The sequence below is a fragment of the Lissotriton vulgaris genome, chromosome 3_1, assembly GCF_964263255.1.
Source record: "Lissotriton vulgaris chromosome 3_1, aLisVul1.2, whole genome shotgun sequence".
Taxonomy (NCBI): Eukaryota; Metazoa; Chordata; class Amphibia; order Caudata; family Salamandridae; genus Lissotriton; species Lissotriton vulgaris.
Window position 1 is genome coordinate 984,859,044 of NC_141689.1, and position 144,179 is coordinate 985,003,222.

The following is a 144,179-nucleotide window of genomic DNA, read 5'->3' on the forward strand; positions in this document are numbered from 1 at the left end:
AAACATGGGAGGAAGTGAGAGATTTGCAAAATGAAGCAGGAAATAAAGGAAAAGGAAGAGTGGGAGAAAATAGATGTCGGAGAAGGGTTGAGGATGGTGTTATTATTTACCTTGAAGGGAGACCTGTGTTACCAGATTTTATGTTTGCTCCTGTGGCTAAAATATACCATGGAAATTCACACATAGATAGGGATGCGCTGGTTAAGCTATTTAGACAGTTGGTTCAATGCGAGATTCAGGAATGTAGCAGAGAGTCTTTGCCAGAGGTGCATAGCCTGCCAACGAAAGAATCCTGGTAAGAGAACTGTAGTCTTACCAGGAAAGATTGGAAAGGCAGAAGGTCCCTTCATACAACTTCAGATTGATTTAATCCAATAACCCCTGCCAAGGATTGTCTGCCTGTTTTCAAAATGGGTGGAAGACTACCCTATCCGCAGGAATGATAGCCTCACTGTAGCCAAGCTTCTACTTAGGGAACTCATACCTAGGTTCGGTTTTCCAGTAACAATTGAATCAGACCGAGGGTCTCATTTTAATAATGAAATAATTAATCTGATCTGTGAAGCACTCCAAATTGAGCAAAGACTGCACTGTGCACACCGCCCAGAGGCTTCTCGAGTGGTAGAACAAGTGAATGACACAATCAAGTCACGATAACATAACATGTGTATTTGTAAAGCGCACGTTCACCCAGAGGTCTGTTGGCGCTGAATAACAGATGTTCATTGGGAAAGATGTATGAATCTACCCGATTGGAGTGGCCTGATGCTTTACCTCTTGTTCTGATGGGACTCAGGAGCATCCCAGACAGAAACACAGGCTTGAGTCCCCATGAGATACTCATGGGAAGAGCAATGAGGCAAGCATGGATACCAGGACACGAGCACTAAATCATCAATTATATTTATCAGCTTAAGTACTGCAAAGAACTGGCTGACCAAGTGTGTTCTATCTCTCACCAGGTTGGGGGAAGACGCTGTCACCAGACAATCATCTCCAGCACATGACCTGAATACAGGTGACTGGGTAGTGATAAAATAACATACTTGCAAATCTTGCCTAGCACCAAGTTGGGGAAAGCCACTTCAAGTGATATTGGTTACCACCACACCTGTGAAGTACAGGGGAATTCCGAATTGGATCCATGTCAGTCACACCAAGAGGGTAACAGAACCTGATGAAGTAGGAGCTGAAGGTTGTGCAGCTGAGGGGTCTCAAGAAGTTGATCCAGAAGTAGTTGATGAGGAACAACCGAGCACCAGTCAGGAAGAATGGATTCCAGTAGTCGGCATACCTGCAGAATTTGTTAGAACCAGAAGTCAAACCTATCTAGATAGACAGAGTGATAGTGAGGATGAGTCGGGAATAGAAGAACGTACTCAGATTACAGAAATCCAAGCCAATGGTAATTCTGACTAGGACCAGATAAGGAGAGATCAATGTACTCAGACATTTGAAACTCCAGCCAGAACTCCTGAGTCTGAGGAGGGACAGATAGGTATTAGGGAGAAAGCTCAGGCAGAAGACAATCAAGAAATCTAAAGACTTGAGCAGTACCAGATAGGTGTAGAAAAACGTGTTCAGGAAGAAGGCGGCAAACAAAGTCAAAGTCAAACTCCGCACACTCCTGAACAAGGGCAGATTATTATCCATGCAGAAGAAACAAAATTAAGACCTGGACCGAGTCAGATAGAGAGGGATACAGAGAACGACATTGAACCAGATGTGCCACAACTGAATGAAAATAAAAGAGCATCTGAAGAAAGTCAAAGCATAGTGCCAGCTAAAAGACTCAGAAAAGGGAGATAAGTGGCCTAGGTTTGTCAAAAGACTGACATTTCGCCTTATAAAAAATAAATGACGAACCAGAGCAAGTAAATGAAATACCAAGCCAAGCTGGACCTTCCACAGAGCAACCGAGAAGGAGAAGTCCACGCTTTGAAATTGTTATTCAGTCTTTTAAAGGGCCTGTGCGGACCTATGTCATATTTGAAGATTTCGAAAATCTAGAACTGAGTGATGAGGAACTGATTGTTGATCCGACTGATGAAGAAGCGAGACCAACTTGAGAAAAGATTCACAGGTTAAAGTCTGTGGAAAAGTTACAAAGAGAGGATAAAATCTCCTTAGTCAGAAATGGCTGATTATAATGTTAACGGAAAACCAAAAAGAAATGGACTAAAGACATGTTGTAGAATATGCACATGTAGTATATTAATAGTAGTTAAAGCTCACAAAGACAATCTAACATGTACATTACACGAGAAAGAAAAGATTTTTCTAGATTTAGTAGAGAAAAGGAGACTGGATTTCCATGGAAAAGCCTCTGATCAGAAACGAAAGAATCCTAAATAGGCTGAAAATAAAGAGTTTACCTCAAATGGCAAGACTCAAGCTGCTATGTTACTGGATTTTGAAAAGAAAGGGAAACACTGTCTCCATAGAGAGAAAACAGATTATTACAACAATATATTCATTGGTTCCAGTGAGTGTGATCATAATTTCAAAGTCATTGGGGGTTGGGGTTTCAAAGATTGAACTGCACCAGTATTTCCTGGAATTTACTACATTTGTGGGAACAAACCATACTTTAAATTGTCTGATCATTGGTATGGGAGTTGCTATTTTGGAATAGTATTCCCAAAGGTATATCATGTAAAGAAAATCACTGGAAACAATGAAGAAACAAATGGACTAACACGTTGCAAAAGAGCAACATTTGCTGAAATTGTAGGCGATATATTTAGTGCAATAATACCTTCAGTGGGAGTGGTTCTGAACACTCAAAGAATTTGCAAATTGTCAACAGTGGTGGATCGATTATTGACTGACACTGCTAGTGGATTTTTGAAGATAAATACCGAATTAGTTGCTGTAAGATCAATGATTTTACAAAATCGACTTGCTCTTGATATATTATTGGCAAAAGAGGGCGGAGTCTGTAGAATGTTGAAGACGCAATATTGTTGCACTTACATTCCAGACGAAAGTGTTGAAATTGGGAAATATGCAGGAAACAGTACACATTTGAAAGAAAATTGAAACCACTGGAGGTTGACAGTGCATGGAAGAGACTAATTAGTGGTCTCTCTTCAATAGGTAGTTGGTTTTCTAACGTAAGAAAAAGGTTTATAGGTAGAATACCGATGCCAATTGTGAGAGTAGCCTTACTGATTTTAGGGATAATAATTTGTTGCAAATGTCGCAAGCATAAAAAGACATACAGTAAATAAAGGAAAGAAAAGAAACTTTAAGGAAATTGAGCTTGAAGAATTAAATGGGGATTTATACAAGAAAATGAAAAACTTTCACATGAATAATGGGGAAAAATCTAAAAGTGTATGACGAAATAGAGCTGAGTAAAAGTTAAAAGTTGGCATCTGTTTCTTTAATTTGTGATGATATAAAATATCATCAAAGAGGGGATTGATGGAAAAAGGTTTCGCACGTAAAGAGACTTTCTCGGATTCAAACCTCTCGAAATAACACATAATGCATTAATAAACATGTTTCGTATTACTAATAATGCACCACACGACATTTATAGTATCTAGAGGAAGCTTATTTATGTGCTTTTACTAACAGTAACTCGAGTGACCTAATATGGCCGCCGCAATGTGGGATCTTTACTGCGCATGCGTCTGTCACACTCACGTGACATGACGTCCTCTCTGCTTTGGTGGGAAACTTTGCTTTGGCACACTAGAACTAAAGATGGCTGCTCTATGTTCCACATGCCAATGCTTGCAGTGCTGCTTGTACTAAACCCTGTTCGTTCTGTCTAACCACTACCGCTATAGTTAAAATAATGTAACGGGAATAAAGTGGTATACAGTGCATTCATTTATTCTTTGTTCTAAAACTGTTTCTCTTTGACTTTGCTATTAGCTCATATTTGGGCCTGATGTGCCATTGCTGAACTCCATCTTGAAACTCTCATCGGGCATGTGCTCTATTCTTCCAAGTCCACAAGCTATGGCATTAAATCCATGCCAGCGACCGTCTTGCCTGGGAAAATGAACTCCTAACCCTCAGAAAGGAACACAACTTCCAAATCTTTGTATACTTTGTATTTGTTATTGAAACATCCATTGTCGGGTGGAATAAAACTGCATGGGAAAATAAAATTATGGGAGGGAACATCAATTCGAATAGTTGAATGAAATTATCTCATAACTGGTATGGTGTGATGACCTCTCCTCGCTTTTGACCAATCAAATTGAGGGAATACATGAACTTGCAACATTGGAGGGTGGTACACTGCACTGGAAAATGTTATATCTAAGTTAGGCTTAGCTAGTTAGATTGTACGAATAGCTGACATGTCACTGACCCAACGCACTCAATAAGCGATCGAGAGCAGAGGTGCTGGCGTAGAACTGTCAGAAGAATCGATAACCTAACAGGGTCTGACTCTTAGCTGCAGAGAGGGGTGGCGTTGCACTTTAGCTGTGGGTGCCGGTCCTGACCTGCGGTGGTCCTGTCCTGATCCAATTTGGTCCGTACTTGTCCTCATTCGGGTCTGCACCTGTCCTGTCCTGTCAGCACCTGAACTATCTGGAGTCCTGTCCTTAATCCCAGCCCGTGGCCAGGGTTGGTTTTCACACCATACTAGGTAAATATAAATTAGTGTGGGTATGTCACTGTATAGTTTCCCCTTTTCTTCCCCTTCTTAGGTTTCAATGCTTAAAGAAAATCTCGTAATAATTTCACATCATCTTGCTTTGATTATTTTCTTCCTAATTGAACATGCCTTAATTAAATTGGTATGGACTCCGACATTTAAGAATTTACATAGATAAAGTGATTAAACCTTTCCCGAGTCTGTGGTTATTTTATGAATGAAATGTTGTTTTACTGCCTATTATGCTAACACCCTTGATCCCTTACGACTCTAGGTACCGGTGACAAGGATTGGTAAGTCATGGTATAGATACTAAATGGTTAATTAAATTCTGATTAGCGTAGGTTTACCTGTACAAAGGGTGTATGTTTTTATGGGCCCAGGTGAGTATGGTAAAACGAGCAGGTGAGCCCGCGCTCCCATCAATATGCAGGCCCTAGTTTCAGGCTAGCCACATGAAACTGACATACAATAAATATAAACTAAAGGCATTGACAAAGTTTGTGGTTATTTTTAAAAGCATTGATAAAGCATGACTAATTGCAATGTTATTATGCGCCATTTTCTCTGTTTTGATTTCCAAGTTTAATCGCCCTACTGTGTTCCACCATCACTTACAAGCTCAGCTCGCAGACAAATGTGTCCACCAGAGCTATTGTTGTTGTGTGTTTCTCCTTGAATATTGTTGTTTCTTTCCAGTAACACTTAAAGTTCAAAATCTGAATCTCTAGCATCACCTCTTACAAAAATTTCGAACACAATAGTCATAATGATGCTGTTATGTACTGCTATCTTTTGTCTTGACGGTCTTTTTCTATTTCAGTTGCAGACACAAATCTACAACTCGTGTGCGAACAAGAGCACTTAAGAAGATGGGTAAGTGCACAACTTACCTTTGCACGTGACGAGTGGACAACGTGCTCTCCATTGGTCCTGAAGAAAGCCCCCATCGCAGCTTCTCTCTCGCTCTCATTTCTGATTACAAGAACATTTTTAAAATCTGACAAGCATCCCTGATCTTTCTTTGGACACCTCTACCATAGTTAGAGCCCCCACGCCCCAAAAATATTCTAGGACTGCAGTCCTTATTTTTCTGGTACACTTCTACAGCGAGAACTCAATTTCATATGTTCTAGATCACTGGTTCTGCACCCTCCGCCCAACCTACAACTATTCCTTTCACATTGTCTGCTGCCACAGTTACTGCTTTTGAGAATCCATGGTATAAAGAAAACACACACTGTTAAGCAGCTTTGTACTAAATACATTTGAAGGAAGGAAGGACGTCTAGGCTTACATTTTAGAACATAAATATTATATTGTTTTCCATCATTAGGTTAAAACGTGTTGATATAATAGAACTAATGCATCCAACAAGTATTTGACCTTTGGCACCATGAACGGACTTAAACGGCTACCCCTGTGGGTCAGACTTTGCTCTATACACATTCTGTTGCAACAAAGTCTGCACAACATTTATGAATAATTACATTTCATACTATTCACTGGTGTGTGGGTTTTTAGGGGCACCACAGATATAAGCTTGCAAAAACAAATGAATATGCTAGGCCCAACTAAAAGCTCTGGTTTTTGAAAGTCAGAAATGTGGTGAAGTAAGGCCTTAGTCATACATTTGGAAAACGAAATTGACTTTCGTGAGATTTACAACTGACCTCCAAAATGCTCAAGAAAATCAACGATAGCGTCAGCTTTCCCGGACTACTCCAATCTGTACGGTGTATACAAGACGATGTTCTAAAGGGTCATACATGCTGCAAGAGCAATTCTGGCACAAATGCGCTGTGCTCTTGCACCCTCAACTTATTTTTCTGCATGGAAAATATTGCCTTGCACGACCATTCTGTATGGGGGTACTCCCTCTCTAATTACACTCCTGGAGCACATTTACTCCTTCACAGGAGTAAATTAGTGCCAATTTCAAGGGTGGGGACACCACATGCAAGAGGTACATGAATACCCACAAACTGACTCATTTGTGGGTTTCCAACTAATTTTGCTCTTAAGCAGACGTACAAAATTTGCGCGGCCAGGGACGGCCTGGGGAACCAAAAACAGCCCCCAAAGAAATACTCAAACCAGCCCCACTTCCTACGTCTCCTCTCGCAATCTTTCTTTCCATCTATTGATTCTCGCTCTCCTCTCCACTCCACTCCACTCCACTCTGATCCTTCTCTCTGCCTTTCTCTTCACTCACTCCTTCTCGCCTGCCTTTCTCTCTAACCTTCCCTCCCTCTATTACTCTATCTCTTGAAGCATCCCCATGCCTGTTACAATTAACCTCAGGGTGCTGGGAAGAGACCGCGGCACCAGGAGCGACTTCGGGCTTTTAGAACCAGCCTCCAAGGCCTTCAACCCACCGGGGAAATGCCCATCGGAATAAAAGACCTGTCCAGCACTGTGCACAACCCCGATTGGTTTCTAAAAGTGTAAATGCGAAAATTCTGACATTGTGGTAGAATCTCGGAACCAATATCTCACCGGAGTTTCTTCGTTTTGATGCCATCAGTAACTGGTCTTTAAGTTTCTGTACATCTAGGGGAAAGTCTATTCTGTGTAGGGAGCACTTAAGCAATGCCGCCTAGTTTTTCATTCTTTGGCTGTTCTCCCTTAGTAACAATTCAGACCATTCTCTGCTTTGCAGTTGCTATTCACTTCCAAAGGCTGTAATAGGTTTACAGTGGCCAGAATCTCCCTACACCTTGGCTCTTTCCTCGGACAAAGCGCCTTGATTTACTGACAGCTGGGAGGATTACTTCCACGCCTGAAAAAAAAATTGTTTTTTGATTTCAAGTCCCTATGAAAACCGAAGAGCCAAGTGCCAGTTTGTAAAGCCCAAATGGCAAGCCAACGTTAGCCCACCCTACCCACTTGATGCCTCTGGCAGTGCTTATTCTGCGGTGAAGGGCTCTGAATTCCTATTCACCTCTACTTATACTATACAACAGGCTCCCCCGATTTCGTTACAGCCTTTTCTAGAGTTTTTTTTTTAATTTTAATTATTTGAAGAATCGAGTTAATGACCCTATCTAGTTAAAGGAACACTGGCAAAAAGTTCCAGACAGCAAGTGCAGGACAGTATTCTCACCGACACTGAATGGATCTCTTGAAATCCTCCTCAGATCAAATTCAGGTGTGATCAATAGTCACAAGAGACGTGGTTCCCAGCATGCTAAGCGGGCTGGAGACCCAACGAGTGTGTGCTCGGCTGCCTTCACATAAAATGTTATGGGAACAGTTGCCAAAAGGAGGGAAAGGCCACCCTATACCTCTGCAAAGAAGGTTTCTTTTAAGATGAGATTATGGGAAACTCTCTCTGAAAGACTGGCTAAATATAGGAATAGGAGGGATGGGGAGACAAGCAGCATATCCAAAACGCCTGTATAAAGTTGCCAACCGTAGTGCCATGGGCGAGAAAGACGAGTTTGATCTACTGATCTAGCTTAGCTGGCCTGTATTATAAACACACTGCCGGTAATAGGCACTGTTCTACCAAGTTTCGTGTCAATTAGGCCTGGGCGAAGCACTACGCTACGCGGAGTTTGCGAAGTTTGCGCAACTTCACACTACGCGAGCTGCACGCAGCACAGTGCGAACCCGCCTAGTGCAGCATAGCGTAGTGCAGTGCTCATTTTTTGCTTGTTCGCGGTCCTGAACGTCATGTTCGCGACCGCGAGCAAGCAAAATTACATCCCGGCGAGATTCTCAACACGGGGAGGTAAGGTTTCTTATTGTGAGTGGTTGCGCATGCTCGTGACCGCTCTCAATGAGAAACTACCAGTTCGCGTTGAGAAAGCTGCAGCTCGAGTAATAATTTACTCGAGCAGCAGAAAACTACAGCTCGCACTGTGCAAGATGCCGTTTTCAATGATTGCACAGTGCCAGATGCTTGTCCGCACTGTGCAATCATTGAACACATCTTGCACAGTGCGAACATGCTACTACGCAGCTCGCGTAGTGCTACGTGAAGTTCACGTAGTGCGAAGTGCACTTTGCGTAGCGTTTACTTCGCGAACTACGCTCACCCTTAGTGTTAATGTATCTACAGTTGCTGTAAAGTTGCACTTCTAGAAAAGCAAAACACCTCGCCGTCTGAGTTCATTTCTACTCATCAACTTTACATCTGCCAGGTACCTACAATTAAAACATGTGTCACAGTAAATGCATTTAAAATTTATTGTCAGTGCTTTTTAGAGAAAGGAATATATATTCAATGTGAACTATTGCGTGCACATGGCGGAAACTGCAATTTTGGTGCGTTGTGCATGCAGCTTCCAGACTTTTTAAGCAAATGTGCAAACCAAGCTCAGAGAGCATCTGGAGAGGGCTTCTTAGCACACGTTTACCTCTCAGTCACAGACGAGCACAGCCTTCTGAACGTAAGGAATTACACAAACAGGTTTGGTTTCATTATTTGCTGCAGATCTTTGGAAATAATAACAGGAGTGATCTAGAAACATTGCGAAATTGTATAGTTTCAAGTTCCACCGCATGACTCAAGTTCTTGTCTAAAGCGCCAGATTGTTTAATAACCGAAGTCTAATAAATAAAAAGCGCTCGTCCCATCTCTTCGGGTCCTATGGCGAGACATCTCTTCGGGTCCTATGGCGAGACATCTCTTCGGGTCCTATGGCGAGACATCTCTTCGGGTCCTATGGCGAGACATCTCTTCGGGTCCTATGGCGTCACACCCCTTCGGGTCCTATGGCGTCACACCCCTTCGGGTCCTATGGCGTCACACCCCTTCGGGTCCTATGGCGTCACACCCCTTCGGGTCCTATGGCGTCACACCCCTTCGGGTCCTATGGCGTCACACCGTTCGAAACATAGATTACATTTTGAGACAAGACAGGATCCAACAGTGCAATTACCATAGTGCTAACCATACACTCCTAGCTTTGGTAATACAGCGCTTTGTCCCTCAAATATTCCTCCAGGCACTGAACTGCAAAAGGGTCCACATCTGTGTCAAACTTATTGGCAAACAGGTGGTGTGTTCGGAGCATCCAGGACAGGTCTCCGGCACCAAACACACAAATTGATCGCACATGAACCCCGCTACAGTGCGGGTACGGAGCTCCCCTAGACACGTCCCCTTCAAAGTAATGCCACATCACAAACCTGGCAATGGCATTCATGTCAGAAACGTCATATTTCTCGCTATTTGGGAGGTAGCCTGGAGCTCCAGGAAAGCGCTGAATGGAAGCCCAGAGGTATTCATCCGGGCTATAAGTGTCTTTTGCCCATTCAATAAATTTAAGGATTTTCTCATCTTCCAAGACATACTCAACAAATTGCCTGCTGAGGACAAAGTAGGCACTGCCAGACAAGATGGGCATCTCAAAGGGAGGAGCTTCCTTCTCTGCTCCCGTGCTTCTGATGCTTCCGTCAATGATCTCGTGATGCTTTCTCCATCTCCACTCTTTATTTGAAGGCATTCGTTCACTCTCCAGGCTGTTTTCCCCTTTCAAAGCTTTCAGTTTCTCCACCATTTCCAGGTTGGTTTTAATTGGGAAATCCATGCCACAGAGGTTGATCAGGTACTTCCACTTGGCACTAGTCCGATGCAGGTCCTTCATGCAGTTTATGTCTGCCTGCACCCTGAACCAGGTGGCGTACACCACGCTCTCCATCTGGCTGGACAGAAAGACATTTTCAAAACAAGAAGCTATACCCTTTATTGCAGCCAAGAAGGATTCTGGGGCTTTTTTGTCCACGTGAATGCAGTAATAGTTCTGGGGTGCGTAGATGGAACGCAAAAGCTTTTCAAACATATCTATTTTGTGGTGAACCACAATTGAGTACGCAATAGGGAAAGCAGCTTCCTCCTTGCTCAGCGGCTGCAGGATGTACTTGCGCGACCTTATAAAGGAGTCGCACTCTCTGGTCATGTTAATATAGTCATTCGTGGTGAGCTTTGGCCGATTCCTGAAGGACACCTTCAATGTTTCAAGCTTGGCTTGAGCAATGGCCTCCGCGTCGCCCCTTAAGATGGCCGTGCAGTTCACAGCACTGTTGGGGTGGTCTTCTCTGATCTCCAAGTGGCGGTGGTCCACGAACGACGCATGTTGGTGGATTTTCACAACTGAGAGTGTCAGAAGAGTAAAGGCAGCCACTAGGAGAAACTTGCAACGTTTCAGTTGACAGTGACGAAGTTTTCTTTTCAGCATTTCAGATGTTGTCTGCATTCCAAATTGCGAAATAATGCCCCGCCACAGTGTTTGTCCTGGAAAGGTTTTCAGTGCACCTCACATGAGACAGACCGCATGGTGGAAGGAGACCAAGTATTATCCTAACAGAGGAAAACAGAAAAAATACAGATTAAGTGAAAATGTTTGTAATCTGCATTAGTTAACTATTTCTAGCCCAACACATCTAGGTTTTCCTTAGCATTTTTTAAATATATTTCTAAAAATAGCTTTCACCCGATAAGGATTTAAAAACATAAAACCTTGCAGTTTTGCGATTTTTCTACTCCGATGGAACATTTTTTAATAAGATCAGCACACATTTTTAAACAAATTTGGCACGTGAAGCCAGTCCTACGCATTTTTTTTTCTCACAGAAAACGTTAACATGAGGCGTTTCACTTTGAGCTTTTAAGCTACTTTTACTCATAAGGCATTGGAAAAGCCAGCACCCACTGTCAATTCGTTTCGCATTTGTGAGAAACAGAAAGTCTGTATTCTAGTAAAACACAGACCATTAACACCAAAGAAGAATATAGGGAGAAAATACTAATTGAAAACATAACAAACAAGTTTAAACAAAAGAGACAGCAATTCCTCAGAAAACATTAGGTGCCAAAAAAAAACATGTTTAAATACATATCTAGTTCTTACCTGGAATGTGCAACTGCAAGCATATAACAAGATCAGACTTATAGGTCAACTTAAATGTTAACTACGGTAACAGACCTTGACTCAAATATTTGCATCTTTCAGACTCTATGGGGATGCAGGTTGGATGCTTGTCTTCAGACACTGAGGCCATGATAAACTTACACTTTTGAGTTTACGACTTTTTGCAATCCACAAAATAATTTTACGGGTATCTTTAGAACTAGGATGTCCCCGCACTAGTAGAAGACTCAGCATATAAAGAGATAGGCAGTGGTAAATATACTACTTGTAAAAGTTATTTGATAATTTCCAAAAATCATAAACTTACACAGAAGTGTACATTTACCTTCATGAATCAGGCCCAGAAAGACAGAGCTACTTAGTCACAGGTATCCTAAACAAAATCAAACAACATTCCATAGCTTCAGTCCCTCGAACTTGCAATCCCAGACGCGACAACTCACACAGTGCTACCGTGGGTCACACGATTTCGGCTACCTTCACACGGTACCCGAGGAGAAGCCGAAATCACACAGTGGCAGGAGAAATGAGCACAAAACCCCTTTAAATAGTGGATTTTCTACTCGTTTCGGAGGCTGTAAGCAGCCTAGGTCTATAAAAGGGTGGAAGCCACATGACCTATTACAACATGTCAGGCCAAGTTAGAGTGTGACTACCGGATGGATGCAAGGCAGCCAACCCAAGTTGTGTTGATGTATGATCAAAGAAAAGTGTTAATCAAATACCTGCAATTATATGTTCTGGTATGTTAATGATGCAACAACAATCTGTACCAAGAAATGTGAAAATCTTAATAAACACATTTAAATAAAAAAAAGGGTTGAAAACACCACAGGACGCTGGTGTCAACCTCGATAACCCTTTGTTTTTTTAAGGGAATAGGGGAGCGTGCTGAGGGGCAGGGTGCTTCAGAGTTCTCGCCACACCAGATCCGCCCCTCAAACATATCTTGCCAGTTGGCAGGCATGCAGTCCACGCCTAGAAAATACATTTTAAATACCAGACCTCTGAAAAAGTTCAGGTTCGTACACTGTGCCCCAGATAGCTTTCACCATTTAGTAAATAAATGGCTTGTTAATAGCCCATTGGTGACAGTGTAGCCAATAATAAGTAATACATGTGGATGCACACTTGTATTAAGAAATATTGATCTAAACAAAAACAAAATAAAGAATCCAAACTCCACAAAAACAAGTAAAATTAGGAAAAATACACAGCAGTCACGTCTGTAACCCCAATGTGCTGAGGAAAATAACGTAAACCCCTACACAGTACGCCTTACTGCTACGGGCTAATATGCAATTTCTCCCTAAGGCGAGCTCCAAATGGAGACACACTAACACAACAAAATAGTAATGATCATTGAGCAGTAACAAGTTACATAAACACTAACTTGTCACAAACATTTTACAACACAACCCACTAAAATCATGCCCCAGTCAAACTAAGTATATATTTATGAATCTAATTGAGCGAAGACTGAAGCGGCCAATGATGATCTCAAAGGGGACATGAAGAACGTCACAGCTTCCCTACTCTGAACAAAATGAGCCTGGTATCTCCAAGGAAGACCCTATATGAAGATTAAGATTTCAACAATACTGGGTTCTTGACCAATATAAATCAACATATGTAGACACTAAATCAACCAAAAAATACCCCAAAAGCATATGCAGACCCCCCTCCTACAATAGTTGCAGGAGGCGCAGAAAAACAGTACAGCTGAATTATTTATTGGAGGCTAGGATGCTACTCACATATACACAGGCACCACATTAAAGTGCAAGCAGAGGGCTTTCTTGCATGTTGAAAAAAATATATATACCAAATCCCTGCTTCATGGGCTTACACTTGTGCAACAGTTCTAAAACAAAAGGCAAAAGCAAACTGAGCAGATTATACTTGTTGGGTTCCAGGAAAGATCTCAGTTTTGGCTACAATGAAAGTATGCTCAACAAATCAACACGAAACTAAGAGGAGAAAATCAAGATTTCTACCTCACTTACTAGCAACTCTTAAGAACTGGATGTTGGTGGGATCTTAGCCATATGTCGCGGATGTTTGTGTTGATGTGGATGTTGGACGGAACAGAATTTGTCATTTATCTGACATAGGTTACAGAAAGAACAAGAAAGTAGAACTTCTCTCAAGTACACAAGTAGAAGACCTACAGGGAAGCTCAAAGGAAAAAAACTTTTCATTTGCAAATTCAGCGTGGTCCTGAAGCTCTACGGAGAGGACAAGCCGATATACATTTTAGTTTTTGGCGCAGCTGCCCATTAATCACCCAGCAGAGGCAGCTAATCTCATCAGCAGACACTAAATGGGAATATGCCCCTGCTTTCAGGAGCAGCACAGTAAATGAGAGGGTTATCCGTCATCAAAGTGAGTTCAAGAGAGCAGAGATCTTGATAACCAGGAAACTGACCTCTGGGAGAGGAACTCTACCTTAAATGTACATTAAGGGGTGTGACTAAATTAGACCCTAATCATAACTGCTTCTACTTTGTTCATGGCAGTAGTGGAGACCAGCAAGGATAGACGCTGTACGTAACTGGTACAAAGCATGTAAGCCAGACTACTCACTAATTAAGAAACTATTATTCTAGTCTTATTTTAAAAAAACTTTGGCAACCAGTTACATATTTTGGTCATCAGAGTAAACAGTAGGTTTTAATGTAATTAATTTGGGACCTATATTCTACATGCAATAAGTAAAGCATATGATGTAAAAAGGTCTGTACCTTAGTCGAATCTGCTTCTGCGCCTTTTGTTCGAGTTAAATGAAAGTGCCCCTTAACCAAACGGGCGGCTGCATTGAATAGACATCAGGTAACTCCATGAGTGAATCAGTACAGCAACACAGAAGGCTGCTAGCCGAGTTAGCATACTTGGCACAACACAGCATTTAGACAAGAGATTACACATCTGCTTCTGGCATCGTATAGATGACAACACTGGAATCCCCCAAAGTGAGATATTTATTGGATTAGGGCAACTGAATTTAAGGTGGCTGGAAATCCCACAAAGCTCCCTTGCGGATTAAGATTATGGGGCTAGGTCCCAGGACACCCAAGAGTTTGGTACATCTAAAAAGTGGAATTTGTGCAAAAACTCGCTCTCCTGGTGGGCTCACACAAGCCCCTCAATCATATTGCACACATTCACAGCCCTACCAGTTCAAGTCATCCATTAATATAGTGACATGTTCAAGCAGTACGTACATAAGGGATGTTCACAGGGCATCTGTAACAGTAATAACAGAGTCGTGCACTTCCTGCTGATTTCCTAGTGTCTCCCAATAGACAGCATGTCAATGTGACATCATGGGCACATGTCTGACAGACTGGTATCACCAGCTCAGTGAACCTCCATTCTGGTATACTCTTATCCAAACATGTTAAACAAAATGCGGTTTCATACACAGGCAGGCTGCATGATCCAAAAACTCGGATCATACTAAGACGACTCCTTTCTGCAGACCGTTTCAACCCATAACGCTGAAATGCTTTCATGTGCGCCAACCCTATGTGAAAATGTAACCTCTTGCTCTACACAAATAGCTCTGCCCTCAGCCATGCACAGAATAAAAAATCTGTGCATACAGTTTTCTGGACCTTCAAATCCAAGTAGCAAAGGATGCAAACGAGACGTCTGAAATTAAGGAAGCCCTTGTACTTTGGAGACATGGTTTTCACCTGTTGGGAGCCTCCACACTAATCCAATGGCTAGTTCTGCTTGTAAAGTAATTCCCTATATAGCCCATGTCCATTGTTATGTTAAGCATGGATGAATGATCCAAGGTCTAAAAAAATGATAAGAGGCTAAGAACTAAACGTAACCGAGCAGTCTTGAATTAAGGAATAAATCATGATTGTATGGTTCAATGATTCAGGTTTAAAAAATTGACAAAAGCAGCCGAGAACCAAAAATAATAAAGTTTTGTCTTGAATGAAGGAGTAACGCGAGCCTCTGACAGAGCACAGGGAGACAACTTTGTTAGTCCTAACCCGGCCTTTTCAGACCTTAAGTGACTGCTGCTCTACAATCACTGCTTCTTTCATCTGTGAATGGAGAGGTGAATGCAAAGACTAGATCATATTAGTAGAGTGAATGCTCTTCTTGTGCGATCCCATTAGTCTCCTTACACAGCAGTAAAAAGTGAGCCTTCCCCCATTAATGAGGGAGCAGAGTGATAGACTGAGTGTGTAGCGCAGCGCTGCTAAATGTGCGTGACTTACAATGTGGACGTATAGGTGTGTCTGCAACCCATCTGGAGTTATCCCGAAGTATTGCGTGGAGAGCCTGACTGAATGATGCAAGATGGCCCTTACAACAGACTGTGCCAACTTCCAGGGTGCAACCCTGGGAAGTGCCACTGCGAGAGCTAGACTTGCCAGGTATGAGGGAGGACACAGAAAGAGCTGCCCTGAGCTCTGGATAGTGTTCCTCAGGAGAAGCTAGGTCCTCCAAGCATGGTCTTATGAGGATATTAGAAAAGTGCTTTGTAGTCCAGGCCCAGAAGCTTTGGAACAAAAACTAGCTGACATTATTACCCAAGCAACCTTCATTCAGGGTAGATCGGCAGAAGTCGTCTAGTTCAAACAATAGAGGCAGTGCTCCCCACTCCGTAATGTTCCAGACAACTCCAGCACAGAGCTATTTAGACAACTGAAGCTCATGCGGTCATGAACCAGGTTATTTGGGATATTTCCCCCATTTTACAAGGATGTAACTTGTAGCATAGCACTACTATCAGCCAGGCCCTGCATCGAAAGCGGCCCAGTACAAGATTGCAGGTACTGATCAGTATCACTGTTAAAGGAAGCAGACATTAAAGAAATGAAAAATATTTGATTCAGCCTAGATGGTCACAAGGGCTGTGGAGGGATCGGAGATTTAGTTATGGGGCGGACTGTGTGCTGTTTGCTATGTAAGCAACTAGGCGGGGGTTGTCAAGGTTGTTGAAGCAGAATGTGTGCAGATGTTGTGCGACTAGGAGAATTTATACGAGAGGCAGCCAGTGGCGGCTGGTATTTGAAGGCAGTGGAGAGGCGGGTTGCGAGGAGGAGGAAATTAATTAAATGTAAAAATACACGCAATTTCCTGTCTGCCACTGTCACCTCCTCCTCCCAGTCCTCTTCCCCGCTTCCAGGGCAGGATGCACTTGGCACCTAGCCTCCAGATAGCCAATCATAACGCTGCAATGCAACGTTATGAATGGTCTGTGTGCCGTGGATCTGCGCTCAGCCAGAGAATGTGAGGCTGGGCATGCTCTCCATGCAGGCTGCAGTGCAGCCTGCATGGAGAACATGCAAAGTGCGCTTGAATGTTTGGCCGGACCCAGAGGGCCAGCCAAACATTAACGCGCCTTTTAGGGAGAGCAAAGCACTTCTCCCCTGCTCACTCAGCAGAGCAGCCCTGCTCAGTCCCACCCACAAAGCTGCTGCAAAAAGGAAAAAATAAAAATGCTAACATAGTTATTATCATTTTATTTTTCCTTTAATGACACTGCTTAAAAGCAGTGGGGCGACGCTCCTCCGCCTTAGCGGAGGAGGTGCCACTGAAGGCAGTGGGCGAGGTGACTGGGGACAGGGGGTGCACTCGAGGCCAGAGGAATGTCAGTGGGAAACAGAGAAGATTTAAAAAAAGAAACAAATAGATATGGGAACAAAGAAAGTCCGAATTAATTCATACATTAATGATAAAAAAGTGGCATAAAGAAAAGCAGGAGAGTTGGGGCAGGGTGGTAAACCAAAAAATAAAAAAAAGACACCGCAAACTTGCAGTGAACTGTAGAAATAGAGTACAGCAAAGACGAGGCTTGGCATTAGGTAATAACAGATGGAGAAAAAACACTGTGTAGGAAACCAATTGCTTAACTGTTCAGATTTTGTTAAGTTATTTGGAGTCCTTTGCTTGGGCAGGCCAGGCTTCTGGCAGGGCCAACACCCATTGGGCTCACCAGGCTTCTGTGTCCCCCCCCCCCCGTCATGTGTGTCAGCCCGGCTGAGACTGCTTTGCGTGCACACACAGCTGCACCAGAGTACTTCACAGGTCTTTATAAGACCATTTACATGTTAATGAGGCTTTTGTTGGGGTTCACCCCTTCTTAGAGCCACTCTGCCTATGGCTGGAAGAATTACACCCCCACCCCCCCCTGAAATTTGGCTCTAGTAGCCCACCTGGCTTATGGGCGATATATTTACCTAATTTTAGAGACTGGCTGCCACGTGAGCAATCATCTTGATGGTTTATGATCATCAATATGCAAACGGAAGACAAAATGTTCTTGTATAGTTTCTCAGTTCATCTGCTGTTCACGGCCTCCCTCCCTTTTCATTCATCCTAGATTATGCGTGCACTGCCAATAACCTTTCGTTTAACCGTAGTCCGCTCCAGCTTGTCTCACCGCCACCCACTTTCCATTAATATTTTCTTTCAATGAAAGAACTTACATCCTTATCCTCTCATTCTATCCTATCGGAAATCGTTTTTGTACCGCTGATATGCACCCGCTTTTTAAGTCTCAGCTAGACTGCGGATGAGCTGTCTCTTGCAGACTTGCTTTTTTACAGTTAGTGGCCTACAGCCTGCCCACAGGCTTACTATTCGTTTGCTTCCATGTCGCTCTCATATCCTTTGTTGCAGTTTGCCATGGCATGTGTGCGTCCTGCCTCTTCTTGTGTTTGACCCTCCCCTTGAGCATGGACCAAGTACTTGTGTCCATCCACTGCTCATGCTTTTTGGAGCTACTTTTTAAATTGGGTTTGCGTACTCCATACGAGTGCTTGCATTTTCATTCGCTCCTTTCCCCATTCGTGTGGTTTCTTTTCTGGCTCACCCTCACCCCAGTCTGGTTTTTCTATACCTCCCCCATCCCCGCCGCCCTTTGTTTACTCTGCATGAGTGCTTCCGTTTCTATTTCTTTCATAACAACAAGCAAATGGCACTGACTTGGTATGCCATGATGCTTCCCCCAACCCCTGCTTCTAAATTGCTGTTCCTTCCCCTTCGCACTTGGAAGCGGGAGAAGCAACAACGTTTTGCAGGCAGAACGTGAGCTCCAACAAAATTGAATAGATTGGTATATATAGCCCTAATATGAAAAGATTTGAAAGTGAGATTGATTTTGGTTTGCACTAGCCATATAGTCTGTGCAGTCTGACAACTTTCTACCAGATTGCTGGTGTAGGTAAAAAAAAAAACATTAAAAAAGGAGGAAGCAGCCAAATTCTGCAATTAAAGCCCTAGGCATTATGGGCATACAAATGAACCCTGGAACGGCTTTCTAGCCAATGCAACACAAAGTAGTAAGCAGTGAAATATAATTCATCACCATAAGCAAAACAAATTTATGGGGAAAAGATGTATATGTTTTATTAACAAAATACCTACATTTAAAAGAGATCCCAAGCATTTGAAATTATATATTTGTATTTTTCTTCGTGTACCTACAATGGGACAAGTGTGTCCTGGGCCAGAAAAGTATTTTTTTCACTTTTCAAAATAAACTGCCTTCCCAGCTATTGATAATAGAAAGAAACATGCACTTCATCATAATAAAGCCCCTCCCTCCACTGTCTCCATCGTCCTGCCACTGCATCGCCCCCTCCCTCCAAGTGCTTTAGCTCCCCTTTATCGCACCCTAGTCCAATCTACCCTACTGAACCCAATTCAATCGGCCCCAATCTACCCCACTCCAATCTAATCCACCACAATCTACCCTTCCCAACCCCACTCTAATCTATCCCTCCACACCTCAATGCAATCTATCCTAATCCAATTTACCCCGTACCTACCCCACTCCAATCTAACTCAATCTACCCCACTCCAATTTACCCCAACTCTACCCTGTATCTATCCTGCTCCAATCTACACGACTCCAACCCTCCCCAGACCTACCCCCCACCCAATCCACCCCGTGCCAACCCACCCAATAGCTACCCCGCACCAACCCACCCAATAGCTACCCAGCTCCAACCTACCCAATAGGTACTTTGCTCCAATCCACTCCGTACCAACTCCGCTCCAATCTACCCCAAATAAAATCCACTCCACCCCATACCAACGCCACTCCAATCCACCCGCACCAGCTCCACTCCAATCCACCCCGCACCCGCACCAGCTCCACTCCAATCCAATCCACCCCGCACCAGCTCCACTCCAATCCAATCCACCCCTCACCAGCTCCACTCCAATCCAATCCACCCCCCACCAGCTCCACTCCAATCCAATCCACCCCGCACCAGCTCCACTCCAATCCACCCCGCACCAGCTCCACTCCAATCCACCCCGCACCAGCTCCACTCCACTCCACCCTGCACCAGCTCCACTCCAATCCACCCTGCACCAGCTCCACTCCAATCCACCCTGCACCAACTCCACTCCAATCCACCCTGCACCAACTCCACTCCAATCCACCCTGCACCAACTCCACTCCAATCCACCCTGCACTAACTCCACTCCAATCCACCCTACACCAACTCCACTCCAATCTACCCAGTATCAACCCACTTCAATCTGCCAGTCTACACCGTATCTACCCCACTCTAATCTACCCAGTTTCTATCCTGTATCTACACCACTCTAACCTATCTCCTATCACCCTACTACAATATACCCCATAAGTACCACAATCCACCACGCGCCCCACCCCAATCCAATCCACCCCATTCCAATTCAAGCCATCCCAATCCACACCCACTTCAACCACCCCACCCCAATCCACCCCTCTACCCCACCCCAATCTGTCCCACTACAATTTACACCAATCTACCATAATCTACCCTGCCCCAACCTACCCCCACCCCAATCTTACCAAACCTACCCCAACCAAACTGCCCCAACCTACTCCATCCTAATCTGCCCCAACCTACCCCAACCTCCAATCTACCCACCTGTCAATTGACCTCACCCACTTTTAGCCATGCTGAACAGAGGTACACTGGTGTAAAACATGGCTAAAACACATTGCCAAAGCCAATAGCTCTCGCATAAGTGAGTCCTATTGGCTTTGCAAATGCTGCTTTACTCCTGCTACTGCACCTAAAGTTGTACTGCTGCACTGTGCCTGCTGCATGATTTTTTTCTACTACTACTACTACTACAAACATTCGCTAAATATACAGGAACTGGAGGCTGTTGAAGTATAACCCTGGGCAATGTACAACACAACACCTCTGCTGCCAGCAGCTCAAGGAAACTCTTGTGTACACAAATGTAGTGTTTTTAACAGAAACTTGGCTTGAAGAATCTTCATCACCTGATATACTCGAGGCTGTTCCAGTTAGCTACAGCTTACTGAGAATTGATAGGCCTATACAGCGCGGTGGTGGCCTTGCAATGATCTTTAAAAAGGAACTGGAGTGTACTCTAACTCACAAAGGCATCACTAACAGCGAATGTGGCCTCTTCACCATTAAAACAACCCCCCACATGACTATAACTGGGCTTCTCATTTACCGGCCCCCGGGCACGGCCACGCCTTTCTGTAATCAACTAATTGAAACGGCGACGCAATTAGCCATCAAACACAATAACTTCATGGTACTTGGCGACCTTAATCTTCATTTTGAAGATTTACATGCCAAGGAAGCTCAACTTCTGAAAACAGCCTTGCATGCGTTGGGGATCACTCTGCTCTCCACTGTATCTACACACAAACAGGGCCACCTTCTCGACCCCATTTTTGCGACCTGGACAGACATTAACATACAACCTCCGGTCCCTATCATATGGTCTGACCACCATATGATCATGTTCAATATACCCAAGACCAGATCTAAGATTAATGCCCATAAACCCTTATACGCCAAACGTCGCAATTGGAAAAACTACACTCCGGAACGCCTCTCTGACGCTTTAAAAATTGACCCTCCCCCCCAAGGTCAATCCCTTCAAGACACCTGGAATTCTTACGAACTCTGGTTGAGTAAGGCACTTGACAAAATCGCCCCTTGGACTTGTAAGCCCCCAGCTAGGCGAACTAAATCCGAACTGTGGTTTTCAGAAAAACTTAAGGCAGCTAAAACCCGATGTAAAGTGACAGAAAGGAAATGGAGAAAGAACTACTCCATGGAACTGAAGGAGAAATACAAACGTGAATTAAAGGTCTATCAGAGACTCATAAAAGAGGAACAAAGTCTCTTCTACCAAAGTAGAATAGAACAGGCTACAAATCCCTCCAAAGAACTGTTTCGGATTTATAAAGAACTTACAGATGCATCGAGCCTGGATACGCAAGACACATACTCCGATGAGCTATGCGAAGAAATTGCGGATTTCTTTGTCAACAAGGTAGAAAAGATTCACGCATCATTCCTCGTTCCCTCCACACCCGGCACGATATCTCCCTCTCTCCATAAGACTACTCTCACCCACTTCCTCACTCCTGACAAAGCAAAATTGTCCAGCATAATTAATAGCATTCATTCTGGATCCCCTAATGATGTATGTCCATTAGACAAATGTAAAGATATCATGGACAACACACTCCTGGATCAAATAAGCCATCTCATCTCTCTCTCCTTCAAAGAATGTTACGTCCCGGTGGCTTGGAAAAACGCCCAAGTCATCCCTCTGAAAAAAAAACCTAACATTCCAATCACTCAATTTCAAAACTTACGGCCAATTTCCCTACTGCCCCAATGCGCCAAAATAATAGAAAAAATTGTGAACCTTCAACTCATGGCGTATTTAGAGGCAGAAAACATTCTCCATCCCACCCAATCTGGCTTTAGACCCAAATACTCCACAGAAACTGCTGTCTTGTACTCTACGGAATTTATCCGCAAGATGGTGGACGAGGGTGAAACCGCAGCGTTGGTCATGCTAGACTTAAGCGCCGCTTTCGATACGGTGCTACATGCCACGCTGTTGTCCCGGCTTTCTGACATTGGAGTAAAAGATGACGCGCTGGAGTGGATTAAATCTTTCCTCACCAACAGAACCTTCCAGCTCCATTGCCCGCCTTTCAAATCATCCTCTCGGATCGTGAGCTATGGGGTTCCACAGGGCTCTAGTCTGAGCCCTACTTTGTTCAACATCTATATGGAACCCCTGGCTCAAATCATAGAGAATTTTGGTGTGGGCATAGTGAGCTATGCCGATGATACGCAGCTCATGTTTAAGCTTACCCCGGAAACTGATAAGAATGCTTCTAATTTCTCGGAGTGCATGACTGCTGTCGCCGGATGGATGGACAGTAACTGCCTCCGGCTGAACGGTGAAAAAACTGAGGTGTTAGTAATAGGAAATAAAACCTCCCTTTGGTCCCAAGCATGGTGGCCCACATTGCTTGGTGAATGCCCTCAACCGGTCGAGAAAGTCAAAAATCTTGGGATCATGATCGACTCTGACCTTTCAGGTAAATCCCAAGTCCACAAGGTCATTGGCAAATGCATCGGCACACTAAGAATTCTTAGGAAAATCATCGACCTAATACCGATTACAGCCAGGAAAACCATCGTTCATGCTCTTGTCACACCCCACCTGGACTACGGGAATGCCCTTCTGCTAGGCATTAACCAAAAACTCCTACACCAGCTGCAATGTGTACAGAATGCAGCCGCCCGATTGGTACTAGGCCTTTCGAAAAGAACCTCGGCCAAGAAAGCACTGTCCAAGCTGCACTGGCTTCCCGTAAGGGAAAGAATAAAATTCAAGAGTCTCTGCCATGTCCACAGGATAGCCCACAACAAAGGCCCCTCATATCTAAAAAGCCTCATGACCATTCATCGTCCTATTCGCCATTTGAGGTCTTCAGGAATGTCCCTCTTCAAACTGCCCCGCGCTCAAAAAGCAAAAATCGGCGGCCGATCCTTTTGTTATCTAGGAGCGAAACTCTGGAACGCTCTTCCGATTCATTTGAGAATGGAACCCTCTGAAACTCTTTTCAGAGCGAATTTAAAAACCCACCTTTTTCCCCAATAACTCCGGTCCCTGTTCCCTTCGACATATCCTTCGGATGAGAGTTTTCAGCATTTAGCGCGGGGATACACAGTTGTGCAGCCATGCGCTTAATAAATGTTTTATTATTATTATTATTTATTAAATGCTTATAACAGAAGGCCCGGGCAAAAAGCCACAAGGGAGTTACATCATACAAAGCAATCTTACTTCTGACACTGTATTTCTTTAGCTTCAGCCTCACTAGAGGCTGAACACCACCACAAAGATCGAAGTGATACCAATTGGGGTCAGGTGACAAAAAGTATAAATTCTTCAAAAACAACTGCTGTGAACAACAAAATAAGCACATCAATGGCACAAAAGCACTAATAGTGCCTAAACGGTATTGAAAGCAATGGGTTTAAGTTAGCCTTTCAACAAAAAAGAAGGGAAAGTGCTAAGTTTAAAGAAATCGAAAGACACTTAAGGATAGCAAAAGTGAAACGGATGAATCTACTTTGACAATTGGAGGTTCCGTTGCCCAGGGAATAAATAGGATTCCCTTGCCACTTATCCTGGTTAAAAGTCAACTGTTAACTAAGAAACGAGAAAAAAAATCTAAAAAACATTAAGCAATCTTGTGGGTCAGGGTTGAGCACTCAAAATGACAAATTAGTTAAATACAAATTAACATCTACCTTACTGGCCTGGCCTCTTTGGCAGGTTTTTCTCCTGTATTTTTCCTTCTGACCTGTTTTTGACTGTGTGCTGGATTTCATTTTTGCTGGTTTTTGAACTCTTGGCATACTACAACTGCTGATCAATGCATGTGCTCCTCGTTTAAAGTATATCTGCAATTGGTTTATCCATGATTGGCATATTTAGTTTACTACTAAATCCCTAGTAAAGTGCACAAGGTGTGCCCAGGGCCTCCAAATCATATGCTACCAGTGAGCCTGCAGCACTGATAGTTGTAGTGTTACTCATGTGAGTGGCACTATGTCTAAGGCCTGCCAGTATCTCTGTGGGCAGTTTTCAACTGGTATGGTGACCTGGCATGTGCACCAACTTGCCAGGACCAAACCTTCCCTTTCTCTACTTGTAAGTCACCCCTTAGGTAGGCCCAAGGTAGCACCATGGGCAGGGTGCAGTGTATGAGAAAGGTAGGGCATATACTGGTGTGTTTTACATGTCCCGATTGTAAAATGCAGCCAATTTAGTTTTTTCACTATAGTATGGACTAGGTCTCCCATAGGTTATCATTGGAGCTGCTTTGTAACCGCTTACAAGTGCAACTTTAAATTGGGAAGAGGGAGATTTGGAGTTTGGGGTCCCTGAACTCACAATTTAAAATTTCATCTTCCATTAAAGTTGGTTTTGAATTTGCATGTTTGAAAATGCCACTTTTGGAAAGTGGGTATTTTCTTACTTTAACACTCTTTGCCTCTGCTTATCTGTGGAATCCACGTCTGGTTAAGACTGACAGTTGGGCTGTTTGTGCATTCACTCTAGGCAGTCACACAAAGGGAGCTGAGGTGTGCCCTGCATATCCTAATGGCCCATCACTGGGCTGATGGGTCTTCCTGAGCTAGAGTGGTGGAAGAAATTGTCACCGACACCTGGAAAGGGCTGTGCCTGTCCTCGCACCAAGCCATCTCCACACTCCTATAGGGAGTCTGGAGCCAGGTTAAAGAAAAGCAGGGACTTGTGCACTGCAAAGACTTTCTTTTGATGCTTGCCTACTTCAAAGCAGAAACTAGGATAAGAACTGGAGCTGTGACACCAGAACTTCGGAACATGTCTGGACGAAGAGGCGATTCTGCCAAGAAGAGCTGCAGAAGCAAGCTGTAGGAGGGGAAATGCTACTCTGCTTGTTGCAGTGTTGGGCTGGCCTGCTTCTTGCTCTGTTTTGGACAGTGAAAGGTATTGACTTTGCTTTCATCATCCTGCTTGCCAAGGTTCTCCAATGGCTAGTGTGTGCTTGCCTCCTGTTAAGAAGTCTCAGAGCCATCAAAGACTTCACCTGCAGCCTCTGAACTCCTATGCTGGGAGTTTTGACCTGCCAAGTGGTGCCAATTTCAGTCCTGGGCCCTTTGCGGTGGTTTTGCTGCAAAGAAGCCCAAAAATACATGCATCAAACTTCAGCAACTCGCACCCGCTCGGAGTCAGACTCAGGCCCTGAAGTGTGGCTGAAGAAACAGATGCATCACCTGCTCGTTGCTGGGAAAATCAATGCTGCGCATGTTTTTGCCTCTGTTGTATCGACCCCAGAGCATCCCGATTTTCAAAGCATCGCACCTGTGCGCCAGGTTCTTCATTGACGTAGCCCAGCAATAAGGAAAGGAGGCTGCGCGTCCGGAAACTGATGCATCGCCTCTCCTGTCAGTAAGAAATAGATGTATTACCTCCCCTGCGCGGCAGTAAGGAATCACATCCCCTTGCAGTAAGGAACGGACACATCACCACCTCTCCGAGTAAGGAATCGACGCATCGCTTTGTTTTCCGGCGCTTCATCTCCCCTATGCCTGTTGTCATCTTCGATGCATCCCAGGTATTCTGTCAAAAAAGCGATGCATCCATAGTTACCAATGTACTGAACTGTTTTGAAACTTTTAAAAGTGATATCTTTGCTTGTTTATATTGGATTGGTCATTGTTTTGGTCTAGAATTATTCAGATATAGATTGGTTATTATTCTAAACTGGTGTGGTGTCCATTTGTAGCGTTTTCACTTTGTTACTGTGCGTTTATGCACAACTGCTTTGCACATTGACTCAAAGATAAGCCTGACTACCACCAGAGGCCCATGCGTCTTATCGCCCGATTTCCCTGCTCAACACGGAGGTCAAAGTACTAGCTAAGGCCCTCGCCAATAGACTCAAGCCGTACATTACCGACCTGGTGCATCCAGACCAGGCTGGCTTTATGCCGCAGCGGGCTACTCGCCATAACATACGACGGGCGCAGGTTGCAGTTTCGGCCTGGAGACGGCTTGGGGGAAAGGGCTGCACTGTTCTTAGCTGATATGGATAGGGTGTTTGATTCCCTAAGCTGGACATATTTGTTCGCACTATTGGGGCGTCTCAACCTGGGCCCTCGCTTTTTGGCATATGTGCGGCTCCTATATACAGATCTCACGGCGGCGGTGCGAGTTGGGGGGGGAGATTTCCCGCTCCTTCCGGCTTGAACGTGGGACGAGACAGGGCTACCCCCTCTCCCCATATTTGTTCGCCCTTGCCATGGAGCCCCTTGCGGCGTGGGTGCAGATAGACGCTCAGCTCAGGGGCTTCCAGTGGGCCGGGGGAGTGACGGATAGGATAGCGTTGTACGCCGATGATGTGCTGTTTTTCATCACCGACCTGGAACACTCAGGGCCTTGGTTCCTGCGAATCCGGCAAATTTTTGGTGAAACATCTGGACTATATTTGAACCCTCGGAAGTCTACACTATGGGTACTGGGCAGCCCGCAGCCCGTTGGAGATTGGGCGGGGGAGCTCCAAATAGTCACAGACGGTATGAAATACTTGGGGGTGTTTGTCGGAGGACGCCTCCGTTGCGATGGAACGTAACATTACCCCGGTGTGGGAGCGCACCCGAGACGACATTAAAGTCTGGTCCAGAATGCCACTCTCCATACATGGTCGGTCGGCCATCTTCAAGATGGTGGCACTCCCGCGGTTGATATACCAGCTGCAGAATCACCCAGTCCTGATTGCGCAGGGTTGGTTCAGGCGCCTCAATTCAGCGCTCAGCCGCTTCCTGTGGGAGGGGGGCACGGCGCGGGTTGCCCTGCAGACCTGCTTCCGGTCCACCTATACTGGGGGCCTGGCCACTTCGGATATTCTTTCCTACTACCAGGCATCCCACTTGCTGGTCCTAAATGACTGGTGGTATGCCGACAGGAGCGACTCCGCTTACGCGGTGGAGAGGGCTCTGATGGGTACGGCGTCGGTCCATACGCTGCTATATTCGGCATCACTTAGGAAAGCCTTGCCATCGGCCACACAGGTGGTCTTTCAACTCTGGAGGCAGACGCTACGTAGAATGGGTTGGTGGAACGTGCTAACCCGTGAGACCCCACTCTAGCGCAATGGCCGCCTGCCCCAGATGGACACCTTGCTGGGATTTCGGGGATGGGATGCGATTGGCATCTCCACCTTAAGCGATGTCATGACGAGGGGCGCGCTCAAGTCCTTTGATGACTTGCGCGTAGAATATCAGATGCAGAGAACCCAGTTTTATAAATATCTTCAATTTCGACATGCTTTGACACCATATATAGCGGGGTTGGATGATCTGCCCGAATTTAGCCCGCTAGAGGCGAAACTATTCATGGGGGAATTACCAGACAAGAAACTGTCCCGAATATACCAATCCATCGTTCGGCACTGTACCACAGACCTGCAGCACCTTAGAACAACATGGGAACAAGACGTTGGGGACATGGATGAGGAGGATTGGGTGGAGGCACTGGAGAGCCAAAGGGGTGCTGCGATATCCACACGCCTGCGACTCATACAATTTAGGTACCTACACCGCACGTACTATATTAGGCAGCGCCTATGTAGGGCGGGTCCAATTGCATCCCCGGATTGCCTCAGGTGTGGGACGGAGGTTGGAACGTGATTGCATACAGTGTGGGAATGCAGGGCGTTGCAGAGATTTTGCACAGGAGTGCTCCGGTGCTTGGATGAAGTTCTAGCCTGGGTACTTCAGAGAGACCCGAAACTGATTCTGTTACATGTTATGGCAGGGGTGGGAGGGAACAGATACAAGCGCCACTTGCTTCTCTTGGGCTTAACATTGGCGAAACGTGACATTGCGCGTTCGTGGAAAGCGCCCCAGGCCCCCTCTCTGGCGGCATGGAAGCGGGGCATGGACTTTTGCATGGGGATGGAGCAGCCTGTGTTTGTGGCCAGGGGGTGCCCACTCAAACATTATAGGGTGTGGAAACGGTGGGCGGACTATCGTGGCCTGGAGCTGGACCCACCTCCCGATGACACCACGGACCAGCTTCGAATGTAGCGGACTACCTTGGCACCTATATCCCATTGTCAGTGGCAGTGCCACACTATATACTGAATGTGTATTACCAAGTAGAGCAGGCAGCAGTGCGCAGGGAGGGGAAAGGAGTTGCGGGTGGTGGGGGGATGGGGGGGGGGGGGGGGGCGTTTGAGGGACCAGTTTGTCATATCCTGGATTGGTACTTTTCTTTCTTTTTATGCTGTAATGTGAGAAAATTACTGCATAGGTGTTCCGATTTCATGATGTTGGTGATTGACTCTGGGTGACAGAGCGTTACGATATATATATGCTTACTATGCACTCAATAAAAATCTGTTTAAAAAAAAAAAAAGATAAGCCTGACTGCTCATGCCAAGCTACCAAGGGGGTAAACAGGGGTTATCTTGGGTGTTTAACTCCCTTACCCTGACTAGAATAGGGGTCCCTCCATAGACAACGGGCAAGCCACTGCCAACTAGAGACCCCCATTTCTAATACTTCCAACTGCGCTGCAAAAAAGTAGGATAAGCACATTTATTAAACAAAAAAAATACATCAAGGTATGTTATAGGAAAAAAAGAGAACATTTAATTGGGCGGGGGGGGGTCACAGATGTAAGGCAGAATAGTGAGAGTGTGACAGTGTGGGAGTGTGAGAACCAGGATACCTTCTTAATAAAAAAAACTTGAAAAGATTTGAAAACCGGTGAGAAATCGGGTTGAATGGGAGGGGGTGGCCCCTGTTGAAACAACAGGGGCAGGCCCTAACAGGGTTAACCACTAAGTAATTAAATTAACCTGCGCTTAACCCTTGGCACAAAAGCGGTCAGACTTAACTTGGAGGCAATGCATAAAATATTTATGCACCAACCAACTAGTAATGACATGAAACCACAACACAAGAAAAATCCTACATCAATTAAGAAAAATAGAATAAATTGTACCAAGAGGACAAAAATACAATGAGTAGAACCAGAGTTATGAACTTTTAAAATGTAAGGTAAAAACGAACACCTAAAAGATCCAAGTACCAACCAGGGACATCTTGCCGCGCAAGACTAGGCCAAAGTAGAAAATATGTCTAACCACTATGGAGTGTGGGTCAGATACAGTTAGTGGATTGGGCCTAGTCGGCACTTCCCTTTGGACTTAGAAATTCTGAAAAAAAAGTTTTGAATAGGTACATTTTAGCAGGGCAGGTCTGCATACTGTGTCTGAGAAGGTGTCGTCGTCATCAGGGAGCAGCTTGACAAAGTCGCACGAAGATTTCAACTTTCAGACTTAGTCTCTTTTTTGGAAGTAAATCTCCAGCTGGACAAGGTAGGAGGCCGCACTTAACTAGAGTTCTATGAGGCCAGATGCCCCTCTGGTAAACGACTGCTGGACAGTACTTGCCGCTGCTGAGAACGTAGCAGGAGCTGCTGTGAAGTCAGGCTGACCGCAATGTATCTTCAGCAGATAGACTAGCATGTTGGTCCCAGTCTTCTAAATTGTTAGAGCAGTTTTCAGCCAAAAATGTGCTAAGCCCCAAGTTTTGGATTGTGGCTTTCTGGGCACTTTTAGCACCACAACCAAGAGTCTCAGACTGAAGGGGCACCACTTGTAGGGGTTAGGGCTCACTTAGGCTGGGACTAGGTGTGGGTTCAAGATAGTGGGAGTCTTATGTCCCTAAGGCGCTGAACAGAGGGCCAGGAAACTAGGCCTTAGAGTCACTCCGATAGTCCTGGGTGCAAGTGATGAAGCAGGGCTCGAGCAGCAGGGAAGGCCTTTTGAGGGTTCAAGGCAGACTTCAGGCAGCAAAGCAGAATTTCCAGGTGCAGCAAAGCAGCAGCCTTCTTAAGTACACAGCAGGCCACAGCAGCAGGAAGCCTTCCGAGAGGAATGTGTCACTTTATTCTGCAAGTCGGAATTATGCTATGCCTTCACAGCACTATCATTACACTGAATGCATCTTTAGTACACATTCGTTCAGCACACAAGTTATAACGACTTGACTTAGGGGGCGCTGGATTTTGGAATAGGTTAATTAATTTACTATTCCAACTCCAGTATGTGCAACAGTGGGAAAGGTGTTGGACTTTAAACCAAACCATTCCACTAATACGCCTCTAAGGCAAGTCGGTATACCGCCTTACGCGCTGAACAAATCCGGACTTATGTGCTTGTTCTTTTGCGGGCGCTGTAATGGCACCACAGGATTCTGGCTTTGCTCTGAAGGACTGGACTTTGTCCTTTGAGAGTCATTTCGCTGGGCCAGAAATTGAATTGAAGAGTGGGTCGGAGGGTCTATTTTTTATACATGGTGCCTTCTTTGAAGGAGATATTTCTAGAGGTTTCTCTTTGAAGTTTCCTGACTCCCCTGCCCTGTCTCCAGGTTGCAGGGACAATGCAGGGTTGACAAGCCATTTGTGCGAAGGCAAAGCTCAGCTTATCCAGTGACAAGTGGGACTAGGCCCAGCTCCTCCCCCTCATCCTGCCAGAAGATGGCCAAATAAGGAACACCGGATCTCTCTATTGTGTGACTGTCTGGAAGGAAATCACAATGTCCAGTTGCTCACTACACCCAGTCATGTGACATAGAACAGGCTGCAGGCACCTAGTAGCAAAAGGCAGGAAAATGGCAACTTACTAAAAGTGTCATTTTCAAAATTGTAAATTAAATTCTGATTTTACTATTACAGAACTTTTAAATACAATTTTATAGATACCAAACATGAAATGTTTTAAATGTAATAAAGGCTAACCTTTAATTGGGAACATGAAGATAAGGCAACCCAATGTTATCCTATGTCACTGGTAGGCCTCACAGTAGTGAAAAATGAATGAAGGAATTTTTCACTACCAGTACATGTAAAACTTAAAAATACATATCCAACCATTTGATTACAATGAACTCTGTCCCATGGGTCAACTAGGGCCTGCATTAGGGGTGACATATCCAATAAAAGGGGAGTTTGAAATAAGTCATTGGGTTATGGAGCCCCAGGTTGGCCCTGGAGCAGAAAGGCGGCTCACCCAGTACGAGTAATGGCAGCTCTCGAAGCAATCCACTAAGCAACTAATTACAGAACTGTATCACATCTTACGCCCCCCAGAACAGGTGGTTAAGTCAGCAGCCCAAAGACGGTGGGAGGCTGAGCTTGGACGGACATGGACTTCCAAGTAGTGGGCAGATCTTCATTACAAAGCTAAACACTCAGCGCGTAACATTTCTAGTGTGTAGACAGCCACTAAGATAATGATGTACGGGTACCTCACACTCTCCAGACTACTTAAAAGCAACCCTGACCGTTCCCCCACTTGTTGGAGGGGTTGCGATGCAGATGGTACACTACTACACCTGTTATGGGGATGCCCTACCTTCACAACCTACTGGACGCAAGTACTGGACGCGATTGACCGTCACTTTGATACCACACTATTACGCTTCCCTGAATATGTCTTCTTGGGAGTATCCGACAGACCCCACAACTATATGTGCTTGGCATGGAGTGCATCTCTTTTTCGCTTCAAGTAGATGAGGCTTCCTTCGCAGAAGAGTGGCATCCCTTTATTGCCTTGTTATGCTCTGAATTCGGTGAGCTATCCTGCCGCTTACTCACGCTGATCCATGACATGACCCAACTACCACTGCACTGATTAATGATGTGCCAGACCCAATCACCATCTTTCTGACAAAGCAGCTCGAATGGGGGAGGGAATTGGGGGGGAGAGAGGGCGGCACGAGGGTTCACCTAGTTTATTTTGATGCTCTGAGAAGCAATACGATGGTTGCTGGCTCATGACCTGGGTTTCATTTCTTGCTTCATCTTGTTTGTTGTTAAACCAATAAAAATCTTTCAATATGAAAGGGGAGTTTGGGCCTTGACAATGGACTTATATTGCCAAGTCAAACTGGAAATTTAAAACTGCATTCAGGCTTCAATGACAGGCCTGGACATGTTTTAAAAAGCTACTTATGTGGATGTCACAATAAGTGCTGCAGGCCCACTAGTGGCATTTAAATAACAGGCCATGGGTATAGGTTATACCACTTCACAAAAGGACTTCTAAGTAAATTAAAGATGCCAATGTGTAAGCCAATGTTACCATGTTTAGGGGAGCGCGCACAAGCAATTTTGTGTGGATTATAGGTGGTAAATCTCATAGTCCCCTAAGGCCAACAAAAAAAGAATTTCAGCAAAAAGAGAGGGAAAGTGACAAAATGTTTGGGGAAATACCACCCTAAGGATGATCAGTCAAACACAACCTCTTTAAAAAGGAAGAAAAGAAATGGAGGCAAATAAAGACAATCATGTTTTACACCACCCAGAAAGCAGACCACCTAACTATAAGAATGGTCAGAGCCCGAAGTCTTTACCTTAAACAACACACACTCTTCTACAAACGCCAAAGAGGAGTACGCACAATCGGTGAGATAGGATTAATTTTTCTTGTAGCATAAACTAGGTGAGCCCTTAATAAAATGCAAACCTAGGTGGAGTAAAGTATTGCATGTCAGTGCAATCGCATGGCACTGTCCCCACTAACTGATGTTCGTCTTAACAAGCACTTCTTCCCTAGCCACTGTAAAGGAAGGCGTGACCGTTTTTCATTCAGGAGGGTGGGAAGGCTAGCTGGTCCAGGCTGTGATATGTGAGAGCGAAGAGAAACTTGGAATTTTATCAAGGTCAATATCAAAATAAGGCAACAAAAACTCTACAGTCATGCACAGTGCTTTAAATGGGCCGGTACTCACTGGTACAGAGTACCGGCACTTTTCAATTTTCTTACCTGGAGTACCGGAACTTTCCATTAGAGAAGGAGAGTACTGGTACTCACAGGGGCTGCCAGCACATAGTTCTTAGCGATTCCCAGACTCTTAGTGAATCACAGAGCATCTGATTGGCAGGCTGTGGCATGTGATCAGACAGCAGAGCTTGCGCTGCAATCAGTAACGAGCAGTATCTTCACTTGTTTGAATGAATGAATAACGTGTGCTCATTAATCAGGTCTTGCATCGCCATCTTGCACACAGCCACCCATTCTCATTGCCAGATTATGTTTATATGAGTCTTGTTGTGCAGGCTAATGAATGCACAATCAGTCTGCCCGTCCTGTGGTATGTTCCGGTGTGCTTCGGAGCAGGCCTATTGAGTGCCCGGCCACCGGGCGCACTTTAGCAGACACAGGTGTTCTGTCTGGGGCTCTGACCAACATTAATTTGCATTGAGCTTTATCTCGCTTGTCATGATGGACAGAGGGGGAAAGAGGTGGGCCTGCGCTTCTCCACAACTGCTTGGATTAAAGAGAGAGAAAGGGGAAGAGAGGTAGGGAGATAAGAGTGATGCAGAAAGTGGACAGAGTGATTGGTAAAGACAGGGAAAAGAGATGAAAAGCTCTAGAAAGACAAGAGAATGAAGAAAGGCAACTGAGTGAAGGAGGAGAGAAACATAGGAGAAAAAGAGAATGGGCAAGGGAGAATAAGACAGACGAGGCATAGGAGAGAAAGGAGAAGTGTGGATAGACAAATATAAGGTACGAAAAAACAGGTTCAAGACACGAGGGAAAGAAAGTAGAAACTAGCAAGGGAAATTTTTAGGCATGTGATATACTCAAAAGTCAAGGGGTGAGAATAAACTGGTGGGCATGGAAAATAGGTGTTTCATGGGTAGGCGGAGGAGACATCAGGAAGAAAGAAAGGGGAAATGCCTGTGGACACCACGTAGCAATGCATTACCAAGGGAATCTCTAGGAACAGCTCTTTTTGTTCTTTGCTTGGTCATCTGGCAACTCTAACATAATCGTCAAGAGGTTCAGTGTTTGATAAGAGTACTGCAAGAATTCGGTAGGGGCGCTAGCAATCTATTCTAATGTATACGCCTCATACGCTTTGCAGCTCATTTAAATGCTGATCTATAAACAAATATAAAGGATATAGATGCAATTATAAAATCAGCTTAGTGTTTTATTCTCAATATCTGTGCCACAGCTGCAACCTTCAAATCAGCCGACCCTGTACTATGGTTCTTTGAATAGCACATTGCCCTGTGCCTTCAGTATGCAAATGCCTACCTGCCTGGATGCGCCTCCATCCCCATGCTCTTGACTGTGTGCAAACTGTGCAAGTGAGCAGGGTTTTGGCTTGAGGCCACAGCCAAATCTGTAATCAAGGAAAGATAAATCTATTGGAAGTCCCTCAACAGTTGAGAACCGCAGAGGCCTGTTTTGCAAATCGCTTGTCCTCAGTCAGAATCTTATTGAAGAGTGAACTCAAAAACGTTCTCCAACCTACCACCCCCTATGTAATGCTTCTTTCTCTCTTCTGAACTATCACTCCTTGTACAAACTTGCAGTGAAGCAACTTCTCTTTTGCTCTCAAAATTTGTCAATCTCCTAACTAGAAAAGGATCATGGTTTATTATTGCGCATTTTTCTTGCACAAATTACCCACAGTATCCATAATTGTGCATAATGTGACAATACAAATAGCTTTCATGATCCATAAGCGCAGAGTCAAATTGCACACAGAAAATGTGAAAGTTACCGTTAAATTCACCTTTGTGTACACGCAGAGACCCAAAGAATGCTCTACAGATGTCAGAACAGTTGCTGATTTACTGTGTACACTTGCACACCAAGGAAATCCTAAATGTTTATCTCCCAACCACGCCCTTAGCCACGCCCCAATCCCCGCCCATTTCGTTAAAGCTGGTGAGTACCTGCACTTATTTTTTTCCATTTAAAAGCACTGGTCATGCGTGCAGACTGGCGAGAGGTAGAAGAAGCAAGACAACTATATTTAAAATCAAATATTTGCTATTGCGTACTCTACAATTACACCTACATGCACTAAGATAGCTTTATCGTTTTATTCGGAGGCTGCGGCTTAATTTAATTTTGCTCATTCATCTGCTGCGTGTACAAACCTGGTTTCTAATCTCGGATATCGCTTGTCTAGAGCTGCTGTGCAGAGCGCTGAACTGGGTCCGACTGTGGAATAAACTCACACTACTCCGACTATTTTATATCTACGTAACTCCAGCGAGATAAGCGAGCTGGCAGGGTGTAACCCTCCGAAGGTTTACGCAGTGAGCGTCCCATCCGAATTTAGATATTTATAGAACTTTATCCTGTGGGAAAATAACCACACTAGCTCAAGCTAAAAATAATCGCTGCTGTGCCCTGTAATTCAACCTAAAATGAGTGACAACCAAAATATCTGTGTTGTAGACACGGTTAGACCCAACACAGTGAACCGATTTAGAAGTTTGCTCTGGACTCCGCTCACTACACACCAATACGACGACAGACACGGAAGTAAAGATAAGGGCCCTTTCTCAACCCCTATTGGCCCTGTTCTTTTTTTCCATTAATCTGTCTCTTTCCGTGTCTCTTTCCCTTTACATGTCGCTCCCTCCCACCTGCAGGGCGCAGCAGTTTATCTGTAGCCCGAGGGCCGCAGAGTCGTCATAAATTGGCACACGCATATGCCAGCATTCCTAAGGATGAGAACCTACCGGCTGAGCTCACAGTTCAGAAAACTACTTCTTGGAAACCACCCTATGCTACAGCAATAACAAACACAGGCAGCCCTGAGCCACAGGACAAACCTACATACAGCCTTCTAACAGCATGGGCCCTGGAACAAGCATGACGTGCAGCAGGTAACTTCTGAAGCGCAGCTGTTATTCTGTAGTGTCCTTGCGCTCTGCACTAACAATGTAGGAAACACAGAAACAAGATACAAAGGCGCAGAATTAGTTGTTCAAGAAGAGCCATGTTTTCAGCTTCTTCCGAAAGCGAGGTATCTCCAAACCAGCAGCTGGTTATTCCAGAAGGTAGGACCCAGAGAAGAAAAGGACATGCCTCCCATTTTAGATTTACATATCCGCATGGGACATTCCATGCCAAAGAAATGAGACTATATGGATCTAGCCACTCACAACACGGGTAGATCTAGCAACAGAACACAAACAAATAACACACACAGCATATACTTACATGATTCACCCATGTGACCCCCTCCCCTTGTCCCCCCCATGCATGCAGCACCTCTATCTTCAGTTCAATTTTTTTCTGTCACCCAAGATGAACTATAAATGTTCTGTGGTCTCACAAGGTCTACAAGGGAACTATTTTTTGGGGGTGGGGGGGATCTATATATTTTAAGCACATATGTATTCGATTTTATTTTTACATCAGAGTTGCCTCACTTTAGTGCATCATCTCTTCAAATGGTGCAGGTTAACAGAGTTTAAAGACAAGCCATTCATTCTCTGTCTGACCACACAACTGCCCAGGCAATGCATGCATAAACTAACAATTTACTATATCACGAATATAGAACAATTCTCCCGTACAATGAGCCACTTCAGCCAGGGTAACTAAAATAATTACATATATAAGGTACACCAGGGAGGTTACAATGATGCAATTAGGTGGCGGCGTTGATGTGTTTGTCAAAGTAAGCCTTTTTGACTCTCCTATCACGGTATGGAAATTTGCACAAATCCTGAAAACAAGTGTACTCACTGCAGCCACTTCCCTGGAATCATCTGGCTACCCCAACACTCGCAGGAATGGCATCAAAGTGTGGTCACTGTACTATCTTCAAAAGGTGAAATTCTGTGGCTACCCCTTCTCGAATCAAGATTCACGTGAGGCATACAATGCTTTGAAGCACGCACATTAACCTGCTGAGCTATGTGCCTGGCAAAATAGTCCCCAGACTTGGCATTTCCGATTAGGTCACTGAATCAATTGGGACCAACACAATACAATCAAGAATTCGATCTACTGTGCCCTTCCACAAATAAAAGATTACAGAAGAAGCGTACCAGGTCTGGAGAAGGCAAACATCTAGCTACAGTTGGAGAAAGATTTTCTTCCACGACGTAAGGTAATGGACTAGCTGCTATTTTGTGCGGAAATAGGGGCTGAGAAGGCATCTTCTGCATTCTGAGAAGAATGCACCTTTCTGGTACAAGTTGGTCCCTGACTGCATGAGTGGAGCTCAGGGGCAGTCCGGCTGAGGTCAACAACAGCTGTGACGAAAGACCATCATTGTTGAGAGCGCTTAGAGTTCACACTCCATTTATCCGAAAAATCTGGAGTGAACAAAGGAACTTCGAGCTAGCACTTTCAGCAGTAAAGTGAAACTCGCATAGGAAGCAGGAAAGGAAAGATAATCACAAGCTCTGCATCTTAAAGTAAGTTTTGAGGATGTTAATAACAACGTGAAATGGAAAAATATGAGACTTCTCAAGATGAAAGGACAATGTTGAAGATAATCGAAATGCATTTTGTAGCTAGGCATGCCCTGTCCAGGGAAAGGAGTCAGGAGAGATTTGGTGGGTTAAGGGGGAAACGGGGGAGGTTAGAATGCAACTCAAGATCATTCCTTGTGTATCCATGAAGGTTTGGGTCAACTTCACATACCATTTGCCGCCACCAAAAGGTCAGATTTACCTCTCAGGCACCAGATTGTCCTCAACCAACCCAAGGTGACAAAGCGGTGTTTGATAAAACGTGCACTTGTCAGTCTACCCTTCTTTTTTTAATTTTTAAGCGACATTTTTCCATAGTACCAATGTCTAAATATCTTAAAGGCCGCTGTTTTTAACGTTATATTCTGTAGGAGACAATTAAGATATGTATTTCTGACCTAGTTGTGCTAAGAGTTTATTTTGCAAGAAAAGAGGTTAAAATATATTTTCCATCCTCAACAAAATAAGTGCTCGGGAAATCCAAGCACTTTGTAGGAGGTGGAATAATACACCAAAAATCCACTAACAAGAGGTAAAAGGGAAATAATCTTCTGGGTAGAATCAAAGCCCACTATGTAGCAGTGGTGCTGGAACACTTTTTAGAGTGGGTTGCTGCCATTAATTTTAGATCAATGAATTGACAGGGACTGTGAAAGATCCAGGCATCATACAAAAAAACAAGCGTAGCAAATGTGCCTCGCCCATTCAGCAGAGAGTGGTATGCAGCTGATGGTGTATTTTGGAGCACTGGTGTGGTAGCACACTTATTTACAGTCACCACATTTTCTGTTGAATTGGGAACTAAATTTGCATAGATATGAAGATTTACTGGTAAAGAATATAGCGCAAATCGAATATATGTGTGGAAATCGTGTTTCAGTGAATACATCACTTGCACATCACTAAGAAAAGTGACTTGATTTTTTTGATCCTATTAAAAGCTTTGTTTCCATCACACTGCAAAATTAGAAACAAGTACTTCATTTGTCCATGCCGACTTACTGATATAACCTGAAATGTGTATAATTAATAGATATTTAAATGTTGTTGTGCGTTAGAAAAAAACTGGCATGCTACAACCTTTGCTTACCTCAGCTGGATTGTCACCTAGATCACTTTCACAAAACCCTCTCACTTTGTGTCAAAGAATTAAAAGTACACAACTGTATCCCAATAGGTAGCAGTTTGCCAGAAGATATAGACTGATATGTGACCTTTGTCTTTGAACGCGCAGTACATGTGACAAGTTCAACACAACTTTTAAAAGGCATTTTTATTGCTCATTCACCTTCTGAACTCCAGCATGATTAGATCTGGGTGTGCTGCAGCATTTCCAGCACCCCAATTTCCAGCGCCTATGCTTTGTAGATTTCAACGTTTGGTAACAGGTACTTGAGACAGCTGTGCTCTCAATCTGGACTTGTCAGGAGCATCACAGTGTGCAAATATAACTAAAGTGCTCCAAAGTGTACTGCATTATCACCTGCTCCTGGACTAAATGGCTGACGTGTCCTTCTCAAGGATAAAGTGCAAGGCATTAAATTACTTACCTGAGGAAAGCATTCTTACAGAAGGCGTGTATACACTTTGCAGGGCAAGCTAAATAAGCCGCTTATGTGCTCCAGGGCAAACACAGTTACCGGTTTTGTATAGCGTTAACAATCCGCCGGACTACAACTTAAAAGTACTCTCCAGGACTGGATATACACAGAAAACAGACAACAGGTATAATGATGGGGCCAACAATGTGTTACTTTACAATGGTGGATACCTAGGTGGAGGACCACAAAAGTTATTGCCATCAACCCAAAGGTAAGGGACTTTCTCCTTGGCCTGATCGGCCAAAGCTGCCTGTAAATGGACAGTGGTGATAGTGGTCCTGGCCGCAGGGCTGATGAGGACCTGAGACAGCTGTAGTTTTTACTAAGCGGTTTCTTTGCCTAGATTAATCATAAACCAATACAGCTTTACTCTCTTCTTGGGCATGGTCTGAGTGTAAAGATGGGTTGTGGTCAAACTCGTTCCACAGTAGTTGCCTCTAGATGGCTGTAGTAATAGGCATTCGTCTCCCCAAGGGAGAGGCTGCAAGACTGGCAAATTGCTTTTCTGCAGCATTCAAGACATGATAGAACACAGCTTTGTAATCTTGGTAATTGCAAGCACCAAAAGAGTTAGAGCTGAGGAGTGTTTGGAGACAAAGAATGTTCCATCCTAAGGAGTATGATACACTCTTCCCCCCCAAGGACTTTTAGAAAGCTGGATCCCAATGGGACTTCCTTTATAGGACGTGAACTGGCTGTGGTGTGGAAGCGAAGGCTGCCATCAGAGCATACATGCCCTCATTCCCTGGGAGGCTTTTCAATAAGTACTTCCTGGGCCCTAGTGGTTCCGGAGTGGTAGCACTTGCTTGGATGCAGATCTTTATGGCTTCTAATAGTAGTAGTAAGATCGGCGTTTGCATTGCGATGCTCAAAGTGAGACCCGTTGACAGCCTGAGTGATGGACTCACAGGTGCCTCAAATTCTTGATAGCATTACTACATAGAACAGAAAAGTATGCAGTACCAGGAGCTGGGGCTACACCGGTGTGTCAGAAGAGATGAGCAAGCCTGTACCTGGAGCTGGCCAACAGAATAGGGAGACGCACCAGATGGGCTGCGAACCGCACCAGGAGCGCTGGGAGTGGAGAGGTGGATCAGTCTTACTGCCCTTTTGTTTCAAAATGTCCAAGAAAGAGTCTGAACTTCTAGTGGAAGATAAAATGGAGGCAAAAAGTGGAATGGAGTCTGTGGGTACAGAGGTGGCCGCCACATACAAGTGGTGGGGTAGCGTGGGTGGGGGAACGGGGGAGTGTATAATCATAGATACTTTTTTTTTTTTTTTTTAAGTTAAACTTAGCTGCTGCCAGCCGCCTCTCGTTGTGCTTCGATGCTGTGTCTTCCTTGTCCCAGGAGACACTTTGACTATGTCACAGCCTCCCTGTCCAACCCCCGAGCTGCACAGCAGCGGGGATTGGCCCGAGAGGGCTGGAAAGTCGCTCCACTCAGGTCAGGGTGTCTTTGGGGTTTCTCTAACCCAGCTGTTCTATACAGCTGGGTTAGAGAAACTGAAATGTGCAAGTGTGATTTGGTCGGCCTGAGGCGGCCAGCTAAGCATATATGCGCACTTAGGGAAGGCAACTAGAAACTCCCCCTCCCATGCCCCGGCCCCACCCCTCCCTTCACATGCTGGCTGAGCCAGCGGCTTGAACATAAAACAATAATAAAATATTTTATTTATTTGCTGCTGGCGCTGAACCAGTGGGGCGACGCTCTTCTGCCATTGCGGAGGAGCCGCCCCTGTGTGGGGAGCAGGGAAGGTTGAAGCAATTCCAGATCTTGCGACTACTGTACAGATGAGTTGGATTTGTTTTCCATTATTGCCCATTCTGTGAGAAAGGGGGGGTTAGAAAAGAATCTAAGAGTTATTGGGTCCAAAGGTGATTAGCCACCACTGCTAGCAGGGTGCCTTGAGTCGGTTATGCACCAGGGAGCCCAGTGCAAAGTCCTGATCCTCCAAAATGAGAGGCCCAGTGAATCCTCTTTGTCGAAGAAAACTTCCAACATGGCTGCTGTGACTATGGCTTGAAGGGAGGTGTCAGAGTCCAGTGACTGCTGGTGCCCAAGCTTCTTCCTGGGCCTCAAATGTGTTCATAGTGAGTGTGGGCTCAAACAATTGGAAAGGCAGGAATCTTGCATTTCCAAACAAAGATTGTTGCTTGCTGACTGGGCTATTTCTACCCCCTCATAAACCTACTGCACTTCAGAAGCGAAGCTTAACCTGCCAACTGGAGGAGCTGTCAGGGGGTGGACTGGGTTTGTCAGGTGAGCCATCAGAGGGCATGCACAGGAGCATCTGGACTCTAGTTACTCATTCACGCCAGAATAAAAGAGGACAACAGTGTCCCCTGGCCTGCAGGAGGAGACTTGCTCAGTGCCCTTGAATAATAGGGGAAAAGTCCCCACACCCAGAAGAAAACTCATTACCAACCTAGTGCTTCGACCTTTACCAAGGTTACTCGCACGGACTGCAAAGTACCTGGATGTGACATCACTCAGGAGGTGGAGTGTCCCTTTAGAGGAAACCTCACTGACAAGAAAGGCATTTCAGAGTACTGCGAGTGACCGAGGCGCTGTACTCATTACCTGACTCACCTTTCTTTGGTGAAATCCAAGATCTGCTGGATAAGCGAACCCTCACCTTGCATGCAAACCAGCCTTTCAGGAGGGACCTCAAACCAACAATAGCTCTATGTAGTCCTCCAGGCAATAGATGCAGAAGTTGTGTCAGTGACAGTCCACCGCTGTAAATCGCCAGTGACAATTGATGTGAAAACACCAGAGCATTGCAGAAGAAGCTAACCAACATGAACGAAGATGATAAAGGGGAAAAAGATGGGGAAAAATAGAAACTCGGTTAGGCAAAAGGGTGGCAAAAGAGTGAATGTCAGCAGGGATGGAGGGGCATGCCTTGAGCATGGAGACGAGGGCTGTACCATTATGCAACCCGCTGTTTATAACAGCATTCAAGCAGTGTCCGGTCCAAACCCTAGACGTGGCAGAGAAACCACATGTGGGAATGAGCCGGGAGAGAGGAGTAATGTCCCCATCCACCCACCATCAATCAGTTATTTGCACTTTTTGTATCTTCTTGGTGTCCTTATCTTTTGATCTACTCTGTTTAGCATCATTGCAAAATCACCTTCACAATGAAACGCATTACCCTTCTCTGCCCCTTGAACATTAGGACTCTGCCAGTCATAGTTCCTCCATTCACATGGAATCAAAGACATGTGTGGAAATGTCGCAAAAAACTGAAAAAAATTAGACAATATCGGTGTTCATATCGAATAGGACGGTGCAACAATGCAGAGTACCTTACCAGGCTCTGGTCTTAACAAAAACTGGCCCAGACAGTCTCCAAAAAAGAGTGCCGGTGAGCCCCGTGGGATCAAATTCTGCACTGCTTTTAGAATAACGTACCTAAAAGAATGATCACAAACCGAGACATTTAAATCTTCATTATAACTTTTTAGAGTTCTATCATTTTGTAGCAATAGCAACTTTTGTACCACCCTGCCAAACCAGATAGATGCTTACAAGAGACACCATAATAGTACTGGTTTCATCATTTATTTTCTACATGTACTTGTATCTGCGAAGCAACATGATGAGACCTGGCGACCAGTTAGTTGCTTGCAGACAAACTGCTAACATAAAAGACAAGCCGGTGTGTGGCCTCATAAAATTATGCGCCTCTATAACTTTAGATAGGACGATGATTTGCGTCCTTTTCATTAACTATAGTAAAATAATTATAACTTTCTACACAGAATGGCCCCACATCCTTTCCCCCCCCCCCCGTGTGACGTCCTGATGAAGACCCCGTGAAAGGTCTTTAGTTGGCCTACGGATAGGGGTCGAAACGTCGACTGTTTTTTCCTTTTGTTTGATTTTCCGGCACTACCCTCTATGCTCTAATGATTAGATGTGACCGTTGAAATCTCATTATTAATTGTTTTCATAAGTTTTGCCCTGTATTCGGGCTATTGTATCATAATTGTTTTGATATTTGTCCTCAGATTTTGTATTGTTATTTCCTGATACTGTGTCAATTCCCTTTTACACTTCCTTGAGCACCAACCTTCCCCCCTTCCCTTTTCCCCCCTCCTTTGGGGTTCATAATCTGTATGATTTTGTTTTTGTACAATTACGTAGTATTGGTGATTAAATAATATATGCCAATGTTCCAACTGTTTCAAAAATTTGCTTTAATGTTCTCTGAATGATTATAGTGTATGTAACCTACAATACACCTTGCCCTCTCTACGGGGACCCCCTTTATATGTATCACATAACACCCAGGTCCCCGCTGACTGCATGGGTTCAACCCCCCGTTTTGTAACGGGGTGTGTGGCCAGAGGCCCGGGTAACCACCAAGGAAACGCTCTCACTTTCTGATAAATAGATTTCACCAAATGGTTGTCTATATTTATGTGTACTCGTGAATACAGCGTTGTATTTGCTACCTCAACTACACGTGTTCACACATTCTACCAACAAACGAGGGACACTGCCGACAGTGCCCCGTCCTTGGGGAGAGGATGTGGTCTGAATCCAAGGTTCGAGCCCCGGGCCGCGTCCACATCCTGCGATTCTGGGCAAATCACTTAATCTCCCCGTGCCCGAATGTGTCCTTGTGTAACGTAACCGGTGCTCATGTAAAGCGCTATATAAATCTGCACAAAAAAAACAAAAAAAACGGTGACAGTGCAAGCTACCACCGACCGCTGCCAACGTGCCTGTCCGATCAGTGGAACCGTGAATGGAACTACATTTCCTATGCCAGACTATGAAAACGCACTGTCGGGTCCAAACAAAAAAATACCCCCATTCTCCCACCTTCAAATGTGCCATCCCGCGGACCTTGTGCCTGAGGTGAAAAAAAATAAGAAAAATACCCTTGAAACCACCAGCGAGACCCGGCTCCCGTCACCACAATGCCAGTTCTGCAGCCTGACCTCGGTCCCCCTAGAAGTTGCCGCTTAATGCGGTGACTGGCAGGAGGGAGGGGCCAGCCAAGCCTTAACCTCATCACCCACCTCTCTTGGACTCTTAAAATTCAGTTAGTTAACAAACAGTGTCTTGTAGAAGGAATAAAAGGCAGAAGGCAATTACGTCAAATCAATTCTACTGCGCACACTTGCACCTGTGTGAGAGAAGGGCTTCACAATTCGCAAACAAATAACACATTTACCACCTCTGCGCTCCTGACTTCAAATAGCTTGAAATAACGTGTTTTTGGATTAGTGGCAAGGACCGCATCACCGATTTTTTAAAATACTTTTTGCGCCAATTCCAGGTATGAAAAACAGGAGCAGCTTGTGCAAAATAATCTGGTTGTCTTTTAAAGCGCCGAATTGCCCCCGGCCCCAGACTGCAAACAAAACAAAAGTTTGAGGGAGGATACAATGTTTAATCTTCCACAACTCGTTAAGTAGTTTATCTCACGCAGTAAATAGCGCCCACAGGGCCTAGGTGCCTTTTCGGCCGTATAATTTAGAAGGCGCCCCCAGCATTTAAAGATCCTATTATGTCGCACTTCCAAGTCCTATGCATACGCGTGCACATTCTTGTCACCAATTCCTCAGGGGACAGGTAGTCATTAAGCCTCGTGTTCTACAGCTTTTGCAACGATTTTAGAATTCAAAAACCGACATAATGTTCAACAGCTTCCTTGCTAATCATAGTGCTTTTGTTACCCGTGTCACACCTAAGCCCAGCATTCCATGCCATTAATGCTACTGTATGTTAACTACTCAAGACGCAACTCCCGCAGATTGTGAGCTGTATGACTATACACCAAGATTGTGGGCTTTTTTTTCCAACCTTGAATGGAGTGAACTAATTGTCTGTACGAGTAACAGCCACCAGAGCCCCCATTTAAACAGTCGCTCTAGTGGAAGAGCTTCTCGTACGGCCGTTCAAGTGCCTAATTTACTCTAGAGAATATCATAAAATGTAGAGTTCTCCTAAGTGGTCAAAAGTAATTTCATAAACACCCCTAAAAAAACCCTGGATATTAAAAATCACCAGTTTTATTTTTAACTCCCCTAAAACCCTTTTCCCTTCTGTGCAAACATGAGTTTTACAAATCATGTGCAAATGTTTCTGCAGTGGTACGTCACTGCGTAATCTGTACACTACTATTGGAGTTTTCCAGTGACTATTTTCCTATATTCATTTATGTTCATTCGCTTCCTTCTTGCTAACTACTCTTATGACACTGTCGGCAACAGTTGAATTGAGAATTTATAGAGCGCGTACTGTTACTCCGAAAGGAGCATCCTGGCGCTAGCCAGTTAAGGTCCTGCAAAAAAAGAGAGAGGTGGAACCTATATAAGAAAGTGACAGACTTCATCTGGTGAAATGGTATCAAACGCAGCAGACAATTCAAGCAGGATTAATACTGCTTTCCTGCCTTTGTTTGTGATGAATTTTTAGTGTATTGGATAATTCTAGTAGGGGGGATTCTGTTGAATGTTTTGGGCGAAATCCCGATTGGCGTGGTGGAGTACCATAGAGGTTTCAAGAAATTTTGAAAGCTCTTTATTGACTATTCTTTCAGTGATCTTTCCCAAGATTGGTAACAAAGATATTGGACGAAGATTTGATAGGTTGGAGATATCTACATTCTGCTTTTTCTACAGAGGTTTCACTGTAGCAAGTTTCCATTTGTCAGGAACTATAACTGTGAGTAATTAATTATTTACAATGTGATAATCACTGGGTTGACGATTGACGATGTGTAACTTTTGATGTAAAATCATGGGAGGAGAAGCGTCAAATGGTGAGCCCGATTTACAGGCTGCAATTGCTGACAAGTATCCTCCAACTAGGGCAGGTTGAAAAATGCATGCTGGGGCTACTGCCCGCAGGATCCAGTTCCTGGTCAGTGTCGGATTCTGGTATCATTACTGTCCCAAAATCCTTTTGAATGCTCCTGTTGTCAAAATATTTTGCGGTTTCATTACATAGGGTCTGAGAGAGGGGAATTTCTTTACATAATACTTTTGGATCAGTGAAGGAATCAGTGAAGGATTGGACTATCGCAAAAATCATTTGATAGTTATTGGCCTCTACTATTTTGTTATGGAAGTAATCTCTTTTTGCGATTTTGTTATCTGTCTGGTATTGTTCCCTACTTGTTTTGAAAGCTTGCCGGTTTACTGGGTCATAAGCCCTTCTCCACCTACGTTCTAACTGTTTGCAGTGGAGATGTTGTTTAGCTAAACCTGGAGTGAACCAGGGATCTTTGTGTGATTTGGCTTTGCCCAGCTTTCTGGAAGGGTGACGAGGGATTAATTCATCACTTATTGACAACATCCAAGTGTGGAAACGATGGGAGTCCCCTATACAATCCCCAATGAGGGTGGGAGGGGGGTACAGTCTTGTGCGGTTTTGGCCAGCATAGGGTTGGAAGCTAATTGAGACCACTTACGCCCGGGCTGTATCACAGCGGCCTTCTTGGGTATGTAGGTGGTATTAGGTATTGTGATTTCTAATGAGATGAGATCATAGTCCGACCAAGTCTGAGGTATGAGAGAGTCTATTGAGAAGAGGGAACAATTAAGACAAATTCCATCAAGTGTATGCCCGGCCAGGAGTGTCGACTACCTTACTAATTGGCATAGTCCAAGTGGTTTGATCATTTCCATGATGGTGGCCACCCCTGGTTAGCTACAATTTTCCAGATGGAGATTAAAATCTCCACGAATGGTAAAATTAGCGTATTTGAGCAGGTAGCGCTGAGCATTTCCCCTCGAGCTTCTAGAAATGTAGAACTAGACCAGTGCAGGAAGCATTTATTATGAAGCAGAAACCGAGGCTTTCTGCTCCCTTAAGAGAGTGAAGATCAAAGTTTTTACATTTTAGTGAGTCCCTATGAATAATAGCCAACCCCCCTCCTCTATTAGTCCCTCTATCCTTCCTACAGATCGTGTAGTTGGGAAGGAGTGCCACTACAAGGTCTGTGTTGCACCTTTCATTTAGCCAGATTTCAGTTATACAAGGAAAGTCTAATTCATTTTCTAAGATTAACACTCTAATATCCAGTGCATGTTGAACTAAGGAACGTGCACTGATTAGTCCCCCTTTTATCATAAGAGTACCAGAGGTAGAGGTTGTTTTTTGTTTTATGTCACTGTGTACTCTGGGTCAGTAAAGGGCAACTCAGCACGACACCTGATACAGGTGACAGGTCCTGTAACTTTATTTACTTTTAAATGGTTATCAGAATTACCGGTAATGTCCTCTTTACTTAGGAGATCCGCTTTCTTCCGCCATGCTGACTGAAAACCGGCAGCATGGCTGGCGCTGGCAGCTGTCCGGGCTTGCCTTTAGCACGCGGACGGCGCACCATCTCTTAACACCAATGCTACAACAATTCCCCCCCCCCCCCCGGGGCTGCATGCCCCTATTTCCCATTGTTCATGACGAGCTCAGCTCGTCATGAGCACAGGAGCACTGTACTGCATGACGAGCTGAGGTCGTCATGAGCATGGAAGGGGTTAAATGCTTTGTGAAACTCCCGTCGCCTACCCGATAGCCTGCCGGAAGTGGGGGTGGCCTCGATGAGAGGGAGCGAGGTTACACTGCGTCTCTCTGTACAATTGGCAATAAGGATGCCGCGACGGACTGGAAACTCTGGGATGAATGCAAACTTGCAATGTGCAACAACTGCAATTTCTAAATAAAATATCAGCTGTACACTAATAACAGAGCCCCACAGAAAGTCCCAGTTAATAGATTAAAAGCGAGTCCTTCTAAACTGTAAGTCTCTCTCCGTAGGGGCACTTACCTATCTTGATAGGCATATCCCACCTTCCGTAGAAGCAACCTTATATTGGTCCTTTCCTCTGCTCCTAATGTTTTCACCATCGAAATCGGATGTGACCCAGTTTCTGCGGCCAACTACAGACATGCTCAGCTGACCAATGGGTCCACTTCAAGCATCTGTACTTGGCCCCAGGGTCACTGGTTTAAATCTTGGATGGTCTACTCGGCCTTCCATCCTTCCAAAGTCGATATAATGCAATCCTAGAAAATAGTAGGTGCCATTTAAATCATTATTTGTGTCAATACACACAGATCCATCTGCCATTCTTCAGTACATGTACATCTCAGTATATCCAGTCTTACCCCTTCCCTATGTATATAGAGATAACCCTAATCACTAGTTTATGCAGGAGTCCGCTGTGCTCTCTACCATTCCTATGTGACTCTTAGAGTATATCCATGTGTATCCCCTCCCTAAGTAGATAGAGATATTCACTAGTATATGCCTAGAGTTTATCCATTTGTATCTCCTCCTTGTGTGACTTTATCTCTTGTACATTTGCAATTTTTTCTGTTTGTACTTTTTTTAACGCATGTAATCCTAAGTCCGTATGTTTTCAACTGGTTCTTATGTAAGTCAAAAATTTGCAAATTAGTTTTTCCGCTTGTAACCTTCAGTCCTTATGGTTGAAACTGGGTCCTATGTAAAGCGCTCTGACACCTTCGGGTAAAGTTCGCGCTATATAAAATCGCATAAATAAATAAATAAAAAAAATCTCTTACATGGGGGGGGGTGAACAAAGTTCAAAATATGTCTCCAATAGTTTCTCTGAAGTACTTGTGAAGTGATAACAAGCTCTGTGCCTTGGTTTCCTTCCATTCTATTGGTATTTAGGTGTTCGGCTCAAGATGTCTCCCAGCCCGGATGATACTTCAACAAAAGAAGGACAGATGGCTCTTTCGATCGGGCTTTTACTTTGGGCCCAATTGAAGTGAAGTTAAGAAAGCTCCTCGCACCTGTAGGTTTCTGCTCCGAACAAACAGAAAGCAGACACGTGATACTGGCTTGTGACCACTTGGCCCTCAGTCCTGCCAGCCCCATGTGTTGCTCCACTACCAAAGATGACCATGACAGCTGACTGCAGTGCTGCGGAGCTGCTCATTGCCACGCAAGACATCTTCCGCCAGTTTGTGATTTTTAGCCAGAAGCACGCTACCTTCTGGGACTTGTAGTTTTGTGTTTTTCTCATATAAGTGCGGGGTCCTACCCCTCAGCTAGTGACGATCGGTTTGCTAATAAATATATAAGACAGTGAGTTTAGCTCATGACACATTGTCCCTATGTAGATACGTGAACGACTGCTCCGCAGTTCTACCAACACTTCAGATACAAGGTAGGGAAAAAGCAGTAACATGAGTCATAAAACACACAGTATTAACAAGACAAGTATTGCATAAGTACGTGCTAAGGTACTAAAATTATGCACAAGTGACGTCTTTCAGCATTGCATTTCCACACCTTAAATCCATAGTAAGGTAACTTTGATTCTGCCTGAGGAGATTAATACCAAATCAATAACTGGTTCTGAAAGATTCTAGGTCTGAGAATACGAGGCAATATTTGAGACAAGCATGTGCAAAGAGAAGTCACTCTTCTTGGTGTATTCATTTACATGACTAGCAACCCAGCAAAAGCAGTCTGTGTTCTAGACCTAATTAAAAAGGCTGCTTCTGCATATGTAATTTATGCCACTGCTCGCAGCACCAGCGCAGTTCAATGCGCTATTTCTGCTCTGCGCCGATCGGGCAAAGTTAGGCACCGGACACTGCTTTTCATACTGAAGCAGGGCTCAGGGCTCTTTTTGCATCAGGCCACCTGTAAATTAAAAAGAAACAGTCCCTAAAGCGCAAATTCCAAAGCGAACAGATATTGTTCGACATGAGAGCTTGTACTGCGGGCCAGAGGAGAAAGGAATGGTAGGCAGATTTGCTGGTCTGTCTGTGCCCATAATGTCACGTAGCATTCACGGAGGAATGAAGTTGTCCTTTCTTGCATGGGAGTGTGACTGGAGAGTTAAAAGCCATGCTTAATTTGAGCTGGTAGTTACCAGTGCTTGGCATCAGCACTTAATTGTCAACACCAGCGCTTGTGACAGTCTGCCACAAGGTGGCTCTGTCTGGTTAATTTAGAGATGGCCACAACAATAATTATTATTTCACTATTCGTTAAAATTACTATTACCTGCCGCCTAAGTAATTCTTATTGCTTTGGGGGCCTGAAAAATTCTGAATTGTCACACTTGTAGGAGTGTGATGGTTAGTAGTTGTGTTATTACGATCTCTGGAGCATGGCTGGGACAATGTGTGGTGCAAGCTGTAGTGGCCTCCTGACCAGAGCCCTGGAACTTATATTTTCACAAATTTTACACTGGTTAACAGACTAATGTCAGCACGTTCCATTATGACCCCATAATTTTTAACTAATTTTTAGAAGGGAAGTAGTTATGAAACAGAGAAATGGACAACGCTTCCTTCACCTTCCACTGCAAGAAATAAATGTGCCCATGTTCCAAAATAGCAAGACGCTGATTTGCTTAAAAAAAGAAAGGAAAAAAAACCACCAGCCTATGCTTGCCCCACAACCCACAGTAGCTTGACAGATACACACGTAAGTGCTATTTTTCAGGACAGGAAGTGGCCCAAAAATATCAGTAAAGAAGTTTCATTTGCAGTCTTAAAGGCTCCTCTTCAAGTTAGAACAATAGTTTTGCTCTAAATGGCACCAACATTCCTCTGTGCTAAAATGAAACAAGGAAAACAAATCATAATGTGTATTCTTTAGAAAACACCTTCCTTCAGAACTATCCATTAATAAGTTTACATTGTACTTTTGGCTGATAATTTGTTCTGTTTATCATGTAAATATGAAAATAAGACTAATGGAAAAAACTCATAAGTGCATAAGATTACGCTGTCAGAAAGTTTCTTCAATTGATTTGGCTCTATTTAAAAGAAGCAACTCGACCAGTTTTTTCTGTGTTCGGCCAAACGCTAAAAATATAATATTCAGCACACCCCTACTTATTAAGAGTGACAAGTATGTTAAGTCAACTGAAGAAAAAAAAAAATTTCCAGATTCCTAAAAAATACAAAGCTCAACTAGGAAACCAGAACGCGATGAAAGCACATTGTAGAGTAGTTCAGTGCATGGCACACTACTCGCTTTCTCCGATACCGCAGTATTCTATGCATAGAAGGAACGGTGATGTGGCGGTCAGGAGCCGTAGGAGTTTGAAGACTGTCCAATGAAGTGGGGCAGCAAAGCAAGCGGCTTAGTCTTTCCTGCCCAACTGGGCTTCGAGCTTAAGGCTTTCTCTGGTCCACAGAACTGCAGCAGCTCCATTTGTAAAGCAAGGTCTGATGCTAGATAGGGCAAGGGCAGCCAGATGCCAAGGCAGGAAACAGGAACCTCAAAGCGCAACTGGAAATGTGTCTACAGAACAAAAAGGGTGGACGAGAAGAAAATTATAACTACGTTTTTTGGGAAGTGCTGCAACAACAGTCTTTTGAGTACTACAGAGAAATAAAAAGAGAAGTAGTTCAAAGCGGAATCAACAGAAAATGTAGATCTTAACCGCATTCGCAGTGAAACGTCCAACGCGGTTTTACTCGATCACTGCCCTGGTCAACTACAAGAACCATATGAAAGCCTTTAACTGAGTTCAGTCACCAACAGTTTTTGAACAGACGGTGGTTACACTCTGCTGAGACTAGGGTACAACACTTTCCAGAGTTTGTGGTCCTGGGACCTGCTCAATTAAAGTTCTCGGCCAGAATGTAAAGTGGGGGGTAACTAATAAAGGTAACAATACCTTTGGTTCATTAGGCCTTGTGGATGGCGCATAGAGTGTTGAACGTAATCACCTATTCTGCTGGAAGCCAGTGGCAGACTTTCAAGGCTGGCTTAGTAGATTGCGGTTCCAGCGGTTGAGGCAGTGTTTGGCTGCATGAAGTTCTAGTCTTTTTAACCAGTCAATGAGCTTTTTTGAGAGTGGTTATGGATAGCATTACAGTAGATCAGCCTATTCATAACATACACTCCTTTTAGTTCCACATGATGGCTGGTCTGCGATACTGGCAGAATATCTCTAACATGGAGAATTGGATGAGGAAACAAGAGATGTAAAATCAGGGATGTTCTGTTTGGGTAAATTGGTTATCAAAAACTCTTAAAGAGGTGGATATTGAGAATTATGGAAGGCAGTGGTGTAAATAACAAATTGACATAATTCGTCAACTATGCCATTTTTCATTAGGTTGAGGACTCATGCTGGCCAAACATAGTTAGGTATTGTTGTAGACACCCTCCTATTAGATAAAGGCATGAGCTGATGTATGAAGGCCTTAATGTTAAAACACGCAAACTCCAGACATCAGTCACCACACAGCCATACAACTGTTGGTTCAATGGAGCGAGACAAGAATACTGTCTTCAAAGACCACTGCTTGTCACAAATGTCCGTTCTTTTTCTGTGTTTGTTCCTTCCTCTTACCCAGTTTCACAGAGCCTAGAGCAGTATGCATACTACATGACGCATTCAAGATGTCATTAATGTACAAACAATGTAAGAGATCACTGCAAGGATAGCAGTCCAACTATGGTTTTCAACTGGTACTGGCTAGAGAGTTCATGGCAACTCTGCGTTTTCACCTCAGCCATTATCCCAAATGGATAGGGAAAAAAGATGCTGTGGTGTAGTTGCTGTGTTGCAATCTCAGTGGCCATCAGACAGAGACAGAACAAGTGTGTGGTATTGTACAGAAGTACTAACTTTCCTGCTGCTGTGGGAAGATTAGACTTAGAAATTAGCGTTTGGAATGTCAGTATACAAATCAAACCAGAGGCCCTGGAGACATTGCAAAGGGGCCCTTAAGTGGACCCAAACAAGTCCACTACAATAGATCGTTTGTGTTCTAACAGGGCACTGCTTTGAAAAGATCACAGCATTGTGTTCAATGACAACTGGGGGGGGGGGGGGTACATCCCATTTCTTTTGGTGCGGAGATATGGGCATGACAAGACAATTCTCTGATTAAGGCTGTGATGGTCCATATGAATTGAAGCTTGCTTTGGTCCCACTCAAACTTTGTTTACTGGAGGACCAAGTGACAAAGTAGATGTGCTGGCACTAAACACAGCACTTTGGTAAACTGAATGAGAGTTACATTCAGTGAAGCAGAAGTAATTTGCCACCTCGCAACAGTGTCTACTTGAGCAACTGCAGAAGTTTTGTAAATTCAGTCAAGATGATCAGGGTATGGAATCTGCCAATCATCCTGGTTTTTGAAAATAAAAGTATCTAATCAAGGTCACAGAGTGTCACATTGAAGTCCAGGAGCTTTCCAGAAGAAGGAGAGAGTATACATGAAGCAAATGCGATAACAAGGACCATAAAGAGAGTTTTACGCAAACTCCCATCTAGTTTCAAACCCAGATGCTATGGGGATGAGGCACCATTAGTAGTAAAAACTGAAGTCCCTGCCTCTCCAGGAGTAAAGTAGTCACTGGTGGTTTGAAATATATCAGATCCTGATTCAATGACATGAGGGGTGTTCCGTTTCCAACTGGTGGAGTTGAGTGTTTGCTGTCAAAATGGTTAGAGATTTCCTTTTAAGCACTTTGGACTTTTTTTTTAATCACAAATGCTGTAATTCCCTGGAAATAGCACTGCTTTGCGTAGTCTACCAGGCAACAAGGGTGAGAATCAAGTTGTGAATTACTGCCAATCCATAAAGAAGGGATTAGGGGGGGAGGTAAATATTCTGCATTGTATAGGCAAAACCAAAAGTTGGCCTATACTAAGATCTCCCAACAGAAGCTTGGTGTACTAGAGAAGGTTACCGTGGACTATTCACAACGCTGGAAAGTAACAATGTGCTGAAACTTGCCACCATGAAGGCGTGACTAGTGCATAGCTATTACATGTACTGCCTACCACGCATTCAACGTCAAGTCCTTGCTTTATGCCTCATGACTTCTTTTAATGTTGCTTGGGAACGAGTGATAGCGCATTCTGCCCTTTAAGAAGGGGCTGTGAAGTAGTCAAATTGACTGACCTAGGTAGTGAATCCTAAGGAACAAGAAACCCGGAGGCCTCTAAATATCATCGGACAAGAATCAGGCATTCAATGCCAAGGGTACGGCAGTGATATAACAGACGAAGTGGTGATCATCCGCCAATTTTGGTACCAAATCCAGCATTTGAGAAAGACATCAGCAGTTAAGAGGAGATTCTTCTCAGAAGAGTCTCCGATTCATAAAAGGAAATTAGTTTAGAAGCATCAAGCTATTTGTGAGCCAGCCAAGCAGCAGCAGAGCTGTACGCAATGGCACTGTTGGTACAAGGACATGTGAGGGAGGGTTATACAACGAAAGCTTCCGCTAAGTTAGTAATCATCAGATGCGAAACGTATCCGAGGCTTACGGTATTAACTATTCAACAGAGCATCACTCCTGGGAAAGTTAGTGCAGTTTACTCATTAATAATAAAAAGCTAAGATGATGGCATGAGTCAACTAAAATATAAAACCGTTCCAGTCAGATGATAAAACTGGTTGGCTCCACTCTGCATACAAGTAGAAGCTGCCCGGCTTTCAGTGATTTAAGGTAACTGAATGTTATAAAAACGCAGCTCTGGCCAACTATTCATTGATCCATGGTCTGGTGTACTCATTATGGCATGGGTACTCACAAACATTTGCCCAGGGGCCACAAAGTACGGTCTGTGGTGTGACCAAGGGCTGCACTGATGCCAGCAGGGTGACGGTAGAGGGTCTCGGTGGGTCAGGGATTGTGCAAGGAGGCCTAAAAAATGTAAACAGGCAGGCATTTATTTGCATGGTGATAAATGATTGCCTGTTTATTACACATTTTTTACTAAATATTAGCGCTCAGCAACTAAACAGCAGCTTATGCTGCTGTTTAGCTGCGGGGCTGCATGCAAAGGTCAAGAGGGCTGCATGTAAAGGTCAAGAGGGCTGCATGCGGCCACCTGGCCGTACTTTGAGTTTCATTGCATTATGGGACCATTTGGTCCTGTGAACACGCAAGATAAAACTACTAAGGTGACCCAGATTTAACCAACTAAAGAATACAAAACTATTTCACCCATAAGTAGTTTTCTTACCATAAGAATGTAAAGATTCAGGATTTACTGCAATTTACCAACTACTGCTGCCCTTTTTATTTTGGCCTTACAAGGGAGGACACAATTATTTTGTTTAATGGCACATCTAGAAACACCAAATATTCAAACAATGCATACAAATTTCAGCTAAACAACTCACAACCTTAAGAGAGACATCGGAATAACATGAAGTAGGGCATGCTGAACACGTTTACCGTTCATGTTGAAGCCTCGTTGGAAAACAGAAATGTACTGAATCAGATCAGGAAGATCTGGTTACGGCATAGCTGACACACGTAAAGTCACACTATGCAATCATTCCACCATCTTGGTGTGTCATTGTTTTGTACTCCAAGATTCCTTTTAGCAATCTTCTCCCCACCTCTCCACCCTCTAAAACAATAATGCTAGTATCCAGCGCAGGTTTCTAAAGCAAAGGACAAACAGTGGAGGCCTTGTGCTGACAGAATGACACAATAATACTTAAATGACAAGTAAGCGGTTAAACTAAATCTTATTAAGTCATCTCTACTGAAGTCCAACAGAACAAACAAGGAAGTCTTTGTCAGAAGCTTTGTTGCATGCAACAAAATGGGAACAATTAAGAAAAAAGCTAAGGACCTGAGAAAGTTATCCCCTTTACTTAGTCCAGAACGCACCTTTTCTATACGCTGCCACAGGGAAAACAGAGTAAACAGTTTGGTGCAATCTCATACAGGTGTAAGAGATAAAACAAACATGACAGTTCACTATATCGGCCTTTGATTGAAAGTATCAAAAAGGCTCGAGGAAAAATACTATGATTGGACAGATCCGTTAACATTGATATTACATAAGTACAGTATTAAAACTAAAAACAAAAGATGCTTAACTTGAAAAAAGGAGGGGGACAAATGACAAAAAATATGAACACTGAAAAGCAAAAAAAGGAAAAAATGGGGTAGTGCAAGGTGACTGTTGGACTTGGCCTTCTCTGTAGGGTCACCCCGAAAAATATTTTCCCTTAACCAAATATATTCTTTCAGATTTAGATTTTGTTGGCCCTAGGAATCTGTGCACTTTGCCACTGCTAACCAGCTCTAAATTTAATGTGCTCACTGCCTAAAATATGGTACCATTTTCTGACACCTGATTGACATGTTTATTTTACTTATATTGTCGTAGTACAGTGGTATCCAAATACCCAGGACCGGCAAATTAAATGCTACTAGTAGGGCTGCAGCAGTTATGTCACCCACTTAAGTAGCCCCTTAAAACCTGTCCCAAGCCTGCCATTACAGCCTGAAAGCAGTGTTTAACTGTCAATTCGATTTGGCAAAACAAACTCCTTGCTAAGCCTCAAACTCCCCTTTTATTACACATAGGTCACCCTTAAGGTAGACCCTAGGTAGCACGTTGGGCAGAGTGAAAAGGTTGTACATGTACTTTTAAGTTTTACATGTCCTGGTAGTGAAAAACTCCTAAATTTGTTTTTCAATAATACTGTGAGGCCTACCTCTCCTATAGGATAACATTGGGTTGCCGTATTACATATAATACATGCTAATGTTTGACTGGGAACAGTTGAAAATTTCATATCTGGATTCAGCAAAATTGTAATAAGCAATCCTTAACCCCTTCGCTGCTTATGACGAGCTCAGCTCGTCATGAGGCACAGTGGAGCTGTGCTTATGACTAGCTGAGCTCGTCTTGAACAATGGGGTTCACTAAGGATCAGCACAGGAGGGGAAAACCATTAGCAGCCAAGGTGTTAATGGTGAAGTCGAATTTTAAGTTACAAATTCTGAAAAGGCCACTTTTAGAAAGCTGGCATTTTCCTTCCCTTTTTGGTGTCTGCAGCCTGTTCCTGGGTCACATGACTGGGTTTAGCTGGCAGCTCGATTTAGTTTTTTCCTCCAAGACAGCCACACAATATAGGAATTAGGTGTGCCGCTATCGGCAATGAACTGACAGGATAGGGAATTGGGAAAGCTGGGCACAACCCCACTTACAACTGAATAGGATGTGCTCTGCTTCACATAAATGACTTGTTAATGCAGCCAACCTGGAGCTATGGCAGGGGAAGCAGGAACTTCATGCATTTTAAAGGTAATTCTCTAGAAACGTCTACTTCAAAGGGGACAAGGGGGAAAAGAGGGGAATCTCAGACCCACTCTTTAGTTCACTTTCTGGACCTGCGCAAGGACTTTGAGGACTGCGTGTTGCTGTGGCCTGCTGCGTACTTCAGAAGACTGCTCTGTAGCACCTGGAAGGAATGGTGTGATGCCTGAAGCCTGCCTTGAACCCTCAAAGGCCTGCTCTACTGGCTGATCTCTGGTCTACTACTTGAATCAAGGACTACGAGCGTGACTCCAAGAGCTAGTTGATTGGCACCTGATCAGAGCCCCAGGGACAGAAAAGGCTGAAACCATATTAAACCAGCACCTGGACATAGCCTGAGTGAGTCCCTGATCAGAGCCCCAGGGACAGAAAAGGCTGAAACCATATTGAACCAGCACCTGGACATAGCCTGAGTGAGTCCTAGCCCCCCAAACAGTGCCCTTCGTGTCCTGGACCCTTGGAGGCGCTTAAGGTGCCAAGACAACCAAAATGCAAAACTTGGGACTTCAGACATTTTTTTTGTCTAAAAACTGCTCTGAGAACCGAGACATGACAGGGACCAACATGCTAGTCTATGCACCCAAAGTGCATCACCGGTCTATCTGACTTAGCGGCAGCTCCTGGTACGTTTTTGTCCACAGCAGCACATCCTGTGCTTTGCCAAAAGGGAATCCTGTCTTGTGGAACTCTCGTTGGCTACAGGCTCCAGCCTCGTCCCACTTGAAAGTATCAACTAAAAAAAAAAGTGACTACATCCAAACAAAAAAATCTTCACTGCGGCTTCTTCCCGCAGCTCCTAGATGACGATACCCCCTTCCTCAGACACTGTTTGCAGCCTTTCCCCACTGAACTTTACCATCTCAGAAAACGTTTCTTCTACTTAGCTTTTCATTCTTAAGGTAAGCCCTGACCGGGCCCAGTCCACTTTTTGTATCCAACTCATTCTCCATCACGGTCAGCTATATTTTTCGACTTGGACCTGGACTCATGTGAATATATGTCTGTGGTAGGTGCTTTTATCTGCTAGATTTTCTTAAACTTTAAAAATTCATAACTGCTCATTAGATTTTTTGTTATTTTAGTGTCAAATAATGAATTAAACTGTACTCCATGTTTCTAAACTGGTGAACTTTTACTGGTGTTTTCACATTATCACGGTTTGTGTGCTGCATAAATACTTTGTACATTTCCTCTAAGTTAAGCCGGATTACTTTTGTGCCAAACTACCAGAGGGTTATGCACAGGTTAATTTAGTGACATTTGTGGTTCACCCTGACCGGGATCGTGCCTGTTGCTGGAGCAGTGTTAACACCCCACTGAACTAACAACCAGTTTCTAACAGTGACTAATGAAAATGATATTGCAAATAAAGTGAGGTAATAAAAAAAGTCTAAAACATGAAGGTAACTCAAGTCCAACAACAGATGAGAGAGTGACAGAGTGGAAGAGCTACAGGGAGGAACTAGACAGAAGAGAAGGAGGGTTGCAAAGCAGGTCAACTGAAAGGAATGAACCTAGGCTGGCCCGGTTTTAATTACTTCTATATAGTTTGAGAATTTACAAAGCAATCTGCGACCTCCCAGGGTATCTGAGCAGTAAGGACATGGGTCCAACCTAAGCAGAAAATCGAAATGCAAATTTAGCATTGAAAAGCCAGGTAGCTGGAAGAAGCGAGGGATAAGTGAACACTACATAAAGTGCTTCAAAGAGTGAAATACTACTGCGAGAAGAGAAATGCAATGGCCGAGTAAAAGAAGTGGAAGGAGAAATAGATAAACCACAGAAGTGGAGGAGGAGGAGGATCATCAGAAAAGAGGACAGCTAGGAGACAATGTTCAATAATAGTTCTAGAGAACTCTTGCACAAAAACTTTTGGCACTGATATAAGAAACAAATGGATTCTGACAAGTCTCTTATTCACTGAAAAGAGAAAAAAACGTGTTGAACTACTTTCAGAAGAGAATGTGGGAGGATATGGCCTTAAAGTCCAGAGGCCAGAAATTTCAAAGGTTTAGGCAAGGACACAAAAAGTGCAATCTCCAAATTGAGGATTTGTGAAAGGCTAGACAGTGCGGTGCGGAATGTAAATTGGTGACAAGGACAGGGTCTGCATAATTTTGCAGAGAGAAAATTACAGACATGAAAATAATACATCACCGTTTGAGGAGGGAGCGGGTCTTCACGCCTAGGCCTACCCAAGAGGCACTTCTGCCACCTTGACCAATAGCTCCACACCCCCCTCCCCGCAAAAAAAACTGCTTGCCGCCGATGTCCTGGAGTATTTTTAAAACCCTTAATAGGCATCATCAGCATAGTTAGCACCTACAAAATGACCTGGAAACTTACTGAGTGGTGGGGTTTCCAAATCGCCTCCGCTTCCACCGTGTGATCTCATTTTAGTGTGACCATGTCAAGGGAGCAGATAAAGTGTGACAAAGTGACAGTTTGAGTTGGCAGGTTTAAAATGAAAGGATTATCCATGCAAACATTTATGGGTCATAAGTAGAATCCTAAAAAGGATTGCAGCTGGACAGGAAATACATGCAGTTGTGTCATAAAAGGTCTTACTTTAGCAAAACAATGGGCCAAAACAGTCAGCCTGTATGCTTTGTTTTTAATTCCTTGTAGTCGATATAGTAATGATGGTTTTTACCAAACAGTAAAGAATAATGTGTTGCAGCAACCCAATCTAGAGCCTATCAAAGTGAAGATAGAAGATCTCCTACCTTCCTACATAAGGAAGTGAAGAACTGGCTTGATCTTTTTCATTTGAAGAGTACAGGAAGAAAACTACATGCAAGGTTTGTTGCTGCATATTGAACTGCGAGTATAATTTAACTCAAACCTTTGATGAGGATATATGGTTTTGGAGAAGGTCTGTAAGAATTGGGCCAAATTTAAACACGCATTGGCATAGCCAATAGGTCTCGCAATTGGGACCTTACAAGTGTTTAGCCATGCAAGTTGATGTTGTTGCACCAAGGATATTGTGCTGCATAACGGCGAGCTGTGAAACTGATAAGGGTTAGGACAGAGCGGGGCAGGGGGGTAAGCAAGGCGAGCTTTGAACCTGATAAGTTTCAGGACAGAGCGGGGGCAGTGGGGTAAGCATGACGAGCTTTGAACCTGATAAGTGCTGGGACAGAGCGGAGGCAGAGGGGGTAAGCACTAAGTATTAAGGGTAAAATGGTTGCTTCTATGTCATACCTAAAGCTGCTGGTTGAGAAGCTTGCAATGGACCCAGCCTCTCTTCCCCTCTGAAAGGGGGGGGGGAGAAGGAGGAGAGAAGAGCTGCAGAGGAAGCTGCTGGCAGACTGACCTTGAAGCCAAGAGGTGGGGGCCAGTGGAGCGAGCAGCCCAGAGTAGAAAGGGAGAAAGGGACACTTGTTTTTAAGAAATGAAATGCACTGTTCATGCCCTATTGACAAACTTCCATGGCTTGAATAGTGGTGAGGCTTGCAAACAGGAGCAGTTTCCCTCCTCCCTGTCCAATGGGAGGGGTCGAGAGGGGAGCGCGTTGGGTTGTTTTCAACTTTGGAGATAAGGAGAATGGAATGCAGAGGGAGGAGAGAACAGCCAGGGCCTGTGACCCATGACGAGAGAGGAAAGCCATATGGTGCCTCTGCTCGTAAGCGCGTACCCGCGCACATTCACGCAAGCTCTAGGCCACAGTGGTAGCATTTTCTGAAGCCCTTACTAAAAGTCTCGCCAGAGTACAGTGCATGCGCTGCTCTAGGCTAGACCTAAAAAGACGATAGCAAATGATTTTCGCAAACAATCAAGATGAGTCTCTAACCAGAGTAAGTCCATCCAATGTTTGATTTTGAGAGACACTCTTAAGGTAGCATAAGGAGCCTTGAGGAAGCGTAAATGCGTAGCAACTGTACCACAAAGGAAAATAGGCACTGCCTGCTGAAAACTGGGCATGAATGGATAGACCAGAGGATACCTTGATTTTAACTTTCACAATACATTACCATAATACTGGCTTTGAAATGTTAGAAGTGATATGGTGTATTTTTATAGTGCTTTATGTCATTTCTAAGCGGTGTAAATAGCAGATGGTAATAATGCCCAATTTATTAAAGTAGCCCCTGCTGCACATTATAAGAATATTCTAAGTCACCTTGGACTTCCATGACCTACAAAGGATTCTAGGTGGTAATTGAACTCTGTGGTGACTTTCAATAGACATGCAATATAGGGTACATCGGGGGGGTCTTTATCACATATATTGCTTTAAGATCTCTCAGATTTGCGAGTCATAGCGATTTGCCATGGTATCTTAATACTTTCAAAACATTTTTAATTAATCACATCAGCACGAAAGTCGTCATTCTAAATGTGAGAACATGCTATCATCAGGACAACAGGTTCAAATTTATAAACATCCTCATGGCACAACAGAAACAAGCACTGTAAAGCTAAAAGGTCATGCCTTTTAGTTTTGCCAGTGCTTTTTTCCTGCTCTTCAGCATTGGCAAATGAAAAATATGGTTAACAAAATAGCCTGGTTAAGAACGCATTGACATGTGCCATCGCATCCATGTAACAATGCTGCAGCAGCCATTTTAAATGTTTAATTTACCACTGCAGCACAGAAGGATGCCCATCTTGGTGCAGTAAATTAATGAATATGTAAAGAGGATGCAAAAGCCCATTTATTAAGGAGTGGCAGAACAAACTACAGCTACCAGGACTTTCTAAAAAGAAAAAAAATTATATTTAAAAAAAAGTGATGGGGAGAAGGAGCAAACATAGGACAGCTTCAGATGAGCAGGGGTGGCGACAAATGGACAGAAGCAGCAGGGAGCAAGGAAAGAGGAACAGTGTAACCAGGCAGTGTTGGGGGCGTGGGGGCTTATATAATAAATAAATAAAAAAAGTAAAAAAACATGAGCAGCTTGGGAGGGAGAACCAAAGGATGAACGTGGAATGGAAAAACATGGAAAAGGCAGGGGTGAGGATGTTAGGAGGTAGTGGCACAACTGGAGCGTAACACAGAACAAAAAGAGCAAAAGTACTCCCACGGAGTGCTCAAAGAAGTTATTTCCTAATGTGGAGCCGTGGAAGGATACAAGTAATTCAATCTGGAGAGGACATGGGGACCAACTAAAAACAGAAATAATAGTCATTACATAAGAGGCAAGAAAATGAGACGGCCATGAAAGTAAACCAATGGTAAGCATCGGACTGACAAAGCCTACTCAAAGTATTGGTACAGTACTTAATAGATATTCGACAGAAGGCGGCTTAACGTGGTCTGTAGAAGTGATCCAAACAACTGAGCTCAAGGCAGATTGCTATTAGTGATCGGTCAATACATGCCCAGGTCGGTAAAATAAGAATAAATCATATGTAGAAGTAAGCCGTGTCATTTGATGTGGTGCATTTCTTCGTTGTCCATCAATGGAGGAACACATTGGCCACAGCAACCTGCCTTGTACGCTTTTCAATCACCCACATTATCATCTTGAATCTGCACCCCTACTCATTGGAGATAAATTGTCAACTTTACTTGTTGTCTAGCAAGGCCCTTGGAGGATATTTTAACTGAACCCATTTGAACAACTTGAACTGGTGGACTACTTGTAACAACCTTCACCACTCTGCTTGAATTGTGGCCACAATCTGATTCAGTATTCAGGTTTGCTTGACACCATCCTCTGTGAAATTACCAGAAAACGTTTTAAGAAGCAGTGGTGAAGGAGAAGCTTGACTCCACCTAAAAGTTGATCTTATCTACAGGATTTTGATTGGCGCTTCTGCTGAAAATTAGTGCCTGTACTGCATCTTTCACCTGGTTCGAAAGCTTATGCTCAATACAGTAGGCTTGAGATGGTCCCTGTACAAGCCAACAATAACGTCTATAAGCCTGATTGGTCCCTCTGTAAAAGATACTTAAATGCAATAGGTCTAATCTGTTTTTTTCATGAAATATTATGGCAGAAGCATTAGGCATGACTTACTTATTGTGAAATGCATGTGTCAAAGCGGACAGGCGCCAAGGGAAAGTTATTACACCACATTAAAGCATATGTAGACTGGTATTTTAGTACATGGAAGCTCACAGACTACTACTGAAGGCTTGGGTTTTGGCGTTACTTATTCCCTCTGACAAACCCCTTGTGGTAGAAGGTTTTCACAGTGAAAATCCTTATTAGGCCTCTTCATTTGAGAGGTTGTATATTGGTTTGCCAACAGTTGTTTTGTACACATTTATACATTTTACAACTGTATGCCTAATAGCTATTTTGCAGGAACGTTTATTCTCAATACAACAGGCCTGCCTGAGCTGGTTATTGAAACAAGCCAGTGATCATGCCTTTGGGCCGGATTAGTTCATTGGTCAAAGTTATGTCTGATGTCACAGATCTGATCTGTCGATTACAAAACTTTGTGACAATAAGTAGTGGGGCTAAAGTAATTATTCCTCCGAATATCCCAAAAACATACAGTGTCTCATTACATGCATCACTAAACAGTGACACACTCTAATAGGGCTAAACAAGCATTGGCATAGCCAATAGGTCTCGCTTTTGGGACCTTATAAGTGTTTAGCCATGCAACTCTTGATGTTGTTGCACCAAGGATATTGTGCTGCATAACTAAATACTTATAATGTCCCAAAGGCTATGCTAATGCTTGTTTTTTTTGTGATCCATTTATTGAAATGTTTGACATGGTCGCCATACAAAATCACAGTTTTATGAGGGATGAAATAAGGTAGGCTAAAGATTACATTACATTTGGAGCAGGGAATGCATCCCCAAAATGTCTAGAGTAAGTTAGCGGATACAGCATTGCATGACTTATCATATGGTCATATATTGTAATTACGAAAAAAATAAAGAGGCAGGAGATGAAAGAAATACCTCCAGCGCAGGCAGTCAGTGTGTTGATGTAATAACCATAACATTTTACATCAAGTATGTTTATAACTAATTACCAGTGAGCAACCAGTTAACTCTAAGGAAATAGGAGTATTAGGGTGTGGGAGGTAAAAAGGAAACAGCTCATCTCGCTGCTTCTGCCAACCTAACTACTTGTGTCATTTGTTCACCATATATCAATATGGGTATGTATAGGCCCTGTAATATTCGGCAGTGGGAATTCAAGCACTTCAAATATGTGTATGACTTCAAACTCTTAATTTAGTAGCAAATACGAGGCGTTATTTTTTACCATTTACTTGTACTGCGTCTTTCCTTTGCCCAAATGAGTTTGTGCCTTTTATTTTTAAATTAATTAATAGGGTGAATACTATCTAGTTCCTGATAGAGGACTGGCCAAAAGATGATTGTAAGCTTTTCCTTTTTTTGTAACTTGGTAACACTAATGAATGTATTATGTTACATTACCTTTATTTCCATCGTTTTTTTATCAAGTATAGTAGAAAAATATTGAATATCACATTAGTTCGCATGATCTTTATACCTAAACAAAGATTGGCACTCTCGGCTGCAGCTGGTTTGCCTCCACTACTGTGATGGCCGCTGTTGGGTTGTGACCTGGGCAGGCGCTGCCCCAGTCTTCGTGAACCAGACCGTTTTTTCAGCCAATGTTTCTTATGCATCCACGGAGTGGGAGTGTCTTGCGTTTGAACACGGTGATTGGCTTTTAAAAGGCTTGTTTTATGTAAACATTGGCGCAAAGATTGTGGATCTTAAGTTACTTTTAGAAACTATACTGGGGCAGAATGTGACCTTTTAGGAATATTTGAACAATGCGATGTGATTTGTTGCCCATAACAGTGCTTTCGTGACATTTGCCTGTGCATTTGGGTGAAACCAGTTCAGAAACCGCCGGGTCTGGACAGTTATCACTTGCCTGAAAATGCCTGCGTGTTGGGTGGAGGGGAGAGGCAGAAGGCTGTCGACATGGCTAGAGCACAGCTGGCAAATACACGTTTGCCACATGTTTTTGCATGAAACATTTTTTAATTGTTGTACTCTTCTGGGTATTAATGAGGTCTGCTATGTTCTGTTTGGGCCAGTACGTTTTTATTTTAGTGATTGCACACCCACGCCAGGAAAGGTGGTCATGAGAGTGATGAGTGATCATGCTGTACCTGAAGGGCGTAGGCTAGATTGCTTGTGTGCCGGCCTGGGTCGCGTATGGGTGCAGGTCTGCTTGACATTTAGCTGCAGTAACCTTTCTAACACAAGTAGTTTTACTGTCTAACCTCACCGTGGAACATAATAGGGCTGCTTAGTACAGATCTTCAGGAAAATAACCACATAATGTCGCCCTAGTTCTAGTGATAAACATTCTTTTATCACATGACAATTTCTATTAAAAACAGTAATAATTTTGTTAAAAATGTGTGCGAATGTTATAACATTTTTTTAACACGAATAACATGCAACCAGCTAGTGATGATCAGAAGCCCAAATTCAGCTCGGTCTCCTATGCAGTTTGCGATAGAAACTTGGAAATAAATGTTCTGCTGTTGTAAAACTGGATTTGATGTTGCGCTTACCTCTTGCAGAAGGACCTTACAGCAACCGCTTCTAATCGCAATTTTGATTTGTTGAGCCTAAATATAGGCTAAGAAGGTACTACTGATAGGAATGGCCTAGAAAGGTTAAAGAAACAAGCATTGGCCACGCGACGCTGGAAGCCTCGAATGTAAAAAAAAAAACACGCTAGTGATGCGCGAGCGCGCATCGTTTATCTTTGTAAACTGGTGCATTCCGTATATGTTTATGGACTGCAACGGGAGAGGTGAGGGGCAATGGAGGCTTTGGTGGGGGGAGAAGTCAATAGAGAAGAACAATGTTGAGTGGGCGGGTGAGCGACCGAGGAGCTTGAGGCGGGGGAGGAATAATAAAATGGAAGCTGAACACAAGCGCTAGGCCAGCCAAAGCAGCTTGTAGCACTTTTCAAAGCCCCTACTAAATGTCTCACTGGCTCTAGCGAGACCTAAAAGCACATCTCGCTGGCATAATTTTTCTGAATTCATACCAGATGAAAAACTAGATTAGATTGTAAAATCGATACAAGAATAAACTCGATTTGGATATATAAAGTGTGTGGTGCAAATAGGGAATACTCAACTGGAATCTGGAAAAAAAATAAAACGGGTGGACAAAACACAGGAAACTGGGGTCTAAAGAAGCCCAAGACGTTACGGTTCTTTTTCTAAAGGTCTCCACACATTGTTTAACACATGAATTTGAACTGAACTAATATTGTTGACCCAACCACCCATTACTCCAATTGCAGCTTCCACCCATAGTTCTGAAATGCAGCCCCTTCCACCTGTGCTCACAGGGACAGACCAAGAATGCCACTAAACTTACCAAGTCACTTAGGCATATTTATGCTTTTTATTTAGGTTGGTTAAAGATCTAAAAGGAGGTAATTAAGGCTGCGTTGGTTCTGAAGACTTCAAACAATGAACACTATTATTTAATCAGGGCACCCTGGCCTGTCCATACTTGGATGATATATATATATATATATATATATATATATATATTTTTTTTTTTTTTTACAAGGATCACTGCGCACTATCTCGGGTTAAAACAAACCCAAAGAAACGTGTCGTCTTTGAGTGAAAAACGCAGGCGCCGCCAACATAATTCATGAACAGGTTCAATAAAATCCCTGGCTCTAAATAGTTACATTTTATTATTTCAACAACAGGCAGCAGCAAGAGTTGCAAAATGGCTGTCTGTTCGGATGAACGTTGCCGTGATAGAAGTGAGGAAAACTTCATCTGGGGTGTCAGTAATACTGGTTAAAGAACATTTGGCTAGTGGAAAACAGTTTTTCCACTAAACAGACAAATGATGTATAACATTTCGTTATGTACGTAACATCTTTGCAATTCAGGTACAGGCTTTTCCCGTGTGTATACTATCAATCCACCAGCAGTTGCAGTCCACTGATAAGATGTATGTGGTGTTGAGTCTAAAAAACGTTCAGTTATTAATAACAAAAGGGTTACCCAGTGAAAATTAAAAAGTTTCTCACCCGATTATATAGCATCAAGAATCACCAACACCAAAGACTCTGAATATCCCTTTGATGGGACATTTCCATCCCGTGGGATTTGTTTGATGTGGACAAAATAACCACGAGGTGGGATGCTGCCTAAAGTAATTACCCGTGGCTGAGATTATTTCAAGTATTCCATCCATCACTTTTTGTACACTTAAGTTGCAGCCCTAAGTGGGACAGAAACGTCCAGACAAATGGGTCCAATGCACACTGAGTCACTATAAGCACGCTGTATCTTCCAGATGATTCTTACTAGAGCGAAACAGGTCCTGGGTTGCTTGTGTCCCGGTTCAGGGAGGAAATGACCTGCCCCAGTCTTCGTGAACCAGACCGTTTTTTCAGCCAATGTTGCTCATGCATCCACGGAGTGGAGTATCTTGCGTTTGAAAACGGTGATTGGCTTTTAAACAGCTTGTTTTATGTAAACATTGGCGCAAAGATTTTGGATCTTAAGTTACTTTTAGAAACTATACTGGGGCAGAATGTGACCTTTTAGGAATATTTGAACAATGCGATGTGATTTGTTGCCCATAATAGTGCTTTCGTGACATTTGCCTGTGCATTTGATTGAAACCAGTTCAGAAACCGCAGGGTCTGGGCAGTTATCACTTGCCTGAAAATGCCTGCGTGTTGGGTGGAGGGGAGAGGCAGAAGGCTGTCGACATGGCTAGAGCATAGCTGGCAAATACACGTTTGCCACGTTTTTGCATAGAACATTTTTTAATTGTTGTACTCTTCTGGGTATTAATTAGATCTGCTATGTTCTGTTTGGGCCAGTACGTTTTTATTTTAGTGATTGCACACTAACGCCAGGAAAGGTGTTCATGAGAGTGATCATGCTGTACCTGAAAAGCGTAGGCTAGATTGCTTGTGTGCCGGCCTGGGTCGCGTATGGGTGCAGGTCTTCTTGACTGTTCGGATGAACGTTGCCGTGATAGAAGTGAGGAAAACTTCATCTGGGGTGTCAGTAATACCAGTTAAAGAACATTTGGCTAGTGGAAAACAGTTTTTCCACTAAACAGACAAATGATGATCCCATTTTTTTTTCTATTTCGTTATGTACGTAACATCTTTGCAATTCAGGTACAGGCTTTTTCCCGTGTGTATACTATCAATCCACCAGCAGTTGCAATCCACTGATTATCATGTATGTGGTGTTGAGTCTAAAAAACGTTGGGTTATTAATAACAAAAGGGTTACCCAGTGAAAATTAAAAGTTTCTCACCCGATTATATATCATCAAGAATCACCAACACCAAAGACTCTGAATATCCCTTTGATGGGACATTTCCATCCCGTGGGATTTGTTTGATGTTGAGCAAAATAACCATGAGGTGGGATGCTGCCTAAAGTAATTACCCGTGGCTGAGATTATTTCAAGTATTCCATCCATCACTTTTTGTACACTTAAGTGTGCAGCCCTAAGTGGCACAGAAACGTCCAGACAAATGGGTCCAATGCACACTGAGTCACTATAAGCACGCTGTATCTCCCAGATGATTCTTACTAGAGCGAAACAGGTCCTGGGTTGCTTGTGTACCGGTTCAGGGAGGAACTGACCTGGCATTGAAGCAGGGTCAAGACTGATTTGCATATGGCTGGGTCCTATCTGCAGTGGCATGGTGTGCAAAATGAAGGACTTGGACGCGGCCCAAGTAATTACCAGTGGATGAGATTAATTCAAGCATTTCTGTACACCTTTGTTTGATGACGTACGGTTGGGTTGTAAAACCCCATGCGGCATCACTTCCAGATGGCCCCTCCAATATGTAGAGAGCGTGTAGAAGGAGTACCATACAGAAGCAATATGGATTATTATTGTTGATGGATAAGATTTTTTGGGGGGGGATCAATTTCTGGTGTTTCTCTGGTTTTAAATTTGTATATTTATTTTATTTAAGGCGTTATAAACAAGTCTAACCACAACTTCAATTCAACCCTTGATTTCGTCACTGAACATACATGCAGATGTGCAGTGTAATATGCTATTCATTACCATTGTTCAGTGTGGGAGGGTTTATGGCTCCGGAGAGAAACTTCTAGAGCAACGCAGCGGTTCCCAACCTTTTTAGAACCATACCCCACTTTTTAGAACAAACTTTCATAACCCACCTACCTTTAATGGACATGAGGCAGGACTATTTTTTAATGCAACTAAAACATTGTGTGGCAGCAGCTGTCAATTTCAGGCAGCACATTTTCAACTGAAATGGCCACTAAATGTGCACAGACATATGGTTTTACTGATAAAACTACATAGCACATAAATGATAATGTGTGGAAATCGGGTTTCTTTGAATATTTATCATTTGTGCATCAAGTAAGTTTCTGGATTTATTTTGATCCTATTAAGATCTGTGTCCAGCACAATTTAGAATTACAAGAGTTATTTTTTACTTGCTTACCTGCTGGATGCATACAGTCGGTTTACAGGTAGTTACATTGTGTTGTGTATTAGGAAAAACAACATCCTACATGGTCACATAATTCACTTTAAAAACACCTCTCGCATTGCAGTCCCAGAAAGAAAAGCAAACACCATTCCTCATGTTAAAATAATAAAGTAGTCTGACATATGACTTCTGTCTTTGGATCACAGCAAATGTGACAAGTTAAAACTCCGAAATTAAAGGCATGTTTATTTATTGCTCTGACTTTCGCATCCCACCAAAAATCAGCCTTGGACCCATTTTTGTGGAAACACTGCTCTAGGTGTCAGGGGGATTACCCATTCCTCAACAATGGTAATAAAAACAGATTATTTTCTGCATATATGGTTTATGCCATGTCATTTTATCTTGTTTGTTTTGAAATATATAATTAAGCAACACCAGGATGCAAGGGCTTAAAACAACGCAGTACATTAAATCACAATGAAGAGGCTCTCTCCATACAGAGAGTTGTTTTGGTGGATAAAGTAAACGCAATATTCAAATCTGATTTCGTAAACAATCATTTTCTCATGTAAAGTTTGCTGGGGTGTCATAATAGACTGAAATTTTATCCGTATATGGTTTTAATACATTTGTGAATGTGACTTTTTTTTTAGTACAACTACTTTTAATAACGTGTTATTGGGCCACATTTATTTTCACTGCCATGGTGCATATACAGGTACACACTTCATCCTAACGTTTTCTAACAGTTTTAATAATGGACAATAACATCTGACTAAAAAGGAGTTTCTGATTAGGAAGTTTTCATGGAAGTGACATCGCGTTAGGATATTGAAGGCTAAACGGGCACACATAGCGAAAAATGTGTTGTGCGATCCTTGGTAAACGTTGCACAGCATGTTCTTTGCAGGAAGAAGATTGTGATAGGTGACGGGTATATTTATCCCAGATGAACGTCTCTTAAATGGAACGAAAACCGTTTGCTGGGCTGGAAACGAATGAGTGAAGAACAAAAAAAAAATCTTGGGAATTAACTTTATGGCTCCTGTGTATTCATGGACTGAAGGAAGAACATCTGTTCCAGACTGACTTGCACTATTTTGTTACAAGTTACAATAAACTACTAATTGTCCAAGTGATATTCTGCAGCACTCCCTATATTGGTTAGAATTGATTTACAAATAGGCAAGGCTCATGGGCAGTAGGATCCTGTGAGGTGAAGCGCCACCTTTTTGAATGATAAACTACTATTGCTTGTGCGGTCCAGTGGGGATATGGAGTTTTCAGTTTACACGCAGCCTCAACTGATAAACGGATTGAACGTTTACTGTGAAAACTTGCTAAGCAATAACCTGGAAAGTGATTAGCGGGAGAGAAACAGTAAGTGTGTAAATGAAAAATAATTAAAGTAGAATGAATCAGAAAATAGTTTGAGACACTGAATTGTAAAAAATTGCTTCAACATCCAAAAAGTTAGGAAAAATTAAATTTAAAAAAATGAAGCGTTTTATTCTGATAATCCCAATGTGCGAGTTCCTCAGTCAAACATGCATATCCTTACTCTGAGGTGTAGGTTCTTTAAATAGGGTGTTAAATGGTGTGCAGATGGTGTGGCGAAAAGTTTATTTTCTACAGGAACTTTTTTCTGTAAACTTCGTTTTAACTTGCTAATTGTATGGCATACTATAAACAAGGGTCGTGTCCAAAGGAACACCCACTTACTAAGCACTGCAAATCATTTACAATCAATGTGTTGCGTCTGTGTCGCTTAGTTAATTAGAGTACTTTGATTCACTGTTTACTGTTCTGCACCAGCAAAACTTTAACAAGCACTGAAAATGCAATAGGTCTCACATTTGTTGAAGTTTAAGTTATTGGCTCTATAAATGCCAATGTTTTATAACCATGCCAAGTTGCAGGGTGCAGTACCATATGTGGCAAAAAATGTATTAGAATGCTGAAATGCACTATACATGGTTTTCCATGAACCAACCACAGACTAAGTTATGAATTATTGCTACTCCTTCTGTTGTTGCCAGAAGGCTTCTAACCCTTAAAGTTTCAGTTACATGTATATGAATGCACTTCTATATGCATATGCATATGCATGAAAGCATTATCTTAGACGTTAAACGCAGGCAGGGCTATACGTGGGCCGAGTACTGCCGGTGCTCAGTTCTTAAAAGCAGGTGCTGAGAAGGGTCCTCTAGCGGGCTCTCCCTTTTTGCACTCACCCTTAGGATGGAAAAAATAACTAACTAAAGCAGTACCACAATTCACTACCTTTGGTATAACTTCAAAGAGACTCGTTATAGTTCTTTCACAGTCCCACCACTCCAGAACTGAAGGATTTTCAATATGCTATACTACGAAGCTATGGTTGTTGCTTATTTGTGTTATGCAACTAACAACCATTGACAAAGCCAATAGTACTGGCTTGTTTTAAGTGCTATCAACATGGAATTTCTGCTTACGTGCTTTTAAGCCACGCCATTAAGTACATCGGCCATGCCCCCTCGGGACCCGCCCACCCAGTTTTTTCATTCCACTTAAAACTCTGATCTCTTGCCTGACCGCCATGGGACACCTGCTTGACCACTACACTGGGATCACCTGCATGACTGTTTATCCACTTCAGTGCACATTGCAAGGCAGCTCACTGCAAAACTTTGTAGAGCAGACTGTGACACAGCTTGCAAGACAAACCCCATCACAGATGTGTGAAACAGCACTACAACATAACTCCATACGCATTTTAGAAAGCATTGTATAAAGACTACCACGATACAATGCATGTTCATGCAATAAATAGAGCCTACAGGAAGCATCGCTCAATACCGACTTGTAAATGTCGCGCTCAGAGATGTCAACGCGTTGCGGTCATCAGCAATCAAACCTTGGTGCCTTTCCATGGCAGCTTAGATCATTTCGGTTTCATTTCCTCAGCTGAAGTAATTGCCTCCCTTCTTGCTTTCAGGTTTGCGGTAGGAGTCAGACTGTGAGAATTTGAACGCGGGGGACTGTTGTACAACAAACACTGCGCAAGAAGAGTATTCTTGCAGGAACCACCCAGTTCTGACAATAGAAAACTTAATGTGCAAGATGGAAACAAGGAAAACATCTCCATCCACAGTGGACACATAGGCACAGCTGTGGCAATCAACGTTATTTGCAAATTAAATAATACAGAGCTTTCCAGTTAATAGCTAAGGAATTCCAGACTATACCTCGCCGTCCAATGGACCGTATACAGAGTAGCCACCAGGAAGCACACAGGTTCTCACAAATGGTGCATGCGTTTCTCGAAATGGTGCAGCCCAATGCCTTCCCTCCAGGTAAGAAAACATCTTTAGATTAATGCTGATGGTAATGACTTGTCTTGCAATTGCTTCCTCATTATGAGCGAAAAGTTATTGTACAAACAGTGAATGTTTTGGAAATATTTATGTGGTATTGTTAGTCTTGAGTGTTTTGATTGAGTTTACTGGACAACCAGGTCACGTGTCCCTGCTTTAAGTGTTTGTGTGTACTCCATGACCTGTGGTGATTAGCCGGGCTGAGGGTGCTCACTTGGTTAATGCCTGCAATGAATACAATTATTCTACCTTCCGGTGTCACCCTAACCTTCGGTGCACCGGGTACTCCATAACCAGCTCCTCTCCAACACGCACAAACATCTTGCACAAAATGGCGAAATTAAAAACCTACAATATATTGGGCACCTTAATGGTAAAACCGAACTGATCAAGGGTTCCGTTCGCTTCGTTCTGACACGAGACGGGATGCTGTTCTCTTTCAATAAGGGAAGAGGGAGGCATGATTGCTTAGTGAAGAACAGTTGCTTGAATGAATGGATGCTTCGATTTTAAGGCTGTACAGAAAATGCCTGACTCAGTGCTCTGCGAGAGCAGTGGTTCATGTTGTTTAAATCCACAGAATTCCTGGAAAGTCTTGCTTCGTTTCCAGGATGAAATAAGCATTTGCAATGCACTGGGTCTAGCATTAGGAAAATGTGAGCTATTGGTGTTGCAAATTTTAAGGTCTATTTTTGCCATTTGAAATTATGCCAGCAGTAGCATAATAAGAAAAGTACTTCCACAAATGGAGGAAAGGGTGCAGTACCACAGGCTGTTACCAGGTGTGCCACAGACGTCTAGTAACTGCCTGTGGTAGTGCATCCTTTCCCCAAGGTCTAACATTTAAATTCCATTTCCCAGTGGCTTAGGGAGCGAGCAAGCATTTTGTCCTTCATTGGTGGATTTTTTAACTGTTATTGCAAAGGCTACAAAAGCCTAAAAGCAAATTGCTTGCAAATGCTCGCACTCTCTTTAAGCCACTGGGTAATGGAATTCCTAGATTAGGTATCATCCAGGACAAGGCGCTGGAATGGATCATCTCCTTCCTCGACGGAAGAACACAGAGAGTCCGCCTACCACCGTACAAGTCAGAGGCCTCCGAAGTCATCTGCGGCGTCCCCCAAGGATCATCTCTGAGCCCCACCCTCTTCAACGTCTACATGAGCCCCCTCGCGGCCATCGTACGCAAACACAACCTCAGCATAATCTCCTACGCCGACGACACCCAGCTGATCCTCTCCCTGACCAACGACCCCGCCGCCGCCAGAGCCAACCTGCACGAAGGGATGAAAGAGGTAGCCGAGTGGATGACGACCAGCCGCCTGAAACTGAACTCTGACAAGACGGAGGTCCTCATCCTGGGCTCCTCACCCTCCGCCTGGGACGACTCCTGGTGGCCTCCCGCCCTGGGCACCGCACCCAAACCGACAGACCATGCACGAAACCTGGGCGTCATCCTGGACTCCTCCCTCTCCATGACCAGGCAAGTCAACAACGTCTCCTCGGCTTGCTTCAACATCCTACGCATGCTACGGAAGATCTTCTGGTGGATCCCCACCGAGACCAGGAAGACCGTCACCCAGGCCCTCGTCACCAGCCGACTGGACTACGGCAACGCCCTCTACGCCGGAACCACCGCCAAGCTCCAGAAGAGACTCCAGCGGATCCAGAACGCCTCAGCCAGACTCATCCTCGACATCCCACGAACCAGTCACATCTCCGGACATCTGAGAGACCTTCACTGGCTCCCAGTCAACAAAAGAATCACCTTCCGCCTCCTCACCCACGCACACAAAGCCCTACACGACCAAGGCCCGAGCTACCTCAACAGCCGAGTCAACTTCTACGCTCCCAAACGCCACCTCCGATCAGCCAACCACGCCCTCGCCGCCGTCCCCCGCATCCGAAGAGCGACTACAGGAGGAAGGTCCTTCTCCTACCTGGCCGCCAAGACCTGGAACTCCCTCCCTCCCGACCTGCACCTGACCCAAGACCACCTCTCCTTCAGGAAGAAGCTGAAGACCTGGCTGTTCGAGCAGTAGCGGCGCCCCCCCCCCCCCAGCGCCTTGAGACCCTACGGGTATGTAGCACGCTTTATAAGTGTCAATGATTGATTGATTTAACGAGTACAGTGTCCAACAGTAACATCCTGTGGTACTGCATCCTTTCCTTAAGCCCTAATATTGAAATTCTATTACCCAGTGGCTTATGGAACGTGCACAAGTATTTTGTTTTTAGGCATTTGTAGCCTTTGCAGTATGCCACGCTTTAACTTCACATGTTTAAAGTTAAAATGTGCTGTCAATAAATACAATAAAAGACTGGCGGCCGCCATATTAGAGGGTAATGCAGACAATGATGTAAAAGCTGCTACCCACCTTTGTTGTACATTTACTTACTTTTTTAGCAATGACCGAATGACGCTCCAACTTTCAACATTCGAAAGTTGAAGTGCATCATACCGAAAATCCTATAAAAGCCAAACAAATGCTTGCGCATGAATATATAAAAAAAAACATCCAGAGTAACAACACATGTAACAGAGTAACAACTCCTGTTGTAGCCACATGGGAGGCTACAACAGGAGAAAAGGAGGTAGTACTAAGCATATTGACGAATCAAAAGTCACCATTTACAAAAGGACAGTAACAGGAGCCAAGTGGAAAGATGGACGGGAAATGGGCGGAGCTCAAAGTCCATACCTGAATATAGCAAATCTCGAAGAGACAGCGCAAACGCTGCCTAAGCGAACCCTAAAAAAAGTGTAAGCATAAGTGAGTGCAGGCCAGCTATGGAGCATCTAATCTAAGGGTGCAATGGCTGGGGAGGAGGTTGTGATCCTTTGACCCATGTGTATTGCCAGAGCAAGTTAATAAAAAGGCCTCTTCTGATGCAGTGATTACTGGGCTAGAGTTCACACCATGAACAAAAGGCGGTTCCTGAACAGGGACACATGCGAACACCTCAACATATAAGTGAGGTACTCTCCCCTGTAAAGACTGAACTAGCTATGAGTTCCACAGCGCCTTTAGTTACACAATCAGTTTCTTTGAAAGTTGTGGAGAACTATTTTTGAAGGGCAAAAGGTGCACACAGTCACATCTAGCGTTTTATCACAAAATATCTGTAGTCTCACAAGAATTGATTGTGCAGACTGAATCCAGATAACATTTTTGGAAAAATCAAAAGGTACATATGAACAAGCTAAGACCTCATACAGTAGCAAAGAGCTTAATTTAACACTGCAATTGTAAATGAGGTTGGCATGACATAAAATTAAGACTGCTGATATAGCCGACCGGGCGGATCAAAAGTAGGTCGGTAAGACATTGCTTCATATCATAAAAACAATCGCGTAGGATGAATTTTGAGAACTGCTTTGAATCCTACCACACGTGGTGCTGTGTGTGTGTGAGAGAATGGAGGCTTTTCCACAGGCAGAGAGTGGTAGCATCTTTTGCAATATAAATGTTTATGAATAAGAAACATGAAAGGAAACACATTAGAAGTATCATTTATCATTGCAGACCATGATCTTTGGACCACCAGAGTAGGTCTTTATGTGAGTAATGCAGTCAAGCTGAGCTTCTAGTCTCATTAACACCTTTCATGCTCATGACGAGCTCAGCTCGTCATGAGGCACGGTGCTCCTGTGCTCATGACAAGCTGAGCTCGTCATGAGCCGAACGCTCACACGCAGGGATAATTCCCCTGCTGTGCTGAACGTTCCACGAAAACGGGTGTGGCCGTGACGAGCTCAGCTCGTCATGAGCACAGGAGCACTGTGCCTCATGACGAGCTGAGCTCGTCATGAGCATGGGGGTGCCGTGCACGCCCCCCGCTCAGCGGGGGAATTACCCCTGCAGCAAAGGGGTTACAAAAGTTTCTTTGATACCCCACTATGGATCAGGGAGCATCGTATAAATGAAAATCCATTTCTGCAAAACAATTGCGGCAGTGGGGATGTGCACTGCAATTGGTCCTCAGCATTTACATCAGAATTTGTGCCGCACAGCCCTAGGATGCCTAAAAACTTCTTACTTCTTCAAACCTACTTTCACTGCATAAATAAAGAAAGTTTCCACAGAGCCAAATAGTGGCACCTTTACAAGTTGCTATAAGGCTTCAGAATAAGATCTGTTATTTCAAATCCTTTCGAGAAGATGGGCCCTGTGCATGCATTCGAGTTCTCATTTGCAATCCCTGAAATAGGTCAAATAAGGACACTGCTTGCACTGGGCTTCCGCAGGGATCTTCTCTGTACACAGGATATGGCAGAGGAACAGCGTCATGCTGGAGCGCTGCTTGGGCAAAAAGGGTCCAGGAAAGGCAAGGTTATGTCAACAGTTGATAAGGAGCACTTCCCAGAGAAAGTAACAAATGCAGCACGGTTTATTACATTTAGAAACCTATGTTAAAATGTGATATTTAAGCCCATATTGATCATTGCCAAAGAGCGCATACTTCTTTTTGCCAACACCATTTGCTGGAGATCCAGTTATGTGTCTATCAAAAGCAATTGTGCCCTTATGATGAACTGCATAAAAAAATAATCTTACTTTGAACTGTTTGTGAAAGGGCTGGATAGGACATGTTTCACATCAAATTAGTTCACACAAGGAATTCAAACCACTTAGGAACAAATGAAGTGCCGTATGAAGCGTACTATAAAAAGGTATTAAATCTAATTTATCTGCAAGAACAACGACCACAACCAGTCAGACTGTCCCCAGTACATTCAACCATTGGCGTGACGAGACTCCCTGACAAATAACTTTCAAATGCACTAGGTGGAAGCACGCAAAGCCCGCATTTTAGAATAAGCCGCTGAAAGATGTACATGAACTTTTGTGCTGCCCGTTGAGATCTCATTCTAAAACACACATTTTATAATATACACACACACACACACACACACACAAGCACACACCCTCCTCATGGTGTAGTTGTAGAAAACGGTTTCATGGGGACTTAAAACTAGATGCAACAGTACAAAGCAGAGCACAGCAACTTTACCAGCTATACGTGCCGGAACATTGTACGTTTCTCAGATGTTACAACAAACCAGGAAAACAGGGGTACTCCGATCTAAGGAGGAATGCAACTTGGAACTGAAACTTAATAGACCTAGTCAAAGAACGTGCTGTAGTTCACGACTTAGCCAGGCTGCAAACAAAAGAGAATGGAAAGTCCCATATTGACCAATCAGAGTTTGGCTTGTGCGCATCTGCTGGACCAGAGACATTCACAGGTAGACTGAGGGTGATGGAAAACTCATCTCAGAGCATTGGCGAAAACCCAGGTAGTGAAATGTGCAGGTAATCCGACACAGCCAGACACCACAGGTTATCTATCCACACTGTTGCTTCCATAGGGAAGCGGTTTACTTGATGGTAGTTCATTGGTATGAACAGATTAGATCTCCATCTTTTAGAACTACCAAAAACAACCAACAAAGACCATTCCGCTCTGTCATCAATCGCTATCCAGACGAGGCTCATCTTTCCATCCCCTACGAAAGCAGGTCCCTCCCTCCGCGCCAGATCAGAAGCATCTTTGACCCCTTTACTCAATACTCATGTTGTACAATCTACAAATAACGTGCATCTCTACTTAGTTAAATTACAAAATTCACGTACTTTTCAAAAGTTAAAGTTCCTTAGAATTGTAAATTTCTAGTCTTTATTTTGGAGAGGCTAGAAATCAAGAGAGACTGTTGGGACTTTCAGAGAAGACCCCTGTAAAGTACTCTCGCGGATCCGTGAGACTTCGATAGTCCTGCTCAGAAGTTAGCACGAGAACTCTGCTTAAAGTGCTACAAGGGAATTGTGATGGAAATAAGATCCGTTTATGGCTGCTGTCGATTGTCAGCGATTTATCAATGGAGCAAGAGTAACTGGTTGTGTGCAGTGTACTAGCAAACCAAACTGACTAATCAGAGTGCTGCCATACAAATAACCAAGGAACTTACTAGGAGGGAACAAAAGACTGCCCGTGAAAAAAGTTACAACAAAAAAAATAACCCCCCACACGTTGCTATTGCAGATAAAGACATCAAATAATTCGTATCGGAGTCTAGTAAGAGACTAAAATGTCATGTTGCGCTATTACCACGTTTATACGTTGTAAAACGTCTTCATTTTTTGCACAGAACACTACGGAAAGAGTTCCGGTTCAACTGTAAAAGTTTCATTTCCACTTCAGGCACAATTTCTGCTCTCCGCCAATTCCCTCCGCGAGACGCCACACACAATCGTTTCATGGCACGCCTTGTCTGAAAGCTTTATACCCAAGACAATTCACCCGGAGGTAGTTTTCACACCACTGATTAAATACAATCCCATCTGAGGCTTTCCTACGTCGAATTAACTCTAAGCAGTAAACAACCCACATCAATCTTTGGCCTTCTGTCAAGAGTTACCTTGGTCTAGCCCTATAATACATTCACGCATAACGAAATACGTTGGACAAGAAGACTACAATTCAAAATTGGGTTTGAGGAGGTCATGCCAACGGCCAATGTTCTTTCCGAATGACAGCTAGCACGAATATTGGGGTCCAAAAATACAAATAAGATAAAGTTTGCTTTTGACTGAGTAAGTGTACGAATTACAACGAGCATTACAGCACCAGAGATGTCCATGGGGCAAATATATTTAACATGTTGGAGAGATGTGTTATAAAGTATAAAGAGACAATGCAAAATTAAAAGATGTAATGTTGGTGCAGAGATATGGAGACATGTGTAAAAGGCAATAACGATTTTTTAAGAAAAACAAAAAGGTAAAGTTTGCTTTCAGTGATTGGTCTCGTTAAAGTAGTCTGGCGAGGATCATACGCTGGCTTTAGCAACATGTTTCTTCCAATTACAACTGATCAGATCTTACAAACCAGACCAGGAACGGAGTATCCATCAGTGATGCTTTTTCACAGGCATATTTTGTTAATAAACATAAGTGGGACCTTAGCCTCCAAATAATCAGTTTTAAAACCTGCACAGCAAGCTTTATAATAATTAAAGCCCAAATACATTCATAGTGATCGTTTTTAAAATATCAAAAATATATATTTTTTATTTGTAGTCGCAAATTAGTGCCCTCAAATTAAAATGTGGCACTGGCATGAAACCAAGAAAGAGTTCCAAGGCATTACATGATGACATTGCAAGTCCTTGCCCAACTACTGGTCTTCAACAAATCAGTGACTGCTTTGCTGGGCATCATGATGAAATATACACTACAAAAAAAAAAAAAAAGACTAGAATGGTTCTCCCGTTTTATGCAAATCAGCATATTTTAACTTTGTCCAGGCAACGCATGGTAAGCAATGCTACCATCTAATCATTTTTATGTATGCAAGGGTGAAGCGTTCCGGGGCTGTACATGAAAGGGCCAATGGTGCCAATGAGACAACTGTTGATGGCGTGTGCATACTTCCAGGTGAAAAGCCTCGCTGGATCACCGATACCATGTAATATGCTTCTCCATCCCCCCACCCCCAAAAAAAGAAAATTGAACTAAAGAGGCTTTACTACACAGCACCAGTATACTTATAATCTTAGGGTTTAATTAGAGTTTTATCATTTTAATAAGGGGACAAAGGCCAGAGGATCCATGTCTTGTATCAGCAAATTAACTCCAATATCTGTGAGGCTTTAAGCAAAACTGTTTTAGTGTATGTACTAAGGATTTCGAAATTGCTTTACCAATCGTGGAGAATTTAAGATAATGCACAGATACTAACTTTACGCTTTTGTTAAGGTCATTTGTAAATCCTGAGGCTACATATCACATAACTGTTGTGCAGGGGCAATACAAACTAACTACTCTAGATCAATGTTTGCTATGTGTTTAATCATGCCAACGACAAAATATTCTATGAGTTAATCCTGCACCAGGCTATAACTAATGTGCCCTTATATACTTCACAGCTGTTCTCCAACTGTGAACCATATACTTTTTTTTCTACTAAATGCATCAATGGAGGATATCATTCCTTCAGGCAAGAAGATTTTCTAGGAAATGTCCCTTCACTGGCCAATAACAGGTTTTAGTATATCTGCAGCAAAATAGTGGCAAATCCCTCTGCAGGACAATATAATGATCTTGCACAGATCACAGATATCTAGCTTACATTTCCCGAACCTAGCAAGAACCCTAGTCCCAGACCAATTAATAACAATTTAACTACGGAGAATATTGTCCTAATGGACTTTCCTACTTTTATCCCGGACAGCTTCACACTTACATTTAATTAAGTCAAATCCGGTTCCCCATGTGATCCAGCACCTTCTTACATTCTCTCTAAAGTGGCTGCACTCACCTTCCCAGAGTTGCGTGAAATTGCCAACCTATCTTTAGCAAAAGGAATAGTGCCCCGCCACATGGAAACATTGCCCAAGAAATTACAGACCCATCTCTTTGCTACCTGGTCTGAGCAAAGTGGTAAAGAAACATGTAAAGAAGCCTTTCAGACTTTTTTGAAACAAACAATATCCTGAAACTCACGCAGACCTGGCTTCACCCTATGCACAGCATAGAGATGGTCCTAGTAGAGGAGTAAAAAAATGCTCCTTGATCAAGGAGGTACGATAGCCATCATCATCGTTATCCCAGATCTCGGTGCAGCATTCAACACAGTGAACTATGAGATCCTCAATAAAAAGAACTTACAATGCAGGTCTTATGGGTCAGGCACTAAACTGGAACATCTGACCATTGAAAGGACCTTCCAAATCTTTATATAGATCCGGTTTATCTGACATCTTTCCTTTGTGGTGCGGAGCTTTCCAACTCATACATGCATCCATTAGAAGTAACGGTGGGCGTAGTGGGGCTACGCAAAGCTACCTGAAGTGGGCGAGAAACTACGCCCACCTACGCACTTCGTGTAGCACCACTACGCACCACCCGCCTCCCTCCCGCCCTCCCTAAATACTTAAATTACCTTTTAAAAATGAATAAAAACCACTTACCTTGTACGCTGCGTCCCCCGGGGCTCCCTCGCCTAATCGCGCCGCTGCCCGCGCATGGGCATGTCTCGCGAGAAATGCGCATGCGCGGGCAGCCGCGCATGCGCATTAGGCGCATGCGCGGGCGTGATTACGAGAGGGGGCCCCGGGGACGCTGCAGACAAGGTAAGTGGTTTTTACTCATTTTTAAAAGGTAATTTAAGTATTGAGGGAGGGCGGGAGGGAGGCGGGTGGCGGGCAACTTTGCTACGCCCAAGGAGTGGGCATAGAGTTGTCTGCTTCGCCTACTTTGCAAAGGGCGAAGTAGGCAACACTAGCGAAGTACTTAACCCAGGGTTAATTAGAAGTTATAGTACAGTCATTTGGGATATCTATGATCTCATATGTAGATGACACCCAACTGCTGCTCTCTCGAACACTAGGAGGTGACTCCCATTCTCCCACACTAGGACCTTGTGTAAAGGCAAGCAGCTAGCTGGATAGCCGATTCCTGCCTCAAACGAAATGGGGAGAAAACTGAGCTGGTGGTTCTAGGCAATAACTTCAACACCCACCTCAATTTGGGTTGGCCCAAATGCTTAGGCCCTCCCCCCTGCCCCCAGGGTGGTTATTAAAAGTCTGGGGTATGGTTGGACAAATCATTCGGCAAGGAGGTTCAGGCCACACAACACTACATGCTGCTACGGCATTCTCAGAATGCTCCATAAAATACTACACCTGCTACCCCTCCATTCCAGAAGGCTCATGGTCCAGGCTCATTCTCTCCCGTCTCGACTACAGGAACTCGCTTAACTCAGCAGCCTCAAAATCAGTCATGAAGAAAAAAAAATTCAAGGGATGCTAAATGCATCAGCCCGAACTCTGCTGAATATTCCTAAACACAACTCCACAGGGCAGGGCCTCGGCACCCAGCATTAGCTACCAGTCGAACAAAGTGTAAAATTCAAGTTACAATGCATAAAACACAAAGCACTCCAAACAAAAAGCCCTCCTATCCTCAGACCCCTGGCACCCCATTATATGTCAAATAGAGCCCTCCACTCCACCAATGCCCGCCAGGTCACAGTTCCATGCATAAAGAGAGAGAGAAGGGTAAGGGCAGTCTTTGTGTACATGATGGCCAAATTACGGAACACCCGTCTCCTCACAATGAGACTCCGTGACCATGAACTCAATTTCCAGAAACTTTTAAACCCATTGCTATTTGATAACTAGTAGGCCCCCGTATTTTTTGGTGGACTCTGTGTTGTGCTGCTAACGCTGGGATGCCACAGGTCGCCATGCAGTCTACAAATGCACATAGAATAGTGAAAGAAGTGACTCTTCACTATTTTTCGGAAAGAGGGGAGCGAAATTTCTACATGCTTGTTGCATAACCGTAAACAAATAAAAATAAAATCGGATTGAACATTTGGTTAGTTTAGTACTGCCTGGATTCTAGTAGTAAATACGTCTTGCCCCACAAACCACCGAGACTTTGTGCTGCTTAGTCAGATTCCTCAAGATGAAGTGATTTGTAGGTCTGGCACATTTTTCCATGTAATCCTCACGTCAATGGGAGCCTATGAAGATCTTTTGGGAGGGGGGGGTAAGGATCAAATTTCTTTGAGGAGGAGATGAATGTGACATCCCAAGACACATACATTTTATGTCAGTAGAACATGTATAGGCTTCTCCCGAGACTCTCCCTTCCTATCCACTGCCTGTATTATAAGACCGGAATGCCAGACGCATGTGCTGTCGATCAGCTTCCTCCCCTAATTCCAGCGAGGGGCGGAGCCTTACACATAAAAACAACTGGGATCGCATGCAATGGGCTGAGCAGTAGTCAATGTGGGGGGGCATTAGTGCCCAAATGAGTTTAGGCTGGACCCACTTCATGACATATGTCTTGGTTATCTCTGCCCTCTCCTGCCTTAAGTTCAGACAAGCAGGGGTTGTACACTTTAATTCAGCATTCAACTATAACAAGGTACTTCTACTACATCATCTGGACTTTGCTTAAGAGTGCCTACCTCAAGGCTGATTAATGGCAGCTAAATTATCTGATGAGTCGAGGGATGGTGGAGGGAGGTCTTCAGATGCATATCATGACGCAGTCATGGAGATGTTCCGCTGCTGGGATTATTTGACAGCTGAGACTCCCGATCACCAATGTGGAGTGTGGCAGTCAACTCCTGGCACAGGTTTTGGGTTTTTCTGGATAGTTTTCGAATACAGCTTTTACAGATTAGTTGTATTAATGATTTTTTTTATATCTTGGTTCTGCACACATTAGGTACTTGAAACAGCTCTATCGCAAATAATTCTAGGCATCCTGAGAAAGGAAAATAAGGCCAAGGTCTTTTTGTTTCAAGTTGGCGGAGACCAACAACCAATCGGTATGCCTCACTCCTTGTAACTGCATCTGCTTAGTACGCGGCTAACCACTAGCCAAGGTTTCATCAGAAAGCAAGATTTCCAAGCCAGTCGATGACACCACACGGCTCTACATGAGCCCCATATTACGGACAAATAATTTGCTATTACAGATGCCACAATGGGCAGAGAAAGCATCACTTAGAAGGGCAGCTTTCACCCCCGTATGCACAGGAGAGGGTAAGTGGCTCAGCTTTCAAAACACAAGGAACACGAGATGAATACCCTTTCAAATTATTCCAGGGTGTATGCCACCATTCAAATGAGGTAGAGTTGAGAGGTAGGTCATATTACACAATTCTAAATCATGCAACCACAAGGCCTACTAGTGGTATTAACACATGCAAGCTTTCTTCAAATGCATTCATTTGAACTGCAACAACTGAATCCACAGGGAGCCTCTTCTACAGAAGCAATGTTCTTGTTCAAAACAAACCGCAGAACAGTGTCTACATCTGTCCTTTCACCCTCTTGGCCAGCTGCTCTGCCTCCATTATTCTGTGAACAAAAATGTTCTTCCGATATAAGAGCAGACAGAAATAAAAACAACACACCACAAACAAATCACATGCCAGTGTTGCCATCCTGCCAAGAGTACAAAGGATTTCTTGTCATCCTGGAACAGTGCCTCAAAGCGGAGATGTCAAATATATTCATTGTAAGCTAGTTGTGCTGAAGACGTGCGTTTAGTTTTTTTCTCAAGTATACAGACACTGGGTGTGGAAATAAAATCAAACTGCATGGATCAGGAACATCAGTGTCTAGGGTGGCTACAAGTGCTTACAGCAAAACTGAAGACTTTCCGGAACGTTCAAGTTAACACCCATGCGATTAAAGATGGGCACAAGTGACGAAGACAGCAAAGTAATTGTTGTGAAATATCCTATAACCTTTCCAGCAATTGTAAAGGGATCCTGCCATTGCTGCCTATTGTAAAAGGAGATGTGAATCACCCCGCTTCACTCATTTGGCCCTGTACAAAGGACACCCGACTGCCCCAAAATGCTTCTATTACCTGCTGAACCCAAATGATCTGGGAACATTATGCCTTAAGGCTGAAGAGGACACTTTTGTAAAACTGCGGGATTTGTACCTAGTAAGACCCACTTAAGTAGCACTGAAATATGCAGGTCTCAGATCTGCCATTGCAGCTGTGTGTGCAGTTTTAAACTGTCATTTCAACCTGCCAAAATAAACATTTTACCAGGTCCAAACCCTCCTTTTTAATACATATAATACGCACTTGGGGTAGGCCCTAAACCACTAACAGGGCAAGGTGCAAAGTATTTTAAAAGTAGGGCATGTAATTTAAAATGCGACATGTCCTGGTTGTGGAAAACTCTTAAAATGTGTTTTTCACTACTGCAAGGCCTACCTCCCCCATCGGATAACATGGGAGTTAGCTTATTATATCAAATCAGCTACAATTTCCAAATGGTAACAGGTAACAATGTCATATTTGGTATTTTTGAGATTGTAACGAAAATTCCCTCTTATAGTAAAGTAAAATTTTAAATTATAATTTTGAAAATGCCATGTTTAGAAAGTTAATGAGTCATGGTTGAGCAACTGCACTCCTTCCCTTTAATAATTGTACTTGTAATCCAACTCACGGAATGAAATACGTGCGAACAGAAGCCGTGAAAACGCCCCTAATCACAGCTCAATTTGAAAAAATACACATAAGGGCACTTTCTCTTGTGCCCAACTGTCGCTCTGCTGAAAAGGAAATCCTTCCTGCATGAGAGACTTTCTCCAAATTAAGAAGAAATCATCACGGAGACAGAAGATTAAGAACATTCAAATGGAACGTTTGTTTTAAATGAAAGGATTTCTTACATCGACATAGGAATGGTGGGACAGTTGAACTTCGATGCTTTAATGGTTTTCTTTTATTAAATGCGTTTTCAAACATTCATTTATTTTCAGGTCACACACTTGACGGGTGGGGTTAGGGAAGGTTACTTTCAACTCTATATTGGTTTTCACATGTTGAAGGATCCAGGGGGGGGTGGATTTTGTTTCTTGTGACAACAGGGGAGTGTATTGTGGGAATTGTAGTGTATTGCAGAGGGACATGCCATGGGGGGGGTGGAGTGAATTATGGATTGATTGGTTACAGGTGAGAGAGCTTCTTTAAAAACAGCTCGAGCGGCAGTGAAAGGGAACTGGATTTTGTGAAGAGAAAGTGAAATGAGGTCATGCTGCCGGTTGTGGCGCTGAGAAGGTAAATGGGAGATAAGGAGGGTGATTTGGAGTTTTGGGGAATCTGTTAGCTGGTAGGGAGTTGAGACTCACTGTATATGTTGGTAAAACTGGCGATGTTCACTTCGGGAGTTGGCAAAGGTTGTGCGCAAGTTGGAGGTTTTCACTTTTAGTGTTAACATCGGATGGTTTGTATTTCAATTTGGGTGTGGGTGGAGGCAGAGCAGCGAGTAGGGCTTTTTACACATTAGTAATGGTTGAGCAGCGAGTTGAATTGTTTTTCTATTTCATTTTAGTTAACCCCTGATGAAGAATTGTAAAGATTTGAAATGCATTGGGAGAACACTATTATAATAAGACCACTTTCAAAACATGTTTGACCTCACATGCCCTCGTAAAAGCCTGGATTGGCAACATTTGGCACTTGAAAATGTTGAATAAAGCATCAAAGCGCAAAGATGCTGTCTCCGTGGTGGTGAAATATTAAGAAATAAGTATGACATAAGGTTCTGGACTACGATTGATGAATAGACAAAAATGACGTAAATTTGGAGGAAGTGTCTCATGCAGGAAGGATTTCTTTTTCAGCAGTGCGACAGTTGGGCGCAGGAGAAATGTGCCCTTATGTGTATGCTTAGAAAGTTGGCATTTTCCTGCCATAGCCATTTAGTCCCTGTAGCCGGTACCTGGGTCACATGACTGGGTTTATCTGGACTTTTTGTATTCCTCCTAGATAGCCACACAAAATAGGGAGCTTAGGTGTGCCACAATGGGCCATCACTGACCGGGTGGGAGGGAGGGAGGGGTTTAGCACAGCCCTAGTTACCCGAGTCTAGGTTTTGTCCTGCATCCACACAAAGGGCCGCATATCCCCGGTGTTAGATTTGGGGGTCTCTAGTTGTAAGAGGTAGGTACCTTTGTCCAAATGGGAACCCTTGCGTCTAGTCAGGGTAAGGAGGTACTCTCCTAAAATAACCCCTGCTCACCCCCTTGGTAACTTGGCATGAGCAGGTAGGCTTATCTCAGAGGCAGTGTGTAAAGCATTTGTGAACACATACAGTAACCCAGTGACACCACTACAGATGGACACAACACAAGTTGTAGTATAAAAATAAAGTATTTTTATATAGATTTAACACAAGACCACAAACGACAAAAATACACAATACTGTACTTTAAAAAGTTAGAATTAGCTTAGTTCTCTTAAGATGTAAAATGCGACACAGAGTTAAATGTACCTTTGAATGCTTAACGTTATACAATGAAAGTGTTGCAGGGAAGGTGATGTGTCGGTTCCTTACACGCAAGAATGGTGATGCATCGGATCCCTACTGATTCGTACGTGATTCGTTGGTTCTTCTCGGCGTGGGGAGGTGATGCGTCGGTTTCTTACTGCTCTTCTGTGGCAATGTGACCAGCAGCACTGTGATGCGATGAAGATCCGGTGTAATGAACAAAAATGGTGTCTTCTCCTTGATGAGACACGATGCGTGCACACCTGACGGCCGTGCGGTGACTCAGCAATTCTTCTGAGCTGCGAGAGGCCCTGCGACACTTCGTGATGCAGCGGTGTCTGGTGCGACGTCGATCCCCTTCTCCGGCAATGCGAGGCGCTTCAGCAATGATGAGACAGCTGCAGATGCGGCACGCTTTCCCAGTGATGCGACGACAGCGACGACACGCTTCTCCGATGATGCAGCGGCGTCTGGTGCAACGTCGATCCTCTTCTCCGGCGATGTGACGACAGCAGCTGCAGCGACAAGCTTCTCCTTCGTGAGTCGCGCTTCCAGCTCCTTGTGACATGAAGTCCCTCAGAAGGCCCAACACAACAGCAGGCACTTACAAAGAACTATTGGGGTTCTGATTGGTGAAGTCTGTTTTCCCAGAGACTTCAGCAGGAGGCAAGCTCTATCTCAAGCCCTTGGAGATCCTTCACAAGTTGAATGAAAGTAGCACAAAAGTCCTTTCTCCTTTCTTTGGCAGTTAGGCAACTACTGCAGGCCATTCCCTCAGACAGCACTCAGCTTATGGATAGTTTCCTCCTCAGTTCCTCTGGTTACTCTACTCAGCAAAGGTTTCTTTTTGTTTCCCAAAAGTGATCTAAAGTTCTGGAGTCTGGGTCCCCATATTTATACTAGAGCCCTATTCAGGTCCCAGGTGCAGCCATATTCAGGTCCAAGGTGCAACTCCTCCCACCCATCTACATGCAGATAGCTCTATTCAGCCCAGTGCTTACTCACCCCGTCTCCTGGAATCCCTCAGCCCCTGTCACTCAAACTCCGGTCAAGGAATACACAACCTAGCAGAGACAGGCTTTGATAGTTAGGCAAGAAAATACCTACTTTTTAAAAGGGGTATTTTGAAGCACAGAATGTTAAAAACTGCCCATTCTGGCCTGTGGGGAACAGGTAGCCTTGCAATAGTGAAAAACGAAAATGGCTGTAATTCACTATTAGGACATGCCACACACATCAGGGTATGTACTACCTTTTACCTACAATGCACCCTGCCCTTGGGACTACCTTAGGGGTGTCTGATATGAAGAAAAGGGAAGGTTTGGTGACTGGCAGGTTGGTGCACTTGCCCAGTCAACATGGCAGTACCAGACTGCACAAAGGCTCTGCAATGGCAGACCGGAGACACACTTTTACAGGCTATTTCTGTCGGTGGCACAACCAGTACTGCAAGCCCACCAGCAGCATTTGATTTACAAGCCCTGGGTAAATGCAGTGCACTGTACTAGGGTCTGACTAGTAAACTAAATCCGCCAATGACGGAGTCACTAATCCATCCATAAATTTACAATAGGGAGAGCATATGCACTTTAGCACTGATCAGCAGTGGTAAAGTACCCAGAGTCATAAAACAGCCAACAGGTCAGGAAAAATACAGAAGTAAGGCAAAAAGTTCAGGGATGACCCAGCAAAAAGGGCCAAGTCCAATACCCTGTAGTTAGTGTGGGGTCAGAACAGAGAAAGCAGGATGCCTGGGGACTTCAAAAGGATTTTTTTTTAAAGTGTCTCCCACCTTCCAGAGGAGGGGCACCAGGTATAAATAATGGACCTCAGACGCCAACTCTAGAGTACACTTCTGGACCTGTGGCTACTGTTCCAGGAAGAAGGACTGCTATACTGCCGAAAGGATGAACACTGTCCCGGGCACACGTGTGAGTGTGTGACAATGGTATGGAAGTCTCCTTTGAATCACAGTTTGCAAGGGTCAACACCAGTGTAATGTTAGAAGAGCTATTTTAATGAACTAGCGACTGAAATTAAACAAACAGCCAGCCGACAAGTGTTTCGTCACAAGGAGTTGCCTTGTGACTCTTCAGGGCTGTGTGGCGTATGGGATGGAAGCACAACGAGGTTCCTCAGAGCCAGTGATAATTCCAATCCGGCTAGAGGTACATGGTGGTCTGAATCGCAGATGCTGGGGTGCAGAGGCACCTAGGTTGGTAAGAGATACGAGACTTCCACACCGTTGTCACACCCTTACCACGTGTGCCCGGGACAGAGTTCATTCTCCAGTGTGGGTCCATGACCCATACAATTCGGGGGGGTTATTGGGTAGTTCCCCTGACCTGGCAGTACCCTACTTAGTCTGATCCCTGTGTACACCACGGGATTTAGTCAGAGCGCCAATCTTCTTGGCCTAACCAAAAAACCCTCCTGGAATAAACTCCTTTGATCTTACATCTCTACTGAGTCTGCCAATCATCCTTTCACCTACCCCTAGGCTTTTTTTTTTTTTACTGCCAAAAGGACAGCAACTCTGCTGGACTGCTGCTCTGAAGGAATGCATCCGTGCTGTGCTGACCTGCTTCCCTGGGTGAGGTGGGCTGCAAATGCATTTGTTGAACCAAGGAGCCCAGAATGACTGGAAGGGCTAGTTGACTTGCCTCTTGAGTGGAGCCTCAGGGACAGAGGGTTTCAACAACCTTGAGCAGAGCACCTGGACTCTGTCTACCCTGCCTTCAAAAAGGCTTGCATCGCCTCAGCCACTCGTACCCTCTTCGGAATAGGAGCTGCGCAACGCATCCCTCAGAGATGGCAGCTTAGATGACAATGCATTACCCCGTACCTCAGCTCTTAGGATCCGAAGCACTATCCCGACTGCGCAACGCATCCTCAGTGCAGTATTCGCATCGCAAGCACTTTGAAAGGATCCTTGACAATGGCATCAGCCTTTCCAGAACAGACTAACTGCATATCGGAACAAACATCGCTTGGCTGTATGATGCATATTCAATGCGGACCCTCGCAAATCTCCATAAATCACAATTTAGGGTCCCTGTAGACAGCTCATGCTCCATTATAGTACGCCTGAACTTGTTACTTTGTACGGTCCAGCGTAACCAGATACCCACAATTGGCGCTTTGTGCATTTTTATGCTATTTTCAGTGATCTCTTTAAAAATTGTATATCTCTGGTTGTATTAATTGGATTTATGTTTGGAACTGGTTTTATTTATTAAAATTTGCTCTGTTTTTCTAAACTGGCAAGTGATCCATTTGTGGTGTTTTCACTATGCTACTGTTTAAAGAGGTGCACAAATAGTTTACACATTGCCTCAGAGTTAAGCTTGACTGCTCTGTGCTAAGCTACCCGAGGGTTCAACACTGGTTAAATTAGGGTTTGCTTTTGACTTCACCCTGAGAAGAATGGTGGTTACTTCTTGAGAAAGGTCTCATCCTCCTCAACCAAGAAACTTTGTATTTTCCACCATCGATATTCATAGCGTTGACCGTGGGCTCCTGAGCAAGCCTTTGGGCCTGCTACTTGCAAGTACCAAATTAGGAAATGCCACAACGCGTCCATGACCACAGATTGCCTTCACTGGATGCTCTGTAAGTGCTAGCAGCAAACAAAGTTACTGCATGACTTGTGGTGGTCGAGAAAATAAAATAACTCACTTTGCTTCAATCATTCGATGGCTTTATTACCAGCTATCCCTTGCCTCAAAGTCTTCAATTTAGGTATTTGAATGGAAAAAGATAATCACCTACAACTCTGCACCCTCACTAACTTTCTATTACATTTCTAGTTAGGGTTTTTTTTTTTTTTATTATTTCGCAGACTTCACCCAAGGCACACTGATGCACGAACGATTATCGGTGCAACTCTCCCACATGTGCTTCTGCTTTTCAAGGGAATGCAAGTGTATCCTTCCACCGTAAAGGCATGGAGACCGATTTTGGATTTCAAAAAGAAAGGGAAAAGTAGGCTTGAATAAAGAGTGTATTAGTCCCTTCACCATTAATAACAAGCGACACAAATTGGTCTGTGGATCTTCATGCTTGTTCATTTACACAGAGCTGCCACCTTATCATGCGAACACTACAGAGACTTTTAGGACACCATCACATAGAATGAATACCATGGACCCTTCCTGAATAAGAAGTGTTTAAACGGGTGCTGGGAGAGCTTTGTTTCAGTTTTTTCCTGAAGAAAACACAGTAATGGTATTTGCTTAGTGCAGATATTGCTTTGCACGGTTTTTCTTATCATGGCTCGAGGAAAATGCAAAAGCTCATCCTTCTTCTGAAGCTTTTTAAGGGTGTGAAGTAGCTTGAGTAGTGCGACAAAATAGGTAGTTTCAAGCACATAAGGTTCAGGCGCGGTGCGTTCATTGGGGCGTAGGGGCGAAGCCCCACTAAGCCCCATGGACCCACCACGTCGTCACTAGAAGCCAAACACAATTATTTAAAAAAAATCGCGCTATCTGCCGGCCGGGAAACCGGGAGACACCCGACCTTCCCGGAGTGCGCAAGGGGCGGCGGGGGGGTGGGGGGGGGGGGGAAGGATCGGGCTGCTGCAGCTGCGCAAGTGTATTTTTGGGCACAAACATGCCCGCGCATGCGCAGATCGTTTTCTTGTGAATTCCCCCTTAGAGAGAGGACCAGGGGGCGGGCCGCAGCCCCCCGGGTTACACAGGGCGACTGGGCGAGGAGTCATGGTGCCCCCCCAGCCAATCCTGGCGCAGGATTGGCTGGTCACTACATAGCCCTGTTACATAACCCCTGACGGATAGCACGGCCGACTTTGGTGATGGGAAACCAGGTTCGAGCCTCTTATCGAACCATAAAAATGTATACATGACTTACACTGGTGTTAAATAAATAGATATTTTAAAAAACAAATAAAAATGATGTTCCGACTAAGGTGTGAAATTGGTGTCGAATAAATACATGTTTTTAAAAACAATTAATATTAATCATGTATCATTGGTGCTGGAGTACAAGGTTTGAGACTGGTATTAAACACTGACAAGCTGTGTGCAAGTTATAGGGTCATAAAAATACATGAATGATGGATGGATGCATGAATGGATGCAGGATGAATGATGGGTGGATGAATGGATGGGTGGATGCATGAATGAATGATGGATGCAGGATGGATGCAGGATGGGTGGATGGGTAGATGAATGCATGATGGATGCAGGATGGATGCAGGGTGGATGGATGGGTGCATGAATGAATGATGGATGCAGGATGGATGCAGGATGGGTGGATGGGTGCATGAATGAATGATGGATGCAGGATGGATGCAGGATGGGTGGATGGGTAGATGAATGCATGATGGATGCAGGATGGATGCAGGGTGGATGGATGGGTGCATGAATGAATGATGGATGCAGGATGGGTGGATGGATGATGGATGAATGATGGGTGGATGAATGGATGGGTGGATGAATGAATGATGGATGCAGGATGGATGCAGGATGGGTGGATGGGTAAATGAATGAATGATGGATGCAGGGTGGATGGATGGGTGCATGAATGAATGATGGATGCAGGATGGGTGGATGGATGGATGATGGATGAATGATGGGTGGATGAATGGATGGGTGGATGCATGACTGAATGATGGATGCAGGATGGATGCAGGATGGGTGGATGAATGAATGATGGATGCAGGATGGATGCAGGGTGGATGGATGGGTGCATGAATGAATGATGGATGCAGGATGGATGGATGGATGCATGAATGGATGCAGGAATGGATGCAGGAATGGATGATGGATGGGTGGATGGATGGGTGGATGCATGAATGATGGATGGATGCTGGATGGGTGGATGGATGGATGGGTGGATGGATGGATGGATGGGTGGATGAATGAATGATGGATGCAGGATGGATGGGTGGATGGATGGGTGCATGAATGAATGATGGATGCAGGATGGATGGGTGGACACATGAATGGATGCAGGATGGACGATGGATGGGTGGAAGGGTGGATGGATGGATGCATGAATGAATGATGGATGGATGGATGCAGGATGGATGGGTGGATGGATGGATGGGTGGATGCATGAATGAATGATGGATGCAGGATGGATGGATGGGTGAATGCATGAATGAATGATGGATGCTGGATGGGTGGATGCATGAATGAATGATGGATGCAGGATGAATGCAGAATTGGTGGAGGGATGGGTGGGTGGGTGGATGGATGGATGGGTGGATGCATGAATGATGTATGGATGGATGCAAGGTGGTTCGGGCTCGCTCGCTCGCTGTGCTCGCTCGCTGCGGTGCAATATGCAAATTAGTTTACGCCCCACCACTTTCAAATGTCACCAGCCGCCCCTGATAAGGTTTTCATTTTACTTCTGAGATGTTAAGGGCCGTGTGTATTTGCGTGTGGTGTGTGTGTGTGAGGTGAGTAACTTCTAAAACACAAGTCGAGTCACCACAAATCTGGCAAAAGCGTGAAAACGATTGACAGCAGTTTCACAAGTTCCTCGAGGAACTCATACTACTCAGTGCCTTTTCCATGAGCATTTATTTGCCTTTGTGTGTCCCGCCTAGAGACGGCTGGAGGACAGCTATAGCGGCCTCACCGTCCTCAGGTAAAGAACAAATGTCATAAATAAAAACTATATAGGAGGAGCTTGGAGTCAGCGGGCTTCACGCATGGTTCAAGTGGCAGTCACATTTTGCTTTTGTCCACCACAGCGCACAGAGTAGGCCAATGGATCGGACCATTCACCCACTGGTTCTCATGCACAGCGAGTGATATTTTCCTGACCACAGCCACACCCACTTTAAACAATTAGCATCTGAACGCGAGGGCTGGCGGGATAATACTGTAATAATGCTTTTTTTTTCCTAGTCAAAGTCGTTTGTTGCCATTCTTTGAAACTATGCATTCAGGTTAGAATGACTCAAAGCCAACAGAAACGTTTCTTTGTACCGATAATAATCATATTTTCTTGTGATGTGCACCAAAACAATGAACAAAAAAAAGTATCTAATGCGAAGTTATTTACCTACTATGTGCAAAGCTGATTCTTTTGCACAAATGGCAAGTCTTAATTCATGTGGAATTTAGTTAGAAGGTCGTGTGCATCACACTGGGACAAAATCCAGAATTTTAGTGTGAAAGTAGACCACGATTTTATGCCTGGAGGCTGGAGCACGCCTGGGAGGCCGAACTAACCAAGACACAGCATTCCGACCAGGCGTATGTGCAACTGGAGAGCACGGTGTCATTTGTCCGCCGGAATGAATAGGACTTTTCTTATTTGCTCCTGTTCAAATAAAGGTGGCTCACACCAGCGTTACAGGGCTTTAAAGAGTAATACAAATGTTAAGAATGCCTTCAGATATCCCGTCATTTGTACTGACATTAAATGTATTTCTATAGTAATAATTGACTGGTACACCCATTCATCTATTCGCATGCACAGACACTGAGCAGCATCAAAGGAACAAATAAGCTTTGAAACAGCCGAACAAAACAAAGGACAATGTTCCTTCGGCACACATATCCAGGCAGAACCATAGGAGGTGGAAGTGGCCGTGTATGCGAGGTTGAAAGTCCATACTTTTTAATTTAACAAAAGAGGCCCCTATTTTTGCTAAAATACACCCAATCAAGGAGGGTGAAAGAGCAACAAAAGTGTCACAAAATATGTTGCCCTTTTAGCCACACCTTTGATCCTGACTCTAAGCTCATAGCTTCCCCCTCCCCGCACATACTTCGATGACACGCAGGATAGCAGTTTCGACACTTTTTCAATGCACTTAGACTGCTGTCCACAATTTAATGTAGCCGGCCACTATGGATTATACGTATGCAATAAACAAACAGTACAATGTTCTTCTCCAATCTTGACAGCCAATGTAATGCCGCTCTTAACAATACATATCACAACTAAATACAGTAACCACAAACCCACCTTTCAGTCAATGAGAATCACAGAGTTTTGAGATTCTCCGACTTTCTACAAATCACAGGCATGCCCTATACAAATGAAGTTAACGCAGCAAAATAAGCTGATGTCAGTGTTCGATATACAATATTTGATATAAGCTAATGCTCCCTTCAAGCGGATAAAATTCCATACGAATAAACTACTACACTAACATAAGTTTAAATAACTTCGGATACGAGGAACTATTTTGTGTGCAATTTTTGCATTAACACAAAGGAAATGTAAGTTCTAAGGTACTGCTTGAGCAGGAAAAAAAAAAAAGACTGGCACTACTGGCGTGTGGCTAAAATTAACTTAGGGCCCTGCTACGAGATGGTCAGTTAATTCCGACCCGTGCATAAACCGGTTTACACAATGGTTGGAATTACAAGTTTGAAGGTATTTAATGCGTTAAATAACTCAACAATCAATATATTTACTTAACAGGGAAAGCCATACAGTATTTATTGTAAAATGCAGATTTTGGTGCTTTAAACATAAAACATGTTCATGTTACTCCCCTTAAACTCTTACTAGGTGCCATTTATTGCACCAGATAAATAATGTACACCATGGTACATTAAAATCAGGTGTGCTTAATAGCACCTACACTCCTAAACATGGCTATAGTGATAAGTACTGGTTATGAAGACGCATTCCTGCTTGCATGTCCTGACCAAACTAATAGAAGGCGCTACACTTTTCTAATTTTTCTTATAGTATTTCACTACACCTCATGTTCAATAAAGATCTGTATTGTTTTTATGAGTGAGTGGATGTACAGAAGCAATCGAAAAGCATTGTTGACCAATACTGGTTTTAAGTACAAAACTACTTCCACATTCAGAACGCAAAAACCTAAATCCATGCCATAGGCATATGTGGAGCACACTCCATGTACGCACATGTTTGAAGAGGCTGACTGCTCTGCACACATCGCCACCTGAAACTACTGCAGGCTGGATCACCTGTACAGATTTGGGCTGCACCATGAAATGCAGAGCTGTACAGCACACACCAATAAATGGGGCCAGGTGTGCCAGCTCAAGCTGAGAGCACCTTGTGCAAGCAGTCAGCAAACCTCCAGAGCCTGGCGAACTATGGGATTTGCCTTCACTCAGCATTATTGTGGTCAGGGCAACTTGCGGCCCAATCACTGACTGAGCACTATTCCAAACCTGATGAAGGCCCTTACTAAGAGGGAGATCACAACTCATGGTGAGGAAACATTCCTTCTGCTCGCTCCTATAATACTCCATGGTTCTCAGCTTCTGCAACCCGGTTATTTGTCACCACTGCCGCCTGGAGACGCTATAACGAACCACCAGGTGATGTCCAGGGCTCTGAATATAAAATGGCAGGAACACACTTGCTTAGTGTCTGCATTCACTCTCCCATATCTTGCCCTTACCAGCGACTGCCACAGTGAGGTGCTCCACCACATCTACCTCCCAAAACGCCGTCCCCAGACAGAAATAATTGTGACCAATCAAGTCCACGATGCTTCCCAATGAGTGTTTCTTCCTCTCTGGCAGCTTCGCACTGCATTTGCGTTTTCCCGGTACACATCTGTGCATTACGGATGCTCTACAGATGTGAGGTCCGTTTTTATTTTCTGAACAGATGGGCTGAATAAAACGGCTCTAGCTTGCCAACGACTCTTGTTCCTTGCAATGCTCTTGAAAGATCTGCAACCAATTCAGTTTGTTGTCACCAGTGTGTGAACCCCAAAAGCAAAGGAATCAGCTGAGACAAGCTCTTAGCCTGGTTCACAAGCAAACCTTGCAGTGGAATCATCAAAACATGAAGGGGAGGTACGAGAAACGGTAACACCACCTGAAATCTATTTCAGCAAACGTCAAAGACAATATGAAGTGATCGCCAAAGCAACAAGATAAATAAGGTCCACCATGAACATCTGCACATCAAAATGTTAAGTACTGCCTTTAATTAACTCCAGAAATCCATTCATTCATATTATGATTTACATTATCTGAAACACTATATAAATTAATATACAAAGATTTCCATATATAATTTTTTTTCAATTCAGCCCATAATTATTTTTCATCCTGCTGCCTGCAATATGGACAGACCAATGAAACATACAGGTCTTCAAGTTGCAAAACGTAAATAATGAGGGATGGGGATAATTTCTTGCCCCTCACGCGAGACAATTTGAGGAAAAATAAATATTTGTACACACCGATGAGCTAAATGTCATGGTTTTTATTTAAGATTATGTATTTGCCCTGTTTTATGAAAATTGCCTCCAATGACTTCTTTTTTAAGGTGTATATACTTTTATGTATTTTAACTAATGCAAAATAAAGTCGGACTTGACTCCAGAAATACATTCGTTCCTATTATGGTTCACATTGCCTATCTGAAACACTTTACTTAATGCACAATTAATATACAAAGATTTGTATAATATATTTTATTTTTTATTCAGCCCATTATTTAGTTTTTTTCCCCATCCTGCTACCTGTAATATGGACATACCCATAAAATGTACAGGCCTCCAAGTAGCAAAACGTAAAAGATGAGGAAATGGGTGAATTTCTTGCCCCTAACACGAGACAATTTGAGATTGCAGGATATACAATTAAAAATAGAAATGGCTAATCAAGTAACAGGCCTCATGTTACTACGTCTCACGGGACAAAGAAAAATCACTGTGCAAGTGTTGCATCCCACCGTATCCATTTCAAGATTTTCTCCCAGGCATCTTCTGTGCAAAATAGGCCCAATCTTGTCCCCAGCGTGAGATCAGACAAGACTTAACAAACCCTGTGCTTCAGGCGTATTGACTGGATGTGACTTTTTTTGGCAACCATACCGATAAGTAGAAGTAGTTCAGGACGCACAGAGAAATGACAAACGATTCCTTAAGGCCTGTCGTCCTCTAATAAACTGTTCATATGCGCATTTATTCTTAACTTGATTCACACGGAGAACTGGATGAACAGAAAACGTACTACTACTATCCCTTAAAGGCTTTTACTCATCACTTCCGTTGACGCAATAAAAATGTCACATTCATCAGATTACGAGTGGTCCACAGACCTCATTTCATTCTCTGCTGGCCGCGCTATGGATAAAACAATAGTAGTGAAAAGTTGGCTGTATCCGTCATTTGCGAGGCTTGGGTATATGAGAGTAAGTTTTTGGTGAAAAGGCACCCTAACTGTATAAGCACATTTTGGGTCACTGTCACGCTCGTGGTAGCCTCGTTTTGTCTTTTTAGCCATACCTGAAAAAAAATGTAATCTACAAATTTCAAGACACCAGAATGGGCTAAAAAAAAAAATACACATTAAGTGAAGTAATAATTTACATGCTTCGCCAAAGCCAGTAGTACTCACTATTTTTAAAGAAGCAATGGCACTTAACATTTTAATTCTCTTCAAAATCCTCAATCAGCAGATCGCAGGGCATGCCGCAGGAGCATAGGCCCTTACTAAAGGTCCCTCGGGTTTGGTACGAGTAATTTCTGTAAAATACTTTAGCACCTGAAGTCATCAATCCAGGTCATCTAGGCATAACTTGCCCCATTTTTACGAAAGTGCCACCACATGTAAATAGTAAAATATAAGCAAGGCAGAGCTATGTCAAGTGTCTTAGGTTAGATGTGTCATATATAGTGGGTTACGTGTGTTAGTTGAACCAGGAGGGGAATTGGAAGGGTGCGAGATGCAAAGGCAGGAAACTCCCACCTGTTTTTCCTTTTTTACCTGGGGATCTAAAGAGCTTTCTGTCCGGTGAGGGGGCAGAGCACAAACACTGCCTAGCGCTTAGGCCCCCCCCCCACCCCCATTTATTTATTTTTACATTTCCCTGGTGTGCAGTGGGATTTATAGCTCTTTGGTGCAGGCAGTTTATGTGTAACTGTTCCAATCTGCCTCAACTGAGTTGGCAAAAAACCTGCCTAGGGATCAGTGGTGTAGAAAAGCCTGCCCGCATTTGGGCCAATGCACACTCCTTTCTTTTTTACCCCTACATTTTGCTGGTGTTTAGTGGTCTTTCTGCCCTCGTGGGGCAGGCAGAGTAGGGATAGAACCCTCAATCTGTTCCCCCAAGAGGCTGAAAAACTCCTGGCCCCGTGTGGTGGGAGAAGTGTCGGCCCATGCAAGGGTGCGCTCCCCAATATACCTTCACTGGTGATTTACAAGGGTAGGTTCCTGCTAAGAGATCATACTCCTGCAGAGATCTCAGAGTAAGAATCCACTAGGTAGAGATGCCACTGGAAAGGGAAAAATACCCCTTTTTCAACGGTACCTCTCAAGACTAGATCAACGCTCAGGGGTTCAGCTGTGCCCACAAGCAACAATTAAACCAAAAGCAGGAGAAGCATTTAGGCAAAAGCAAATCTAATACATTAGAGAACACACAATGACCCTCAATCACAAGCAATACATGTTGCATCTGCAATTTACAAAAGGGCTACTTGAACCCAATACCAAAATGTGATGGTAGCACAGATAGGACAATGCAACCATCCTTAAAATGACATTGCTTTAATGGACAGCCCATCAATCCGAGCAATTGATAACCATGACAAACATACGAAAACTAACAGCAGAACCGAGTTGACTCAAAGTCCACTCTCTCAATATACTTCTTCGTACTTGATTTATTGATGACAAGAGCCCTCGCTGTCTGTAGCGAGACATAAAAATGGATCGGTTGAGCTTGGGTATTGGGCAAACGGCATTTCCATTAGTTCCAGTGCCTGCTGTGACTGAATGTGTGTCAGATGTGCTGAGAGCAAAACCTAACAGAAAATTTACAAAGCAAAAACTTCAGATTGACCCATTTCACGATCTCGAATTGGCTATGCAAAAAATACTTGAGGCATGTTAACCATACAAGCTCAAAGCAATAACTTAGGGCATCATTACGATGCTGGTCGGACTGACTCATCTGCGCGAGCCTTTTCCGACCGCCGAGGCTGGGAAGCTTCCCCGCCGTATTACAATGCAAACACAGCTACAGCAGAGCACATATCACTGAACATGGTTGCTGAAAAGGTGTACAAGACTCAGAAAGTATGTGATATGTACACACCTGCATAACATATGTGGGAATATGCCTTGTACACCCTGTACCCCATTGCTGGAGTGTGGAGGAATGTGCACAGTCCAGCCAATGGGGATACATACCACAGAAGGAATTACCTGGATTCGAGCACCCACAGGATCATTGTCAGGGTTCAGCTACCGAGGTGGAGGGGGGACCTGGAGGAAACAATCCACAGCAGAGACTGCTAGAGAGAAGCTGATTGGGGTGAGTATGCACCACAAATCCTTTGTGTCCGATGACTCGAGGCAGCCAGTCAGAACACTATGGTCGGGTCATCAGAAACCCACATCTCAATCCGGATGGCAGTCGGCGATCCCTGTACAGCTCTATAGATGCAGGTTGTCTCCGACCACCATCTTGGTGGTAAGAAAAAAGCTGTCAGAATCGGGAGTCTTTCAGTGGTCAGACGGAGTAACGATGCATGCATAGTAATCTTGCAGTCAGACCGACCGCTTCCAAAAAGACCTTCGCCGGTTCGGCCGCCTCAGACAGGACCGCGGAAGCTGGTACGCCCGGCATCGTAATCAGCCCCTTACTCTTTTTCTCAAAACACCACACTTTTACAAAGAAAAAAAAAACCTTTTTATGTGGAGGCATGAAGAGAAATTAATGTGATTCTATGCTGGCTCAAGTCTGGATGTCCAGGTCCCTCTGCTACACATGCATCAGCGACTGGTACACTGAACTCAAAGGGTCCATGTTCCTACAACTACTGATGTGCAGGTGCTGACTCGCCTTTAATCTTTCACCAAAGATATCCTCAATAGGGCTGTACAACTGTTAACAGTTAAACCACCTTTTTAATGTGCATAATAGGTTGAGAATAAAATATCCAACTTTCGCTGACCAAAAAGTGAAAGATAAGGGAAACTCAACGACGAATCCCAGAGAACGAACAATATTAACCACAGTGGTGTTCTCAAGCATGACTAACAGTACACCTTTACTTACTCCTTGAACATAAAGCAGATATGGAGCTCAGCAGGGGCGGCTCCTTTTCAGTGGAGGAGCATCGCCTCACAGCTGAAAAAAAATACCCTTCTATTTTTCAGCAACCCCGTGACCCGTCCTAAATTAAGTGTCAGGATGGGGTGCCAGTGCTGCAGAGTGGCAGTAGCACGGAGCTGTGCGCTGTAAAATACACGTCTCTTTGGACAACAGTCTTGGACGGATGGCCAGCCAGATGTGCGCATTTTGAAGTTCTCTAACACAGCTGGGTTAGAGAAGGTGCAGGCTTCCAGTGCTCTTAGGAGTACTGAAAAACTCTATCCAATCCTGGCACTGCTCTCATGCTGAGAGAGCAGTGCCTGGATTGGGTAGTGCAGTTTCCTGGTACGGAGCTTCAAGGAGGAGAGAAGACACCCAAGGGAGGACTACATTGCGCTGCAAGTTAGAAAGGTAAGTCAATGTATTTAATTTTTTGTGCTCACCACCCTTGGTACAAGCCAGCCACCACTGGAGCTAACATCAATCAAGTTTGCTTTTTTTTAGCTGCCTTTCTGATTTAAGACATGCCTTTTTGACCAGCGTACTCCTCTCAAAACATTCCACCTACTGAGCTTTCACTTATGGCGCCAAATGTAAGGAGCAGCATGATACTGCCACCAAAAGTGTTTCAGCGCCTCGTTGGGGTGTGAAGAACTATATAAATTCAACTGTAAAATAAAATGTATAAAGGGAGGGGGTGGGAATATATTTTCACACTATTCACCTTTACATTTATGGAAAATACGGTCTCTGTTACAGAAAAATACTGCTAGTGTGTAGAGAGACATGCCGGCGTCGTCACTTTTCCATCTGCTGGTATCCAATCTTTACCTTAGCATCAGGACTTAAAGTGGGCCAGGTCTCACCAGGGATGAGCACCGACAGTTTTTTAAAGGGGGTCTCGAAACGGATCTCTATCAGGCTCTGTTTTGTGCAGGCGGTCCGTTTTTTTTTTCTCCGGACTGCACGTACAGCAAACATATCATGTGCTCGTGCTCACACTGCTCACTTCTCACTAGTGGAGAAGTTGCGGCATGACTGTGCCAGGCTAGCATTGTAGGGGGAAGGGAAATCCTTTAAAGAGTAATTTTCTATCTGGATTTCCCATCTCTTATTGAAACTCAGGAGCAGCAACATTGTTGTGGTGTCACCAGGACTTTAAGTGGAAGCTTTTTTAATATTATATACAAGCCATAGTTGCTGCATATTTATTTCATGCAACTAAGAACCACTGACAAAGCAAATAGCCCTGACTTCTTGTAGGTACGATTTTACTTGTTGCATCATATATCTGGATGCAGTGACAGTAACAGCAAAATACAAGTCGGTCAGCACACTATGTTAAGCTCAATTTTTAGCTTATGTGTTTTAAGCCACACCCTTAATTACATTCACCACACCCTTTTGAGAGACCGCCCGCCCCCCCCCCCCCTCCCAATTTTTTTGATCCCACTTAAGGCCCTGCTTAGCATTACTCTCCAATGGCAACTCTGCTGATAGGCTTCTTTAAAAAAACGGTACTTTTTTTTCTTTTTTAGGTCTCGCCTGTCGATGCGCATGCGCATCGAGCAAGCGAGACTATAGGGGCTCATCCACTCTTTATCTAACTGCAAGGAATCGTGGCGATTCCTTGCAGTGCCCGTGACTTTTAAGGTCAATGCGCATGCGCATTAAGCTTATGCGCATGCGCATTGACCTTAAAAGTCACGGGCGCGTGCACGTCCGTGTTTGTTTACCCTTGCCTACTCTCTCTCTCCCCTCTCCGCCCCCGTTCCGCCCCCTCCCCTTCCCGCCGTGTCGCATTTCTCCTCCCCCTCCCCTCTCTTCCTTCCGTCTAACTTCCTTCCGTGTAACCTCCTCCCCCTCCCCTCTCTTCCTTCCGTCTAACTTTCCTTCCGTGTAACATCGCCGCAACGGTCACATCACTCGTCTTTCCTAACACTAAGGCTAACCCTCCGTCCTCCAAGCCCACCCCCCCCTCCCCCGGTAACACTCCACGCGGTTTGCGTCCCTCGCGCAGCTCACCCGCTCCGCCCCCTCCCCTTCCCGCCGTGTCGCAGCCTACAGCAAGACTGACGCTTTTCTTGCATGGCGTAAGTCCATCCGGTTCTGCTGTTTATGTGTGTCTGATACTTTGATTCAAACAGTTTTAATTGGAATAGGAAATGTAGGAGATTGCATAGAAAGCCATACTGGATTAATTGCACTCACAGGACGTGGGAAATACCGTGATCATGGTTCTAACCGTTAAAGCTGTATCAAATCTCTCCCTCAAGCTCACTGTCTCGATGCTGCCTTTGCGTTTACTTTCCTCTGATGTGGTGCGTTTGTGTCTGTCTGCAGATATTTGTCATGTGAGTCCAGCAGATCACAGCTCTAGGCTGTGCTTGTTTTCCCAGATGTAGTATGCTTGCTTTGCACAACCTGAATCTGCTTCTCAGTGGTGTTATGTTACTTGAGAATACTATAGCGCTATATTACCATTATTATGATCTTGAAGCGCTGTCTGGCTAGGTACATTCAAGTCCCGCTTTCGATGATTCAGCCACAGGCTCTTATTTCAAGAATACTGCTGCAGTTAATATTTCGCATATATGTTTGACTATTTTACGGCTTGGTGTGTGTGATCAGAGATAGATACCTATTCTGCTGTCGTCCATCTAAAAGACCGAGCACCCCCATCAGCAACGAAACGCTGAAGTTCTCAGCCAACCCTGCCAAGATCTGGAAGTTTTACACAGTTCATTGCAGCTGATGCATCAATACACAGGGGTAGATTAATGGCCTTATGGTGAGAGCCTGTGTGCGACCGGGAGAGGCTGTCTCCCCTCCCCCAACCCACTCCAAGAGCATGACTGTGCTTCTTGTTGCTTTCTTTGTTTTCTGCATTTCCGTGTCGCATTTCTCCTCCCCGCACCTCTCCCCTCTCCGCCCCCTCCCCGCTCCGCCCCCTCCCCTTCCCTCCGTGTCGCATTTCTCCTCCCCCCTCCCCTCTCTTCCGTCCGTCCGTCTTGTTATTCAACCCCCAGTATAACCCCCTGTTAGAACATTTGACGACAGATTAGGGACAGATTCAGAACGGCATGGCACAGTGGTAAACAGAATACCCAGTAACACGTATTCATGCTCGGGCGGCACTTCCTCCATGTTCACCACCCAAACACATCCTGATGGGGCCCTTAACCAGAAGGCATCAACAATCTTTCCTTTCTGCTTCCAACGCCAATTGCACCTACAACAAATCCGGATCTTGCATAAGGTCCCCCCGCCCCTCCCCCTCTGCTCTCAATACCTCAATCCAGAGCGCCATTTAAGTCCGCCATAATAAGCCGTGCTGCGCTTACTGGGTCAAGGGAAAAAGCACAAAGATGCCTTGTTTGTTTCGCTCCGAGGGACAGGGAGCCGCCACAGAGACCAGAACCAGCGTCAGAGAAGGAAAGCCTTCCAGATCTTCAACCATGGTAGTCGATTCACCGATGCTGTACACACGTCCCTAACAACGTCATTTCAGGCGGACCCCATCATACATGACAGCACCAAAACAAAAGAGAAGGCAGCATTCGTTGTCCCGCTAAGCACCACCTTTTGTCCGTCCAGGCAGCCGCTCAATGCAAACACCTCCCAGTGCCATGTAAAGCCACCCCCAACAACACAAAGGAAAACCCGGATATACAAGCAGAATCCACTGTGAGACACTGGCCTGCCCGCCCATGTGACACATCAGCAGCCCAACATCAAACAAACGCCAGAACACGTCAGACAGCCCACAGATGATTAAACACAACTGATTTATCTGCACGTCATGCAAGGCCATCGCAACATAACGCCCTTCGGCCCACACACACATCTATCTAACCCCAGTGCTTAATTCGATTATAAAAATTGAAAGTGTAACTCCAAAAGTTTTTCTTAAGAGATCGCTGCTTAATACCAAGGCTGCTTACTCTGGATTCTACCTCACGCCTCTTCCTTCCACTCCTGTGACGATCTCAATCGTGCAGGGTTTGCCATTTTTGCTTTCTTTGTTTTCTGCATTTCTGACTCCTGCTCTGGGTCAAAGTCTGATGACAGAACCTCAACCCCTCACCCTCAATCCCTCACCCACACCCACCCTCACCCACCCTCACTCACCCCCACTCACCCTCACCCACCCTCACTCACCCCCACTCACCCTCACCCACCCTCACTCACCCCCACTCACCCTCACCCTCAACCCCTCACTCACCCTCACTCACCCTCAACCCCTCACCCTCACCCACCCTCAACCCCTCACCCACCCTCAACCCCTCACCCTCACTCACCCTCAACCCCTCACTCACCCTCAACCCCTCACTCACCCTCAACCCCTCACTCACCCTCACTCACCCTCAACCCCTCACTCACCCTCAACCCCTCACTCACCCTCACTCACCCTCACTCACCCTCACTCACCCTCCCCCTCAACCCCTCACTCACCCTCAACCCCTCACCCTCACCCACCCTCAACCCCTCACCCACCCTCAACCCCTCACCCTCACTCACCCTCAACCCCTCACTCACCCTCACTCACCCTCAACCCCTCACCCACCCTCAACCCCTCACCCTCACTCACCCTCAACCCCTCACTCACCCTCACTCACCCTCAACCCCTCACTCACCCTCACTCACCCTCACCCTCAACCCCTCACTCACCCTCACTCACCCTCACTCACCCTCAACCCCTCACCCTCACCCACCCTCAACCCCTCACCCACCCTCAACCCCTCACCCTCACTCACCCTCAACCCCTCACTCACCCTCAACCCCTCACTCACCCTCAACCCCTCACTCACCCTCAACCCCTCACTCACCCTCACTCACCCTCACTCACCCTCACTCACCCTCACTCACCCTCCCCCTCAACCCCTCACTCACCCTCACTCACCCTCAACCCCTCACCCTCACCCACCCTCAACCCCTCACCCACCCTCAACCCCTCACCCTCACTCACCCTCAACCCCTCACTCACCCTCACTCACCCTCAACCCCTCACTCACCCTCACTCACCCTCAACCCCTCACCCACCCTCAACCCCTCACCCTCACTCACCCTCAACCCCTCACTCACCCTCACTCACCCTCAACCCCTCACTCACCCTCAACCCCTCACTCACCCTCACTGACCCTCAACCCCTCACTCACCCTCACTCACCCTCACTCACCCTCACTCACCCTCACTCACACTCACTCACCCTCAACCCCTCACCCTCACCCACCCTCAACCCCTCACCCACCCTCAACCCCTCACCCTCACTCACCCTCAACCCCTCACTCACCCTCAACCCCTCACTCACCCTCACTCACCCTCAACCCCTCACTCACCCTCACTCACCCTCAACCCCTCACTCACCCTCACTCACCCTCACTCACCCTCACCCTCAACCCCTCACTCACCCTCACTCACCCTCACCCTCACTCACCCTCAACCCCTCACCCTCACCCACCCTCAACCCCTCACCCACCCTCAACCCCTCACCCTCACTCACCCTCAACCCCTCACTCACCCTCACTCACCCTCAACCCCTCACTCACCCTCACTCACCCTCAACTCCTCACCCACCCTCAACCCCTCACCCTCACTCACCCTCAACCCCTCACTCACCCTCACTCACCCTCAACCCCTCACTCACCCTCACTCACCCTCAACCCCTCACTCACCCTCACCCTCACTCACCCTCACCCTCAACCCCTCACTCACCCTCACTCACCCTCACCCTCACTCACCCTCAACCCCTCACCCACCCTCAACCCCTCACCCACCCTCAACCCCTCACCCACCCTCAACCCCTCACCCTCACCCACCCTCAACCCCTCACCCTCACTCACCCTCAACCCCTCACCCTCACTCACCCTCAACCCCTCACTCACCCTCACTCACCCTCAACCCCTCACTCACCCTCAACCCCTCACTCACCCTCACTCACCCTCACCCTCAACCCCTCACTCACCCTCACTCACCCTCAACCCCTCACTCACCCTCAACCCCTCACTCACCCTCACTCACCCTCACCCTCAACCCCTCACTCACCCTCACTCACCCTCACTCACCCTCAACCTCATGCTAAAGATTTACAAAAAAACCCATAAACAATTCTAAAAGCACTAACTCTAATGCTGCGAGACCTATTGCATTTCTAATGCTTGTTTACAATACAGGCCCTGGGGAGAGGAACAAGGCGCCATGGACAGGGGAGGCTTGGTGTTACGTTTGTACACTACAGTACCGGGCCATGTGCTAATCATTAACACGCCTCCTTTTTTTTCAGCCGGCAAGTCCCAGTGTGTCAAAGTGCTGCTAGCTAAACGGCCAGCTCTGGCTGATTATGTCAAATGTGGCACAGAAAGACCTTTCGGTCAAACTAAAGGCACCTGTTGATGCAAGACACACAAAAAGTACCCACACCACCAAGGTAGCCAAATAGCTATTATCCATATATTTTTTCACGAATAAAAATTAAAAATTGCTTCAACTGTTCTACAAGAGGATAGTATTATTCGAAAATGTGATTTAAATAGAACAAAAAATAAAAATCAGCCATAGTTGGTTAGTACGGAAATCATTAGCAAAATAGTGTGTTTGGGGGGCTTTTTATCTCTATAAATAAAAGTATACAGTGCGTGTTGCTAATTAACTTTTGTGCTAAGAAAACTCCTACAACTCACAAGATGGTTGACAGACTTTGACAATGTAAGGTTGGAGTCGTTTTCCAACAAACAGTCTGTAACTGTTCTTCCAAGAAGCCAGATGTCAAGCAGAATCACTCAAAGGAGAAATCCCAACTTAAGGGTAAACACTTAAACCTGTTCATCAAAGGAAAGTCTAGTGACTGCCGGCGGATACAAAACACGGTGAAACTGGCCATCATACTCTAAAGGCACCCGAGGAGAAGTCCATTATTTAAAAAAAAACATTGCCCTTTTGATAATACCGATAAAAAATAATGTTTCAAGAGAGAAAAAAAAATAATGAACACACTAAACAATAAGTATACTGGGTACATTCTATAAGCTAGTGGAAGTGAATTATGTCTAGCATGGTAAAAGAAACTTGTCCTTTTAAATGTGCCCCTCGTAAAAAAAAGCTCAGAATTCAAACTATGGCCCTGGTATACAGAGGTTTGTCGAGTTCCAGGCCCACCTTTCTCCAGAAGCAGGTTAATATTTGCAACTAATCGTACATGGAGGCTGTACAACACAAGGCAACTGTTTCTCCAAAATCACATACCATGTGTTGGGAGCATGTTAATTGGATAAATAATTTCCTTTACTTCACACAGAAGAGCATTTTTTTGCCTTTGAAGGGCGCCTCTCAAGACACTATCTGCAATCTGTTCTCACGAGATACTAAGAGTCCAGCATGTTAGCACAGTAAAAAGAAAGCAGATATGAAATGATGTAATTTCTGAAAAAAATATACGTAACCAGAATATATAAAAAGAGGAAATAAAAAATGCCTATAAATCTTAAACCTTCAGATTTACAAAGCAAACACACTGGTTACCCAAAGCATGAACAAAGCTAATCGTTTGACTGTTGTGAAGCGAATACGTTTTTTTCTCAAGTTACACTAAATACAAGGGACATCTTGGTGACTCGGAGTGTAGGCCTTCTCCGCAATACAAACACACACACCAGTTATGGCACAAGCAGAAACAACAGTATTAGTGCAACGGAGACAAGGTACGGGTCCAGCTCAACAGGTAGCAGTGCCACGTGCACTCACACTGAATACTTACAGCACAGAGCAGTGAAAACCACCCCCAGACACACAAACCAGGTAAAGAGTGAAGAACAGTAGTGCAAGGGTCACGGACATGAATAAAGCAGAGTACGTCAGTAACAGTGCAAGCTTCAGTCACTCTCAGAACTGTTACAGCCAATGCAGCAGTAGCGCAGGTTTACCCACTGCTGCTGCTCCTCCTCCTCCCAGAAGCCACAGTGCCACAGGCCCTCCACCAATCCAAGTGGAGTGCATCAGTTGCAGCTGTACTGCTAGTTAAGAACCGACCCTATACTGCAACCTACCACTGCTGCTGCGATCCCTAGGAGCCCATCCTGCTGTCAGTTTTCAACCATGCTCCTGCTCCAGCCAGGGCGTGCATTCATTGAAAGAGCTCAGACATGCAGGGCCCAGTTCATATGCACAAGACACACAAATGATGGACAGAATGCAGAACAAATCAAACATTCACTCCCAGTGAAGAGATCTGGGTTAAATTCATAGTTTTTTTGCTCAGTATGCCACCCCAGTTTGGACCCAGCTATATGCATATCAGTCTTGCCCCTGCCCCTCGTGGGAACAGTCCAGCCTGAACTGCCAAGCCAGAAACTCAATGGACCAGAAACAAGCATCCTGGGACCAGTTTAGGGGTATCACCCCTCATTAGCCAGGCTAGCTTGAATCCAGTGGCACAGGGAGCCCAGGTCCCACATATGGGCATACACGGCGCACTTAGGGCAAGAAAGCAAAAAGACACATGCCAGCCACTCAGCCTCCTATAGGTAGAAAAAATCTGAATCAGATCAAGGAGTACCCATAGTAGTCAGATTCCGAGAGGTACATCTGGGGCAGTAGCACTGGCCAAAGGTCCACATGAAGGGCAGATGTACATCCTCAAGTGGCAGGCAAGAGGTAGTAGTCAGCAAGCCTGGGATCAGGAACAGCAGCGAAAGGCTGCAAGGAAATTCAAGAGAGGTTTCATCAAAGGTACCCCATTTACACAGGTACAGTAACAGAAGCAACACAAAGTAGAAAGAGGGGAAACAGTTGGTCACCTTCTGCCCCAGGCCCCAAACCTTTTAGAACACACCTACTATATGTGCCAGGATACTTGCGAGTAATTGAGCGTGCTACAGAACCACCAATAAACAAACTATAGTTAGACATAATCAAAAATTAAAATATGGCTCAACACCAACTATGACCACAGTGCTCGTATGTAGTGGATACAACACCAACTTTCTCAATGTATACCATTTAAAACACTGCTGCCATCTAAAGCTGTAGAAAAAATGCGGGGTGGGGGGCGGAAGTCTAAAATTAAAAGAACATTTTAAACAGTGCAATGAAACTAAACTGAGATTTGAGTAGAACTGGACCCAAGTGATAAAGTAAGGAGGGGCCAAACAGTTTCCTACATAAAGGCAGGTGGTTTATTTAACACGAATAAAGTTTAAAAAGGGAGTGCATGTTCCTCAGGCACGGGAGCAATGCCCAGACTGGCCCGGCTGCAATTCTTTCCCTGCATGCCAGCTCCTTGAGTGGCAGACGCCTGTGGGCAAGAAGGATAAACAAAGAATGAGTAGGAAGTCTTAAGTTACGGCTTCAGAAAAGAGCAACTAACACGAGCACCGAAACACTGACAGAATATATTCACACACAAAGATCAACTCCAAACAGAAACAAGGTCTCGCCTTTGGGATCTTTATAAGTGTTAAGCCATGCAGCACATAAGTTGCAAGGTAATAAACATCAGAAAGTACATTCAGCAGCCGGTCAGATTTTATGCATCAGCGGCAGGACCAGAACAATTCCACCCTGCATGCCCTTTGAGAAGGATTAAGCAAGAGCATTAACAACAGAGATGTGGTGGGTGCGAAGCAGACATGGAAGGCAGCAAGGCAGTGTTGGATGGGTTGAAGGGTGGTTGGATGGGTTGAAGGGTGGGTGGGAGTGGGTCAGTGTTGGACAGGTTGAAGGGTGGGTGGATGGGCGTGGTCAGTGTTGAAGGGTGGGTGGATGGACGTGGGTCATGAATTGGCTCAGTGATGAATTGGCATGGCTTGATGCAGAAGGTTTTTGGTTCGTTTTGCTTGAAATCAATAAGACTGGCGAGGGCAGGTGCTGTTTCATGGGCAGGGTTCAGTTATGAGGTGCAAGGGACAGCGATCTAATGGCTCTAAGCAGCAGGCAACACCCCGCTACATGAACTTTAGAAGACAGCCCTTCTAAGCCAAGCAGCCCTCCAACTGCAGAACATGTGGCAAGACGAGTAACAAATTCTCATGGGTACTGTTCAATAGGTAGACAAACTGAGCCCCGCCCTCTCCTATACTGCACTGACCTTCTGCTACCACCAATGGCTAACAGATGCAAACAGCGTCTACGTCTTCCTCGGTCTCGTAAATACTTCAAGAGTGCTCAGCAGGTTCATGTGCATACTTCGGAGACATGTTGGTAACCTTCAGATCACAGTGGAAATCCAAGCAGGGTAGCTTATCAATAAATCAGCCGTCTACAGTGTGTGTGTGCGCGGTGGAGAGGGTCTACAGTGTGTGCACATCTTGATCGCACATGCCGATGCCTACCCCCCCTTGAACCACTAAGTATCGGCAGAGATGTTCCTCCTGCAGAAACTGCAACTAAAACAGGCAGCTCGTGCCATAATGAGGAGTTACGTATGTGCAGACGTTTGTGTTCTCGCGCTTGCATGAGTAGCTCATTCTGGTACTTTTAGTCTTGTTGCACAGTAAATCTGCAAATACTATAACCCGAGCTCTGCTCACTCCGCAAAGAGCATTCGTTTAAATCAAATACTGTACAATTTCTCTGGTTGGTAGTAAAAGAAAGCAGTTTAAGTTTGCTGCTTGACCACTCGCAGTTGTGTCGACTATCACTGCACCAATACATCTCAAAACAATGTGGCAGCTTGAATAACAGCCAGCAAGAAAATGAAAGTCAAGCAAGGCACATGTAAACAAACACGTGCACTGAAAAAAAAGTAACTCCAACAAAACGTCAGCAGGCAACCGGGCATGTTCCAGTACCTTGAATAACAGCCAAGCCAGTGTGAGCAGGCACATGTAAACAAAAGTCAACACGACCGCCATCTGTTTCCAATTAACAGGACCGCGAGACAGGCAAATATAAACAAGCACGGGCACGATAATTCAAAACAGATGGCGTTGCTGCTCGCTCCCGCAAGGTGGATGGCGTACATGCACGAGTGCTGACTGGAAACAATGCAGTACATGCACGAGTTTTCAAAAAAGTAAAGACCTTTTCCCAGAGGTCATCTCCTAAGCAGCGCTTGCGCGCCGCGCTAGGCTCGACCTAAAAACACAGATTACAAGCAAGGGCTCTACATGCCAGGGCAGACATTTACACAGTTTTACTCCATAACGAACGGCCCCAAGAAGTGAAAATACAACACCAATCAACCGTGGCTTATGAAGTGGTCCACTGCCAGCCAGGCAGGCACTAAACATGAAGCAGTGCTTATGCCACCGCTCTCTATTTTCAGTAGAAATAAACTCCACAGAGCACGTAAACCACCAGACAACCCTCGCGTCCTCAGGCAGAACAACACAGTGTTTCGGTCATCTGTTTCACACTTTTGCAACACATCACATTACTATTGGGGCAAGATGACGCAGAAGGCCAAGTCCTTATCAAGTGTCATCTTTGGATGCCAAGGAAACAAAGTCAGACTGCACCCTCAAAATGCTAACAGAGGCAGGACTGGTGTAAGCAAGGTGGGAGCAAGGTGAAGCAGTAGTGAGCATCAATGCAAGAGGTGTGCCACAAAAAGTACAAAAGTCATTTTGTGAAGCACGAGAACAAAAAAAAAAAAAGACCCACACAAATGGTAGTACAAAGTTATAAAGTTGTGACTTACTGCAAAGCAATAGCTTTTTACAGATTTAAAATGAAGTAATAATGCAACTCATTTCAGAAGCAAAGCAGTCATTTATCATGCCTACCCAAGAAAAATCATTGCGTTCCAGTAATGCGACAGGGTTTAGAGGGCATTTTGGTCTCGTAACCTCCTTTAAATGGGAGGAGAAGCCGACTCTCGGTCATCAGTCAAGCTTTACCACGCATGGTGAATTCCCTCCCCCTACACTCTGACAACATCTGAAAATAGTGCAAGGTCCAAGATACAACTTTGCATTTCTGCTCCTCTCCCACCTCCTTTAGAAGCTTCATGGATAAGTTTGCAGTCGCCCCAGAAATTCTGAGACAGTCGCAGAATTGAAGATCTCACCCGGAATATAGACAACGGCTGCTACTGGTTTCATGGATCCAGACAGGCAATGGAAAACCGTCAGGACTCATTCAAACTCAGGCCCTTCATTACTGCTGAAGGAACAGGAACACGAGAGGGATCCCTGCCAACACCTCTCATGGCTTCAATATCCAAGGAAAGTATGGCATGATCAAGAAACGGATGGACAAGTTGCGCTCTTTAATCTGGTGGGCATGAGCCACTTCTAAACCTGGTGGAACCGCGATCAATTGGACATTTGGAGTGTGCGTCACAATTTTGGAATTGAATTGCTATAATTACACTGGTGTATATACAGAGTTAACTACGGCTGCACATGGCACACAAGCACTGGTGGATATGTCACAATTCTGAAGTCCGGAGCCACAATTTAATCATTTTTCAATAGGACAACAGGTTGCAATTCAACCTGGGGACTCTGATTTGGTTTAAAAAAATAATACTGAGGATCGTGACAAAATATTTCCCTCCACCAAAATACTTGCCACTTGTGTTTTAAATGCAGCCAAGCCCTGTGGTTTTTGATGAAACAAAGCCGGAAGCGGTCTGGCTTTTAGCAATTTTGTGTCTCTCATAGGTGTGGTGTTTTATTTAAAGATCCAGGTAAGTTGTCAACATAGGTCAAATGTAAAAAAAAAAAATGTTTTTTTAAATAAACAATCAAAGAAAAATTCAAAAGTTTTAGAAGAACAATTAACTTCTACATTTATGACCCCAGGTTATGTAATTAACAGTCGACGCCAGCTAGCCATCAGCCTTAACCACAGTAAAAACCATGTCTACTTGGCACTCACAAACCAGAGCTTTACTTCACCCACTAGCTGTTTGTGGTTTGCATAATTTGCCTGGGTTGATCTATGGCTTCATTTGCTGGTAAGTAAGATGATCATATTGTCAGTACCGGTTGTTTCATATCCTGCAGTACAGCGTCCACTCGCCCATGTAACCACCTACTTGTTTTAGGATAGCTTGAATGAAATGGATTAGGCCCAGGAACTTGAACCGATGTGATGGTTAGAGATGTGGGTTTAACTTCCTGGATACATCATCTGTAACCTGCAGCGTACATAGACGTGTTGTACACAAGCTCCATGGCGTTTAAAGTGTCTCTGCTACAATGTCGGGTTGCTGAACTTTCAAGTGATTGCTTCTTTTTCAAAAGTTCAGCAATAGACATCAGCATTCAAGAGTGCTCTGCTTTTGAGAACGAGTCAGTATCTACCAAAATGTTGAAGATTTAAATAAAGCCCCTGTCACAGAAGCATCTTTTTGGAATTCCTATGAGCTGAAAACTGAAAGATCAGGTTGTACAATCAGAAGTGCCCTCCAGAGCTGTTGTTGACGGGGGGGGGGGGGGGGGGGGGGGGAACCTTCGGGTGCTTTTTCCACGCACTACAAGTGACGTGGTTTGGCTAGTCTAGGTATACATACATCCGCAAATGCTTACACACAGCCCACTGAAGGCAAAACTAAAAATATATCTGTGCATCTCCCTCTTCTAAAAGCAACATAAGTTTGCGTCTTAAGTCCCTAAAACACAAAATAAAGACAGGCTTTCTCCATAGCAGACCCAAATCTATGGAACTCCAGTGAAAAAGCACAAGTGCAAATAGGAAATCAAAGTGTTGCTGAACGAGGAAGGGAGTATCCCCGAGATATACGGTAAATTCAGCCCTGGGAAACAAGGATTTTCCTGTTCTGTTTGTTGTGCTTGATTCCAACAATACTACTACCTGTTATTCCTGCACAGTGAATCTTAATACATTTGTTACCATTTTTGATGATACAACAGATTTCATGTACTTAATCGTTGTGTAAAACGTATGCAATTCTAGTGTGTCTCTTCTCTTCCAAGGACCTGTCACCAATTTCCTGCTGCTGAGTCAGTGGTGAGAAGCGTGAACATGCTCCCACTATATCCAGTAACACTGCACGTACTAACCGTAAACGGTTTTCAGCTGGGCCTCCTATCTAGGGTGACCAGATCTTGAGAACCAAAATTCGGGACATTTTGAAAAAAATAGAAGCACTACAATTTTACATCAACTGTGCTGTGCAGAATGACTACTTTACTCTTATCAACATAGGAACACAAAAGAAGCACTAAGAAAATAATTAAAATGGCCAGGCAATAGATAACCACAATAGACAAGGACATTTTGCGGCAAAATATTGCGCTCTAAGCTGCATTTTTGCGACACTCAATTACCATTCAATAGCTCTACATAGATTTGTTTTGGAATCTAAGTTTAAACTATGAGCCACCTTGGTAGAAGATATATAAAATGCTCCCCAAACTATCTTTAGGCCTGTGGGAATGCACTTTCCACACCATTTATTTACATATATCCCCTCAGCACTCTTAGCAATAAAGAACAGTGTGCACCCTCACCTGTGTAGCACTAAGCCGACCAACCGGTCGTTGACCCAGGCGGCCCAAGATGAAATTATCTTTTAGTTGGTCCACATCATTATTGGTACAATGTGGATGTATATGATGGCTTGGGAAACTCACCACTCACCCAACGTTACAGTTAATAAAGTTGAAATTTGACTTTGGTTTTAAGTCAAATAATGGGACTCACTGCTCATTTTTTTGGCATCAGGTGGAAAAATATATGGAAAGTTGTATGACAGGAGGAGTCGCTGATCCATGCGCAAGTCAATCCATTTTTTTAAATAAAATGATATCCCTTTGTACAGGATGTGTATATTCAGGGGTGTGGAATTTAATAAAATATCTATTTCTCCATGGGGCAGGTTGCTTCAAAAATCTATTTGTCCTATAACAAAATCCACTCACCCATTTTGTGCCCTATAATGCTGTAACAAATTATGGCAGCAATCTCATTATATAATATGATGAAACAGGGCATAGGGAACGGTCACTCCTTAGCCAATGGTACAGCTGATGATATAATTTCAATTGGGTTACATGTCAAATCCTGCGACTCATTCCTGCTCAAGGGTTTGGCGTCAGGGGCTAAGTACATGGTCAATATATTGTAATGAGTGTCATTAATCTAGGTGCAACTCAATTGTTTTTAATAAGGTGATATCCTTCACAACACTAGTTAAGTTCCTTTCTGCAGGATCACGTCGTAATAATGTGCATAGCAACAAGTGGTAGTAGTCAATGTCTGAGGCAAAAAGATAGTCATAATTCTGGTTCTTGGGGTGTGCTGAAATGTGTGTTCTCATGAATACGAATTGTCCTTTTTAAACCTCGAGGCCGATAGCAGGATTTCTAGATCAAAACTGGATCCTAAGTCTCCAATTGTTTTTTGTGTCTTGAGTAGGCCTGATCTCTGTTGATATAAATACTATATATGTGTGTGTATATTTATGTATTAGTAGTAGGAGAACCAAAAAAGTAACAAAGAGTCGAGCCAGGAGTCTGTCAGGGGCTTATGTCTGCACACAAACCGAGCCACTGACATAAGCCAAGCCACAAACATCACGTAAAAATAAAACACAGTCTTTTCAAAAGTTCAGAAAAGTTATTTAACATGTTGATACATTTCATCTGAGCACATTACATTGTATAAATACTTTGCGAGGCACATATTAAAGGTGATAGTTTTGACAGTTGTCCCCCACCTCCTCACCCTGATGACTATGCCACGCGTGAACTAGGTGGCAAATAAGTTGTCAGGCGCACTCTGTTTGAACTTGATTCTTTTAAAGCATGGAGCAACATTATAGTCGACGAAAACTACAACGTCTACTTTAAGAGGTTTTTGTACAGTGCACATCCCGAACTCATGTATTTCTATGTGCTGTCATTTCTGGCACTGAAGAAAAAGAAGCTTGCTTAAAAGAAGTATTTGCCTAGGATCACACCTTTTTGTCATGAGAGGGAAGCAGGGATTGATCCCATGTTTTCCGGTTTATTTATGCAATTCACCAACTACATGGGTATTCCTCTCTGTTTCGCATTAAAGTTTAATACTTTGACATCCATTCTTGGCATGAAATCGGAGCAAAGGATGTTTCGTTTTAGCTGAGCAGCTGACATGCTTCACACATGGGAGAGGCCCTGGAGTCCTGGCTCTTACTCTTAGAGACAGACCGGACACCTTGTATGACATTATTCTGCATTCTGTCCATCAACTGTTTTTGCATTTGTCACCCCGAGTGGGAAGGGTATGATCAGACGTGGGTCCCCTGCTCTCCACACCACTGGAGTCAAGCTATCCAGGCTGATGAGGGCTGAAAGCCTGAAACCGGTCCTTGGATGCTTATTTCCAGTCCAGGGAGGACCTGGCTTGGCAGTTCGGGCTGCACTGTTCCGATGGGGCACAGGGTCAAGACTGATATAGGGCTTGGTTCAAACTGGAATGGCATGGTGAGCAAATGTATGACATTGTTCTGCATTCTGTCCATCAACTGTTTTTGCATTTGTCACCCCGAGTGGGAACGGTATGATCAGACGTGGGTCCCGTGCTCTCCACACCACTGGAGTCAAGCTATCCAGGCTGATGAGGGCTGAAAGCCTGAAACAGGTCCTTGGATGCTTATTTCCAGTCCAGGGAGGACCTGGCTTGGCAGTTCGGGCTGTACTGTTCCCACATGCACAGGGTCAAGACTGATATAGGGCTTGGTTCAAACTGGAATGGCATGGTGAGCAAATGTATGACATTGTTCTGCATTCTGTCCATCAACTGTCGTGTTTGCATTGCTATCGCTCCCAAGCATTGCAGCCTGAAGGAACCGTGGAGGCTGCTTGTCTTAACAGGTGAGTAAAAAAAAAAAAAAAAAAGTGCGCTTGTTGCGTGCTTCTTCAGATTTCACGGGAGGCTTGCCAGTCTCAAAATCGCGAGAGGAGGCTGTTTGACGTACAAGGTACCAGGGATTTGGTATCCAGGAACACGCAGACTCTTGGGGGACTCCCAGCTGTACTCAAAGGAGGCGAGAGATGAGCCGCGATGTGGAACCCATATATCCCGGCCGCAGGACCGTATTACATACAGGAAAGAGGACGAGTTCTACCTCACCTTACGAGACAGTAACCAGAAACATTGAACGTCTGCTGCAAGCGAGGGGAAATTATGAAAGCGATGGGAAATTAGGAAATCGAGGTACAAAATCGCCGATACAAATGCTGCCACGAGGAAAAATATCTAACACCCTACGGGCGTATCGATTACGGTTGCGTACAATGAAATGACATATGAAAGCAATACACTAATAACTGCACGTAGTATTAAAGAAACAGTTACTGCGCCATGCATAATTTGATTAGTGAGAGTCCAAATAAAGAACACCACACCGTACGATTACACAAAAAGCAGCACACAACTTTGCGGCAGTGTTTCAAAAAGTAAGCACTAATTACAGACTTGTTGCAGTCACTTTTCTCACTATACCATAATTTGAAACACTCGCTACAGTATTTACAAGTATACAAACCGCGAGCGGGTTAAGTTACTGTACCAGTGTAAAATGAACAATTTAAAAGAAACGAGGATAACGGCGACAAACGGAGCTGTTGTGACAATACCTTTTCAAATTGGCGAGCACGTCAAAATGTCAATGGTACACTATCAAAAAAAGATGATCTTTTCTATATTAAAAATTGTTTTTCGTCGTATAGGAATAAAGTACAACTTTTGGCATTTTACCAAACCACATCAGGGGTTCCAGCCGGGTATAGCAGCAGAGGTCACCTCTCCGGGGAATGTCACCCAGCACCGGCGTGGACCAGATCTGCTTTTACCGAAGAAGAGGAAGCAGCAGCAGCACACTGTGTCACCTGGCAGCAAGGCGATAGCCATCAGCAACACGCCCCTACTTCCGTTATCTAAAGGGCGGTCATCCAGGAAGTGTGGCGCCGTCAAAAGGAAACACCTGCCTCCTGTCCCTACGGCTCGAGGTGCCAAGCCCCCAAACAGAAAAAAGAGCATGAACTTTAGAAAAAAATTCGAGCACCGGTGCACACCCCTGCTTCCATCCTAGGCACACAAGAGTGTGGCAGATAAAGCAAAGCTGTTCGTCCCTACTGCCCGGTACTCGTTCCTAAATCCCAAAGCAGCAGACCCTTTGTCGGCTACGAGACTATCGAGAGAGCCATTTACCTGGGGATGTTGTAGCCATTCATCCGAGGCGACCCTTGAGTGAAGTGGCTGCGGGGTCGGGCGGAGCAGCGCCCCCAAGTCCTCCTCCACCCTCGGCGGACACTTTGTGAAGTTGGGCGCCCTGGAGGCGGGGGAGCCCACGGTGCTGCAGCCGCCGCCTCTGCGCAGTCCCCTGGGCAGAGGAGGAAGCCTCGGTGGCAGGCCCCGCCTCACAGGCGTGCAGCTGATTAGTGAGAAGGCGAAGGGCGGAGGCAGCCGGAGGACCACGGGGCTAGAGGAGTGTCCCCACACGGCCCGGGGACGCCAGGCCGGGCGAGGGCGCCCTCTTCAGGGGCAGGCCCGCGCGTCCCATGCAGCCCAACTTTCTGTAGGGCAGGGGAGCTCAAATCACGTGTTTTCCGACCCCAAAAGGTGGTCGATGTTGTGTGTTTTGAATGGGAAACTGAAAAGAATGCATGCTTTGACGGAAAATGTTGCAAAGTGGTGATTTCGTTTGGGGGCGGGGTGGCGGGAAAGACAGAATGCCGCTCAAATGATTCGTTATACAGAAGTGGTGAAATGAGTGCGGGAGCGAAATATTTCACAGGGGGATAAACAAATGTGCATCTGAAGTGTTTTTCTTCTGGCAGCCATTGGTGTATTTTCGTTAGCATGCCAAACTATGACACAATTTCTTGCTTCGGTAAACTTCTGATTATTTTAACTTTCAATCCTATCTAATACTTTCTGTGATAACGTGAGTGTGAAGGGAGGCGGCACACATCGAGACGCACTTATAAACACTTACAGAACGAAGCATTACAACACGTATGTTCAACCTCTGCCCCCACGATATGAAACGTATGACTTGTATATATATATATTTTTTTATTTCAAAATATTTTTATTGAAAATAAATTTTGCATATACAAGAAAAAACACGCAGTTGTTTCCTTTCTTTGGCTGGTCTTGCATTATGTCCTTCTGGCTTAGTGGTGCCAGTGGGGGGGGGGGGCTTGGGTTGCGGTTCATTTCCTTAGATAAGCATCAAGGGCTTCCCACATGTCCTCTTTAGCTGTGTGGTTTGCCACCTTGTGTTTGGCGGTGAGGTCTCTGCCCCCCCGGAGGAATGTTACCCAGTTGAACCAGCGTTTGAAGGTGGCTTTGCTGGTGTTTTTCCAGTTTCCCAGGATGGTTTTCAACGCAGATGTTAGCAGAACGTCGACTAGGTCGCGTTCTTCTTTGGAGTGGAGCTGTGTTCCTAAGAAGGCGTGGCGATTCCTGCTAGGCCTCGTTGTGTCTGGCACCCTGTGATGTTGTCTATGAGGCCGTATACTTTACTCCAGAATGTTTTAACTTTGGGGCATTCGTATAACCAGTACGCACAGAATCTAAACAGAATAGGACACCAAACAGCGCAGATATACAAACTAATAACACCACGCACCACAGCTCTTAACAACAAAACAATAGCATTCTGGGAAGAGACGATACAGAGACCGCTAAACGAAGAAGAGAGGGCCAGATTATGGACATCTGCATCCAAAAACAAAATCACACCACAGTTGGCACAAACAAAATACTGGTTACTACACAGACTACACTGGACACCAGTATGACTTATAATTATGAAGTGAGAAGGGAAACCGATTTGAGTAGGTTCAAAACGAACCAAGATACATTACATTTAAGTTTGGTTACATAATGCTAGAATGCAAAAATTACTTTGATTTATTCTATTGTTATTATGTTCAGTTTTCATTTTAAATTATAATAATTGCAAAGATAAAATTGACTTTAGATTGTTGGTATAACAATGCCACATATCTTCTATTATGGATTAGCACATATTTAGAGTGTCGTTAAGCCACTACACACCATTTTTGCTGTAGACTGTGATAATGCAAAATGTCACCAATGTGGAAGTTATCTAATCATTTGATTTTTATTAACGTAAATCTAGAAGTCATTATGAAGAGTGTTCGACTGGTATAGGTCTCCACACTCCCCTCCTCTTTAGGGCTATCTCTATGACCTATTTTCATTTAATTCAATTTATATAGGGCTTTCACCAGAATACTGAACGCATGAAACAGTACAATAAATTCCAAAAGAAATGAAGGACCAATAGAGTACACTTATGAGTGCAAAGAAATTGAAAGAGACAGAAGGTACTCGTATAGACACGAATAAACATGGTGTGAGGTAGGAAAAGAGCTGACAGTGTGCGAATTAATTCCACTGCCTGGGAGCAAGAAGTGAGAAGAAACCGAAACGGGACAGATCATACGGCAGAGGACTTTAAACATGATGCAGGCAAGAGGCAGGCTGCAGAAAGCTGTGAAGAAAGAAGACCGAGATAAGTAAGGATAGAAAGGAAGAAGGCCATGAAGGCATTTGAAGGTTGTACAAGTGAAATGCACACAGAATGGAAAAAAGTCAGCAAACGGAGACCATAGAAAAGAGATGTGCGCTGTAGAAGATAACACTAAAAGCGAAATACAAATAGAAGCATCAAAGATAGATTGTAGAGATGCTAATGAGAAAGTTGGAGCACAACAAGGAGAAAAGTACAGTAGTCTGGACGTGCAAGGATAAGTGTGATTTTGACTATTTAGTTGCTTTGAAGGTGAGAAATTGGTGAATTTTAGGGATATAATATACATTTGAAAGCAGGAGAAATATGAAATGACATGGAAAGAGTGGGACAGAGATCAGATCCAGATTGCTATCAGAATTTGGAGAGGCAGGAACACTTAATAAATGCAATAACGAGTGAAGGTTAAAAGGAAAATGAAGAAGGGGTAAGAAAAAAAAGATTTTTTACTACAACATTCTTGAATGATAAGTGATAATTTTGTTCAACAGTTTGAAGAGAAAGTACAACAGATCAATCGGGCACAATGGTTAGGAGATCCATCGAAACAAGACTGTCTCACTCATATTTCAGAGGATCATATGTAAATCAGTGAAGGTCAATTCCAGCAAATTGTCCTGTATTGTTGTCACAAATTGCCTAGAGCAGGACACCCTAGTGAGAGAAGAGCTCATGAACTATGTCAGTCACAGTTTTGGTGGCCAAACTAGTGAGAATACGTCAAACAATTTGCAAGGACTTGTTCTGACTGAGCACAGGTGCTGAGCCGGGCGCCTGTGCTCACATCGATAGAATTCCTGGGTGCCTGCCGAATTTGCTGTTCGGCATTTCTGAAGGGATTTCGAATTTCGGATTTCTGAAGATTACTGCAGACCACTGCGGGGGCTCACGGAGACGGGGCTCACAGAGACGATAACGGAGCCTCTCTATTACTGCGAGGTGAGCAGAAAACCACATCAGCTGCCAGGACACTTGGGTGGGTGATTTTCAGACCCCTACCCCTACCTGCTTCTTGGGGAGTTTCTACAGCCTGTTGGTGCCTTCCGTTCCCCTCCCGCCGCCACAGAACTCCAGCTTGCTGCCACAGTGGGGAGGGGAACTACATCCCCCAGACTCGTTTGCCGGCAGCACCGCGCCCGGAGGCGCTCCATAAGGGAGGGCAGCCCGAGTGGAGTGCCAGGACACTTAGGCGGGTGATTTTCGGACCCCCTACCTGCTTCTTGGGGGGTTTCTACGCGGGCTAAGAGAGGCCGGGACGGGGCACGATTCTGGATTACTGAAGAACTAAGGTAGGATCTTTAGAGTGTATTGCCCAGAGCCTACCGAGCCTCTCCCCGGACACAATAAGGAAGTAGTCTAATAAACTGTCTGTTCACATGAATGGGTGTGTGAATTTAGCTGCCCCATGTCGACTAAAGTACTCTACAATCAAACTCCTGCCCAGGGTGGATCCTTGAAAGGGACACTGGACCTGTATCTAACCAGGGTGACATCGGCCATTGCTACTATCGAACACAGCCTTCCCAAAGATGTCACATGCTGTGAAGGATCCCCCTCAACTCCACTTGATTCGCCGAACACTGTATTGTTGAAAGAGCATAATGGGATTTGCAACACTAAGTATAACATTATATCGCAGGAAGATGAACAGACTGGTCCCTATTCATGCCCTGTGGGTTCTGGAAGTCCTAAGCCCAGAGAACCGCAGCAAGTTATTAACAGTTCCCTGGTAAACCCGGATGTTGCTTTAGTAGAAATTCCCACCGCCCAATCGATAGAATGTCCACAGGTTCTTGCTCAGGGTATTAAACGTAAAAGTGTAGCTTGCAATGGGAGACCCTCGAAACACCCAAAAACCACCTTAAATCCACTTATGGTTACAGTTGCCACCATCCCTGAGAGCCCCAATCAATTACTGGAAAAACCTGTATCCCTCCTTCCAGCCACCCTGCTAGCTAGCCTAGAAGAACTCCTTAAAAACCTGCTTGTCCTGATAATCGACAGGATAGAGAGAATTGGGGTAAAGCTCGCAGAACTAGAGGTAAACAACCTGATAAACAACCAATCTCAGAGCATAGCTGCTTTAAATACCTATGACACCGTTGTCAATCATAAAACCCCCCTGGGTCAACCATCGAACCCTGAATCCCGAGCACCCAATAGTAAGGAGCCTTTTAATAAATGCATTACAGCCAACAGCTCTATCTCTAGAGCACGGCCGACCCAACTAGGTAAGCTTCCTGAGGGTCTAGTAAAAACCAATAACTGCACACATTTACCACCAGAGGCAGGACCCTATGTGTGCGTCCTATCGGGAGTGCCGGAGCTTACTGTTGGGAAAACTGAAGGCCATCAGGGCCTTAAAAACAAAGTACAGTATTGGCTGACGAAAAAAAGACCACTCCCAACTAGTATCAATGGCAGAATTTTGAGTGTGAGAAGGGTGGGGTGGATAGGGTCTCGACCTAAGAACATGGTAGGTGATTTGGTAATTGTCAATTTTAAGGATAGGCAGGTCGTTCCATTTTTGCGTAGCTGGGAGCCACAAAGAGGAGATGGGCAAATAAAAACACGAGAATTGTATCACTTCTACCCCCGTACCGCATATACGTTGAACTCTGTTTATCATCATTAACTAAGGACAGAACGCTATAGCCATGACGCAGTCTATTTGCCCCACTTCTCCCGTTTATAACCGGTCAAGACCTCTGCAACTCCCTCGCCTCATACTTCCACAACAAGATCACGGGCATACACAGCAGTTTCAACAACCAACCAACGCACACCACGACCGACCAGCCACCCCCCCCCACCACCACCCTCCACGCCTGGACCCCGATCAGCACAGAAGACACCATCCGCACGATGAACTCCATCCACTCCGGATCACCAACCGACCCCTGCCCTCACCACGTCTTCAACAATGCCGACGCTGTCATCGCACCCCACCTGCGAGACATCATCAACACATCCTTCGACACCGCCATCTTCCCCGAAAGCTGGAAACACGCCGAACTCAGCGCTCTACTCAAGAAACCAACAGCAGACCCCACCGACCTCAAGAACTACCGCCCCATCTCGCTTCTCCCGTTTCCAGCCAAAGTCATCGAGAAGACCGTCAACAAGCAGATGGCCGCCTTCCTCGAGACGAACCGATCCCTCGACCCCTCACAGTCCGGCTTCCGAGCCAAACACAGCACCGAGACCGCCCTCATCGCCGCCACCGATGACATCCGAGCCCTGATGGACAATGGAGAAACAGCGGCCCTCATCCTCCTAGACCTCTCCGCGGCATTCGACACGGTCTGCCACCGCACCCTAATACGGCGCCTCAGCAACATCGGAATCCAGGACAAGGCGCTGGAATGGATCATCTCCTTCCTCGACGGAAGAACACAGCGAGTCCGCCTACCACCGTACAAGTCAGAGGCCTCCGAAGTCATCTGCGGCGTCCCCCAAGGATCATCACTGAGCCCCACCCTCTTCAACGTCTACATGAGCCCCCTCGCGGCCATCGTACGCAAACACCACCTCAGCATCATCTCCTACGCCGACGACACCCAGCTGATCCTCTCCCTGACCAACAACCCCGCCGCCGCCAGAGCCAACCTGCACGAAGGGATGAAAGAGGTAGCCGAGTGGATGACGACCAGCCGCCTGAAACTGAACTCGGACAAGACGGAGGTCCTCATCCTGGGCTCTTCACCCTCCGCCTGGGACGACTCCTGGTGGCCTCCCGCCCTGGGCACCGCACCCGAACCGACAGACCATGCACGAAACCTGGGCTTCATCCTGGACTCCTCCCTCTCCATGACCAGGCAAGTCAACAGCGTCTCCTCGGCGTGCTTCAACATCCTACGCATGCTACGGAAGATCTTCTGGTGGATCCCCACAGAGACCAGGAAGACCGTCACCCAGGCCCTCGTCACCAGCCGACTGGACTACGGCAACGCCCTCTACGCCGGGACCACCGCCAAGCTCCAGAAGAGACTCCAGCGGATCCAAAACGCCTCAGCCAGACTCATCCTCAACATCCCACGATCCAGCCACATCTCCGGACATCTGAGAGACCTTCACTGGCTCCCCATCAACAAGAGAATCACCTTCCGCCTCCTCACCCACGCACACAAAGCCCTACACGACCAAGGCCCGAGCTACCTCAACAGCCGAGTCAACTTCTACGCTCCCAAACGCCACCTCCGATCAGCCAACCACGCCCTCGCCGCCGTCCCCCGCATCCGAAGAGCGACTACAGGAGGAAGGTCCTTCTCCTACCTGGCCGCCAAGACCTGGAACTCCCTCCCGTCCGACCTGCGCCTGACCCAAGACCACCTCTCCTTCAGGAAGAAGCTGAAGACCTGGCTGTTCGAGCAGTAGCGGCACCCCCCCTCCCCAGCGCCTTGAGACCCAACGGGTATGTAGCGCGCTTTATAAGTGTCACTGATTGATTGATTGGTCAATGTACTTTTGTTCTTGTTTTTAATTGTAAAAATCTCTTTTAATGTAATATCTTTTGCGCAATCTTGTGTATATTTTAATGTAATGAATTTTGTATTCTGTATGCTTTTATGGTTATCGATTGTAACCGAATAAAGTACCTTTGACTTGACTATTTAGTTGCTTTGAAGGTGAGAAATTGGTGAATTTTAGGGATATAATATACATTTGAAAGCAGGAGAAATATGAAATGACATGGAAAGAGTGGGACAGAGATCAGATCCAGATTGCTATCAGAATTTGGAGAGGCAGGAACACTTAATAAATGCAATAACGAGTGATGGTTAAAAGGAAAATGAAGAAGGGTTAAGAAAAAAAAGATTTTTTACTACAACATTCTTGAATGATAAGTTATAATTTTGTTCAACAGTTTGAAGAGAAAGTACAACAGATCAATCGGACACAATGGTTAGGAGATCCATCGAAACAAGACTGTCTCACTCATATTTCAGAGGATCATATGTAAATCCGTGAAGGTCAATTCCAGCAAATTGTCCTGTATTGGTGTCACAATTGCCTAGAGCAGGACACCCTATAGAGAGAAGAGCTCATGAACTATGTCAGTCACAGTTTTGGTGGCCAAACTAGTGAGAATATGTGACACAATTTGCAGGGACTTGTTCTGACTGAGCACAGATGAAGCCGGAACATAAACAAACTACCTGGCTTGCTAATTCCCTTACAAACAGGTCAAGGGATTCCATGCATACACATTCTATAGTTGATTTGCTTCCTGGTGGGACAGGGAGCAGTGTTTTTGGCTTCCACATAGAGGGTAAATACATTCATTTGCACCTGGCTCTATTTTTTTAAACACACATTTAATAGATAACTTCAGGATGTCTGGTGACCCAGTGCTCCAATAGTTCAGGTATTTCTTTTACTTCACATAATAAGGTAAACAACCAACAGTAGTCCAACATTGCAGCCAACAAACCACACTCCACTCCCAACTCTTCCATTCCCCCCCTTCTGCGAGCACCCCCCCAAATAGTTCTGTTCAAAAGGGAACCTTTTGAAGTTCTCTGTTGGCTGCATACTCTCAGTTGTTCCTGATTTCTACATCTAGATTCTCAACCCTAGATCATGTTTTCTCTAAGCAAAGCCCCCTGTAATCAACCCACGCCTCCCAAATATTGTAATATTTCAACTCCGATCTCTCCATACCCATGCAGTCGTTTTAGACCCTTTTTCTACTTCCCCACTGTTGGGGGAGTGCGTCTTTCCAATGTTGATGTACATCGCCTTTGGCAACTAAAAATCCCAAATGAAAGAGCGGCAATATATATCTATTATTGACTAAGTCATCCCTTGTGTGGAATAGGACACGTTTCTGGTACATCGGAACCCTGCCGCCCAGGACCAAGCCTAAGACACACAATTGATGGACGGAATGCTGAAAAAATCAAAACATTCACCCCAGTCAAGCGTTCTTGGTTAAACCCATCATTCTTTTGCTCACCATGCCACCCCAGTTTAGACCTGGTCATATGCAAATCAGCTTTGACCCTGTGCCTCATGGGAACCGTCCAGCCTAAACTGCCAATCCAGGTCCTCCCTGGACCGGAAGCAGGGAGCCTGGGACCCACGTCTGGCCATACCGGGCGCACTTAGGGCGAGATAGCAAAAGGCCACAATTGATGGACGGAATGCTGAACAAATCAAAACATTCACCCCCAGTCCCGTGCTCTCCATGCCACTGGAATCAAGCTATCCTGGCTGAAGAGAGGTGAAGCCTTGAAACTGGTCCTAGGATGCTTGTTTCCAGTCCACTGAGGACGTGGCTTGGCAGTTCGGGCTGGACTGTTCCCATGAGGCACAGGGTCAAGACTGATTTGCATATGGCTGGGTTGAAACTGGAATGGCATGGTGAGCAAAAAAAATATGGATTTAGGCCCAGATCTCTGTACTGGGGTGAATGTATGACATTGTTCTGCATTCTGTCCAACAACTGTTCTTTTTTGCATTTGTCACCCCGAGTGAGATGGGTATCCCCAGACGTGGGTCCCGTGCTCTCCATGCCACTGGAATCAAGCTATCCTGGCTGAAGAGGAGTGAAACCCCAAAACCGGTCCTAAGATGCTTGTTTCCAATCCAGGTTGGACTTGGCTTGGCAGTTTGGGCTGGACTGTTCCCATGAGGCACAGGGTTAAGACTGATTTGCATATGGCTGGGTACAAACTGGAATGGCATGGTGAGCAAAAAAACGTTGGATTTAGGCCCAGATCTCTGCACTGGGGTGAATGTATGACATTGTTCTGCATTCTGTCCATCAATTGTTCTTTTTGCAGGACCAAGCCTAGGCAGGAAGTGGCATTCATCCAGAACGGCGCCACTCTGTTGCATTCCCAGACCATTTGTATGAAGTCATCCTCTGCAGCGAGGGGAATCCAAGGTAAGAGGGGGAGGCGACCACCTCCATCCTCCAAAACCTCCGACTGTGAGGAATACCCTGGGGAGGTAATTTAATTGTATCGAATGGAATTTGGCCGCTATTGCTCAGCCCCGGAACGCTCTAGCCTGCGTACATTCATCCTCTGAAAGTTAGTTTACATCTGCTTCCCAAGTGTTGTACAGCGCACTGTAGGGGTCAAGTTGATCGAGGAGCAATGAGCAATAAACATTTGCCAGTTTATGGTCCCCCAGCTCTCCTATAAGCCATTTGCCCTCCAATGTTTTGAATTCAGGGGGGTCCTCCAAACCTGCAATGTATGGCATTAAAGAACACCTGAGGTGTAGATATTGATAAAACTGTGTCCAGTGTAGGCCATATTCTGTTTTGGCTTTGGAATGATTTAAGGGTAGTCCCTTCCATTACGTCCCCCAATGTAGTGATCACAATGAGATCCCATTGTTGGAACCCCTTGAGTGCTGCCAACCATCGCAGCCAGTTCCCACCCCCCAGAGGCGTCTGTTCCGTAAGTTTACTCTTAACCCCATCTGTTTCAGGGTGGGCTTAAATAACTTCAGTACCACCACAGTTGCCGGCAGGAATATCAAACCCCTTACCCTCCATATAGAAGGAAAATAAACAGAATGCCTCCCAGGATGTGTTTCTACAAGGCATATATTGGGTCGCCATAGGTATCACTCAACAAGTAAATTTGATGACCTGTAATATACTTTGACGTTCGCAGTCACTATTGCCCCGAGGTACTTCGATTGAAAGCATTTGCCGAGAGCAATGCAGGGGAATCCCTGGTTCAACTGGAAGCTGCGCAGCATGGTGTTCAGTTTGTGGAAGAGGGAGCAAGGGATCTCATGGGGGTAATTCTGTAACTGGTATATGAATCTCAGCATAGACACCATCTTGAAAATGGCCAATCTACCCATAAGCAACAGTGGCCGTAAGGACCATGTTTTAATGTGTGAGGCCAGCCTCTCTATGAGTGGTTGGATATTATGCTCCTAAGCCATCTTTGTGTACAATGTGATCTACACCCCTAGGTAGGGGAAGCCCTGATGAACCACCTGAAGGTCTGCTGCCCATCTGACGTCTTGGGCTAGAGTTAGCTAGGAACACTGAGGACTTTGCTTCTTTAAGGTGAAGACCTGAATTCTCAGAGAATATCTTAAGGATCTGTAAGGCTCTTGGGCCTGTGACCTTGGGGTAGGTCACGAAAACCAGGATGTCATCTGCTTACAGCGCCACTCTATCGGAGACTCCCTCCTCCACTCAAACCCCGCATCTGCACTTCCATCCGGAGACAGGCCACCAGCGGCTCAAATATGATGGTGAATAGAAGGACAGTCCCCCCCCCCCTGTCTCATACCCCACAGTATTGAGTATGGTGCTGAGCTGTCACTCCCCACCCTCACCGTCATAATGAGATCAGTGTACAATAACGGGTTGTAGTCAATAAATCCAGCCCCAAAATTTGGATGTGACAAAAGGGGAAACAGATAAGCCCACCGTACAGAATCGGAGGCCTTTTCTATGTCGGTAAGGAAGATCGCCGCTGGGCTATCCAGGGTCTAAGCCAAGCCAAGGCAGTGCATTGTGGAATCACCTGCCTCCTGTTTTCCCAGATGAATAACTTATTGCTGTACCCCTGGGGTGTCTTTAAAGGCTTCCCACAGGGTACCCGGGAAGTCCACCAATCCCCTTTTCGAGGCAAAGTAGCAATCAGTTAATTGACCTATATGTTCCATATGGTCGAAGTCTTGTAGGGACCATGTACCTTCGCATTATAGGATGGAGGTGTTGCAGCCTCGTGCTAAGGCTGACTGGTGTGTGGTCTGACAGATCCCTGTCAAGTATACATGTCTGGGTGACGATGTGAGTCTGTGACTTTGGTATGAGGAAGTAGTCTAACCAGGAAAGGGATTGATGCATGTGAGAATAAAAGGTACATCCCTCTTTTCCCAGGTATTGTAGCCGCCATATGTCTGTCAGGTCCATGGCTTCCACAAACAGGGCCATCATGGAGCACCTGGTCCTGCCCTGGTTGTCCCCCTTGCCATCTGTCCTTCGAAGCGCTTAGAAGTTTGAACAGCTGTAGAAGCTCAAATGTAGTGTATTTACTGCTTTGTCCCTGTGGATTAGCCTGTATGGGTGGAACTGTGGTAAATAAAAAACTAATTATTTACGCTGTTCGGAATTTCTATAATTACCCAAGAAAATGGTAATGCATAAAATGAGGAGCAGAGTCCGTGGTCTTTGAGTTGAAAGGGTTTTATTCCAGAACTCGAGTTAAGGGAGAGCTCCTTCACCAAGCGGATTCAGGAGTAGGCTGCTTTACTTGGAACATAACAGCACTTATATACAGTACGAGTACAATCAAAAAGAAGGAGTTCCCTTAGACTTGATTCAATCATTCATGATGTAATCATACGGAAGACATAGCATGCTTGTTCTCGTTTAAAGAATAACCTGAATAGCATTTACACATAGACAAACATATTGCATCGGGGTGATTGTGGTGCGTTTTGGAATTCCCTTCCGACGGAACTCCGTATGACACCCTCCTACATCGAGTTCCGAAAAGGTCTCACAACTCTGCTCTTCTCCTGAGCCTACAATGCCTAAACTCCCTCCGCTCCTGCCTGTCTCCTCACAATCCAAAAGCGCCAAGAAACCGCATGGTAGAAGTGCGCTATAGAAATGTTTTTAAATTCAAATTTAAATTCAAATTAAATTCAAATACAAGTTACAGAGTTGTTAGTATTCTGAGGACAGAGAATCGAGGCATTGTTATAGGGTCATTTCTGTCGGAAAGGTAAAGAGGACGAGGCATTGTGCGTTCTTTACTTCTTACACAAGGGCGGTGATGTCTCACAATGGTATGTGTGTGCAGCTGGGAAGAAGGAGAATGGGCTGTAGTAAACTATTCTTCTTCGTGGCTGACTCGTGTGCTTGATTAGGTTTTCCCTTGGTTGTTAACCCAACCCATGGCTGTCCTCGCAAACTGGGAGATCATTGACGGGCGAGAGCTGCTCGTTTGGTGACAGAGTTAGGGAGGAGGGGGTTTCGAGTCAACCATCTGACTGACTCCGTTCTGGTCTAAAGGAAAATATCGAACAGGACGGAAACCTGTAGGATACATGGTAGCTGGTCATTATTCTTTGCATGTGCTAGTATTATAAGAAAAAGAGCAGGCAAGAGGGGGGTATAACAGGATTTGCGCTTGAAGTAGGAGAATCAACATGCCTGGTCGATGTTAGGGTGGATAGGGTGCATGATGGGACACCAGGCGGAAAAGGGAGTTTTTTAGTCAAATTCCACATTTCCTCCTTGTCCCATAGAAACGCTATTACAGAAATTCTTAATCAATTTCTATATTCATCAGGTTGTATACTTGTTCCTGTAACATGATCATTTCATTTCTCTTTCCTCTGTTTCGTGGACGAGGAGTACAGGAAGTGACACACAGTCCACAAAGGGCGGGGCCACACTGGACACAGAGGCAACAGGTGAAGATAGTGGCAAAAACGAGGCCCAGGACTGTTAGTGCCTTCCACCCCCAGGTGGACAGGAGGTCCCACAACCAGCCGGTCAGGGACCATGTGCCAGTGTCCATATCCAATTTATCGGATAGTACATGGAGGCGGGATATAGCAGAATAAACTGATGGGGCGTTGTCTGGAATAAATACACAACAACTGGACCCTATTACCTTACACACACCACCACGGTCGGCTAACAGGACATCCAAAACTATACGGTGCTGCAGTGTCATGAGTCTATCTGCAGCTACTTCAGCTGTAATGTTATTTAAGGCGCCAGTTGTTTCATCTATGGCGGCCTGAACTACACAAGTTAGTTGCCGGATGTGGCGACTATTTGCCATAGGTCCCCTGAAAGGGAGAAAACCTTTAAAGAAGTCCCCAGCTTCTTGTCCTGCAGTATTTTCTGCATCTATGACCCCCCTTCGTTGTCTTCTAACTTGGGTCGGAGGGTCAATCAGGTGGTAATTGGCAGGGGCTGTGTAAGTCGGTGGTAAAGGAATGCGATGTAGCATTTTCCAGACCAGCCTTGAGGCAACCAAGTGCGCGCATGAGGTCCACAAATGAAATAGGTGTTTGGGGCAGTTACTATGGTCGGAAAATCGGGAGCGGGCAGTGTGTATGTCCTATCACACTCGCTGCTCCCCATTTCTTCCCCTTTTCCTTTCCCCCTTATGCAAAACCGGCCGTTTTGCGGTACTACCCAACCTCCTTGATCTGTCCGTCTTTGATCGACGGAAAACATTTCCCTGAAGGAAGCAATGTCATGGAACTGAGAGTAACTAATGTTTTCGTGGTCTTCAGCCCTCCCCCAGGTCACAGTGAGATCCACCATTTTGGAAACAGCCCTTACTATTTTAGTCTTCACTTCGTTCCAGTTACTCTCATTTTTCAATTTGGTCGGGGGAATGTTTCTGACTGAGGCGGAGAATATCATGGCTAAAGCATAGGCGGACCCTGAATAACCAAATGGGAGGGGGAAAAAGGGCATTCCCTTATGTACGGAATGTGGCATCAAGCCACAAACCCAACAGTTTGTCTTGTTGACTATGAGTTGGTGTTTATGGAGGGTGGAAATGAATGTATTATTTATAAATTCCTTCCTTCTGTCCTCGAGGTGTGGGGGAAGATCAACATGGGAATGCATAGTGGTATTCTTTACAAGTGTGGAAGAATGCGGAGGGAAAATTGTACATAAGATCCATCCCAGACAGGCTGCTACACAGCAAACAAGTAACATTGTAAATAGAAAGATCGAGAACCTGCTATGCAGTAATTTTATATAATTAGTCTTTTTCCATTGGCGCACCGCGTCATTTCTCCTCATAATGTTTTATGGATTTAATATCAAAATGTCTCTGAACACGAGATCAAAACGTCTCCCAGCAGCCGCTTCACCAAGAGCTTGTTCCTGGGCTTAATTAGCCACCGGTGCGTTACGATCAGGTGTAATGTCTTTAGTCTGTTTTTGGTGAGATCGCAGCCGCGATCGGTATTCCTGTTGAGGAGTGAGTTCTGGAAGTGGTGAAAGTATATCCGAGGCGTTTATAGCCGTTGAACAGGGCACAGTGTCTGTAGGTGTAGGTCCAAAAAATTTCCGACAGTGGCTAGCGTGGAGCCACCCTTTGCGTCATTCTACTTTGACGGCCGTCGTTGTGGTCAGGAGGACTAGTTTGGGAGCTGTCCACCTCTTCTCCAGGGGGCTGGTACGATCGAAGTTCCGCACTAGGATCCAGTCGCCGGGCCCGATGGTATGCTCTCCAGGCGTGGTGTGGTCTGGAAATGCTGCTGTAACCTGTGAACGACAAGATTGGAGTGCAGACATCAAGGAAGCCAGGTAATCTGTCAACATATTAGAATCAATGTCAGTCAGTTTTCTAGGAGAAGGGACACCCCAGATGTTAGGAGGTCTCCCGAATGTTATTTCGAAAGGGGACAGTCCTGTCCAGGAATGTGCCACCATCCGCATGTAAAAGAGAGCGACCGGGAGGGCAGTGACCCAGTCTATCCCTTTTCCTGCACATACTTTGGCTAGTTTTGTTTTCAAAGTCTGGTTGTGCCGCTCGACTAGGCCGGCTGCTTGAGGGTGTCGGACACAATGAAATCTCCAGGAATATCCCAATAGTAGAGAAACAGCCTCCATTAGTTTGGAGGAGAAGGGCTGTCCATTGTCTGAATAGACGACCCTCGGTAACCCATACCTGGGGAAGAATTCTCTCACTAGTTGTTTAGCGGTTTTCTGGGCACCATAGTCTGGGACGGGGTATGCTTCAGTCCATCGTGTCAGTGTACACACTACCACTAGTGCATATTTGTACCCTCTGCATCTGTCCATCTGGATATAATCCATTTGGAGGACTTCGAAAGGATGCTCAGGAGGCTGGAATCCACCCTGTTCTACTGGTACTCCTTTACCAGGATTAAATTGGCAACATATCATGCAAGTTTTTACTTTTTGTTTGGCTGCAGCTCTTAGATGTTTGTTGAACCAGATATTACGTAAACTATCCAGCATACCTTTCTCGCCTAGGTGAGCGGGGCTATGGACCGTGTCAATTATGACTTGCACCATGGAATCAGGGAGAAACCATACTGTTTGGTCTTTGGTCATCCAACCCTGATCAGTCTGGACCCCTCCTTGTTCAGTCCATTTCTTTATTTCATCTGTGGTGGCATGTGTCTGTATGTCTAGCACATCCTTCAAGGGGTCCCTCACTATCATAGTGACAGTCTGTGTGGGTAGTTGAGAGTCTGATGTATTCACTGGTTTCTGGGCTGACTGTTTAGCAGTCTGGTCTGCTAAGTCATTTCCTTTAGATATGGTGTCTGTAGCTTTGGTATGTGCTTTGCACTTCAGAATAGCTATGGCTGTAGGTAGGTGTATGGCATCTAGTAGGGCTTGAATCAGGGGACCATGCTGTATTTTGGCCCCATGTGAGGTAAGGAAACCTCTTTCTCGCCATAACACTCCAAAATTATGGACTACACCAAATGCATATTGGGAATCGGTGTAGATGTTAACTTTCAATTGCTTTGCCCATATGCAGGCCTGTGTCAGAGCGATGAGTTCTGCTGCTTGGGCTGACAGGATGCCTATTCTTTGGGTCTCTATAACTTTACAGTCCGTTGTTACTGCATAGGCTGCCACTAACTCTCCAGCACTTGTCTTCATGCACGACCAATCCACATAAAGTGTTACATCAGGATCTGGGAGTGCAACATCTGTTAGGTCTTGTCTTGGTTTTGTCACTACATCGATCATCTCCACACAGTCATGTTGTGTCATGTCATCTGAGCTTGAGGGCAAAAGGGTAGCAGGATTCAATACGTTGCATCGTCTGATCTCTATGTGTGGCTGAAAGAGCGTTAGTTCGTATCCTGTCAGTCTTGCTACAGTCAGGTGTTGTGTCTGTGTTCTGTTCAGAAGGACTTCCACAGCATGTGGTACTTGTACTATCAGGGGATGTCCTAACACTATTGAGTCACTTTGTCTTATGGCCAGGGCTGTAGCCGCAACAGATTTCAGACATGCAGGCAAAGCTTGTGCTACGGGGTCCAATGTGCTAGAGAAATAAGCACAGGGTCTGTTTCTTCCTGCTTGGTCTTGGGTGAGGACGGATAGTGCTGTTCCGTCACGTTCTGTCACGAACAGGGTAAAATGCTTGCTGTAATTTGGGGTGGCCAAAACTGGTGCTTGACACAGAGCTAGTTTTAGGGCTTCAAATGCTTGGGAGTGTTCTGATGTCCAAGGGAGAGTTGTATGAGTGGCTGCTTCCACTGTAGTTAACTGTATGAGTGGCTTAACTATGTGGGCATACTGAGGGATCCATTGTCTGCAATATGAAGTGAGACCAATGAATGCACGCACTTCTTTTTGTGACTTTGGCTGTGAAATGGTCGAAATCAGTTGGATTCGTTCTTGTGTCAGTTGCCTACCCTCTTTGGACAGTAAATGTCCTAAGTAAGCCACTTGCTGTGCGCAGAACTGCAATTTTGAGGGAGACACCTTGTGACCTTTGTCTGTCAGGAAATGTAGAACTGTGAGAGATGCCTTTTCACAGTCTGGTTCTGTCCTTGCTGTGATGAGAATGTTGTCTACATACTGTGTCAATGCTGTGTTGGTGAAGGACTGGGTTCTTTAAGACCCAGCGGTGCCAGGGCACAACACCTGAAACCTTCGTGGGTAACCTGCTCCGGCGTACGAATCACAGAGACACGGGACACTTCCTTCGGCGTCAAAGATTCAAGGTTTATTTACTGCAGGGAACACAGAAGTCACGACAAGTACACCACGTGCAACTTGGGGAGACTGCTTCAAATTGGTTCTGTGGATCGCTCCTTTTATACAGTTTTTACCCATAGGACAACATAGTACACAAAAGTTTACAACCCGGTTCTCATCATTATCCCCCAGAGGGGTCGCTTTGGTCACTTTGAAACACATGAGGTCCGGAACATAAGTGCGGAAACATTTGGCGGTTCCCAACTGTAAAAACCCATCTTCCCACCATTAGCAAATTCCAATCAGCAGTAAAACAGATCGAAGTAGGAACAAAGACAGGTGCAGAGGAAGACGGAGACAGTGGGGAGATCGGAAAGGGTGTAAAAGGGGAGGTATCGAGAAACACGAGATACAGGCATCAAAGGGACGTGCCTAATGAGATGCACGGCTGAGACAATAAGTCCGTGCGGCAAGATGAGCCTTGAGCGGCGCCATCTGCCTTACAGTAACATCCCCCTCGTCATAAAGACATTTACAAAGGACATGTGTCTTCCGCACATATCTTGGGAGTCCCAGGGTCGCGAAGCGGACAGCGTCCGTTCGCTGGCTACTTGAGGGCAAGAGACAAAATGGATGCCGTATCTAAGATGGAACCCGTGGGTACAGATGAAAAACCCACATAACAAACGAACGGTTTAAGTTAGCACAGCGAAACTGCGCACACTTACTAAACTCGTCATTTGCGGTTCATAGATACCAGACTCGACCATATTCGTGCGAGTCGAAAGCACCACTTACGATTGTCACGGAACCTCAGACGCTCCTTTTGCCCTCATGTAGGCAAGCACTAGTCGGAATCATATTCGATATTCATCAAACCACCGAGATGTTGCTGTAGCATAGCTCTGTCCAATCGAGTCCCCTTGGTAACAGGTGGTTGTCTTATACACGTTGTAGCACAGAGGCCACATAAGGCAGGGCCACACTGCACACAAAGGCAACACGTGAACAGGAACACTACAACGACTCCGATGATCATCAGAATTTTCCAACCCCAAGTCGACATCAGGCCCCAAAACCATCCAAGTAATGTCCAATCCCCTACATCCACGTGTATGGATTCGGAGATCTTATGCAACCTCGAGATGGCTTGATAGACAGTAGGAGCATTATCTGGAATGAAAATGCAGCAGCTCGAATGGATCACCTTACATACCCCACCTCGATCTGCTAAGATGACATCTAAAACCATACGGTTTTGTAACGTCATAAGTCTCTCCGCCTGAAGTTCAGTGGTGATATTACCAAGGGCACTGGCAGTAATATTAGCTGTTGATTCCACCACTCGAGTCAACTGTCTCAGGTTCCTACTATTAACCATAGGTCCCCAAAACGGGAGGAAACCCTTGAAAAAGTCTCCTGCCTCTTGACCGGCAGTATCCTCTTCGCTAATTACGCCTCTCACAACTCTAGTCTTATGATAATCGGCATCTACGGTAAACGTCGGAGGCAACAAATTTGCAATGAAACATGAGCCCATGAAGTCAGCGGGCAACCATGTGTATGCACGATCATAGCAGATAAAGTATGTACCCTTGGCAGCCAGGAACACAGGGGACGAGAACATTGGCAGAATGTAATTTTCAGTGCAAGCACTTGCTCCAAGTCGGGCTTGCGATCGTCGGCCACGACCCATGAGACAAAAATTACCAGTGTGGGGTACGACCCATATCGGAGGCGAGTTTTTAAGCTGCTTTTCGCTAGTGAACGCACTATATTCACCTCTACTTAGGACCCTATAGGCTTGTATCTCTTCTTCAGGAATAAGCGAGGGATCATAGATATCACTATCTAAATCCTCTATTGCTATCGACAAAGGTTTTTGATACGAGGTAGGACCAGAGTAGGGGGAACGTGGTTCTCGAATGGGGTGGAAACCCAGTGCGCTTCGAAACATTGTTTGAAATGCTCGAGCTGACCCTTGGGAACTATACGGTAACACCAGATATGGAATTCCCTTATCCGTAGTATGTGGCATCAACCCACACACCCAACAATTAGTAGTGTTAACCACTAACTGATGCTGATGAAGGAGCTGAATAAAGGAATTGTTGCGGAATTCTACACGTCTAGCCTGCTCGTGTTCCGGTAACATATGAAAGGAATGGGGAGAAACAGTAGAGGTAAGATTAGGGTCAGGAGTAGGAGTAGGTGTAGCAGGTAAGAAGTAAGACATCGTGTAATACACCCCACCCGCCAATAATGCTGAAGCAGTCAAAAACAATACAAACAGTTGGAATATAAAACATTTGGTACGGCTGAGTTGCTGCAGCTTGAATCGATGACCCTGAGCTCCCTCCAAATCATTCAGCTTCGAGAATGCCATTCCCTACGACCGTCCGCAACGTTTCTTGACGCACTTCGTTCTGTGTAGCAATAGTCAATCCCTAGGAGTTCCCAGGAACCGACGGCCTTTAACCTAGCGTCAAGACCTACTATCCAGAAGGAAGTACGCGCGCGGCCCTACGGCCTTTAATGCACAATATGTATGTATGCAAAAACAAAGTCTCTCAGCTGTGGAAGCAAAAAGTACAAGGAATGAAGCTCAATATATATACATACAGGAATAATTACAGTAATACGAATGTTCAAAACCGATCACGGAAAACGGGATAATGCAGTCGTCAATACAACAAAGCAAAATCTTTTATTTGTCCTTAGTGCGAGATCGCAAAAAGTATCGGGTTTTCCCAGGACGTGTCTGCTCGTCAAACAAAGGATCCGTGGAAGAGACAGCGTCCTGCTGATCAGTTGGGTGTTCTGGTCTTGAGTCCTTTGATGCTAATTGTTCGTCAGTGTCTTTCTGCTGCGCCGAGGATTCTCCAACAGGCTGTGCGTCGCTAAAAGGTACAAACGCCGACAATGTTTCTGTTTCCGTTGACGCAATGCCTCTCCTTACCCACGGGTCTGCCGGCAAAGGAATAGGGACCCGTTTGGTGTGGGTGGCATGCACCCAATTCTTACGTCCCTCGAGACGAACGGCAGTCCTCGTGGCCAGGAGCACTTGATAGGGTCCGGTGAACCTCGGGTCTAGGTTGTTTTTGCGTGAAAAATTTCTCGTCACCACCCAGTCTCCGAGCTGGAGCTGGTGGCCTGGACCCTCCGTCTGCGTCGGCAGTGCGTCGTAAACCTGTTGGTGAATTAACCTCAGTTTAGCAGTCAAGTCATGTAGGTAATCGATCAACATTGGGTACTCAAGATCAGAAAACATTCCTGGCCTAGGAACCCCCCACACATTCGCAGGACGGCCGAACACTATTTCATAGGGACTAAGCCCTACTCGGGAGTGTACAGTCGCCCTAGTTGACAGTAATGCTAAAGGTAAAGCGTCAGGCCACGAAAGACCAGTCGTAGCCTGAATCTTTGCTAGCTTTAGTTTAAGGGTGCCGTTGTACCCTTCAACCAAACCAGCTGACTGGGGATGATTGGCGCTGTGGAATTTCTGATTAATTCCAAGGCCCTTACACACACTCTTCATTACACTACCCACAAACTCACTTCCGTTATCTGACCACACGACTCTAGGCATTCCATACCGAGGAAAATATTCCTTCAGTAGGATTTTCGCAGTAGACAAAGCAGTATTGTCTTTGAGAGGATAGGCCTCGATCCATCGAGAGAATGCGCAAACCACCACTAAAACGTATTTCAGGTTGTTGCATCTCTCCATATGGATGAAGTCCAATTGAATCACCTCAAAGGGATACGAAGGGGGAGCAAAACTGCCAGGAGGAGTTGGGGTTCCTTTGCCAGGATTGTACATCATGCACACCATACAATTCTTCACCAAACGTTCAGCACATTTCGTGATACCATCATTCTTCCATACCGGAGACAACAATTTACAAATACCTTTCACGCTGATATGTGCTAACCCATGCGCCATTGTCACAACGGCCAGCACATACGCATCAGGCAACAACCATCTTTTCTGATCCGACAAATCAATCCAACAACCATTCGCATCCAACTTTCCCGTACTTTCTTTCCACTTCGCCTTTTCAGTCTCGGTGGCCTCGTTCTGAATTTCTTTCACACTTTCGATAGTGTCCTCACACATGCTCGATTCTGTAGGCCACCTAACCGAACTCGTCACATACATTCGAGTGCTAAGGTTCCGGGCAGTCTCCTTAGCGATCTCGTCTGCAAACGCATTACCACGACCAACATCATCCGTCACCTTACGATGCGCACTACATTTAACAATCGCTACTTGCTTAGGCAACGTCAATGCATCCAAAAGATCATTCACGAGCTGGCCATGCTGAATCTTCGTACCATGCGACGTCAAGAAACCTCTCTCTCTCCACAATCGTCCAAAGCTGTGAGCAACTCCAAACGCGTACTGGCTGTCAGTAAACACATTCACACGTTTCCCTTTCGCTAACACACATGCTCTAGTAAGAGCAATCAATTCTGCAGCTTGGGCAGAATTTTGATTCAACCTCGCAGTCTCAACAACAGTATTCAACGTTACAACAGCATAAGCAGTAGTCACATCGCCATTCGGCAATTTAAAACATGACCCATCCACATACAGTGTGCCATCCGGATCTTCCAATGGGGTGTTTTTAAGGTCCACTCGACCTTTTGTTTCCTCTTCAGTCCTCAAGTAGCAATCATGTTCTGCTACTTCATCTGACTCTGTGCTAATTGGTAACAAAGTTGCCGGGTTCAGAACATTACAACGTTTTATCTGAATGTGGCTTGCCAGCAACGTCAACTCGTACCCAGACAACCTCGCACTCGTCAAGTGCTGAGTTTTCATTCGATTCAAAAGAGTATCGACTGCATGCGGAACCATCACCGTAAGCATATTATCCATGACCAATCCTGCTGATTGTCGGATGGAGACCGCAGCTGCCGCAGTTGCTCTTAAACAACTCGGCAATGCTCTAGCTACTGGGTCCAAGGTCGAGGAAAAATATGCGCATGGACGCTGCTTACCACCAAAAGGTTGCGTCAAGACACTCAAAGCACAACCTTCCCTCTCGTGAACATATAATGTAAACGGCTTACTGTAGTCAGGAGTACCTAACACAGGAGCCGAACACAATGAATCACGCAGTTCAGAAAAACTTTTCTGACATTCTTCCGTCCATGGTAAAGGAGTTGAAACATCCTTGCACGTAAGAGCCACCAATGGTTTCGCTAGCAATGAAAAATTAGGAATCCATTGCCTGCAGTACGACGTGATACCTAGAAAGGCACGCACATCTCTTTGGGTTGTTGGCACAGTCATTCGTGCAATCGCTGCAATTCTCTCTGGGGTCAACCTCCTTCCCTCCTTTGACAATAAGTGACCTAGATAGGTTACTTCTTGACAACAATATTGGAGTTTAGTAGGTGACACCTTGTGATTCAACTCACAGAGATGTTGCAGCAACGACACCGTAGCAATTTTGCAAATGTCCTGAGTATCGGCCGCCACCAATAAGTCGTCGACGTATTGGATTAAGGCCGCACCGACCGGCAATTGAAACGCATCCAGTTGACCCTTCAAGGCTTGACTGTAAATCGATGGACTTTCACAGTAGCCCTGAGGAGCGCGTTTGAACCGGAAGCTACGTCCACCAAGAGAGAAACCGAAAAGGTCCCTACTCTCTTCGGCAATCGGGATGCTGAAAAACGCATTTTTCAAGTCAATCACCGAAAACCAGGATGCAGAAGCTGGAATCAGAGTCAGTAGCGCCGTGATGTCAGGCACAACGGGAAATTGAGGAACAACAATTTTATTCACCTCCCGTAAATCGATAACGAAACGATAAACAGGTGGTTTTGAAGGATCAGTTCGTTTAAGAATAGGCAGCACAGGGCTGTTGCACACGTTACCCCGAGTCTCTTCAATAACATCTTTCTCAATCAGATCATAGATGATCGCTAACAATGCTCGTTCACCATCAAGGGAGATACGATACTGGGGAATACGTGGCAAACGCACATTAGATTTCAACTGAACAACATAGGCGAGATATCAAGTAGGCCCACGTCATTCGGACCCGTTGCCCACAAAGACGCAGGAAGAGAACTCAATTCCGGTGGGAGCTTGTCGAGAGACAAGTACATGGGAGAGACAACCCTTTCTCCTAACGTAAGCTTTACACCTGCAGGAGAACAATACAAAGTTGCGTACAAACGTTTAAGCAAATCCAGGCCCAAAAGATTTTCACCACAACCTGTGGTTAGAATCAATGGAGCTTCTAGCTCACGTGGCCCAATTTTAAGGGGCAAAGGGCGTGAAACTGGATTGCTAACGGGGGCGCCAGAGAATCCTACGGAAACATTTGTTAAGCCAGACAAAGGTGCGCCAGGGAGTTTCGAATGCTGAATAGAACTTTTCGCTGCACCAGTGTCCAACAGAAAAGGCTCAACGACGCCCGATGTAGCAACTGCGACGTAAGGCCCTCTCTGATCAACCGGAACTGATACCACTCCCTCTCCTTGTCTTTGGCTGTCCTAGTAATTACTGTCGTCAGAGTTCTGATCGACGTAATAATCGTCTACATTGTACTGCGCAGATCGCCCTTGCGACGATCCACGTTGATCAAAACAATTATTATTATTAGATGAGTTATCTGAACGATCGTTCTGAGTACCACGACCTCTACCACGTGATGCCTGCTGCGAACCACCACGACCTCCTCTAGAGGAGTTACCACTATTACGTTCATTCAAAACAGGGCAATTGAATTTAATATGTCCCTCCTGTCTACAATAAGCACATTGATTGTACCCCAACGATGATCTTTGGGAGGAGGAATCATTACGCGGCTGCGATCGATTCGATTGCGGCTGCGATCTATTCTGCTGGGGTGCATTCTGATTTGAACGCGGAGGATATGCTTGTTGAAGCAACACTTTAGTTTTTAGCTCTTTCGTCTTTTTATCAGCACGGTCGTTCTCTTCTTTCTCTCTATTCTCATAATATTGTGCCGTAGCCAATATCTGAGCAGAGGTAGAAACGGCCCATGCACTTTCCGAATTCTTTAATTTATTGCTCAAATCGGGCAGTAAGTTCGAAACAAATTTATCCACAAACAATCGCTGACCACCCTCGGTAC

The 144,179-nt window shown here is 44.8% G+C and overlaps 1 protein-coding gene across 5 annotated transcripts; it reads right to left on the reverse strand.

Annotated features, from left to right (window-relative positions):
• Window positions 1-8,804: 8,804 nt before the first annotated feature.
• LOC147727297 (beta-1,3-galactosyl-O-glycosyl-glycoprotein beta-1,6-N-acetylglucosaminyltransferase-like) lies at window positions 8,805-120,273 on the reverse strand. 5 transcript variants are annotated; one of them, XR_015309319.1, is made up of 3 exons: window positions 120,038-120,243; window positions 9,334-10,934; window positions 8,805-9,258 (listed from the first exon to the last, which is right to left on the reverse strand). XR_015309319.1 is itself a non-coding variant. In XM_086961351.1 (2 exons), exon 2 carries the CDS (start codon window positions 10,828-10,830, stop codon window positions 9,535-9,537), a length of 1,296 nt encoding a protein of 431 aa, XP_086817477.1. In that variant the 5' UTR covers window positions 10,831-10,934; window positions 120,038-120,273; the 3' UTR covers window positions 8,805-9,534. The 5 variants fall into 5 exon arrangements, 2 of the variants coding, with proteins under 2 accessions (XP_086817477.1, XP_086817478.1); XR_015309320.1 differs by lacking the exon at window positions 120,038-120,243 and adding an exon at window positions 119,585-119,741; XR_015309321.1 differs by lacking the exon at window positions 120,038-120,243 and adding an exon at window positions 119,464-119,677.
• Between the last annotated feature and the right edge of the window lie 23,906 nt (window positions 120,274-144,179).

What these genes read in the sequence shown, in the direction of transcription:
- LOC147727297 (XM_086961351.1), bottom strand. Translation starts at nt 10,830, where the DNA reads ATGCAGACAACATCTGAAATGCTGAAAAGAAAACTTCGTCACTGTCAA.